This window comes from Sinohyriopsis cumingii, chromosome 18 (genome assembly GCF_028554795.1).
Source record: "Sinohyriopsis cumingii isolate HCF-2022 chromosome 18, ASM2855479v2, whole genome shotgun sequence".
Taxonomy (NCBI): Eukaryota; Metazoa; Mollusca; class Bivalvia; order Unionida; family Unionidae; genus Sinohyriopsis; species Sinohyriopsis cumingii.
The window spans coordinates 66,582,375-66,704,270 of record NC_142978.1 but is presented as its reverse complement, the minus strand read 5'-3'; the positions used below and the strand labels follow the sequence as shown (position 1 = coordinate 66,704,270).

General features: G+C 35.4%; 3 protein-coding genes and 1 long non-coding RNA gene across 5 annotated transcripts; 2 read left to right on the top strand and 2 right to left on the bottom strand.

The window, feature by feature from the left end:
- Positions 1 to 347: 347 nt before the first annotated feature.
- LOC149776837 (fructose-bisphosphate aldolase-like) lies at positions 348 to 28,308 on the bottom strand. The gene is made up of 8 exons (XM_089941566.1): positions 28,154 to 28,308; positions 15,357 to 15,475; positions 12,383 to 12,649; positions 11,874 to 12,034; positions 11,355 to 11,438; positions 10,499 to 10,673; positions 8,885 to 9,084; positions 348 to 1,011 (listed from the first exon to the last, which is right to left on the bottom strand). Exons 2-8 carry the CDS (start codon positions 15,466 to 15,468, stop codon positions 919 to 921), a joined length of 1,092 nt encoding a protein of 363 aa, XP_089797692.1. The 5' UTR covers positions 15,469 to 15,475; positions 28,154 to 28,308; the 3' UTR covers positions 348 to 918.
- Positions 28,309 to 40,055: 11,747 nt separating this feature from the next.
- On the top strand, positions 40,056 to 45,537 carry LOC149776836 (galactose-3-O-sulfotransferase 2-like). The gene is made up of 3 exons (XM_089942654.1): positions 40,056 to 40,137; positions 42,941 to 42,981; positions 43,293 to 45,537. Exons 1-3 carry the CDS (start codon positions 40,126 to 40,128, stop codon positions 44,416 to 44,418), a joined length of 1,179 nt encoding a protein of 392 aa, XP_089798780.1. The 5' UTR covers positions 40,056 to 40,125; the 3' UTR covers positions 44,419 to 45,537.
- A 3,255-nt stretch (positions 45,538 to 48,792) lies between these two features.
- LOC149776835 (SWI/SNF-related matrix-associated actin-dependent regulator of chromatin subfamily B member 1-like) lies at positions 48,793 to 83,311 on the top strand. 2 transcript variants are annotated; one of them, XM_089941562.1, is made up of 11 exons: positions 48,793 to 48,915; positions 52,270 to 52,375; positions 56,944 to 57,082; positions 58,091 to 58,225; positions 63,236 to 63,363; positions 67,349 to 67,515; positions 69,581 to 69,689; positions 74,792 to 74,873; positions 76,581 to 76,712; positions 77,329 to 77,364; positions 82,423 to 83,311. In XM_089941562.1, exons 1-11 carry the CDS (start codon positions 48,817 to 48,819, stop codon positions 82,430 to 82,432), a joined length of 1,143 nt encoding a protein of 380 aa, XP_089797688.1. In that variant the 5' UTR covers positions 48,793 to 48,816; the 3' UTR covers positions 82,433 to 83,311. The 2 variants fall into 2 exon arrangements, with proteins under 2 accessions (XP_089797688.1, XP_089797690.1); XM_089941564.1 differs by lacking the exon at positions 82,423 to 83,311 and having other exon boundaries at positions 77,329 to 80,801.
- Positions 83,312 to 83,553: 242 nt separating this feature from the next.
- On the bottom strand, positions 83,554 to 88,880 carry LOC149776834 (uncharacterized). The gene is made up of 2 exons (XR_016416129.1): positions 87,467 to 88,880; positions 83,554 to 85,568 (listed from the first exon to the last, which is right to left on the bottom strand). It is a non-coding gene; the product is annotated as an uncharacterized LOC149776834 (long non-coding RNA).
- Between the last annotated feature and the right edge of the window lie 33,016 nt (positions 88,881 to 121,896).

The window sequence follows — 121,896 nt, the reverse complement described above, 5'->3', positions numbered from 1 at the left end:
TTTGTTTGCATAAATTTCGTAATCAGTTATTCGGTCATATTAAATACTAAACACTTTATAAAAATGAAATTACATCTGTAAAAAGGCGTTTTTGAATTTTATTTCACCATGTCTGTGTGTGTGTGTCGGTTTGGTACTTTTCAGCACAGCAACACAAGTAGGCTATTCAATGAAGAAGCAAGTGAAGTAAAGAGCCTTGTCCGAGGACAGATTCGAGCTCTTTAATTTTTATTCCGGCTCACTAACCACTGTGCCACTGCCGCTCATCCACGCACTGGACAAAGTAGTGCAATTTTCCATGACGAGGGTTGTTTGTGTGTGTGCTCAACAACAAAAGTATAAGAAAATGAAGGAATGTAAATTTTATTCCAAAATCTAAAAAAACATTTCCTCTGCTTTAAGAAAATGCCAGAACACTGAATATATACCGATTAGCATATGAATCTTGTATAGAAGATATACATGTAAAAGACAGGATGTAATAAAGAAATAAACGGAAATCTACCTATACAGCTACAAATGTCATTAAATGAATGTGTGATGTAAATTTTCATCTAAGAATATGATTTAAATAGTATTAAAAATACTTTAAAAAGGATAAACGTTAAACCAGTAGATTTTTATCTACATTTCTTCAGACGAAAAGGCACATTATCGATTTTCAATAATTCTAATATGCACGTGCAAAGTGCGCAGAGAGGACATTATGTTTATCAGATTCAGTAATCAATATTGTCAGGTTCATTTAGTATAAAGAATAAAAAGCATACCTGGAGGGCTAATTTTAATTAGGTTGCCATATTTTGCCTGAACATATATCATTTTTGTAACAAATTATTTCATTACGATATTCAAATATAACACAATTTATTAATAGAAGCCTTCTAACCAGAGTTCACATAAATCGGGGAATTTCCTCTAGTATGTATGTTTCTCGACAAATAATGACTGGTCCCCAGCAGCCGAGTGTACGTTTCCCTTGTACTTTCCCATCGAGGCAAGTCCATTAGCCTGAAACAGAAGAAACAATGTCAAGTGATTGTTCACGATCGAAATATCACTCGGCCATTTCCGTCAATTCGTGAAAGAAACACTGGATTTAATTCGTCGACACTGAGATCTATATTTTGACCTACTTTTGGCGGTGGAAGGAAACAATGTCAAAATCGAAACAATCTTAGCCTTTGATGTTGTAACTTGCGGTGCGCTCCGCCAATCGCATTGCTCACAATGAGCTACCAAGCGGAATAGCATCCGTCGTTTCCGTCAAGTCGTTGAAAGAAACATGGAGTGTAATTCGTCGCCACTGAGAACTATATTCTAAACTACTTTTGTTCATATGGAACACCGTGGCGGTGGAAGGATATCAAGTCATAATCGAAAATTTTAGTCTTTGCTTTTGTAACCGATTCTGTGCATTCCGTTTTTGTATGTAAGGTCAAGGTTTCAGTAATTTGCCTCTACTACACAACGATTTTGACATTATTTAGAAATATTGTGTTCTTACTACATTTTAATTATATCTTGGCTATCCTTAGCTTGTTTTATATTAATTATTTACATCATAGATCAAATGACAGAACCTCTTGAACTGTTTGAAGTGGATAAGCAGAGTGGATTTTCGCGAATTGTTTCGTTTTGGACAAGTGCGTGCACATGTGAAAACCGCTACATGTACCATGTTTTCAACTCTATGGTACATTCCTTCTTGAATTGCAGAACAGTGGTAGATGCAAAAGTAAGTTTTAAATTACCATTAACTCGATTCAACTTTAGGAATCCTATTCCATGCAAGAATTAGACATTATCTTCTTCACTGCACATACATTGTATACATGCGACTCTATTTTCAAAACAGGTAAACTATGCGGCACACACGTCAACGCCGAAAAATGATTGGCTCAAAATGTTGTACTTATTATTACATGAGCTCGGACTTGTCTCAGAGCAAAACATCGCACTTTTCGGAGCCTGTAACTTCAGTTCGGTACATCGCAGAAAAGTAAATTATGGCTTGATGGATAGACAAATATCTCAGGAGTAAAACAAGCCATATACTATGGACGTGTGTCTTAACAAACGAAAAAAGCAGAAGGAACCCGAGGGTCATGGGTAGAATGAAGTATTTGGAAGTTCCGTACCTTCTCTCTTATATATTATGATAGAGAGGGTCCTATGTCAGAACGGGTTATGGGGGTAATCTATGGTATTTTTGTCACTCTGTATGATTTTTTTCCTTTAGATTATTGTTTTTTTTTTTAAATCAATATCAAGCTCGCGTTCCGTCAAGCACCTGTGGATAAGCATTAAATGAACGTAATAATTTTATGTGTAATTTTACATTTGGAGTGTATAACTTTACGTGTAGAAATTGGGCGCTCGTCCTTATGATAATTTTGAATTCTGGATAGAATATTTCAGAAAACTTTGTTTTTTGAAATTTGAATTACCCTAGTTTTTGAAATCTTAGTAAAATCGGCACGTTATTTCTAAAATGTCATCAAAAGTAGAAATCTTTCTTTCAAATCCTAGACAGGAACAATTAGATCTTTCAAAAAAGATGATTTTATTCAACTTGACAGAAAATACGATCTTTCTGAGGTAAAGGCTTCCCTAACAAAACAGGAAATAAGAAATATTTTGGTTCAGTATTTGGTAGAAAAGAATGTTTTGGATAAAAGTACTTTGGTTTCAGTCAGTAAGTCTGTCTCAGACTCTGACACAAAAATGATGGAATTAGAATTAAAATACAAGATGGAATTGGAGTGTTGAGGAAGCTAGCGCTTCAGAAAGATAAAGAAAAAAGCAAATGCAGTTACTGTTAGAAAAAGAAAAAGAACAAATGAAATAGGAAAAAGAGAAAGAACAAATGAAACTGGAGAAAGAGAAAGAACAAATGAAATTGGAGAATGAAACAGAACAAATACAATTACAAGAAAAACAAATGCAGTTAGATAAGGAAAAAAGAGAGAAAGAAAGACTAATGAAGTTGCAAAAAGAACAGAAGGAGCAAATACATTTACAGTTGGAGAAAGAGAAGCTTAGAGAGAGAATATCAATGTAGAATTAAATAAATGGAACTGGCAAGTGAGAAGCACATTCATACTTCAAATCCACGTATAAGATTTGATCTTGCAAAGAATATTACATTAGTGCCCCCTTTCAGAGAAAAAGAAGTACACAAATATTTTCCTTATTTTGAAAAATTTGATGAAAATTTGAAGTGGCCAAGGGAGCATTGAACTCAATTATTACAATGTGTACTCACTGGTAAAGCTAGTGATACTTACCTTTCACTGTCAGTTCAACAAAGTGGTGACTATGATACGGTCAACGAATGCATCTTAAGGGGCTATGAGTTAGTCCCTGAAGGTTATCGGCGAAAATTCAGAAACTAGAGAAGAGAAGCTGGACAAACTCATGTCAAATTTGCAAGAGAAAAAGAGCACTTATTTGACAGATAGTGCTTAGCCAAGAAAGTTGAGCGAGATTATCAAAGTCTTAAACCACTTATATTACTTGAAGAGTTCAAAAACTGTACATAGTGACATTATGATTTATCTTGATGAGCATCAGATTGAAACCTTGGAAAATACTGCTCATGCTGCTGATGAGTATTCTTTAACTCGTACAGTTCCTTTTGTATGTTTGTGTTTGTGCTCTGGATTTTTAACGTAGCTTTGACAATTTTTCAGTCATATCGTTACAATGTCTGCAATGTGGCAGTTTATAATGATGTCTAGCACTGGGGCATCATGCCGCAGACATGTAGCACGATGTCCCACCCAGTAACACTATCCTGACACCAGGCCGACCAGTCCTAACACTAACCTCGTAATGCTGAGCGCCAAGCGAGGTAGCTGTTAGTACCATTTGTTTAAGTCTTTGGTATGACTCGGTTGGGAATCGAACCCACGACCTCCCGCATCCGAGGCGGACGCTCTAACCACTAGGCCATTGGAGCGGTCGTTCCTTTTGTAAATAAGACTTCTACTCAACAGTCTTTTGGCAGAAAAGTATTTCAGCCTAATACAAGCCCTTCTAAAACTCAAACTGGCACAACTTCTAAAAATCAAACCTACGTGTACCTATTGTAAGAAAAAAGGACACATTATTTCTGATTGCTACAAACTGAAAAACAGGCATCACAATCAAGATAGACCTATTCCAGTTGCTCTTATTTCTAAGAGGTCAAGGTCACGGTCATGTATTGAAAGCAATACATTTGTTGGGTCTAACAAACTCCAGTCTGATTTGATTATGGAGAATTATGAACCATTCATATCGAAGAGTTCTATATCACTCTTGAGTGATTCAGCCATTTCTATTCCTATTAACTTTTAAGGGACACAGGAGCTTTTCATAGTCTTTTATTGTCGGGTAGTTTGTCTTTTTCTGAGAAGTGTTCTTCTAATGAGAGTGTTCTTATTCAGGGAGGAGAGTGTAGCTTTGTTAATGTTCCACTCCATTGTATAAATGTGTCTTCATACTTAGTCTCAGGACCCGTGACAGTCGGAACAGTCTGTTTTAACCATTGAGGTCATTACATTATTACTAGGCAACGACCCAGTTGGAGACAAGGTTGTGGTTAATCCACTTGTAACTGACAAGCCTTGCTTGAATCAGAAAGTCGATCCAATTGAAAAAGAATTCCCTGATGTATTATTTATAGCTTGTGCAGTTACCAGGGCTATAGCAAACAAAGCTCTTGAGAATGATGTTGATAAGGAAAGTATTATTTTAGCTGACACATATATTGGTCAGGCTTTTGATGAGGTTACTTTCACTCCTTGTTTGGATCAATCAGAAGGTATTCATCACAGTGATTCTCTTTTAACGACTCATTCTCTTTGTTCTAATTAGGGTGATAAACGACAATCACTTGTCGTGGAACGGGAAAAAGATCCTGAGATGTCCTGTTTGCTTCAGAAGGACATTAGTGAAACTGAAGCTTCCTAAGTTCCTGTCTGTTATTTCATTAAAAGTGGAATTCTTATGAGAAAATGGAGACTTCCCGAGGTGCCTGCTGATGATGAATGGTCAGCTAACTATCAAATTGTAGTTCCAAAACCTTAAAGACAGGAAATACTTAGTCTGGCCCATGCAATGCCACTGGCTGGTCATTTAGGGATCAATTAAAGTTATCACAAGATCTTAACTCACTTATATTGGCCAAAAATCAAAAGGGATGCTGGTAAATACTGTAGATCTTGTCATACCTGTCAAATGGTAGGAAAACCAAATCAGAAAATTCCCAAGGCTCATGTACAACCTATTCCTGCCTTTGACGAACCATTCAGTAGAATTATGGTACATTGTGTTGGTCCCTTACCTAAGACAAAGTCAGATAACCAATACCTGTTGAGCATTATGTGTGCGTCAACAAGGTTTCACTAGGCAATTCCCTTGAGGAATAGAAAATCTAAAATAATAGTAAACGTTTTTATAAAGTCTATTACTCAATTTGGCCTTGTTAACTCTATCCAATTGGGTCAAGGGTCAAATGTTAGGTCTGGAACTGTCCAGCCTATATTGCTTGAACTTGGCATTCAGCAATTCAAGTCAGAAGTAAAGTTATGGTTTGACAGAACTATAGTGGAGAGAACTTTTGAGTTTTGTAATAATGGAGTTCTGTCTCTCTTGCTCATTATTAAGATGTTTCTTCAGATTAGATGTTAAGGTTAAGAAGAAAATGAATGAGTTAAATTATAATATTAGTGCCCCTGGGATGTAAATAAATTATAGGAGTACCATTATATTAAAAGAGACAGCCAGGTTAAACGAAATTAATTTAGTTATACATGTCCAACTCAGTGAAGATTTATGTGAAGGAATATCATCGGATTCTATTGATATTGGAGTGACAAATCTTCGCAATTCAGAAATTATGAAAGATCTGGACCAGACACTTTCACATTTGCAAGAGCAAGAAAGAAATGAACTTAAACAGTTATTACTTTAATATGAGCACTTATTTCCATATGTTCCTACAAGGACAAACAACATTTTCCATGACGTTGAAATCGTAAATTCCAAACCTGTCAAACAACACCTGTACAGGATGAACCCTCTCAAACACGAATACTTGAAAAAAGAAATCCAGTATTTGCTGGAGAATGATTTTATACAGCCCAGTTAAAGTGATTCGAGTTCACTATGCATACTTGTTCCAAAACCAGACAAAACTTTCCGCATGTGTACTGATTACAGGAAGGTGAACAGTGTGACAAAAACAGATTCATTCCCATTACCAAGAATCGATGATTGTATTGATAAGATTGGGAATGACAAGTATGTCACCAAATTTGACCTTCTGAAAGGATTTTGACAGATTCCATTAACGGAAAGAGCAAAGAAACTTTCGGCATTCATGACTCTAGATGGACTTTACCAATATAAAGTAATGCCGTTTGGGATGAAAGGGTCGCCAAGTATATTTGAACGCGTAATGAATATGATTACCTCTAGTCTAGAAAACTGTGATGCTTACATCGATGATGTCATCATCTACAACGACACCTGGAAAGAACATTTAGCAACAATTCGGAAATCCTTTGACAGACTCACAGATGCATGTTTTACAATTAATTTATCTAAAAGTGAGTTCTGCCGTGCTAGTATAACTTTCCTAGGACACATTCTGGGACATGGACAAGTTAAACCTATAGATGCTAAGGTCAAGGCTATCTCTGAATGTCCCGTGCCTGTTAATAAAAAGCAACTGACGCGATTGTTAGGATGGCCGGATACTATCGTAAATTTTGTTCCAATTTTTCTATAATTGCTGAACCCCTGACAAATTTATTGAGTAAGAAAAACAAGTTCCTTTGGACTGAAAAATGTCAGGTGACTTTTGACAATCTGAAAGACATACTTAAAAGCGCGCCAGTTCTTACAGCTCCAAATTTCAGCCAATCTTTTAAAATGTGTGTTGATGCAAGTGATGGTGGGGTTGGAACAGTTTTGATTCAAGAAGATGAAAGTGGTATTGATCATCCAGTGTGCTATTTTTCTAAGAAATTAAATAAGCCACAAAGGAATTATTCAACAATCGAGAAGGAATGTTTGGCATTGATATTGGCCTTACAATATTTTGAAGTTTACCTAAGTTCAGCTCCTTCTTCGATTATTGTATTTAGTGACCACAACCCCCTTACTTTCATTGGCAAGATGAAAAATAAAAATCAAAGACTACTAAGGTCGAGTTTATTGTTACAGGAATATAATCTTGACATCAGGAACATCAAGGGAAAATATATTTTAACAGCAGACGCACTTTCCCGTGTATAACAATATATTATTTCATGTACACTGTGTAATTTATATGAGTTCTTTTAAACCTCATGTATAATTAGTCTGTAGTAAAAAGAAAGCTTTAAGTATAAATCTTTCTTTTTCTTTATGAGGGAAGTGTTATGTATATTTGATTTAATTATATACATGATATTGTAATGTAAATTTATTCACTAGAGATGATATTTATTTTGAAAATAGTTTGACCTTGACTGTTAGTTTATAAACAATAGGTGTTGATCTAAATCCTGAAATTGTTTCGGAATTTTTAGCAACCTTCTTAAACCACGTTCGATTTTATTTTAAAATGATTGGTTGTTTCCAAGGTCATGATGGGACCTTGTCTTTAAGATATAAACAATTTTTTTATATTTTTATTTCTAAGAGTACAAATTATTGGTTTTCTTCAGGGTCACACTAGGTAAACACGGTCACGTGGCAGTGTGTTTCGCAATTCCGGTTTGTCCATTACTGCACATTTGTTAGTTTTAATAGAGATTCGTAGAGAGAGATTTTTCAGTTTTGGGCTTTTTACACTGATGTCAAGTTAATTTGTAGTAGCCAGATTTTGAATTACAATTTTCTTCAGATGAGTTGGATTTCATGAGGATTAATTCTTTTTTTCTCTGGAAATATGAGGAGTGCTCACACAGAACTTTTGGAAAGACATTGTTTACAAATTTAATTTAGATTTCCAACACTGGAGTGTCATTATTTGTATTTCTACAAGGAACTGTAAAAAATAAAAAACAGTACAGATTACAACATACGTCATCGTTATCCAGCTTGGATTTTCCATCAGGATTAGAACTTGAAATTATTAGAACATTTATTACTAGGACGTTTGCAATTTAATTCGTGGATTATTTTTGGATTATGTTTGGATTTGATTCTTGAAACGTAAGTTCTTCTCCTTTTTTCATTTTTACAGAATTTTTCCAGTGAAATAATTTATTTGTTAACTTTTAAAAAGCTTGTTGTTTTCACTCCTTCTGTGTTGCTATTTATTAGAGCCTAAACACGTAACAGTGTCATTTGTATATAGAGTGTTGTTTGATATAATAAAAAGTCATCAAACCTGTGCATTTTAGATTTATGTCTTTCCTTACAGTTCGAACTTGGTATCCTCCCTCACTTCAGCGATGTAATCATCGTGCATAGCAAAGGAGTGACACCTCCGTAAGAGAGAAACTTTATTTGAATCAGAGAGTTTCCCTCGCTAATAAATTTGTATGGGAACCAGCGTATCCTTACATCATGCTGGCATATTTAGTTGCAGAAAACTAGTATAAATTGTCACAGAATCTGTACCATAATAATTGGTCTCAAAGATGAATTTATCATAATACTTCGACTACTATGTGCATTAGCTTAAAGCAAAGAGTTTTTGGTATGTACTATTCATAAACAAATAATGCATTTCAACCATAAGTATTTTGCTAACACGAATTCTCTAAAACATATGAGGAATTCTGACCAGGTTTTTAATATATGTTTAACATGGATATTTGACAATCTCCTAGTGTTAGTGTCCATTGTTATTTATTACAGCCAAGATTTAATAGCACGAAATGCAGGATTTTCTACTGACCTTTGCCCGCTTCATTAACTCTTCCTGAGCATCCTTCACTTTTTCGTCTTGCCCTTTCCAAGTCTTCAGCACGCTGTTCTGGAGGGCGCGCCCGAAGGAAAATGTCAATGCCCAGGGTTTCCGGCCAGCACAGGTATTTATGGCATTCAGATTTAGGGTGGCATCTTCCTCGGATTGCCCGCCAGACAGGAAGCAAATTCCTACGAAGATACGAAGTTTAGTTGAAACTGTGTAGTTCACATCTATATTTTGGTCACGAACGCTGTGGTAAATTCCATTACATCGAACTTAAACTATGGCTGTACGAAGGATTTTATCCAGAATCACCTAAACTGATAACTAAACTAGCTGTAAGAGAGCAGCACTAAGAGCCACAACTAACCTGACGTCCAAACTGTGGCTGTATGAGGGTTAGCACTCAAAGCCATCTAACCTGATGCCTGAACTGTGGCTGTAAGAAGGTTAGCACTCAAAGCCATCTAACATGATACCTAAACTGTGGATGTAAGAAGGTTAGCACTCAAAGCCATCTAACATGATACCTAAACTGTGGATGTAAGAAGGTTAGCACTCAAAGCCATCTAACCTGATGCCTGAACTGTGGCTGTAAGAAGGTTAGCACTCAAAGCCATCTAACATGATACCTAAACTGTGGATGTAAGAGTGTTAGCACTCAAAGCCATCTAACCGGATGCCTAAACTGTCGCTCTAAGAAGGTTAGCACTCAACGCCATCTAACCTGATGCCTAAACTGTTGCTGTAAGAGGGTTAGCACTTAACGCCATCTAACCCACTGCATAAACTGTGTCTGTAAGAGGGTTAGCACTAAAAGCCATCTAACCTTATGCATAAACTGTGGCTGTAAGAGTGTTAGCACTCAACGCCATCTAACCTGAGGCCTAAACTGTGGTTACAAGAGCAATATCTCTGAGAACCATCTAACCTTACACCTAAACCCTAGCTGCAAGATGGATAGTACCCAGAGACATCAAACATAAGACCCCAGAAACATCGAATCTAATACCTAATATGTGGTTACAAGAGGGATAGCACACAGAACCATCTAACCTGATGCCTACACTGTCGCTGCAAGAGTATCCCATTCTAAATTAATACCTAAAATGTGGCAACAAGACAAATAGCACCAAAAGCCATATAACCTGACGTCTAAAATGTGGCTGTAAAATGGATAACTCTCAGGTCCATCTAACCTGACGTCTAAACTGTGGCTGTAAGATGATAGCACTCAGGGTCATCTAATATGATCCATAAGAAGTGGCTCCAGAGGGGTAAAACTCTGTCAGATAATGTTAATTAATATTGGAGAAATAGACCTCAAGCATATCCTTCTCAAAACGTTGTCGCGGAGATGGATCTGATATAGACTAGCTGGAAGGTTTTTCAAGGGTTATATAGAATGGGGCGTGGGTTAACAACTCTGACAAACAGATTTTATCAAATGAAAAAAATAACTCCAAAACAATGGAGGTGGGTAAATTCTACAGGATTTTAGAATATTCTTTTTCGATTAGGGCCTCTTTATATTGGATAAGGTGTATCATATATCGTCAACAAAATGCTTTGAAATAAAAAGTAAATGAAAAGCAAATTCACCTGGAACTGCTGCAGGCACGCCTCTGCTCATAGCGAGCACGGTTGCCACCGCATTTTCTTCCGGGGTGTTCTTCTTCAGGCAAGATTGTCCCGCCGTCACCATGTTTGGTTTTAACAATGTTCCTTCAAGGAAAATATGGTGATCAGCAAGCGCCTTGTATGTGAATGCTAGCACCTGTTAAAAGTACAAAACCAAAGCTCATATATAAATGACTTGTCTAAACACAAAATATCAGTTTCATCTAAAATCACTTATCAGTCATAACCAAATATATAACTAGTTTTGCAGAGGAAGAAGTTTCATGAAATTGGTCTGGATACAATTTTAAAAATTAAAATATCGTCGAAGACCAGCAAGAAAAGCGAGCAACTGAAATGGCTTGCAACAGAACATCCAATTCAATTTTACTGCATATTCTAATTCCTCCACCCAACCTCAATCCCCAGACTGTGACCAGGGTTCAAATTACAAAACTTCCTGCTACCTGTATATGTAAAGTTTGGTCGGAAAAAATTTACGTTTTGTACATTTGACCTTTCACCCTACTTTCCTAGGGACTTCAGGAACGGGAGCCATTGATGACACCCCTCTCAAAGATTAATATAGGGTCTACATAACTTCAAACGTTCGTGAAATTCCACCCAGCGGTTTCCTAGAGATGTGACGACGGCCGGCCGGAGGGGTCGGCAGACGGAGTGAAAGACAACCACTTTCCCCAGAGCAAAATACACTCAAACAAGACAATCCGTCATGCCAAAGTGAAATCACAGATCTTGAAACTTGTCGAATCACATATTTATATGACATATGTGTTAGGCAAAAACTGAGAAATTAACTTCTATAAAAAGAACGAACCTGCTCGGTTACTTTTTGTGCTGTTTCAAGGTCATGATCACCATCTTGTAATACTTCCGGTTCTACGATTGGCACAAGTCCATTCTGTTAAGCGTGAAAATACAGATAATGAAAAAGTACGTGTGAAAAACCTATAGATAGAAACCAAGGAAAGACAAATGCTGAATGGTACGTTTCACGTTTAAATGATGAGGGACAATAATTTATAAACAATTGTTAAAAATAACTAGGTTAGGTAAAGCTTCCTGAAAATGTGCCGTTCTGGTAAAACACCGGAACATCTTTGATATTCGAAAAACCTGACGAAAGGTATATACGTTTACACTGAGAAGTCATTATATTAGCTCTATAATTCCACAAAATACGATTTAAAAATGTGCCATCTAAATTCAAGCTCAAACGTATAATATTTTCTTGTTGGTATACTACTTCAGGACGTAATACAATGTTTCAGACAAGCTTATAATTTCCCTGCATGTTCTTTTAAATGTAAGTCGTGAAAAACTATATCAAATTTACTTGCTGACAGATACTGGCATAGCGTGCCAGTACATTGCCATTTTCCAGCATGGCCTGGTAGGTTGGAGCGTTGGGGCTTATTTTTAGGACACATCGCCACTTGGCAAACTGAGCTCCATCTTTTTTGTACTGGGCACATCTCTCCGCCAAACCGTCCAAGCCTGGGAGCACAAACAAAAATGAAATAGTTATATACCGTCTCTTTGCTGATTAAAATTTCGCGAATACGAGTTACAGAGCTTCTGATGTTCAAGATGAAAATGTTGAATGGGGATAAAAATGCTTTCAATTCAGTAAATAATTAAATAAATTAATATTGTCTTAAATGGATCTGCAAGAATCTGACATTTTAATTTACTGCTACAAAAGCTCAACGAGGTCTCTTGTGTTGATTATTTTCTTATTTTCTTTTCCTACATACTATATTCCGAAGAGGTATATTTTAGAACATTATTTATCACTTCTCTGATATATACGTGTTTAGCTATTTTGTGTATTTTAGGATATACCTTGAGTAGTTGACTCTCCATCTGTTCCAGCGAGTGGAACCAAACCCTTGTCCACTTTAATTCCTGGAATGATTCCTTTGTCCTTGAGAACACGGACAAATGGAACTCCATCCTTTGTCTTCTGGTAAAATGTCTCATGATACATAATCACTCCGCTGATGTTATCAGAAATACTTGGATCGGAGGTGAAAAGAAGTTCCCTGTATTTTCTCCGGTTCTCCTCCGTGTTCTCTACACCAATAGACTCTAAACGCTTTCCCATGGTTCCTGGCGTAGGATTAAGATATTAAAATACATTCCATACATTTTCGAATCTAATTTACAAGATTTTGCATCATGCACACACACACGCACACACACACGCACAGAGAGAGAGACACACACACAACAACAACAACAACAACAACAAAACAACAATATTAGGACATTTTATATGAATTCAATATTAGACCATTTGTACATTTTAACTGCTGAGTGCTGAAAGAATCTCTGATATTTTTGAGCGACGAGATCTTCAAATTAGCCACTGTGGCAGTGTAGTGGTTGCTACTGGTGGCGGTGTTGTGAGGTTGTGCCTTCTTACAAGATGTCCGTTTTATTTGGCTATCGTTATCTAGAGGGTGATCACCCTCAGTGTTATTGTTGCCCAGATCGAGTGAATATTAAAATAAAGTGTGAAATTATAGATGGAATAAATAGAGGTCTGAGCAGATATATAGAGCTGAATGACACGAGTCCCCATACATGGAAAAACAAATATTTAATCAATTACATAAACAACTGTGATAATACATTACATTAGGAAGATACACTTCGTTTTGAAATAAATCTTTCACCGAATTTCAAACACAAATATATTTATATAAATAGCCAATCTGTTTTAAATGATAGAATTAGTTCATCATATAATCGAGTGAACGATCGAAGTCGTTGCCTTGTACAACTTCATAACCTGCTTATTCCGGTCCACTCCAACGTCACTATTGTGATTCCTCTAGGTCCTTTCGCTTTTTCGCTTTCCGACCTCCCTGTCTCGCCTCTTTTCGCCCTCAAACTTTGTGCGGGTAGGTGGATACGTAAGTATGTAGATACGTAGATACTTGGAGAAGTAGGTACGTGGATACGTCCGTGGGGCTATTTCCCTTTGTGCTTTCAAGCTTTGTTCGCGTCCACCGCCAAATTTGTGTCCGTTGAGTTTCCAGACATCCGGTCCCTTTGACAAATGTTTTACGAGAGAATTTCTTCCAAATTTACTCTCGGAGTCCCTTATATTTTCACTCTAGCAGGAAAAACGCAGACTAGCTAGATTTTTTTCGATGAGGGACATTTAACCCCAAGAATTTTCGCGTGGAAACCCTGCCCCCTTTTTTTAGCGTAACCAATCAGGATTAATATATTTACCGCCTTTTACAACTAGGCGCCAAAATTGCGATCAGTATGACTTATAGAATTCCAAACAACAGATCTGGAAAATTTCAAATATGACAATTCGGATATAAAATCGAAGGTAACAATCCCTTTTTTAGTCGTCTAACGGTTAAGGAAACGAAGGCTCAATTAAGAATCACTTCCTCTCCCGATACAGACATTATAAATCATTGCAGTATAACGATTTAACAAGCACCTGTCCCCATATATCTAAGTAATTGTTCTCTGGCCGAAATTAATGTGTCCTTCATAGATCGGCAGAAATTTACATCCTTACAGACAGCCAAAGTGGATAAAAGATCGGTATCACTTTCATTTAAGACAAAACAAACGCCATTAGAATACGTTTCTTAAAAGTGCAGTTTTCTTATGACCATCAAATCAGGAGAATTGGTGACAAGATTTTAATATGTTCATTCTAGTAGCTATTTTTTAGGTCCGATCGACACCATTTTCATTCAGGATCAAGCAGATTATCATAATGAGCGAACACTCATGTCAATGTGACTTTCCACGTAGGAGGAGCGCAACAAGAATATCAGGATGGGTACCATGTTGGCCATACTGGATTTCTGATCGTTTAGTGCAAATTAAACACCAAAAGAAATCTTCTCGTGAAAACCCAATGTTCATATGATTTTCCGTCAACGAGGATTAGCGACAAAATTTGAAAGATGGCTACTGAGACAGCCATATCGGATATCAAAGTCGACACAATTTACATTTAAGGCCAGGTAGTCATCATACGAATTCTCCATTTGAAAACTCCATGTCGAAATGACTTTCTGCCTAAGCGGAGTATCGATAACATGGTTTTCAAGAAGGATCCTGTGGCGGTCGAATTTGATGTGAGATTGACACCCATTCTGGTTTAGACAGATATCATAGGAATTGTCAGTGGAAATCTAATCATGATATGACCATCCATCCATCCATTCAGGAGGAGTAGCGAAAACAAGATTTTCAAGATGGTAGCCATACTGGATGTCCAAACAGTACTATTTTCAATTAGGACTAGCTCGATATTGTGATGAATGTGTGAATAAGTTTTCATGTCAATCCTCTAATTAGTTTCTTCGGAGTAGCGATAGCAAACATGCTCTAAAGACGGCCGGTCAGACGACTAATAACGGGACATGCCATAAGCACCTGTGATCTATGACCAATGGAACTAGGAAACTAAAATAATGAATTTGATGAAGTACTCAATTTAAAGCAAATATAATTCAAAACAATACAATACATGGTTTTCAATTTCAAATTCAAAAGTTTTCACCTTTTCCTGAGGAGAGTTCGCCTTGTGCCATTTATAAAAAGATAACAAATGTATATGGATTTCTGCAAGATAAAAGTATAAATTATGTACAGTTTGCCAACTCTTCTTGACAATTAGAACTTCTAATGAATTATTTTTCTAGGATTAACAGGTTTCATTACTGCAAATATCAGCATGGTACTAACTCAAGTAAAAAACATTAAAAATATTAACGATCGCCAAGACTAACTGCAGACGTGTGGAAATTGAATAAAAGAAGACGGAACAAACCTGTTGATTCGTCAGCTGCCAGGATGCCTTTGCCAGGAAGCACAATGGCGTTGGCGATCTGGCGGAGTTCATCCTCCTGTTCTTTAGTGAGATATTTTGGGAACACGGGCATCTTGAATCTGAAGCAAAAGTTTTAAAAAGTGTTCAGCAGAACCCTGTATTGTATCTGACCTGCAACAACGTCTAATATCGTTTTCGCCAGTGGAAAAGAGACGCCTATATCTCAACATGCTAACCCCTGTCAGACAACGATTAATGCAAAAAGCCATTCTAAATATACAAGCTGATCTTCTCATGGCAACTTAATGTGACTTTCATGGCACTAAGCGATTGACTTCATGATTCTCCTACTAAAAATGAGTATTTTATCTGGCACCATATAGCCGTTATTCTTATTTTGCGTCGTAAAACGCATACATTCATTCATACATGCATGCATCCATACACACACACACACACACATCCCGTTGGCAGATTCTTAAGTTTTTATACAGTTGTGTAGATGAAACACTCAAAATCGTATAAAACTCGAGATCTTGGACATAGTAATATGACGGACACCGATAATTGGTCATGTTCTGTTCACGCTTCTATTCACCAATTATATTACAGCTTTCTCGCTTATAAAAGTGAAAAACTTCATTCGAGACTTATCGTTTCTAACCATAACTTTCCCAAATACGAAACATCACGCTGACTCTAATAGGTTACTAAAACTAAGTGGATAGGGAATTCCACAGCGCGGCAGAATTTTAATCTGTATCGATGCCCTTCAGATTTTCTTCTCGTAAATAGCTCTTGAATTTAATCAAGATTTGGAACATTCTAGTCTTCATTTGTTTTTGTTTTTTTACGGTGCATCAACAAGTTACAGTTCATATCAGCCCGACGTAACTGAGGTAAGGCGTCTTGCTCAGAGATACACCAAAGCGTAATACACGGCATTGTCTGACTGGATATAAACCCATGTTGTTTAACTATTGGTCAGGCGCACCAATCACTCGACCACAAAGGTTCCTTACATTCGAAGTTTAGTTCTGAAATAAGCAATAGCTATTTAAAAAAAACTTTAAAGCTCCGCTATATTAAATTGGTGTGTGTGTGTGTGTGTGTGTTTATTTTTGGATTTTTAACGTAACTTTAACAGAGTCATATCGCTACCATGTCTGCTTGTGGCAGTTTAAAGTAATGTCTAGCACTGGGACACCATGCCGCAGACACGAGGTAAGTCCGACCCAGTCACTTTATCCTGATACCAGGCTGACAAGTCCTAACACGAAACGTTTAATGCTGAGCGACAATCGAGGCAATTGTTAGTACCATTTTTATAAGTCTTTGGTATGACTCGGCCGGGGTTCGAACCCACGACCTCCCTCATCCGAGAGGACTCTCTAACCACTTAGGCCACCGAAGCAGTCCATTTGGAAAGAAAAAACCTTTAAAAATAAAATAATGGCAGTCGGCAGGTAATCGATTTTAAGAGGGAATAAATAGGACAAGAAATACCTCTCTTGTGAAATATCAGTACACACATATGGGACTTTCAGCAAGGACGTGTAGCAATGTACGAGGAGCCTATATTTTGTCTTATACATGTGCATTTTGTGTGAAACAACTAGTGTAATGCTGTTCCCTGGTGTCGCTCAGAACATTGCAGTCTGAAAATAGTACCTACTTAATTTCTATTTTTCAAGCGTGTCACAATGCCCAGAAGAAGGATGCAAAGCATTTTAACATTTGTGTACACATTAGCAGATATTTATATTACTGTAATGTTGCACTAGTATCTGACAGTCTATAAAAATAATGCGTGCGGGTTTTTTAATGAGGTGCAAAATAAGCACATCTAGTACCATGTTTGCGGGTGTTACTGACAGTGAACCATTTCAACTGGTTACAACTTCATTAGACAATTCGATTAAACTCGAGATCTCTGACATATTAGAAGGGTTGCAGGCGCGAATAAAATTACATGTATTGCTGACCTTCGAAATATCTGGACCACTTATGTTTTCCAAGCGTTCCATTATCGTTATTTTTCAAATGCCGTTTTTCACTTAAAAAAATAAAAACACTGAATATGTTTGAATGGTGAATGTCAAAATCTTCTGAGACGTTCTTTAAAACACTGCATCTCACATGAGAAAAGAAAACCGATGCATGCAATGTGACTTTGCAGAAATGTCAACACCAAATGTTTGTTTTTAAGACAAACTTTTAACTTGAACACGGTTAACAGAGTTAATACATTTGCTATAAAAAGCAAGACAAAATTGGTCAAAAACTACTTTTTTCTTAGTCTAAATGGCGATATAATAGAATGCCCTAATTAAACATAAGCATTGTTACTTCAACATTAATATCTTCAAGATAACGTGGTGGCTTCGAAATCACAGACGCAATAAAAGTGAACGTTTTAGATTAACATTTCGCATTACAGAAGCCGAAGAAAAACAATTGGAATTAAATATGTTTCTTCAAAGACACTTACCCAATCATAATATATTGGGAGTAGGACCACTACATCGTATACAGGGGAGATTATATATATATATATATATATATATATATATATATATATATATATATATATATATATATACAAGCTACGCCTTGTTTGCCCACTAAGATAGATTAATTTCCCCTTTGCCTTCTGTGATTGGCGCCAAACTCTGTATACAGTTCAAATACAACTGGCATGCTCTGTCATTAGGATGTGATTCTAATTGCGTGAAGGCTGGGAGGGTGTATCCATACTATGGCTGAATAATTATTTTTAAACATATTTTACTTCAAAAAATTAAGTTGTTCAAATTTGAACACTGTTCCCATGTGATCGAGACAAGCGGAGCGCACAACTTGACTAGACTGATAAATATGGAATTTTCCATTGCCGGTCCAACTTACAAAATATCCTTTTTAGGTCAACTGCCACAACCGTACTCGGTTGATGTATAATGCACCATGCTACTGGTAGTTACATTACATACTAAAAGAGGCAACACAAGAAATCCAATAGATGTCGCTAGGACACAGCACCAATATAGCTGTTCGAGCTGCCAAGGTGTAGTCAGGGTTATCGGAACCTCGGCTAGCGAAGATGTTAGTAAAACATTCCAGCCCCACTCCGGCAAATCCAGCGGGAGTCTTAGTGCCGCGTCATTCAGTAGCTCCCGAACGACTTGAGAATGTATCCAGTTAAGCTGCTGCTACATATCTCACGAAGTCCAACTGAGCTTATTCGCATGAACGCTTTCGAGGTCAAAGCTAGATAACATATCGACTCTGACCTCCATCCCAAGTTTGTAATAATATCGGTTAGGGAACAACTGCGCTTGAATACTATGCTGAAGGCGGCTGCCCAATCCTCAGGTGGCGAAAAGCGTAATAACTTTGATATAATTCTCTGTGTGCCGAGCAAATAGCCCATCTTATCTCGGATGACAGATCGAGAGCTAAAATATCGACCTTTCTCCGTTTTAAAGTTAAAAATGATGAGATCTCACTTTTTGCACCGGCTAGGTTCGTTTTATTTATGACTTTAAAGACACTCCTACCCCACCTGCAGGTCCTGTAGACAGCCCTAAGGCGAAGGGTTCAACGAAGGATTACTGTATCTCGAGGATTCTGATGTGCAGTAGTCCATTCTGAGTGGGCTACAATCCACTGGACTCCTCTTAATACGATGGCAAGCAGTTGGCACCCAAGCTCGCCGTGCATACATCCGTACAAATCGTTTTTACCGGATGCTTGACCCGCAAGAGAGCAGTCGTCGCAAGCCAAGCGATCTTTTGCTGAAATGCGACTTCGTATAATTTGAAACTACGAAGGGTTATTCAAATGGGAAACACTTCAGCTACCGTTGGCACAACATAGCCGTTCGTAATGGTCACATGAACTGGAAATCTAGGGCGCTGAGATTCGCTGCCCCATTGATATGACGCAATTAGCCTTGAAGTTCTCCGTCGGAAGTGCAATTCTGTTCAAGAATTAAAGCCACCGTTGAAAAGATTTTCAAAGCACATTCCTAAGGAAGAAAAATTATACAACGATGCGCTTTGCTCTCAGTGCCCAAGTGGGTGAAATTCTGAGATAGGGCAATGCCGAGAATTCGTGTCTTGATACACACTGGATGTCACGGAATTTCTGGATAAATTATGGACTGGGACATAATCATTTTCTTGAGCTAAGATGATTGTGAAGTCTCTCTCCTGAACGGCCTTTAGAACAAGCTTTCGTGTCTCCGCTACAGAACGTCTGCTCTAAAAGGATCTTTAAGGACATTTGTAGTTGATTGGGGGGGGGGGAGAATGAATGTGATTCATAGGCCCTACATATGTCTTCGGCACTGAGTATGATCCTGAAAACCTCAAAAGCAGTTTTATAGAATCCAGGGATCGTCGAAGCAAATCCTTCCTATTCTATAGCAGAGTGGTTGAGTCTTTACCTTACACCACCATAATTCGAATACTTCTGAACGTTGGCGTGATGATGTTGTCCTTTCTTTCTAGAAGGATGTTGGCGTGAAAGAAACGGGACGAAAACGTTTCTCGTCTCTCTGTTTCTTGTCTACATTCGTTGTCGAGAACCGTGGTTTTCTACCTGTATTGCTCTGTGTGACTACCTCTCCATTTGGCATGCTCTAGTTTGGTCCTTTCTGATTCTCCGAAGCCTTTCTGAAGCGGTCTCTGGCGCTGTACCATAGGTACATTTGTTTCACCGGTAGCCTGCTTGGGTACGTACTACATATAATGAAGAATCAAAGCGTGACCTTGTGATGCTGAGAGAACAGCACATCTCAGATATGCATACATTGACCGCTGCTGTAATGGAATTGTGCTGCCGTGATCAACACACGTGCCACTCGTGAAACAGATAACCACACGTGTCCATCTAGCCAGCGCCGGAAGGGTTCGAGACTCCCGGGGCAGTGTTCTTTAAAGACGCAAATGCTTTGCTACAAAGGATTTAATGTCAGTTGCAAATCTATTTTCCCTCCACTCACATCCTCCTCCTAAATACAAGTTTTGTGAACAAATGTCCTCGTTACACTAAGGTGAAGGTGAGATATTGAAAGTTTCAGCTGCAGGACAGAGTTCCTGCCTGCACCCCGTTCGTCTGGCGCCCGGAGGCTACTGACCCCTCTCAATCTCTCCCAGGCAACATCACTGCAACATGCTTAATGGCGGGCGAGGATAAGCTGTGTTCCACATGCTTGAAAACTGCCATTGATGCCTGGCAAACTTGAAGAAACGGCTTTCAATGTGTTCACGTAAATATACCACCACCGCTTCCGCATTCACGCCTGAAACTTAGCCTACAGTACAAAAAGCGTACAGCTCCCTTAAAACAATACGAATGCAGTGAATAGTCATCATGCAACGAATAGTCATCATGCAATGAATAGTCATCATGCAATGCATAGTCATCATGCAATGCATAGTCATCATGCAATGAATAGTGATGCATATCTGTTGATAATGACCATAATCTGAACTATGTTTCAGAACAATGTAATGAAAACTGCAAGAGTAATTGCATTCACAAAATTTAATCTTTTTTTTTATTGGAAAAAATCTTCACAAGTTCTAATCCATTTAAAATTGTAAGACTAGTTGCGTTCATAGGATGTTATCATATATTGTATTCAGTTGTAAGTGAAATAAGAAACCAAATACATTTATAAGTCGGTTTTCAGTACGCGTATCCTCAAGAAATCAACATAATATTAACCGAGTTTCATAGCAATTCATTAAAAAAAACCGCGAGACTAGACGAACATACACGGTGATTGCTATACAAGAAAGTCTCTTTAGAGGCGGTGTGTATCAAAAAGGCAATTTTGATTCAGCAAATTTTTTTTATGACAAATTGGTATGCACGAACAAATGAAATACAAAATATAGGTCATTTTAATGCGACATTACAACGCTTCGGCCACGTGCTGAGATACATTTTGCTTGTGTGTGTGCGTGTGTGTGTGTGTGTGTGTGTGATTATATACAGTACTTTAACAAAAATTAGTATGTATCAGCTGACAGAAATAATTCACTGCTTCAGTTGGGTTTACCTCGACGTTAAAACCATTTTTGGTTAACACGTTCAATTTTAATATTAAATGTTATGCACGTATTTCTTTACAAAAGTGACCCAATATTTTCTCCTACCACACTCACGAATCACATTTCTCTTATTGGATCAATTCTATTTCATACATATAAGTAATAGTTATTTGTTAATTAATTTTAATATATTCCGCAAAATATATCGTGAGACTGCACTCATCATATAGCTGATAGTCGGACTTTGACCGTCCTTGATAACTACTCCTTTATGACTTTCTTGATAAGAGACTTGCTGTACAAGCAGTTCAAGTAAAAGACCCACATACACATATACGTGTACGGTGAACTAGGTCGATTGCTGTTATTCTATTTTTACTATATCAAATATCTATTTTATACTTTTTAATTCTGTAAAAACGTTGACATCATTTCTGATACTATCCGTACTATTTCGGATAGTGATATATTTCCGTTTATCTGCTATAGACTTTTTTGAAGGGAAAAACTATCAATGAACTTCAACCGCGCTGAAGAAGTGGTATACTTCGTTATCGTACTGCTACATATAAATTATAGCATGACCGAGATACAGATAGGTAGATAGGGTGGGGGCTTGCAGTTCCAGATTAAGATAGGTCGGGGCCTGCAGCATATGGTATAAAGGGGCTCTAAATTAATTGGAAAAAAACAAATATTAAAACAAATTTTTAAAATGCATAGTAAAGTAATTGTATTTTTTCATTTGCTATACAGCCAGATAATCCGAGAAATATGTCTGACATTACAGTAATATTATTATTTACATGTAGGTAACTGATAGCGTGAAAGCATTTAGCGCGGGGCCCTTAGCATATGCCACTTTTGCTACTAGGATAATCCGGCACTGGGAGTGAGTGGTCTAAAGCGATCGCCTTTCTTACATTCCCACGTCGACCGAACAGAATCTCGAATTCAGCCGTTTTTCTTCGAACGGTTTGATCTGAAAGAGGGAAAGTGGTAGCGTAAAGACGGCAATTCTGGACAACGGTTAAGAAGAACATAATTACGCATACAACTTGCTCCGAAACCAAGTTTTCCGATATTGAAGTATATATAAGGCTCACGCATTGCAACGATGCGAGCCAGTAGCTTCTCGTGGGTCGGTGGTTCTTTCCGGGGTTTTCCCGGGTTCTTCCTCCACCATTAATACTGGCCGCCATGTATAGCCTATCGTGTGCTGAAAAATGGCGTTAAACCCCACGACAACAACAACAGCAACGATGCGAAAGAGTGTACCTGAAGAGGCAGGCCCGAGACAAAAACTATACAGATCTCACTGGTGGTTTCGGAGATATACGATACTCAAGACGCACGTCTGGCCTTAGCATAAAACTCGACAGTAGTATTATATCATCACCTATTTTATTCCTAATTTTTATACTCCTGTTTGCATGTGCTGGTGTTTATTGCAAAAGGTACGTGGAACACCATGTCTAGATCATGAACAGATATACGAATTTCAAAAATGTTCACGCAAACTCTTTAAATAGTGCCCACCGCCATTGCCACCAAAAATGTATTTTGCTATCTGCTAACGCACATATTTGCGAGAAGGTAACTTGACCCTGTACCTAAAGTGACACATACATGGCTGGCCTTCAACTTGGCATTTGATAATAGGAGACCGTGATATTATGTCCTTGTTTTGCTGGGAACTGTCGTCAAGTTCTCTATGGTTTGGTATGTATTGCGGACAGAGGTCACGTTCTATTTTCAGTTCCGAGCGGCTCAGATGCATCAGTATATCATTTCACCAAATGAATATACGTTGCGAGTGTCTGTAAATCTGCACGTTGTCTTGGTTTTAAGTTATATTCAATCTTAGCTTGTTCTGTTGCTTATTGTTTATTTTAACACAATGTATTTCTATTTTTTATTGTATTCTTTTAATCATCTCTCTCTCACACACACACACACACACACACACACACACACAGAGATTCTTAACCACTTTTGCAACATAAGAGTTGTAAAAGAGAACCAGCGGAATCAATGCTGGTATATCAAATTATATTTCCGTTGATATAAAAAACTGGGTTAATTAGAAACAATGATATCGACATTCCTGAGAGAGAAAGAGAGAGAGAGAGGGGGTGGGGGTGGGGGGAGAGAGAGAGTAATTACTACAAATTATATCTGACTCCAGTGATCAGTTATTTTACTGTGATTGACACCTTAATAATCACTATACCCTCATTAACCACACGACAGAACATAACACAGCGATAAACTACATTACAGGTCAGTATACAGTTATTACATAAACACGGACTAGGTAGTTGACTAATCAGTAATAACAGAAAGAATGTGTGTGTGTGTGTGTGTGTGTGTGATATTTGGATTTTTAACGTAGCTTTAAAAAAAATTCACACAAGGCCGAACAGTCCTAACACTAACCTCTTAATGCTGAGCGCCTAGTGAGGCAGCTATTAGTACCATTTTTTTATGGGACCAAGTAATAAATGCATTTATCAAATTTTGATTGTAATGTGCAAACTCGACAAAACTTGTTTGCCATTATATATAATCACATGGTAAATTTAGAGATGATTAACGGGCTTCAAGAAACATGTTCAGAGCATCAGAGTTGCACAGTAGCAAGTTGCCGTTTTATTAACATCTGCTTCTTAAACCAACAAATAGCGTGATAGTCTACATCATGAAAAATGGGACAGCATTCTCCTATTTCTGTCACATAAAGGAGTAGCTGTCCTTGACCGACAAATAAACATTACTGCTGATAACGCAAGAAAAATGTACAAAACATATCCGTGAATATATGGTCTTGCCTATGACGCCGGTGCAGCTTCAAATCTTGTAACATACGAATAAACAACCAATGTCACCTTGACCGGTGCAATTGTAACCTGTTCCCCTGCTAATATGTGATAAGCATTGCATCATTGCTCACATTGTTTACCATCAGCAGTCCTTTGAAGAGACTGACGCTTTACTGTTCAAAAAGAATTTCCAGAATGCAAGACAAATCCGTTTCTTTATTTAAACTACCGAGTATTGAAACCATCTCGTATATTCTCGACAAACTCCAGCATATCAAATTTGGTAGAGAGACTTTTTTATGTTTCAGGTAGCCTGTCCACAAGATACCGGTAAGTGCAGAACATGATCGTTTATTGCGTCCTTTGCCGTCGAGACAGATATCAAGGATCAAAGACCAGTCAACTTGTCTAGGACAATGTCAAGATATAACCAATTGCAAAGTGTGGTTAAATCTATACATATTACGTTTGGAAACGATATTGAATTGATATTATTTAACGTATTCAGATATATCCACAAACTGGGTTAAATGATTAACGTTTGACCTTAACGTTAATTATATTGTTCATTTTAATGCAACTAAATACAACGTCTGGTCAAAATTCACTTGAACAAGTCGCCGCGCTCAGTAAAGAAAAGACAAACAAAAAAGCCAAGAAAGGACCTTTGACTTTACCCAAGGTCAGTTACGTCTCGTTTCTTCTAAGCTCCTTCCAGGAAGTGTAGATATGTTATCTGATAGCCATGTTGGAGAGTAGACTAGTGCCATTTTCATAAAAACTAGCTGCATATTGCATGGGACCAGCTAGATGTCATAAGAAGTCTTTTAGTGAAAATTCCATGTGTCAATACCACCATCAGTTTATGTGTAGTAGCAAAAACACGATGTTTAAGATGGCAGCAATTGTGGCTGTTGTATTGGTGCCATTTCCATTTAGAATCAACTAAACATCACAAGACGTGTTTAGTGGAAACCCATGTCGATACGACAATCTCTTCAGAAACAGTAATGAAAACATTTTAAAGAGAACAGTTATGGCAGCCATATTGGTTGTCCGATGACACGTTGAAAAGCACCACCTTCATTTAGGACTAACTAGATACCACAAAGAGTCATTTATTTAAAACTCCTTGTCGATATGACCATCCATTCTGGATGGGTAGCGGCAACAAGATTTTCAATATGATCGCAATGGCTATAAATACGGGACGTCCGAGTCGCACCATTTCTATTATGACCAACTATACGTCATAGTAAGTCTCTCAGTCTCTTGATATGACCATTTGTTCAGAAGTAGTAGCCGCATCAAGTTTTTCAAAATGGCTGCCGTGATGGTCATATTGGATATACTAAGTCAGTGTTTTCATTTATCACCAGCTACAGACTGGGATAAATTTGTGAAGTTTCATAGCAATCTTCTAAGTAATGCCACCAAACGGCAGACATCGGACACAGGGTGAAAGGCCATCGCATAAACGCTTCTGGTCGATGGTTTATAGAGCTAAAGGACTTACGGTACTAATGATATGGAAACATGGGAATTAGTCTTTAAATGGGTGAACATAAAACAGAGCATACATGGGTTTGACCACATGGGCTAGTATCGTTGCTTATAAATGACCTGTCATATATGCACTATATAATAACTACAAGGGAGGACACTTGTCTCCTTGCTTGTGCGACCTATTTAAGAATAAACGCTGATATTTCAAGCTGCGCTCTGCTTAGCTTAATACATTTGGTACCGATATTTAGCTCGGACATTCGACTGTGTATTCCTATCAAAATGAAAAATTTGACTTAATATCATACCTTTAAGGACTGCCAAATCATTTTCCCACTCTATTGCTCGACAAGGCCGTGATCGCGCCGCATAATATGCAAGTGAAATCCCGCTGAATGGAATACTATCCTCTCATTGGTTAAAAGAAAATAACGTCCTGTATTTATTTAGAACATTATTTTAAGTTGGCCAATCAGAAGGTGGTATTCAATTCAGCGCGTTGTTCGCCGGATTGGATTCATAAGATGGTCATCCGAGAGTTATGCGTTGGTACGTCACTGTCTTTTGAATGTATATATGTAGTTTTTCAGTCTTCTTGCGTTTTGATGCGATTTAAGACGCGTGAGAAAAGTCGAATCGAGCGGAGTGTCACGTGTTTAGGCTCGAATAAACAGTAGCACAAGAAACAGTGAAAACAACAACCTTTGAAAAATAAAGAATAATTTATTTCCCTGGAAAAAGTCTGTAAAATGAAGAAAAAAATATGAACTTATAGTTCTATAGACTCAAATCCAAAATAATTTAAGAATAACACTTTTAGAGTCCAAATAACAAACTGTTCTACTGATTTTAAGTTTGAATCCCGATGACGTATGGTGAAAGATGTAGTACTGAATTATACAGTTTCTTGTAGAGACAAGAATTATCACTCCGGTTTTTAATAATTGAATAAATTTTTATTTTAAAAACAACTGTCCTTGTTCATCAATTCCAGATGAACACACGAAATTTCCAGAAAAATAACAGAATTAATCATTTTGAATCCAAGTAATTTGAAATAACTCTAAACAGCACAATATACAACTTCTAGTGTTAAGAAAAAGCCCAGCTGCAACTGAAAATAATTCTCCAAAAACTGAGGTTATATCGTATTCTAAACGTAAACAAGGGTCACGTGATCATCTTCTCTAAACTTCTAGAAATTACGTACTTGTTAAAGGTCACGTACACCCAGTGTGACCCTGGCGAAAACCAATCATTTTACTCTAAGAAATAAAAAATACAAAAAAATTGTTTACACCTTAAGCACAAAGTCCCATCATGATCTCGACAACAACCAATCATTTTAAAATCAAAAAGAACTTGTTTACGATGGTTGCTACAAATTTTGAAACTAGGTCAGGATTTAGAACAACACTTGGTGTTTATAAAATAACAGTCTAGGTCAAATTATTTTCAGCAAAAAATATCTCTGTCCATATATTTACATTACAATATCATGTAATGAAAAATATTTTTTTAAAACTGACAAACAATTAAATTGAAATAAACATATATTAAATCAGATATAATTAAATCAAATATACATAACATGAAAATTGTGATCACCGTTGCACTCCTTGTGTTCATTTATATTACCGATAAGGTGATCTCATGTCAGAGATTTCGCCGTACTTTACTGATAAAACGTCAGACTCCTGTGATTAGTGTAGCCATGGCAATTTATTTTAAGGTGTAAGGGCTTCATAAATTTAAAATAAACCTGACTTCTTTCACAACATGGTTATACTTATGTAGTATATTTCTACACTATTTGTTTTTCAGACTTTAGTGAGGATTTTTTTGTTGCTCCATTACATCATATGGAATCAGTTCGTAGCCTCAACCACAACAAATCAAGTTGAGGCTACGACATCGTAGCTAACTTATACACAACTCTTTTCCGAATAGCAACAGCTGTGCTTAAATTTTCATCATATATCCATCTTAACTCTAGCATATTTATTTGCAATCATATGTGTGGCTGTACAAGCCGTCGTTTGTTTGATCTGATTAGAAATTGATATCGGGCAAAATGAAATGATGTTAATTGTTAACGTCCAAAACCTCAACCGGAGACCGTTTACAGTTCTCAAAATTTTTGCACGAGACACAATGCATACAAATCCATTCAGGACTAGATATATGTCCTAACATGACCCATTAGTGATGACACGTGATACAATCTGAACTTTCGGATCGTCGGCACACACACATCACCTGTTTCAACAATCTTTCATACATTTGCGTGTAAGTAATTACAAATTTAACTATATTTGTAAGGTGTACGGAAAGTTAATTAATGTATATAATGATCAAACTTTGTCCAAATAGTATAGAACCTGCTAAGGCAGTAATAATAACTTACCTGCTGTGTGAAAACAGTTCGACAACTCCAATAATGCGAGTCACTATTGTTCAGTACAGTGTAGTTATCTAAGTGCAGGTATGGAGGTGTGGCACAATCTGACGTTTTCATTGGTCAATACTTTTGCAGCCTTGAACTTGACCAGTTAACGCGTGGCGGAATAAGTGGAAATGCCAATTTTTATTGATTACATCACTCGGCCTCGAACTTGCCTGGGCTAAACAGTACCGGTCCTACTTTATTTTTCTCCCATGCCTAGTTATTGCACTGTAAACAGCTAGTACGGTAAAAATGCAAAAAAGTAAAGGGTCTTGAGTAAAATTAGCAGCAGGCCGTGGCTGCAAATAAAGCAGCAGTGACTTCGCGATGTTAGCTGCTGTTATTATGAGAAAAGGGCGTGTTTAATAGCCTAAAACACCGACTACCACGATACAGGTCAAAGAGGGGGCACGGTCGCAAATAGGAAAAGGGCGCGTTTTTTCTTTCTTTCTTTCTTTCTTTCTTTCTGGTTGTTGTTGTTGTTCTGGGGTTTAACGCCATTTTGCAGCACACGATAGGCTATACATGGCGGCCAATATTAATGGTGGAGGAAGAAGCCGGGAAATCCCCAGAAAGAACCACCGACCCTCGAGAAGCTACTGGCAAGCTTTCTCACATACCCACATTAGCCGAATCCGAGACTCGAACCCACGCAGACAGAGGTGAGATGGCAGTGATCCGTAAGAGCGCTTTAGACCACTCGGCCACTCGGGGCCCCCTTTCTTTCTGGAGAGAGCATACGAAACAGTGAATCATATGGTTTTCTCAACACGTAATCAGCATCAGATTTGTATGGTGGCTGATCTGGTTTCGTTTGTCGATAAACAAGCAAAATAAATAAATGTTGTCTATCTCAAGCGGGCACGCATAATTATTTTCGGAGATATTTTTTGGGGGGTGGGGGTGGGGGGTGGGGGGGCCAACATATAGTGGTCAGCTATTGAGTTTTACGCATATATGTCAAAAATATTTAGAGGTGAAATCGATGTGGAGGGCTTGCCACTAAGTAAGGGCGCCCACGGATATTAACAATAATTTCTGAAATAAGTGTTGTCAGGAAAGGGTGCGCGGGTTGGATTTAACAATGGTGGATGGATGTTTTCCACAATTGCTACTATCTATCTGTGTGTGTGTGTGTGTGTGTGTGTGTGTGTGTGTGTGCAACCAAATCTATTAATTTTAGTCAGTTTACTTTTTACAGAGTACTGTCTATACTCGCTTATATGCCGGGTCCAACTGAAACTGGCGAAAAAAAAAATATCACATGTAACATCGTTCTTTTCATTGTCCTTTTCTTTTCGACGATTTAGACTGCATTTTGGATTGAATTAAGTATGTGCAAGATCTTAATGACTCCTGATTCCGAAATGTGATTAGTGTGTCATATCCATGCTAGAATTCCCCTATACTTGTATTTATATTGGTGTGTGATATTCAATTGTTAAGAGTGCAGGTATTCACATGCAAGCCCAGGTCACACTGAAATTCTGTATACCGTTGTTAGAACAGTTATTTAACACGATGGCCACGCCCGGCTTTGGAAATATAAACATTTAGAAACCAAGGAGACCGACGACGGAAAAATAAAAAGCACATCTCGTTCTCATCCCAATCATACAAGGAGTCGTTCGTTTCCCGATGTCCCTCTTATGCAGTAAAGTTATAAAGAGTCAAATAACAATGCAAGAGCTTGTACTTTCTTGTGTAAACTCCTCGGCTTTTGTAGATGCCCTCAGAAGTAATCTCAAGTCTATCATTTATTCAAAAACTGGAGGCAAGGCAAACTTTTTGATCATTGAACGCCTGGGAGTGGCTGTAACGTCCACTCTAAAGTAATTAATAAAAAGTACTGTAGGATACAATCAAGCAGAAAATGCGGCAAATAAGCTGACTCGACTGAGTAGTGGAAATGTTATGGTCTTCTCACGAAAAGCTCGAAAGTCTGCTGTTTAAATGTGAGAGTCAGATAGATAAACTTTTGGACATTATCTGCTTTGTCACAGATTTATGATAATCACATAACAATATTCTAAGAGACACTGGCTTGCCTTCCATAATGCCCCAACACATTACCTCGACCCTCAGACTAATCATGTTGTGAATGACGGTAACGATGACGGGGGGGGGGGGGGGGGGAGGAGTGAAGTCAAAGTTGTAGGTACTGATGTACAACTCCTACCACTACGTGGGAAAAAAGTAATGGGAACCACAACGTTTACAAATCCGTCCGCCTCAGATGCGGTAGGTCGCGGATTTGAACCCCGGCCGAGTCATACTAAAGACATAATATTGATACTCGCAGCTGCCTCGATGGGCGCTCAGCGTTAAGAGGTTAGTGTTTGGAAAGGTCGGACTGGTGTCAGGATAATGTGACTGGGTGGGACATATGATACATGTCTGCGTCATGACGCCCCAGTGTTAGACATCACCATAAACTGCCATAATGCAGACATCGTAGCGATATGCCTGAAATTTTTTTAAAGCTTCGTTAAAAGTCTAAATAACACGCACACAAACACAAACAAACACATTTGCAAATCACTGAAATCCATCAACACTCATAAAATTATAGTTGCTATTTGTGGCAATAAAATTGGAATGCCTGTTACCAAGGCAAAAATTTCACCCTTCCAAATTCTTGGAATAGAGATCATTGCAAGTTTTCTGTCTCGTTGAAAAAAGGCTGAAGTTTGTTTTGCAAAATCAAGTCAGAAGAAGGATCCAAGTAAAATCTTTGTGTGCGAAAACTTAAAACTAAATTTTACTCTGGTTTTGTGCATCAGCTTGCTGTCCTACAGAACGAGATGGAGTTCCATTCTTATTTTACAAGTGATGATTGGGTATGTAAGCATACATAGAATGGCAAGAAAGAGAAAGTAAGATGAGAGAGAGAGAGAGAGAGAGAGAGAGAGAGAGAGAGAGAGAGAATATTCTAAGATCAAGAATTAGAAGAACTACGGACATGATCCAAGGGGCATAACCCATTTATTAAAATACCCGTGTCAATAATTAGTTCAATTCGAAATGGGTGTAAAACAAGACTTTACGTTTCTTTATTGTCACAGTTCTCAATCCGATAGTTCATTGGAGATGTGTTCGCAATTATAATTTGTGGGCCACTCCACAGGTGTAGTAATTTTGTACAGAGCACCAGCTTACTGGTCGGTGAATATAACGAACATCTGTCGCCTACTTCGAATTCAAGTTCTTTGGCGTTTTGGACTTTGAAAGTTTCTGTTTTTGTTGTGCTAATTCATTATTTTCTTTGACTGAACGAACGTTTCTTCGAATTTTATTAGGACATCTGTCTTGTAATCGTCTATCTCTGAATATGTTTGTGTCGGTTCCGACAATATCCTAACTATAGGCAGACGAGAGTCCCGACCATGCATTAGAAAGCTTTGTCTCGCGCTGACTCCTGAATTCTACATCTTTAGGCAAACTTGACATAAAGATTGAACTGGTCGCAGTCTCCATCTTTGCTAGCCATGCCTCCGATATATTAACCCTATCTACACCTTGGCGGATAGAACAGATATGTATGTGCTTCGGGTCTGCAAATTTCACTGGATTAATCAAAATTAAGTTTTTTTAAAAAATTTGAACACTGTTCCAACATTATCGTGACAAGGGGAGCACATAACTTGAATGGACACATAAATAAGCAATTACACCTGTAATGGCTTCTGTCTGGTACGTAGTCATATTTTCGATGTTAAATTTACAAAGTATCCTTTTGAAGTCAGTTGCAACCACACTTTTCGGCCGATATACAGTGCACAGCTGATAAACGCTATTGGTTCGTTGGCATTACATACTAAGGGTGGCAACTTATGAAATCCAATCGATATCTCAGGGACAAAGCACTAACATATTTGCTCGATCCGCCAAGGTTTAGATAGGGTTAACATTTCGGAACCTTGGCTAGCGAGGATGCGGTCTCTCTGGGGTCTAACACGAACATTGAGAGCATAATGTTTAGTGTGACATTAATCGCTCATGAGGCCATCCGTTTCATGGTGATAAGCTATGGTAAACACCATTTTTCGTATTTACTAATGCACATATGTCATTCAGTAGTCGACCAGTACATTTGTTTCCACCGTCTTGTAGAAGGCAGCGGCTGATCCCATCTCGACACACAGTCTGTGTTTGTATTTGTATCAGCATTCTTTATGGCAATGCTTCTATATACTTCACAGATAGTCTGTAAAAAGTAAAAACTACACATATCTATTGCCCTAACGCTCAGTATTAACGGGACTTAAACGTCTACGGAGACACGGTCGAAAGGTCCATCTGCGTGTATTGGGAGCAATGGTACTGGCTTCCTGTCCTGATGGGTTTACTTACTGGCACAATCTACACAGGATTTGACCCAAATGTCTATATCCTCGAACATACCAATCCTGTAGAACCTATTCTGCACCTTTTGGTGTATTTATCGAATCCAAATTGTCCAACATTTACGTCATCGTGACCCCACTTCATTACTTCGCAAAGTAATGAGCGCGGTATTACTAACCATTTTTAACCCTGGTGAACATATGTGAAATAACACACCATTTGTTAGTTCATAACCAGGAGCCATGACTGCATCTTTCGGGCATTTATTGTTTTCTCCGGTAAAGTGTCGTTACACAAGAAATTCAAAAGAAATTTCAACTTTGGGTCTTTCTCTTGTAATTCACGCACCCTTTCTAGATGTCAGCCTGGTTTATTGTCCTGTTGTTTGTTGTTGTTGTTGTAGGGTTTAACGACATTTTTCAGCACGCGATAGGCTATACATGGCGGCCAGTATTAATGTCCTGTTGTTTGTTAATTTGTACCTCGCATTTTTTGTTGTCTCCACACAAATCGACACCCTCGTCATGTTCTGCTAGACTTAGCCCATCTGCATTACCATGAGATTTTCCATTCCTTACATCAACTGCGATTGATATATTTCTGAAGGAACCGGGACCGCCTTGCTAGCTTACCGTCGATTTTCATTCCCGTAAGCCATTTTACTGCACGATGATTTGTGATTACCATAAATCTGTATCCAAACGGATAATGTCTAAATGTTTATAATGTTACGTATTTAGGCTAGAATAAACAGTAACACAGAAAGAGTGAAAACAACAAGCTTTTTAAGATTTAACAAATAATTTATTTTCCTGGAAAAATTCTGTAAAAATGAAAACATGAGAACTTACGGTTTCAAGAATCCAATCCAAAAGTAATCTAAGAATAATCCACGAATTATTTTGCAAAAGTCATAGTAACAAATGTTCTTATAATTTCAAGTTCGAATCCTGATGGAAAATCCAAGATGGATGACGATAACGTATGCTGTAGTCAGTACTGTTCTTATCTACAGTAACTTGTAGAAATACAAATAATGGCACTTTGGTGTTGGAAATCCAAATTAAACTTGTAAGCAATATCTTTCAAAAATTTCTGTGTGAGCACTCCTCAAAATATTTCCAGAGAAAAAATAATTAATCCTTTTGAAATCTAAATGATCTGAAGATAATTAACTCAAAATCTGGCAACAACAAAGAAAAAAAACCCTGAGAAATCTATCTATATACATCTCTGATAAAACTAACAAATGCAAAGTAATGGAAAAACCAGAATTGCGAAATCCAAGGGGGGTGTCACGTGCTCGTGTTAATGTCACGCACACCAAAAATGACCCTGACGAAAACCAATCATTTTCTCTAAGAAATAAAAAAATTAAAAAGGTTGTTTACATCTTAAAGCCAAAGCCCCGGCATGACCTTGACAACAACCAATCATTTTAAAACAAGGATAGAACTTTGTTTGCTAATTTTGAATCGAGGTCAGTATCCAGGACAATACCGGGTGTTTATGAAAAGAATGATTCAGGTCAACCAATTTTCTGGACAAATATCATCTCCAGTTCATAAAGTTACATAAACTTATAACTTCCAGCATGTAAGAAAAATACAATTAATTTTTTTTTAAACTGACAAACAAACAAATTAAATAAAAATAAATATATATTAAATCAGATCTACGTAACAATATCCTACACACACAAGGATTTCTTTTTCAATTACAAAGTATTTTTTCTTTAATTGTCTGCTAGCCTATAGTATTTTTATCCTTTTGGGCGAAAACAACTCCCACGGCAAATCCAGAACTTTCACAATGCAGGCTGAATGGTCTTGATAAGTCTACACAACCTAACACTTGAGCTGTGGTCAGTTTATTTTTTACAGTGTTAAAGGCAAGTTCACAATCATCATTCCACTCCCAGGTTACATCATTATTCACAAGCCGAGTCAGTGTTTATGCTTTATTTGCGACTAATTTACAAGTGAAGTTGTAAGGAAGTTTTTGGAAAGTTGGGGTAAACTTATGACTTCTAGCGAGAATCGCGCCAGGGTTTGACAACCGCTCGGTCAAGTAAGGACCCCTGGTTTGTAACAAGAAAAATGCGTAAGGTCGGTTGATTTACGGCATTTATAGTTTAAGCAAAAAGTTGAATCTCATAATTGATTACAACATGTCCGAGAAACTGGACTTATTAATTGACGAATGTTCATTTGTCCAGTTTTACTTTGAGATTTACTTTTCTTATGCTCTGAACATCTTCCTCTAAATGAAGTACAATGCCATCAGAGATGGAGGAAAAGATTATAATACCATCAAATTATCCAGGAATAAACTTCCATTAAATTCCTGCTAGCTGTAGATCCGTATGGTGTTGGACGGTCCCGCGAGCATTGCCTATCCTAATATCATCTTTCCTTATATGTGTTTCCTAAGATGATTTTTTGTCTTCATCAACGTCTTCAAAATAGTCTTCCGCCGACCCCCATTAGCTTTATACTATTCTTATGATACGTGTTTAGGCTCGAATAAACATCAGCACAAGAAAGAGTGAAAACAACAAGCTTCTGAAACTTCTGTAAAAATGAAAAAATATGAACTTACGGTTTTAGGAATCAAATCCCAAAAATATAATCCAAGATTAATCCACGAATACAATTTTAGAAGTCCTAATAATGAGATGTTCTAATGATTTAAAGTTCAAGTTCCGACGAAGAATCCAAGATGGAAGACGATAACGTGTGTGGTAATCTTTAGTGTGTTGAAGTCTACAGTTCCTTGTAGAAACAAGAAATACCACTCCGGTTTTGGAAATCCGAATACATTTTTATAAGAGCTTTCTTTATTCAAGAATTTCATATGAGCACACATATTTTCCGGAGGAAACAAAAAGAATCCTTTTGAATCCAAGTAATTTGAAATAAATCTAAACGCCAAAATACTTTCCAATGTAGAGACAAAAGCCCAACTGAGAATATTTCTCTAATTCTCAAGTTGCGAAATGGAAAAGGGGGCACACGTGATCTAGTTGATGTCACGTACGCCTAACATGACAGTGACGAAAATCAATCATTTTACTCTAGGAAATAAAATTAAAACAATTGTTTGCTTTTTAATCACGTAGTCCCATCATGACCTTGACAACAACCAATCATTTTAAGATAAAAATAGAACTTATTTACGTGGCTGCTACTAATTTTGAATCAAGGTCAGGATCTAGGTCAACATTTTGTGTTTACTAAAAAGAACATTCATGGTCAAACTATTTTCTGTAAAAAGTATCATCTCCAGTGAATAAATTTACATTACAAAACCATGTAATGAAAAATAAAAACTTTTTAAAACTGACAAACAAACAACTAAATTAAAATAAATATATATTAAATCAGATATAATTAAATCAAAAATATACATAACACTACTGAGAAAATGTGTATTGGATCATTCTACTGAGAAAGTGTGTATTGGATCATTCTACTGACAAATTGTGTATTGGGTCATCCTACTAAGTGTGTGTTTGACCATTGAGAAAGTGTGTAGTGATCACCTTATTGACAGAATGTGTATTGAATCATCCTACTACGAAAATGTGTATAGGTGTATGGGGCGTAACTTTGAGGGGATTTACTGACGTACGTACTATTCACCAATAAAGAACTCAGTTTTACATCGCAATACTATTCAGAACTTTTTCAATACCTCTCGCATGTTTACATGCCTATGTACAGTGTTTTTGGATTGTACACGTATATACATGTAGGTAAATTTGCATGATGTGTAAATCTGCCGTGGGTATGCAACAAAAATTATGCACATATGTAAATCGTATGCGAATTACAGTTGTGAATGCGTTAGAAAATATACACACGTATAGATTGTAAATAACGTCTTTAACATTTTAGCCAAAACATGTTTTAGTTATTATTTTACAAATTTAGGTTAGGATTGTTTGCACGACAAGTCTGTACATTCTTACCAGGTCCTGGTATCGTTTTTAAAACATAGTTTTAAAAAATTCCAGCTGCCTATTTGTCTGTCTCACGGAGTGCCTTTTGTACGGTATGAGATATTAGGATGTGGTGGATGGGTCGGTATCATGTCATTTGATTACCTGAAACGGAAATGGTAGAAAAGTACAATTTAAACCGAAATTTAGGTGATTTTGAGACAAACTGAATGGACGGACAGAGTGTGTATGGACTGACATCAAGTGTGTGAACGGACAATACGATTATCGACTGACAACAAGTAGATGGACTGACAATAAATGTAAGGACTAACACTAATGTGTATGGACTGAAATCGAGTGTATGAGCTGAAAACGTGTATGGACCGATAACCAGTGTACTGAAAACATTTGAATGGATTGACAACAAGTGTATGGACTGACATCATGAGTATGGACTGACAGCATATATAGGGACTGACAACATGAGTATGGACTGACAGTATGTGTATGGGCTGACATCATGAGTATGGACTGACAGCATGTGTATGGACTGACATCATGAGTATGGACTGACAGTATGTGTAGGGACTGACAACGAGTTATGATCTGAGTTCATGTGTAGAAACTGAGAACAAGTGTATGGACTGACAGCATCTGTATGGACTGACAGTATGTGTATGGACTGACAGTATGTGTATGGACTGACAACATGTGAATATACTGTCAACAAATGTATGACGGTTCCCAATTTTTTTAAAATTTGAAGTCCAGGAAAAGGATAAAATAAGTAGAAAATGAATTGTGATGACATCAAGAGTAAGTAAAAAAACAACTGAGTTTAGATGACATGAAATATAATGTAACAAGAGTTGAAGTTAAATGACATGAAGAGTAAAGTAAAGAACAATAGAGTTTGGATGACTTGAAGGATAAAGGAAACAAGAACTGAATTTAGATGAGACGAAGAATAAAGTAAACAAGATCTGAATTTAGACGTCGGATAAAGTACACAAGAATTGAATCTAGATGACATGAATGATTAAAGTGCCATTACAAAAATAGAAGAAGAAGAAGATGATGATGATGATGATGAAAAAATTATGCATTTGAACGAATTCTTCTAAAATAATTGCTCATCAGAATTAAAGAAAATGCTTTTCAGACCTGTGCAAATTATGTCGATTTTGTAATCAAATATGGCATCACAAAATATTGAGACAAAAGAACAATTAAACGTCTTCTTAAAAACTGCGCAACAAAATATATGCCAAAAAGGACAGAATGCATGAAGGTATTTCCCCCCCCCCCCAGGTTGTACAGATTATTCTGATCTGTCATCAAATATAACCGCAGTTATAAAATATTTCACATGACGTTTTAAATACCACTCAGCAGACGTAGAAAAGCAATTTTGCTTTAGGACTTTGTAAATTTATACCGATGATGAACACAGTGTGAAAATTTGTGCACTTGAATGACAGATCATGTTTCGTTTGGTTTGTAAAAATACTCGCAATGTGGAAACTTGTGCACGTGAATGACAGATCATGTTTCGTTTGGTTAGTAAATATGCTCGCAATGTGGAAACTTGTGCACGTGAATGACAAATCATGTTTCGTTTGGTTAGTAAATATGCTCGCAATGTGGAAACTTGTGCACTTGAATGACAGATCATGCTTCGTTTGGTTAGTAAATATGCTCGCAATGTGGAAACTTGTGCACGTGAATGACAGAGAGATTTAGCCTACGTCTGATTTGTCATCTTCGCTAGCCACGATTTCGATTACTCTATGTAGATAGGGTTATGGGAACCTTGGCTAGCCACGATTTCGATTACTCTATGTAGATAGGGTTATGGGAACCTTGGCTAGCCACGATTTCGATTACTCTGTGTAGATAGGGTTATGGGAACCTTGGCTAGCGAAGATGCTGATTTGTGCACATGAATAACTGGCAATATTTTACGGCCTCGTTTGACAAGAAACCGATATTTACAGTTTATTTATATTACTGTGTGTAATTCTATTTTCAGTTAGATATTTGACTGACGCGAAGAATTTGATTATCTGCATTAGTGAAAGACATTAACATTTCACACACATAATCGAAATAATTTTTAGGATATAGTTTTTTGATGAAGCATAACAAATTGAACAGCCCCTTATGGTATCACGGTACCAATTGTTTTTCCATATACCTCAATGCTAATGTTTTGTGAAATAAATATACTTTCTGTCCTACTTGGGCATGCATGTCACACGCTGTCATATAGAACAATGCTAGATTGTCAATTTGACAATGACATAACCAGGTACTCCATTGCATTTAAGAGAGATAACTCTACTGGAACTAGACAGGGGTAAGAGTTATCTAGTCACAACAAGCACATTTTCAGTCATGTGTACCATATTTTAAAAAAATCATAAAAAATACAAAATATGATCTAAATAGAAATTAACACAAACTCACATGTTGCCAAGAGGCTCAACTTTTTTTAAAGCCAAACAGAAAGTACAAGTCTTACATAATGCACCAATCACAGCTAGTTTTGTTCTTTAATTCTGAATACAATGTTCCATACACCTTAAGCTCCGCCCACCTGGACTTGCGCAATTGGTACCGTTATACCTATACACCAGAATCATACGCTGTTTCAAATTACCATCCACTTATTCACCATAATCATACACTGTTTCAATTTACCAGCCACTTAGACACCATAATCATATACTGTTTCAATTTACCAGCCACTTAGACACCATAATCATACACTGTTTCAATTTACCAGCCACTTAGACACCATAATCATACACTGTTTCAATTTACCAGCCACTTAGACACCATAATCATATACTGTTTCAATTTACCAGCCACTTAGACACCATGATCATACACTGTTTCAATTTACCAGCCGCTTATGCATCATAATCATACACTAATTCAGTCTAATGTCTTTAGGTTGGTTAGTTGCATTGTTGTTCGAGTTAAATCAAAACACGCATGGTAAAAAGTCTTTAAAACTGTTGTTGTCCTTTAGTCCCAGATGTAAACTAGTGGGGGAGACAAAATTTGTAAAGTTAAATTGGCACAGTTGATGCTGACAAAAACAATACTATTTTAACATTAATTTGAAAAGTCGAATAAAGTCCGGAAAATAAACATTGCCACAGTAAATAATACTCACCTCTTTGAAAAAGAAACATAATATATGATTCTTTCTTCCCATGAAAATATGTGTTGTCTTCAACAAAACTTTTGATAATCATTCTGTATAGTCTAGGGGGAAATAGCAAAAGGTTATCGCCTGAAAGAGCTCGGAAGTAGGACGAAAAAAAAGAAAATACGAAAGAGGAAACCCCATTTTTACAAGACATTCCAGCCTTTGAAGTCTTTCCTTTTCCTCAATTGTTCAATTTTCTACTATAATTATAACAAATCTTTGTTTCATATTTTTAAGAAGTAAAGACGGGAGCATAGAAATTTGTTCTATGGAACGATACCTCTCAATAGTTGCCGTCAGCCCGCACGCGGCCTATGCCAATAACTCGTAGTTGTGGTCCAATAAGCAATGTGGATTGCATGGGGATAACTAAAACAGCATAGTCTCATTTTGTTTTATTGCCGCATTTTAACGACAAAAATGCGAAAAGCAGTAAGTACAACTTATTTTTTTCTTCCTGGAGATGTTACCAATCCACAGTGTTTGTTTACAGTTGTACTGTACTTTGTCTGATACATTCAAATCACGTTTTAACATGCGTCAGCGTAGGTTTACTTGGTTATTCCCCTCCATATATTACTTGAACCATGTTGGTGTTAGTTCTCGTAACGGATTTTTAGTAATACTTTGATTTTTTAAAAAAAAAATGAAACTTTGCCTCCAACGATAGGTGGGTGGGCTTGAACTCAGGACTGCATGCTTCATAGCTAGATGTCTTAGGCCACGCTCCTGACCCCATGGACAACGATGGATTGCCTTTAGCAGCATGACGTATGCTTTATACTACGATCGTAGTCGCAGGTGCTGCTCAGACTGTATACGTTTCTAACTCCTATGGTATGTGCTTTACACGTTCTGAAAAATTCTCATAGACCAGTCATACTTCAGACAATTTGTGAACACGAATCAAGTAAAGATACTATTTACACATGAAGTTAGAAATTAAGGAAATCTATAATATTAAGGGCAGTCAACCTGTCGCCAAGCAGAATTTAGTCTAAAATAATAAAAACGTCTTAATGAAGGAGTTTAACTGGACAAACATATTCTTTGCAACATTGCTCGAATAATATTTTTAAAAAAAAACGTGTAATATCCAACCCCCCTCGAAATAAAGAAAGAACACTTTGTTCATATTTCATCATGCATATTCTGTATTTCAGGAAAAATAACTAATTTATCAACAACTAAAAAACTTTCCCATGTTAAATACAATGACTGGCCCCGATTAGAGAGAATAAATATTGCGGTTTCATGCAGATATTGTTCGGCTCTACCATCGTTTGTTTTATCAGTGTACGCGTCACATAAGAGAGAGAGAGAGAGAGAGAGAGAGAGAGAGAGAGAGAGAGAGAGAGAGAGAGATCAACGGTGAACATAGTTTGAAAAGAAAAGAAAAAATGCACACTGAATAATAATAATAATAATAATAATAATAATTTATTTATTTATTTATTCTATTTATTTATTCTGCCTTATTTTGTCAAGGACTATTATCCCTTAACAATCTGCATCCTACCGAAGATAATAATTACTTTTAAATTTAAAATGTCATTAGTACTACATATACTAAGTGCAATTATAATATATTTGTAATGTCTCCATGCTCGTGATATCTCTACTTAACTACTGTAATATTTTCTGCACTTTGTACATACAGAGGAAACCCTTTTCCACAGAACTATACCTGAGTATTAGAAGCTTTTATTAAGTTTTTATGTTCTTGGTTTTTGGTGGATGAAGATTTCCATTTGATGGTGATCTCAACTAGTAATATGTTGAATAAAGCCTGAATAAATCCAGATATGTATTTTGTTGTGATGTTACCAAACTAATTTTGTTCTTCTTTCATCAATAACCATCTGATTTTGTTGTGCCCAACATTGAACTCTAATAAAGTTTGAGTCTAATATTGTTTGGGTAACTTCAGTATCAGAACTAGATGTATACAAGTTTGCATCATCTGCAAATAAATATGTATTTGTGGATTCATTATTTAATGGGAGATCGTTTACATAAATAAGAAAGAGGAGAGGGCCTAAAACAGAGCCCTGAATGAAACCTTTAAAGAATAGTCAACTAATTTTACCAATGGTTACCTGTTGAGACCTTTGATTTAGGTATGATCCAAACCAGTTTAAAGAATAATTATTACACCTGTAACAGTTCATCGTTTGCATCAAAATTTCATGATTAAAGGATTTCTGGGGTTCAAGGCAAGCAATACCAGTCAAAGAACGAGTATCCATTTATTGTAGCCAAAGATCTGTTAATCTGGTGAGTTCTGTTTGGCATGAGTGATATTTTCTAAATCCTGATTGTGCATTATGAAATGGAAATTAAGTTTCAACAAATTCATAGACCGGTATAGCTACTTGTTTTTCAAACAATTTTGATAATATAGGTAGACTGGATATTGGTCTGTATTTCCCTGTAGTTCTTTTCTTAAAGATAATAGTAACATTTACATGTTTTAAGATATCTGGAAATTTATAACATGCGTCAATGGCTTCGTTATTACTGGTCCAGCAATTGTAAGAATTCGTGGCTAATGCCATCCAATACCAAAGATTTATTAATATTCGAATAAGTGGGCATATTAAAAATTAACAAAAAAAACAACAACATCAGCTTCATTGACCGCTCCGGTGGCCTAGAGGTTACAGCGTCCGCCTCGGATGCGGGAGGTCGTGGGTTTGAACCCTGACCAAGTCATACCAAAGACTTATAAATATGGTACATGCAGCTGCCTCGCTTGGCGCTCAGCATTAAGAGGTTAGTTTTAGGATTGGTCTGCCTGGTGTCAGGATAATATGACTGGGTGGGACATCATGCTACATGTCTGCGGCATGATGCCACAGTGCTAGACATCACTATAAACTGTCACAATGCAGACATCGTAGCGATATGACTGAAACATTGTTGAAGCTACGTTAAAAATCCAACACACACACACACACACACACACACACACACACACACACACACACACACACACACACACACACACACACACAGAGCTTCATTGACATCAGAGTTTGAAAAATATTTATCATCAAGACTTCTAGTGAAAATGAAAAAGGGCATCCATCAATGCAAGCCGTGCTGATGATTTGCATGTTTATTAAGTCAGGAAAGAGGGAAAGAAAATTCAACATTTTAATATAGTCAAATGTCCAGCAATGTTTGCATATTATGTTTATATCTAATATCTGATAAATTCAATCTTTTTCAGGCATTCAAGTGTTGTAAATTAACATTAAAGAAAATACTGAGGTAAGATGGCTTTATTTATCACGCACTGCGCATCTTTTGTTTATTAAATCTAACACATGCATACCATGCGTGTGGGTCCTTCTTTTTACAAAACAAGTGCTTAGTGTGAGTGGGTGTGGCATAATTAATAAACAGTGTACTTGCTTCATTGCATTAATTTTACTCCTGTTCTCTCCTCCATAATATTTATGATGCTTGTATTTATAAGTTTGGTTTCCTTCAAAAACAACATGCAGACTTAACGAATACATTTAGCCATTAACACTCTTGTTCGTATATCTGAATACTAATTACTTTTTCATATTTTACAGGGTGACGATATTCGTAGGGATTGTAATATTATTTATTTATTGGCCTCTTAAACCGAAACATGTTGGAAACAAGGATCACAGGAATTCGTCAGAGAAACGTTTTGCGAAAGGACCAGTGAGACATGTTGCCTTTGTGAAAACGCACAAAACAGGAAGCACTACCGCACAGAATATTTTCCTGCGATATGGTTGGACACGTGAACTGACGTTTGTGTTGCCGTTTTCCAATAATCCTTACGGTTTTCCCAATATTATAAGTCTTACCAGATCGCTATCTAAACAAGCCATAATTCCTCCCCCGTTCAATAAAACACATGACATTATGTGTGCTCACGTTGTATACAACAAAACCGCTTTCAGGGAAATTATGCCAAACGATACAGTCTACGTCGGAATAATCCGAGACCCACTTCATCAATTTATCTCGACTGTAAACTATCTCAAACCTAAATATTTCGAAGACATAAAAGGAGACGATAAACTGATGATATATTTAACCAATCCGAAGAAGTATGAACCAAGAAACCCCATACTTTCCTTTACCAACAATAGAATGGCTATAGAACTTGGATTCCCACCGGAAGTTGTTTACTCCAAGAATCCTGAAAAAATCAAGCAGTACTTAAAAGAATTAGAGGAGGAGTTTCCTGTAATGCTTATCCTAGAGAAATTTGACAAATCTCTATTAATGATGCAGAGACACTTCAAATGGCAAACGAAGGATATTCTTTATATTAAGAAAAACATTGGCGCGCTAACTAGAGCATACTCTGCTGACTCTGCAACGGAGGAACACTTGAATTTATTTAAACACTGGGCCTCTGTTGACTACCAGCTTTATAAACATTTTCAGGACCGTCTTGAACAACAAATCAAAGAAGTCGGGGACGATTTTGTGCGACAGCTGGACAACTTTGTTGATATATTGCGCAAAATGGAAGACTTTTGCATCCATAAAATACAGGAACCTCTGAAACCCGGAATTTCAAGGCATATAGATTTTCCAGCTAACAAGTGGGATGCAGCATTCAGTGTGACCAGGGACGATTGTCACCTGCTTCTATTGGATGAAATTCAGTTTATACAGATGATTAGAAAGAGACAGTACGGAACAGAAAGATTATAAAACACCCATTCAGACCTCCTCGGGTATTTCTGCGAGACAAAAATATTCCTCCGAGATATTTTCCATAGAATTTAGCTCGCAGTTGCGAATGCATAAGCAGCGTCATTCAAACTATAATTGTTTGGTGATTTGTCCCTGTTTCCTTGTGGTAGTAGTCAGTGGTCTGAGACTATTATGCATTACATAGGCACAAAATGATTTTCCCCCAATTTCATTTATCATTTGACGTCTGTACAATTTTTCGTTTACAACTTGGTGTAGAACTTGTTTTCAAGTCTTATGTATCATATTTTACACATGTTAACAACTTTCTGTAGAACTTGTTTCCCAATCTCATTATCATATTTTATCATTTGATGATTGTACATGTGTTTCATTCGTATATTCCTATACAATGGAAACCTAAAAGGCTTACAATGAACTAAAGGCATTAATTTCTTCCCCTTTCCAGGATTATCAAATCTAATTTTGATCATAATTTAAAACAAAAAATCATAATAAAATATTGGTTTAAAGTCGTGGAGATTCCTATACCATCAGAAATGAAACAAAATTGCTTTGATTTTAAATGAAATCTACAATCTCAATTTTCGCCATTTTTCGAAAATTCGAAGATAATAAATTTAAAATAAATAGTCTTTTCAATATCTCAGTTTCTAGTTCAATAACGTCTTTAATGGATAAAATGACCGCATTTTCCTTCCACGCATGTTTTTCGAAACATTGGAAGAAATTCTTGACAACCATGACCAATTTTGAACAAAAATAATGCTATATAACCGTATTAAATGTGTACAGATGTGATTGTGTGCACTATTATATCCAAAATCAGAATGACACCAGTAACAACACATAAGGGCACTTTAAAAAATGAGGGTAGAGGATACAGTTAGTATCAAAAGGAGAAGAAAATGAGAATATTGTGAGAACATCGTGTTGCAGAATAACGGGTGACGAAAAACAAAGGAGAAAATTTATCATCCTAAACTTAACATGAGTTGGATATGTATGTATGTATGTATGTATGTATGTATGTATGTATGTATGTATGTATGTATGTATGTATGTATGTATGTATGTATGTATGTATGTATGCATGTATGTATGTATGTATGCATGTATGTATGTATGTATGTATGTATGTATGTATGTATGTATGTATGTATGTATGTATGTATGTATGTATGTATATATGTATGCATGTATGTATGTATGTATGTATGTATGTATGTATGTATGTATGTATGTATGTATATATGTATGCATGTATGTATGTATGTATGTATGTATGTATGTATGTATGTATGTATGCATGCATGCATGTATGTATGTATGTATGTATGTATGTATGTATGTATGTATGTATGAATGTGTGTGTGTATGTATGTATGTATGTATGTATGTATGTATGTATGTATGTATGTATGTGTGTATGTATGTATGTATGTATGTATGAATGTGTGTGTGTATGTATGTATGTATGTATGTATGTATGTATGCATGTATGTATGTATGTATGTATGTATGTATGTATGCATGCATGTATGTATGTATGTATGTATGTATGTATGTATGTATGTATGTATGTATGTATGCATGCATGCATGCATGCATGCATGCATGTATGTATGTATGTATGTATGTATGTATGTATGTATGTATGTATGTATGTATGTTTTTAAAGCAAGTTTTAAAATAAATGTATTAAAGTAGATCACGGTCACGTTGTTTTGCTACTTGACACACATCCATCGTTAAATTCACCCTTTTTGTGTTTGCAATAGATGTAAAATTGTTGAAACTGAACCTGGAAAAGATTTGTAAAGATCTTGTGAATACTTTCTAAAAAGTGTGGCGCATCGAGCTTGTTTTGGTTCTTGACACACGTTCATGCCACTACGGGCCCACATTTTATTTTGATGCCAATGTGATAAGCAGCATTGGCGTAATAACCACGACAGAAGAACGGACGTACTTACGAAGAAAGTCACTCTTGTATACTGTCTGTTTCTGAAAATAGGATAAAATAAGTGTGCACTGTAGCTGGCATTAAAATTGTCACAAATCCGCTTCTTCGTCATCACAACTAGATGTTTTACAGTTATGGCGTCAAACTGTTATAGTCAATCCAAAATGCATTGATTAGAAAGCAGCAGCAGCAACAGCAGCAACAGCAGCAACAACAGCAATAATAATAATAATAATAATAATAATAATAATAATAATAATAATTATTATTATTATTATTATTGTTATTATTATTATTATTACTACTACTACTACTACTTCTATACATCAACTTCCATGCATATTCCGTCAAATAAATCTGTATTTCATCTTTTAATTATGAAAAAATCGATTAAAATACCGACATTTAGGAAACATTTCTAGATACAATGCATTTGTTAAAAAATGCAGACACTGTTAATTGCATTTGGGTTTAATAATAAATACATGTAGCCAGTGGTCAGTGTCGATTAAATCCAGTGGAAGATAAAATTACTGGTATTATGTCATCGTTTTTTCGCTGAAAATTGTTATATGGCTTTTTTGTTTCAATTACTTTTTGATTTTATAACTGATTTTAAATTTCTCACTTTGATGGAAACACGGATGATGCTTGATATTAAATTCGGCAATAAGCGACAGGTCATCCTAATAAAAACTCATCTACATATAACGTTTCTGAATACATAAAATTATACATTAAGATATTTTCATACTCTAGCATCATTTTTGTCATCGTCATTAGTTTAGTATGTACCACAGTTACGCATCAAAATGAGGGACATATTTCTTTGCCTGTTAAGATTTTATCCACCATCCTTATTTATCTTTCTTAAAGAGCATAATTTGTCAAGGTAAAGTTTCTAAAACCATCTTTAACACACCTAATTGAAGACCGTCAAACTTTTCCATTGCCATTACTGATAAAATACCCCACACTCCCATAACCTGATATTCCGTTGTGGTTCAGGAATTAAATTATTTCTAACAAAACAACAACAACAAACCCCGCCCTAATCTCTTATTTTTTATCGCAATAAATTTCTATTAACTTTTGCTTCGTTTTACAAACAGCATGTTGAATACTCTTCATAACAAGGTTTAACATAAGTGCGCTCTTGTTTCCTTATCAATTTGCCTATTGTATAATAATGAAATTATTGCGTATCAACTCACTCTCTCTTACACACACACACACACACACACACACACACACACATATATATATATATATATATATATATATATATATATATATATATATATATATATATATATATATATATATATATATATATATATAGAGAGAGAGAGAGAGAGAGAGAGAGAGAGAGAGAGAGAGAGAGAGAGAGAAATATACACTAGACAGAACGGAAAGTGCTATCCCTGGATTCATATAGAAGAATGCTTGATAATAGTAGGCAGAATTAATATTTTAATACTATCATACAGGTTAGAGCATCTTTAATTAGTACCCTACGGAGATTCGAACCCAGGTCCGTGGTAAACGGCACACATGGCTTTGCCTGCACACATGAGCCCATATTCCCTCACGACTAAGCACATATCACCAAAAATTGATGTACTCAATATATGCACTCGTGCGTAGCAGACACACTCGCATGACGACCTAGCAATTAATTCGCATGCATCTAATATTGTTCTGTTTCTTGGATTCTTTGTTGTTGTTGTTGACATTATATATGTCTCACGAGCAACATTGTTGTGTTAAATACTGTCCCTGATATTAATTAAGCTCTGATATTGTTAAAGGTTTGCCACTTGTCTAACGGACAAGAGTGTGTGATTTGGATTTTTAACGTAGCGTCTAACGGACAAGAAAAATATGTATATTGCCCGTTCTAGGATGGGAGTGATAGATGAAAAAATTTCAAGTTAAAATTATAAAGTCTACAAAAATTAAGAAATTGGGACGAGCGAGTTAAACAGTTGGAACATAAAAATACAAAAATGTATTTTTAAATAAATTGGGATGCGGCCCCAAGTTTCGAACCCGCGACCACTAGTTTGGCAGGAGTGACACACAGAAAGACAAATGTTGGTATTTATATATAAAGATGTTGTATACTTAGATTAAACAAAAAATATGTGGCATTATACAATCCTTTGATGAAAGGAAATGTGACTTCATACAGACATACTGACATAAACATTTCTTTCAATTCTTTTCCTGGAATAAGTTTACGAATTTATTTTACATGTCTAATAATATACATATAGGTAAGATTTTTAATTTCTTTAAGAAAAAAACAGTAGTTGATATTATTACACTGATCCGTATTGATGCGTCAACAACCGACCAACAGCTAGTCTTCCGCGTCTTGATGTTTAATGACAAATGCGAAGCGTAACATAGTGCTACCCGTGAAAATGGCGACCAACTCTCTGTTAAGGCTACAGACTTTTGGCGAAAAGCCGAAATGTTTTCAGTTGGAAGAAGGAGGAGAATACTATTATATGGGATCTGAAGTAATCATATCATTAGCTGTGTATCGACATTAACTTGGGCTTATTTTGTGACAGAAGTCAAAATAGTATATTGTATCGCATTATTATGGGTGGGTGGGTGGCTGTAACGATTGGTATCAAAGCAAAGAGCCTCGCATCATTGCTTATAATTGTCGTTTACATACATATGTATTATTGATAGTAATACGAGGGAGAAAACTTCCCCCATATCTCCTGCGATCTATTTAAGTGTCGACATAGGCCTATAAATAAGACCTCGACACTGATATTTATGTTTCGGGCGTCAGGGTCTTACCGCCTAACTAACGGCGCTGTGTAGCGTGTTTTGATGTCGAATAATATTGTAACGAAAGTCAAATTTTCAGGAATAGCTCACACAACTGGCAACTAAAATAATGACGCTTTTCTACAAAGCAAAGTCCTAATGTTTTAGTCGGACTTGACTCACTCTGATGTCTTTTCTCTAATAAATTCAAATTCTCACAAAAGAAATGGACATGTTTTCAAGTTTTGTTGGCCTGCATTTCAGTTTTCTGGAAAGTCATGAATGCCGAAATCGAGTTAAATTGAAATTTTCTTTAACAAAATGAATAAAAATATATTATGCCTATTGGAACTGTAAACATTGTTTCATTTCATTCAAGAAACATATCCCTCACATGAACATACCTCGACTACTGTCGCATTTAAAAAAATTAAATGGAAAGTGAAAATGTGTCCATATGCAAGTCTTAGATTTTGATTCCACCAAGATAAAGACAGCACAGTAAGTATATTAATTACATATCAGTTTGTGGAAGAGTCTTGATATGGGCTGCCAAGTGTGAGATATTCCTGAAACTTTGACTACTCGTTCCAGTGTCAACTGACATCAGAACACGCTATACAGGTCCATTATTTGGATAGTAAAACATTGCACATTAACAAAATTAACATGTGCTAGTCTTGCATTTTAGGACTAAGGGTTGACAACTGATATTTCAAGCTACAAAGCATAATAACTTTGCATAGTCCTACAGTTAAGACCTCAACGCTGATATTTATGTTTGGGCATCTGGGTCTTACTGCCTAAATAATGGCACTGTTTAGCATGTTTTGATGTCGACTATCATCATAAAGAAAGTAAAAAATTCAGGAATATCTCGCACAACTGGCAACTAAAAAATAACCATTTTCTACAAATTAAAGTCATAATGTTTTAGTCAGACTTTACTTACTCTGATGTCTTTTTGTCTGATTAATTGAAATTCTCCCAAAAGATATGGACCATTTTGCAAGTTTTGTTGGCCTACATTTCAGTTGGCTGGAATGTGATGGAAGCCGGTAATGTCAAAATCGGGTTTTGTTGAAGTATACTTCTTTAACGCAATGAATAAATATATATTAATAATGAAGAAAGTGTTTAGATAGCTTCGTTTCATTCAAGATTCTTATCATCCTTTTACCCAATTTCGGTATTCCAGGCTTCCATCACATTCCATCCAACTGAAATGTAGGCCAACAGAACTTGAAAACATATCCTTTTGATTGTGTGGGAATATGAAACCAGTAGGAAAAAGACATCAGAGTAAGTAAAGTCAAGTCTGACTAAAACATTCCAACTTTAATTGGTATAAAGCGCTGATATGGGCTACCAAGTGTGTGAGATATTCCAGAAAATTTTACATGTCTTTTTGATGTTCAACAGCACGGGAGCATGCTTCACTGAGCCATTATTTGGGTAGTAAGACCTAGACGCCCAAAATATAAATATCAGCCTCAAGGTCTTACAATGTAGGACTAAAATTTAGCATGTTTTCTAACGTTACCGCTAAACATGGCCATGGTCATGCCCACTCTGTATACAACATTGACATTAGGGATATCAATAGAAAAGATAGTAATATTGCAGATGTGCATAGAAGTACTATATTGATGTATATTTTGTGTCATTCATAAGATTAGTTTCTACATGTAATACGTCTCCCCAGGTATTCATTTTTAGGGTAACATGTAACAAAATAAATAACGGTGACATTAGGGATATCAATAGAAAAGATAGTAATATTGCAGATGCACTTTAGTGTGCATAGAAATATCTTATTCATGTATATTTTGTGTCATTCATAAGATTAGTCCTACATGTAATATGTCTCCCCAGGTATTCATTTTTAGGCTGACATGTAATAAAATAAATAATGGTGTTGTGTTGAGTGTACCCTGGTCAATTGACCTGAGAACAAGGGGCAGAATTTTCAGGAATTTCTTACAAACTTTCACACTGATATTGACTCATTTCCACAAATGAAAGTCATTGCTTTTGTCGTTCTTTACTTGCTCTGAACTCTTTTTGCTAATGGATTCTAATTCAGACGCTAGCAAATGGACATGTTTTCAGGTTCTGTTTGTTTCTTCATTGAAACAAAAAATAATTATACCAGTATTGAAAAAAGTGTTTAGATAGCTTTATTTCGTTGAAGATACTTATTATCCATTTTACTGATTTTGGCGGCCCTGGCTTCAACTGCATTTACTAAAAAGTGTCCGAGTCGTCTAAAGTGCTCACCATTATGGATCACTGTCATTTCACCTCTATCTGCATGGGTTTGAATCTTGGGCTCGGCCAGTGTGGGTATTTGAGAAAGCTTGCTAGTAGCTTCTCCTGGGTCGGTGGTTCTTTCTGGGGTTTTCCTGGTTTCTTCCTCCATCATTTATACTGGCTGCCATGTATAACCCATCTTGTGCTGAAAATGGCACTAAACCCTATAACAACATTTACTAAGAAGCCTGGACTACCAAATAATAATTTTGACAATGTGACTTAAAAAATAAATGTACCTTCTTTGTTCTTTGCACTACTTTTGAGGAATTCTGATTCAGACATTGACCTTTGTGATTATGACATAAAATAAGAAATCATTATATGGCATTTCATCATATTTTGGAATCTCTTCACATATTTGGCACTCAGTACTCCAACTGTACAAAAATAAACTGTGCTTCTTATGCCAGTAATGCCCATCTGCCTTTTTTAGTGCATCTCCCCAATTGTCCCAGTCACTAAACTATTCATTGTCAGAAACTGGAAGTAGGGAAATTTCCCTACTTTTGAGCTTTGTGGGACTGCCAGAAACTGGAAGTCCTGTTTGCAGGCGACTCCAGCTATGGAGAGCTCTGTATGTGGTGAAGAATACTGCTTACTAGTAATATCTGGACAAATTATTTTTGATGGGTCATAAATTATGACTGAGTATGATAGATATAAGTTAAGTAATTGATAATATCTTGCCTGTGTGTTAAAATGGAAATGGTAATACTGTACTAATTTACCTGCAATTGATTTCTATGTACAAAAGCTAATTTGCATGTTTTCAGGTTGGAAATTATATGCGCATGTTTCGGGGCTCTTTGTACAAACGTTATCCATCTATGTGGAGAAGACTAATCACAGTAGAGGAGAGAAAGAAATTAGCACAGATTGGTAAGTATATAGTTTATCTTGCATGCAAGGATGGCGTTTGGCTTCACCAATGTTGCAGATTGCAATTTGTTTTTACAAATTGTCAACAAAATATATTATCTGGCAATTTGTTTTGTGACATCACTTTTTTGCTGTTTAAACTTGTATATACAATCTAGGGTTCGGGGTGGAGAAATTTAAAGGCACCATGAAAGGAAGCCGCAAACTTGGATATAAAATGCACTGAAATTTTTCTGTTGTTACATAAATAAATCATTTGTTCATATTGACAACCACATCTTAACAGTGCATTTTAACATCATAATCCGATTATGCAGACACCTGGCCTGGATACTGTAAGCTCTGATACACTTAGTCTAGCTACGATGTCGTAGCCTCAACTTGATTTGTTGTGGTTGAGGCTACGAACTGATCCCATATCATGTAATGGAGCAAAAAAAATAGTTACTAAAGTCAGAAAAACAAACAGTGTAGAAATCAAATACATAAGTATAATCATATTGTGGAAGAAATTTGGCTTATTTTGAATTTATTAAGCCCTTACGCGATAAAATAAATTGGCATGGTTACTCTAACCTTATCCTGTCCGCCATGACAGATAACGCGAGACTCTCGCCGTGACCCTTTTTCTACGTAAGGCTTGCCAGACCGTATTTTGGATTTTCTACGCTATACAATTATCAATTAAGTGCTAATAATCGCTTCTTGGTGGAATTTCAAAGTTGCCGATAAACCGTATTTACTTTTAATGCGCAGGATTTCTGACCCAAACGGCGGCAAATTTTTACTACGATTTGTTTACATTTCCAAAAAAGGCGCCAATGTCCTTATATGGCACACAAACAAACGAGGCTGAGAACGGAAGTAATCATTATTTGAAATAATATGGTGGACGATCTAAACGAAAATATTGGCTAAAAAAGGTAAACGAGATTTTACAACTATTTCTACAATGATTTTCGATACTTCCGGTATTAAATAAGAGGACTACTCAATTTATTGGATTACATGCAAGGAATATGTTTAAAGTTTTATTATTAGGCTAAAGGAACGCCGGGTGTGAATCACACCAGGCTTGCTCCATTAACACGTATATGCTCATGTTAGTACCCAGTCCACGAGGTACGAGTAAGGGTACTAATATTAGTGGGGCCCCGAGTGGCCGAGTGGTCTAAAGCGCTCACCGTTACGGATCACTGCCATCTCACCTCTGTCTGCGTGGGTTCGAGTCTCAGATTCGGCCAATGTGGATATGTGAGAAAGCTTGCCAGTAGCTTCTGGAGGGTCGGTGGTTCTTTCCGGGGATTTCCCGGTTTCTTCCTCCACCATTAATACTGGCCACCATTTATAGCCTATTGTGTGCTGAAAAATGGCGTTAAACCCTACAACAACAACAACAACAACTAATATTAGTACTATTAGATAGTCATGCTACTGGATTAGCTACAATCAAATAACATCCAAAGACAGGAACAGGAAAAGCTGCAATCAATAAAGTAACTTTTTTTTTGTACCCAAAAAATAGTATTGCTGAAACTTCAAAGGAAACTTATTACCTTTGAAGCACTGTATGTTCTTTATAAATATTAAGTAGACAAAACAAAAACAAAAAATTGGTCTCGGTCAGTGCTTTGTTACAATTATTTGATGTTACCGCCACAATAACAAACCAGCATTTGTTGGACCTTGAAAGTTTGCATTTAGCGGTGACTTCAGTAACAAACTATGCTTCATCAAAGCAAGCTAGCTACAGTTTTCAATAAAAACAAAGCACCTTTCATCAAAAGAAGTCAGCACCAAACTTAAATAAAAGTAGTGGAAGCTGATCGATTGTTGCATTTTCCAAAGTGATTCAAACACTTTTATTGTGCAAAGAAAGTTTCTACTTGACTTCCTGTGCATAAACTCAACACAGTTATACTTCATAATGCAGATTGATATATGAATGTAAAATTAAATTCATGCATATATACGTAAATAAATTCAGCAAAGCATTATATATAGGCATTAACAAATTACATGGAATTGTCACAACTGCCTTTGCTTTCAACGTTCCTCGCTCTATCGCCAAATTTGTTCGTCGGTTTCCTTCGACAACAGTCCCCTTGGATAACAGTTTCATGAGAGAATTCTTCCAAATTTCTCCCAGCGTCCTACTTTTTTTCTCTTGCAGAAAAAACTTCGACTGATTAAAATTTTCGATGTGGCGATATTAAAACCTAGGAAATTAAGTGTGGGAAACATGCCCATTATTTAGCATAACCAATCAAAATCAAATATATCTCCCATCTATTCCAGAGATGCCAAAGTTGGGGTCAGCTTGACCTGGTAGTTTGAGTAACATAGTTTCTGCGATCTTTCAGTTGTGACAGTTTTACCATGAAAATAAACTTTACCGTGTCCCTAATAGTCTGTCTGGGTGCTGTCTGAACAAATGCTTAATTAAGAATTCAATTCTCCCCCTCGAAAAGACATTACTGATCACGGCAGTATGGCGATTTGATCCGTGTCTGTCCCCATAAACCTAATTAATTGTTCTCTGGTCTCAAACTAATGTGTTCTTAGATGGCCAGAAATTTGCCCCTTCACAGGACTTGTAATCAAAGAGTCATGGGTTAGATACCCACCTAGGCCAGCCTAGGTTGGCTTCCTCTGTGAGTCCTTAAGAAAATGACTTCAGTTTATTGGCATCATACAACAAATGAAGTGCTGAAAATGCTATTAAAGCCCAACCAACCAACTAGCCAGTTTGCATTGCTCCAGGAACATTTTTCTAATACTCCATCCAATTACAAAAGGCTTTTAAAAAAATCTCATTATTGTCTCTGAAAATCAACATGCCATTTGGTAAAAGGGATTCTAAGATTAGATGATATCAGATTTATGTTGGGTCTGCATCATTAATCCAGTAAATGTTACTAATAATGCATAAGACATGTACTTATCTTGAAGCATTCATGCAGAGAGTTAATGCGTCTATAGTAGCACCTGTCAGTCACTTTCTAGGAGTTGATAACTTCCCATGTTTATTATATCACTGTTCAGTAATTGTTTTCATTGTTGAAATGTCTTTTTATCGGCAGGCAGTGCTTGAAAGTTTACAGAGCGGTTTCATTGACTTAGGTGGTACTCTACAGTTTCATATTTTGCATAAGTTTTAATTTTAAAGAAAAAGAATTTCCCTGGGTTTCCTCACTGGTTACACTATTTAAAAAAGACCTTGGGTATTGTTCTAAGAACTTTTAATTTCCTTTATTTTGGTGTATGATTTGATGGGTGTAATTTTGGGTTCTAGAGCATACAGTTTGGCCTTATTTCAGATGTGCACCTTTCAAAAAACTGTTAGTTCCGCTTGATAATTTTCACTTCCAGGACTTCAGAGGTAAATTATATAAAAAAAATATGAGATGATAACTTTGTTTTACATTTTATATACTTGGTACTTCATTCATTGCACTTTTATAAGCTGGTATTGCCTAGTCTCGCAAGATTTGTTTTCCCTATTTTAATAACTACTAAAGATAGTGTACTTTAAACTAATTTAGGCTGACCGCTCCGGTGGCCTAGTGGTTATAGCATCCACCTCAGATGTGCGAGGTCATGGGTTAGATCCCTGGCCAAGTCATGCCAAAGACTTATAAATAAATGGTACTAACAGCTGCCTTGCTTGGCGCTCAGCATTAAGAGGTTAGTGTTAGGACTAGTCGGCCTGGTGTCAGGATAATGTGACTGGGTGGGAGACATTATGCTACATGTCTGTGGCATAGTGTCCCAGTGCTAGACATCACTATAAACTGCCACATTGCAGACATCATAGTGATATGACTGAAATTTTTTTAAAGCTACATTAAAAATCCAAGTCACATCACACATCACTAATTCAGGCTGATTTTTTTTTACGCAAGGGAGCAGTAATTTTGGTTAACTGTGTCCTTAGATCTTGTACAATTTCCACAAGCACAATATCCAAAGACATTTCAGCCACAGTTTATGAAAGTAATATAGAGGTGTACCAACATTCTCTCTATTGACTATATTGACACACCTAGTAAAGCAGCTTACCTTGAGTGGCATAGGTACTGTCAAACCCTTGGATTATGAGTCGCATATGCTACCAATGGAGCTATCGTGGCTACCCGGATGAATGGATGAAAGCAGAGATGCGAAATCCCAGTTGCAATATTGATATAGCATAGGGTTATCATTTCAAGTTATAAAGATATATGAAAAAAATGTACAGATATTTTTGTGTGGTCTCTTTCTAGTTGGAATGAGGAACAAAAGTTATAAAAACCTAATTTTTGATTTGTGTTGTGTAAGAGAGAATGTATTAACAGAACTCATGAACAGATTAGTTGACCTAAAATAATATGAATTTGGTATAGTTAATATTTTTGGTGTCTTTTTAAGGGTAGGGTAATAATGATTTGTGTAATTGAACAAGTGTAATATGTTGTCCAGCATTATTCCTAAATCATAGGAAAATTCAGATAATCGATAAACTTTTGAGTTTATACAACTACTTTTGTTACATTGCAGTTTTTATAAGTGACCTTTGTGTTTTGCAGCTGGATTTGGACAGCACTCTCTAGCAACCAACATAAGCCTCCTGCGGGCAAGTGAGGTGGATGAGATATTGGAAGGAAATGATGACAAGTACAAAGCTGTCTCTTTAGGAGGTGGAGGAGGAGAAACTGCTGCATCAAGGTGAGGGACCAAAGTGGTGGTTTGAAACACGATTCTGCTGTATTGATTCCTGTATAAAATTACCACTGCAAGCAGGGTAGACCCATTTCTGTCATTGTATGCGTATAACACAAATCTGTCTTATTCACTCCTGTATAACACACACACACACATGCATGTGCACATGCACACTGCATTCTCACACGTCTGCCATCATACATGTATAACACAAATCTACCATATTGATTCTTGTATAACACACCACTGCAAACAGGGTTGGCCCCTATCTGCCATTGTACAGGTATGACACGTCTGTTGTATTGAGTACTGTATAATACATACATGGTTGCAAATAGAGTAAACCTACATTTGCCATTGAACAGTATAATATAACTGCAGATCAGAGTCTATGCTATTCATTCAGCATGTGATTTCAAGCAAATTGACCCTGATTGGTCAGAGCATTATGTGATTTAAAGTAACAGATCCTGATTGGTTAGATCATTATATGAGTTAAAGCAAACAGGCCCTGATTGGCCAGAGCTTTCAGGCAGCATATCCTGATTGGTCAGAGCATTACATGAGTTCCAGCAAACAGGCCCTGATTGGCCAGAGCATTACATGACATTTGATCTGGACCTGCATTGTTTGTGGTTGGTTAAATACTGTTATAAGTGGCAAATTTGCATGACCTCCCTGACCTCTGTTGAACAGATTGTTCTAGTCGAGCTGCAAGTCATTATACGTCTCTGAAACTGCTGACAAGAAAGGCGAATATATGATAGAGAAATCTCCAAATTCTGTTATAGAATAAAGATTTTCATAACATTTATACGAATTGAATTTATTGTTCCATAATGAATTCTCAGCAGTACTACAGGCATTGACTTGCCTTGGACCATTTGGAATTTACTATATTAAGGTTGTTGATTAAATAATGTTTCCATATCTAGAACTCACATTGGACTACATAAAAATATTCATGCAAAGGATGACAAATTGACCTTAACAGTCCATTATCCTTTTCAGAGACTTGAAGGCTAAGCGGAGCACCTGGGTCCCCACAGTCCCCAGCAGTTCCCACCATTTGGATGCTGTCCCCTGCTCCACACCGATCAACAGAAACAGACTGGGCAAATCCAAAGTGAGGACATTCCCTCTTTGGTGAGTAGCTGCAGGAATTTAGAGGGAGGTCATTAGGTGAATGTAGGTTGTTGCAATTCCGAAATGAAATATTCTAAAACCATGCATGTTGCTCCTTGAAATATTCATTTAAAATTTTTTCCAAAATATTGTTCTAAATGTCGTTTACCAATCCACTCATAAAATTAAGTGGAAAAAAATTCTGTAACTTCCTAATAAAGGTAATTTAGCTAACAAAGGAATATATTCATGGGAAATAAAACTTGTATAGTGAAATAAATTGAAAAAGTAATGTTTTTTTCTGCATTTCTACAGATTTGCTGTTAGGACTGTTGTGTTTCAATGTGCATGGTCCTATGGGAAGGCACAATTTCTTCATATTTGCTGTTAGGACTGTTGCGTTTCAGTGCACATGGTCCTATGGGAAGGCACAATTTACAGACTTTATGCCTTTACTGATCACTGACATATCACCTCTGTCCGCATGAGTTCAAATCTTAGGTTCAGCCAACATGGTTATCTGACAAAGTTTGCCAGTAACTTTCTGTTGGTTGGTGTGTCTTCCCAGGGTTTTCCTGGTTTCTTCCTCCACTAAAGGTACTGACTACCATATGTAACCTGTGATGCTGGTAAATGGTGTTAAACCCATAACAACAAACCAACCATAATCTGATGATGGATTTGTCTCTGTGCCACAGTGGCTCAATGTTTAGTATGCCAGACTTTGATCAGAAGGGTGCAGGTTCATTTCCAGTCCAGACAAGGCATTGCTGGGCAAGACATTCTACTCCAATTGCCTCATCACGATATAACCTTGCATGTGTTGTTGTGCCTTTAAACAAATCAAGCACTCAATCAGTCCTTCTCTTTGCCATAACCTCAGGGTACCAATTACCAGATGGGATTATTTAGTTCACCCACTGACTTTAAAAACTAGATTTATTATAAATAAGAACGTGAAAAGTAGATTTATTATAAATAAGAATGTGCGTATGTATGATTTGGATTTTTAACATAGTTTTAACAAATTTGAGTCATATTGACATGATGTCTGCAGTGTGGTTGTTTATAGTGATGTCTAGCATAATGAATCATGCCTCAGATATGTGGCATCATGTCCCATCCAGTCACATTATCCTGACACCAGGCTAACCAGTCCTAACACTACCCTCTTAATACTGAGTGCCAAGTAAGGCAGCTGCTAGTGCCATTATTTTTAAAAAGTCTTTGGTATGATTTGGCCAGGATTAGAACCTGTAACCTCCTGCATCCAAAGTGTATGCTTTCACCACATATGAACAAGAATGTGAAAACTAGAGTTGTTATAAATAAGAACCTGAAAACTTGATTTATTTTAAATACGAATGTGAAAACTACAATTATTATGAATAAGAATATGAAAACTAAATTTATTTTGAATAAGAATGTGATTTAATGTCTTAACTATCATTGACTATAATTTAGGTTGATATAGAATTTCAGTTTTGTGGGGTGTATAGCAGTCTACATTAGAAAACCATAGCTGACTTCCTCAGTACCAGTTACCAAATGACACTTTAATAACATGTCCCCAGTTGTCATTATTGATCATTCTTAGTATATTGTTTAGGAAAGAACAAGACTGTGTCTGTTATCTGTATGGACGGATGATTATTTAGTTATTTCATTTTATTCATGGAGGGATGTATAAAATATAAGTGTGATACAAAGGGTAGTCTCTCACCTTCATTTATATTTGCAATTAAATAAATTGCTTATTCAGTTTTCACCATCTCTCATTTGGTTACAAGATGAAGATGATTCAGAAATAAACATACTTGGGGAAAGGATAAAGTTATGGAGGGATGTAATTTATATGTACACCATTATAAGGAAGTTATTGTTTGGTTTGTTAAGAAAAGTGTCATTACTGTGTAAACTAGTGTGTGAAAGCTGTATCTTTCTTGCAGCAGAATATTTCATAGCAGGAGTTAGTCTTATATATGTATATATTTTAGTAAGGAAGGAAATGCTGTTGGATAATGGCATTTTTTCATAGGAAATTTTCTGCCATCTAGAGTATGCTAATATCAGGATCTAAAAAGTTGGTTAGTTGCCCCAAAAACTTAAGTTATCTTTGATATCCTGTAAATATACATAAACTCATATGTGATTAGAAATAGGCACCATGAGGTAACTAAATTCAAAATGTTCAGTACAGTGGTTCACCTCATGAATGGCCCCCTTGACCAGCGGCCACCCACTCTTTATGGCCAGACTACCTTGGCACCGATGAGTTTGCGTTCAAAAGTACCCCTCAAGAAAGACCACCCCTCTAATGCGACAGTGGCCAACATATTAGTTCACAAATGTAAACTTTACCCCTCACAAGCGGTCACATTTTATTATTAATGTGTCCAGAACCAATATTTAATTACTGTAAGGTAAGTAATCCGATTATCTTTCCCAATCTCATTCCAGATGTCAGGTTTTAGTTACGGAAAGAAGCGTTGGCTGAAGTACATGTACCACTTAGGTTATTATTACATCATTAATGCCGTCATTTGCATTGTTTTGATAGAGCTTTGGGCTTCACGCAGCGGATGTTGTTTTTTAATGGATGATTATGACTGGACGTAATTGTCAATATCATAACATAGATAGAAATGGAATCAGCAATATTTTGATAGAGCTTTCGGCTTCACACAGCAGAATTTTTTTTTATTTTAAATTTACGATTACGACCGGCATAAATGTCAAGATCATAACATAGTCGGATAGGCTAAAAATAGAGAATAGATTTTGTGGATTAACACATACACATAAAAACAATCAACTTTGAACAAAACAGGGTACCAGAGAAAGACCAAAAATCATGTGACAGTACATGTATCACATCCTTTATAACAAGGTTTTACGTTTACAAATGTTTTGTCTGCAAAATTAAATTACATTACTGTACAATTAGCAACATAGGAATAAATTATTACAAAACTTTAACATGTCATCACGTAAAAGAAGAAATAATACTTAAGAAGAAATTGTAAGTTTTTTGACTTGATGACAATGGGAAAAGTTCACTTGCCGAAGATTTTTTATTGGGAAGACTCAGATAAACAAGATCGTAAAATATAAGGAGAATATTCTGTAGCAGTGAAAAATGGAGTAAATGGAAAGATAATTTTTTTAAATAAACAAAACAACGTATGTACTAGGATTTAAATAACATTTTTGAATGGTTATGTAATGCACATCCCAACAATATCCCACTCACATTTCTTGCCTAAGGATAAGAACTATTAATTTATGTTACCTTGAAATAACTCTGTTTTAAAGACAAGAAGAACCAGGGATGGTCCTGGCTTTTAAAAAGCTGTCGCCAAAAAAATCGCCAACTTCAATATTTTGTCGCCAGTTTTCATAAAGTGTCGCCAAAACAAGTAGTGTACATTTTTCCAAGTGTTAATTTAGTCTATTAATGTAACAGGTAATGAAAATTACAAAAGATGGGTTAGTTAATAATTTAATTAAAACAAGCATTAACAAAATGTTACAAAGTGTTACATGAAGGTCTGTCGCGATTTTAGGACTGCCCACTTGTTGAATGCAGTTTCAAAGTCTAATTTTTCACATCTGTACATGCTGATTCTTCATTAAATTCTCGAGAGATGAGATGCAGAGCTTATTTCTGATGTCAGTTTTTATGAGGTTCATCTTACTGAATCCATGTTCACAGTCTACAGTGCTGACAGGTGACACCAGTAGTCTCTCAGCAGCACACCCCACACCCCACCCCTTTAAGGCTAGCTTCACAAAGCTTGTAGTGAATTGCTTCCTAAATCCCAAGAATGATCACTGAATGCTGTATAAATTTTCTCGACAAGCAAAGTAGGATCTCCATTCCCACGAATGAAACTTACACGAGTCAACACCTGGCAATATTGGACCGTATATATAAGCATAAATTCACACCCAATTTAGGGATTCTTTCACTCCTGTATTTTGAGAAATAAATAATTATTAATTATGCAAAACTGTTTTTTTTTTGTGCTATTTCTTGTTGCGGAGTTTAAGTCTCTGCAGCCGTAACACGGAATTGATGGCAAAAGGAAAAGATCAATGAGTAAAATGCTGCACTGGCGACAGATATAATTGTGATTGAGATTTTTTCCATTTGTTTTGTATTTATACACAGTGGGTACTTCAAACGTTATCAGTTTTCTATAAAGGTTCAGTGAAACTATTGTATTGGTATATGTAAAAAAAAAAAAAAAAAAATAAAAAAAAAAACCACAGAAGGATTAGCCATACAATTAATTGTATCTGTTCTATTCGCATCTTCAGAAGTCGGTCAGTTGTAGGTATAGTGCGGTAGCATGATTGACTATCGCAGCATACAGTACTCAGCCCAGATGTCAGCATAAGCAGATTATGATGTAACAATGCACTGTAAAGATGGGGTCGTCAATACGAACAAAGGATCGTTTGTGTAACAGATTGATTCCAATGCATTGCTTAGTCAAGTTTGTGGCTTCCTTTCGTTCTCCCTTTTAATTTATCCAGTCCAAATCCATGATTGTATGTACAAATTAAATAACCAAAAAGTATGTCACCAAAAATATCGCCAGATGGGATATTTTTGTCGCCAATAAGGGAAAAAAATCGCAATTTGCGACTTTGGCGAAGCCCAGGATGATCCCTGAGAACATTTTAATAAGTAATGCTACTTTAAATGAAGATATTAGCTGCTTTAAGTTATATGTAGCTTTCCTACAATGTACACATATACATACACATCTCACAAATAGTTCCCCTCTGAAAAGCCACCTGTGTTAAATGTAACTTTCCTGGTGCAGAAGGGGTGGTCATATAAGAGGGGGACCACTGTATCTATTAATGTTCTTTATTTGATTCTTGGGTGTTAATGGAAAAAATCAGTGTCAGTAGTTTGCCAGTTTATAAAAGTCATGAAAAAAGTGTCACTGTAATGAAATTACACAATAATGACAATAGAATCCACATGTCTTGTAATTTTTGTCTCATTATTAACAGTTATGATGACACAGACCCTGCTGTGATCCATGATAATGCTGCACATTCTGAAGTCTTAGTTCCTATTCGACTGGACATGGAGTTTGAGGGACAGAAACTGCGAGACTGCTTCACATGGAATAAGAACGGTAGAGTCTTTGCTTGTTTGTGAAATATATCAGACTGCACAAAACTCAAATCTTCTGTCACATTATTCACCAGTTCATTGGAATTGACCCTACTTGCTTGATTGTTTGGTTGGTTGCTATGGGTTTAACACTATTTTTCAGTGCATGATAGGCTTTACATGGCAGCCAGTATATTTGGTGGAGGATGAACCAGGGAAGAACCACCAACTACATGCTTGAGGTAATAGGTAGAATAATTATCAGCGTTGTCCCTGATCTGTATGCACATTATGTAATGGCAGATTTGAGTCTATGTTGATCTTAGTATTACACATGAACAGTTATTGTGTATTACAGAAAATGGTCCCAGTCCAGTCTCACTATATAACTTTGGTTACCCAATCATTGCTATGTGTGATGTTAGAACTGGCCCTAGTCCATACTATGATCCTGAAATTCTAACGACTTTTGTCAGGCAATTTTTCCAGAAAATGAATGTGTCAGCCTTATAAATTTGAAACTTGATACAGAAACAGCCATAGAAGATATAACAAGTCGTGACAAATAAGAAAATATTGATATTCCTATTTTATTAAAATCATCTTTGTCTATATCACATAGACAGAGGGCAGTAACTCTTGCCCATTACCTCCCTTTACCACCACCTGGTGGTGCTAGTTTTTAAGCTTTACTGCTGTACTGATAACACACACAATAAACTTCAACAATTCAAGCCTCATATTCGACCATCCAACTTTAAGTTAGGACATTCTTTTTTCTACAGGTTGTATATATTATTTATTATTTTTTTCTCTCCAAATTCGAGGGACTTTGTCACCATTATGGACTTTGTCTAATGAAGACCACATTGCAACATTTTTTGAGTTAGTACAACACTGAATATTTTTGCTCTCTCTGTTAGTAACAGGGGTGTGTGCTTTGTTTTCTCTTCTTCTAAATATATGAAATGCAAAAAAGTTAAAAGCAAAGAAAACAACCACATATGTACTAAGTGTACATCTTCTATGCCATGCAGAGTAAGTAATACGTGATTAGAGAAAGTCTGGGCTATATTAGTTTAGATGGCATCAAAAGGGAAGGAAAGACTGAATAAGTCGAGGAAAGATAACATTGACCTCAGTGTTACATAGGAGTCGGGGAGTGGCTTCTCCACATCAGCCTTTTAGAAATTATGGCCGTCATGGACGCCTTTCACTTCTGGAAGGATTGACTCTCAGGTAAAATGGTTCTCATTATGTCCAACAACTCTGTGGTGGTTACCTACCTCCTCAAATGGGGCCACCAAATCACTTGACTTTACCTGGATAGTGTCTGCCAAGACAATGAGTCTGTCAGGAATGTGACTGATCTGGAGATTGTCACACCAATGTTGAAACTGCCAAATTGGTGTGACAATCTCCAGATCAGTCACATTCCTGACAAACTCATTGTCTTGGCAGACACTATCCAGGTAAAGTCAACTCGTTCACATGGAATGGTCTCTCCATCATTTGTCTTTATTTAGATCTGTTCACTTCTGGGGACTTCCCATGATCTCTTTTGAATAAGGTGGAATCACAAGTTGGCCACCTTTATCTCCCAGTTTCAGACCCAGAGTCTTGGGCCATGGACACTCTGTCAGTCAGTTGGGAGGGGTTGTGGGCATTTGCCTACCCTCTCATGGTTCTGGTACCAAATATAATCCAGAAACTACAGGGTCAGAGATGCAAGATGGTTCTGTTAGCCCCACTTAGATGGGACAAGACCTGGTTACTGATCTACTTATCTAGTGATAGATCTGCCTAGGAAGATTCTGGCTTACCTGAATCTTCTCTAGCAACCACAGTTACACACTGCCCTGACCATATTCTTTACGCTTGTCTCTAGTCTGGACTGTCTTGCGAGACAAACAATTTAAACCTTCGATTGTGGAGAGAATCTCAAGAACAAGAAGGCCTTCCACTCTGAAGGATTACAAGGGAAAGTGGCATTTTTTCAGGGACTGGTGCCATATCAATAACATAGCCTAGTTATAATATTTCTAAGGCAAATTGAACCAATAAATAGGAGGCACTTTTGTATAAATGTGTTCAAAGATATGTAACTCCAAAATTTATGAAATTATTGAGATTATCAAAGATGGGGATCTACATCACATCTCTTCCTTGAAAGCATAGACTGGCCCATGCAAATTTGGTGACCATGTTGCTAAAGGAACTCCTGTTTGATTTGGAATGCCAACATGTTGACAGTGTTCAGACCCCCTGGCAACAATCGGGTTAGAATTTATAAATCAATGAATGAAACATTTGTTGCATTATTTTAAATATACTTTATGCTTTCTCTTTTTCGTTTTGTAATTGGTGTAGGGGATGGTCAGTAAATACTATGACAGATACACTTGTGGGATGGTCAGTAAATACTATGACAGATGAAACTTGTGGGATGGTCAGTAAATACTATGACAGATGAAACTTGTGGGATGGTCAGTAAATACTATGACAGATGAAACTTGTGGGATGGTCAGTAAATGCTATGACAGATGAAACTTGTGGGATGGTCAGTAAATACTATGACAGATGCACTTGTAGGATGGTCAGTAAATACTATGACAGATGAAACTTGTGGGATGGTCAGTAAATACTATGACAGATGCACTTGTGGGATGGTCAGTAAATACTATGACAGATGAAACTTGTAGGATGGTCAGTAAATGCTATGACAGATGCACTTGTAGGATGGTCAGTAAATACTATGACAGATGAAACTTGTAGGATGGTCAGTAAATACTATGACAGATGCACTTGTAGGATGGTCAGTAAATACTATGACAGATGCACTTGTAGGATGGTCAGTAAATACTATGACATGAAACTTGTAGGATGGTCAGTAAATACTATGACAGATGCACTTGTAGGATGGTCAGTAAATATTATGACAGATGAAACTTGTGGGATGGTCAGTAAATACTATGACAGATGAAACTTGTAGGATGGTCAGTAAATACTATGACAGATGAAACTTGTAGGATGGTCAGTAAATACTATGACAGATGAAACTTGTGGGATGGTCAGTAAATACTACGACAGATGCAGCTTGTGGGATACATCGTTTGCTGATATTCCAACGGAAAACATCTTGGACTTCATTAACAGAGTGCATTTTATATGGAAAAATCTTTAATGGTTGATACACTTTTTCTCTTAATCTCTTTTCCTGCCTTTATATTTCTGCAGTGTAGCTTTTAATTGGCACTGTATAGCATAACCCATTTATCATGCATGTATTATATCAGCCTTGTTTATTATTGCATATGAACCATTATCTTAAGACTTGCATGTTCAGAAACAGTATTTTGATGAAGTTGTGCTGTCTTTAAACTTGAACTCGTATGAGACAGCACTTATCATAATAGAACAGTTGCTTAAAAACCACTGAACTTGTACAAGTGAAATTTTGTAGGTTTTTCTATCATTGAAACATTGATGATCTAATCTTTCCTTAAGCAAAACATTGAGGATTGGATCAAATCATACAGGTCTTTGTGTTAATAAAACATTGAGGATTGGATCAGATCTTGCAGATCTTTCTATTAATAAAACATTGAGGATTAGATCAAATCATAAAAGTCTTTGCGTTAATAAAACATTAGGATTGGATCAGATTTTGTTGGTCTTTTCATCAATAAAATGCTGACAATTGGATCTAATTTTGTAGGTTTTTCTGTTAAGAAAGCATTGATGATTGAATCAGATTTCGTGTTTTTTCATCAGTCAAACATTGATGCTCTAATCTTTCCCATTAAAAAAACATTGATGATTGTTTCAAGTTTTGTTGGTCTTTCAATCAATAAAACATGGATAATTTGTTCAGTTTTTTTTCTCATCTATATAGCGTAGTGTAATGTGATTGCTTTTCTATGTTTTTTTACTTAAGATTTATTTTAGCAGTGAAAATGGCACTGCAGTGGGTATTGAAAATTCAACAGAATTATTTGAAATTTCAGAAACACTCACTACACCAGAACAGTTTGCAGAGATTCTTTGTGATGACCTTGACTTAAACCCAGTTAATTTTGTTGCTCCGATAGCTCAGTCTATAAGGTCACAGTTGGATGCCTTTCCTACAGACAACATTCTCAATGAACAGATGGATCAGCGTGTAATACTGAAGGTAAATGTTTATTTTCTTTACAAGCATTCTTGAACCCTTCAGACTGGTCAGTTTTTGCTCCTTTCCTCAATTAATTAGACTGATAAATAAAGTTGATGAATAATTAAAAAATTTATGGAAAAAAATTTTTAGAAATGAAAAAGAAAATATGAAATGTTTAAAGAACTATTTTACCATGGGTAACACTGTTTTATGAACAATTTGATTTGCAGGTATAGGGTTTAAAATAGAGGGGCCCTTGTATATCTCATATAATATATACTTGCACAGAGCCAGGTCTGCCATCACATAATGCACAGGCTAATCTGGGTCTATGTAGTTATATTAGGAGTATTCAGTAATAGTAATTGAGGTAATGAGGACTTATGTTACACACTGACAGTACTGCTATGATAGCACTTGAGGTAATGGGGACTTCAGTTACACACTGACTGCTGATTATAGAATTACTGCTATGATAGCACTTGAGGCAATGGGGACTTCAGTTACACACTGACAGCACTGATTATAGAATCACTGCTGTGATAGCACTTGAGGTAATGACTTATGTTACACACTGACAGGACTCGATATAGAACCACTTCCACAAAAGTATTTGGGGTTATGCAGACTTCTGCTACATCTTCCAAGAATGATACTTACTTGGTTTATTGGGTTAATGTTGCTGCAGGTTTGCATGTTTTCATGATTTTAAGTTTATCATCTGTAATTAAAATAAATTTGTATGCCATGCTGTCGTAAATAAAATTTGTCTCTCATGCTGTCATAAATGAAATCAATTTATATATCATGCTGTAATAAATATAATAAATTTGCTTATCATGCTGTAATAAATATATTTGTATATCATGCTGTCATAAATATAATAAATTTGTATATCATGCTGTCATAAATATAATACATTTGTATATCATGCTGTAATAAATATGGGGCCCCGAGTGGCTGAGTGGTCTAACGCGCTCTCCGTTACGGATCACTGCCATCTCACCTCTGTCTGCGTGGGTTCGAGTCTCGGATTCAGCCAATGTGGATATGTGAGAAAGCTTGCCAGTAGCTTCTCGTGGGTCGGTGGTTCTTTCTGGGTTTTCTCGGGTTCTTCCTCCACCATTAATACTGGCCGCCATGTATAGCCTATCGTGTGCTGAAAAATGGCGTTAAACCCAACAACAACTACAACTACAACTGTAATAAATATAATACATTTGTATATCATGCTGTCATAAATATAATAAATTTGTATATCATGCTGCAATAAATATAATAAATTTGGATATCATGCTGTCATAAATAAAATAAATTTGTATTTCATGATGTCTTATACTGCCAATGTAATTGTCAATCTCCCATTTGTTAAAAATGTTTTCAGTATTATGATAAATTAAAGCTTGTAGATGCATTTCAATAAAATCATGAAGAGCTACTTGTGCTTTCACTTAAAACCCTCTTTTTAAAAAAACATATTTCCTGTACAATGTTTTCTAAGTTTATTACTTTCTCCACTTTGTATTGGCACTTGACTAGTGTAGTCTTTTGAATTCTGAAAAAAAACAGTCTAGTTTATCATTGCAACAAAATATAGGACATCTAGGTTTAACTTGTAGACCAGATCCAATTGTACCATGTCCAAAATTGTTGGATTGTTTTATGTTTGTTTTATTTTCTTCTTTAATTTCTTGTTATTTAATAGGTTTTAAGTTTCTGTGGTGACAAATCCAGTTTATAACTAATATTCCTAGAGCGACCACCTCAGATGCAGGAGGTCATGGGTTCAAACTCTGGCAGAGTTATACCAAAGTCTTATAAAAATTGTATCAACAGTTGCCTCACTTGGTGCTCAGCATTAAGAGGTTAGTATCAGGACTTGTCTGCCTGGTGTCAGGATAATGTGACTGGGTGGGACATTATGTTGTATGTCTTTTGGCATGATGCCCCATTGCTTGACATCACTGTAAACTGTCACAGTTCAGACGTCATAGCGAAATCCAAATCACACACACACACACACACACACATACACAGCTAGTATTCCTGCACTTTTCAAGACTGATAAAATTTCTCATTGCAGCTCAATATTCATGTTGGGAACATTTCTCTTGTGGATCAGTTCGAGTGGGACATGTCAGAGCTGGAGAACAGTCCTGAGGAGTTTGCTGTACGATTGTGCGGAGAACTAGGTAGTTATTCTCTTGTTTCTTTTGAAGTAAATATGGTAGAAGATCATTATTGCAGACTCTGAATACATTAACCACTCTCTGATCTGAACTTTGGGTCCTGAGTGGCCGAGTGGTCTAAAGCACCGACCATTGTGGGTCAGTGTCATCTCACATCTGTCTGCATGGGTTCAAGTCTCTAATATGGCCAATGCAGGTATGTGAGAAAGCTTGCCAGTAGCTTCACATGGGTCAGTGGTTCATTCCAGAGTTTCCCAGGTTCTTCGTCTATTAGTTATACTGGCTGACATGTATAGCCTATCTTGTGCTGAAAAATGGTGTTAAACCCTACAACAACAACAATAACAACAACAACAACAACAACTGATCTGAACTTACTAATTGACTGATTATTTGATTGGTGACACATTAGCACATTAAAGACTATTTAGTGCTGAGGCATAAGGAGTAAAGTGTAATGCCTGCCATGACAGTCACTTAGAGTTGGTCTGGACAGGATTTGACTCCATAACCTCCTGAATTTTGTGTGGCACACTGAACACATGTCTGCTAACATTTTGACACTAAAGTTAATGGCATCTCCATATGGTAATGCCTGCACGTTCAAACTAAATCGGGCAAAGCACTTTACTCGGCACTAAATAACCTATGCTTGTATTGCTGTGGTGTAAAACATTAAAACAGCATCAAATCAGATCAAACTAAATGAGTGTTCCCTAATAGATTGAATAAGCAGACATCTGCTGTACTGAAATATTCACATTATACATTGAGTAATCAGATCATCTGCGGGTAAATATTTTTTCATAAGTTCTCAAATTAGGTTTATTTCTGTATCTTCATATTCAAGCAGAATTTAACTGAAGGACATGGGAAATAGAAGATCTCACATCAATGCTCATTTCAGATGAAATTTATGAAAGAAGCCGAACAGTTTCTGTTCTTTTTCAAAGCCAAGGCTGTGTTTGGTGTGCCAAACTTACGATCATTATGTTGTGGGCTTGAATCCTGTCCAGACCAATCAGGATTTGCTGCTGTTGTGTGTTTCAGAGCATGGTAGTTTACTGCTGTTGTCTCAGCAGAAAATGTCCCCAGTCAGTGCTCACTAAAACTATTTGAATCATATCATAAATTTAATTTGAAATGAGTACCAATGTTTGGATTCTATTTATAGCCTGACAAAAAGTATGAATTTTTGTGTGGACCAAACCACATAATTTTGTAGTGAAATGACTTTGAAATACATTTGGGATGCTTGTTTGTTATGCCTTTCCTTTGCATTACATTGTAACATCTTTTGCTTTACATTATAATATCATTTCTGATATCATGAGGTATGGTCACATTTGTTTCATATAAAAAAAATTATGACCTGAGATACATTAACATAATTAACAGTAGTATGATAAAATCTTTATTACATGAATCTGAACAAGACAAGAAAATATACAGGTTGTAGTAAACTTCAGTTGAATTTATTTGTTTGAAAAATGTGTATTTAGTTTTTAACAAAATATTAGATATTGAGTTGTGCTTTGTTGTTAAAATTTTGCATCTATTGATCTGAGTTGTGTTTGTGAGAATTTGATACCATTGCAAGTAGACACTGTATTCCTTCTTCACATTTATATTCCTATATCACTGTTACATATTTCATAGGAAGTAGACAGAAAGTTATTACACTCCTATATTACAGATTACATATTTCACAGCAGGTAGACATATTTTATATTCCTATGTCACTGTTACATGTGTTATAATTCTAGATCTTTATGTAACAGAAAGAAGCAAAACTAACAAGTTCAGGAAAATCAACCAATAATTTATTTCACTAAGTTACAAAATGTTAATTTAAGAGACACTTCAGTATTGTGAAATAAATTCCAGATCATCTTATCTGTCTGATCACAAGTCCAAAAGTGTAAAATGTTCCTAATGAATTCCAGTAGTCTTGAATGTCCTGCTGTACCACAGTGATACAATCTAGGATGTCTTTGAACGAGTTCTCAATAGTCTCAAAGTAGTGTTTTAGTCCAAAAAGTCAATGAGCACTTTGTAATACAAATGAACAATTGAAATAAATAATTCATCTTAAATTCTATCTTCAGAACACAACTGCAAACTCTGATCATAGATTCCCAAAGACTGATATGAACTATGATTGAATATCAATGAGCACTTTGTAATACCAATGAAGAAATGAAATAAATCATTCATCTTAAATTCTATCTTCAGAACACAACTGCAAGCTCTGATCATAGATTCTGAAAGACTAATATGAACTAGGAATGAATAATTGTGATATATATATATATATATATATATATATATATATATATATATATATATATATATATATATATATATATATATATAGTGTGTGGCCCCACTATAACATGCTCCAGTATAACACACATTTGAATATAACATGGTCATGGCATGGCTCCCAAAATTTTATATACCTATATTTTGCTTGTACAGAAAAAAAAATATTTTCTCAAGAGTATGAAACAAACATAAAATGTTTATCATTTTGGGGAAAAAATTGTGCATGAATAATAATAATATGTATTTTTCTTGTACACGAAAAAAAATATATTTAAAAGTATGAAAAATAACGTAAAAAGTTTATTCTGTGATCACATAGGGTTTTGCCATTATTGCAAGCTGAGATGTTTTTCCTTATTGGCGGCAAAATATAGCATCTAGCAATTTTTATTATTATTGGCGACATTGTTGGCTGTTTAAGCTTGTATATACAACCTTTGGAGTTGAGAAATTCAGAGGCCCCACAAAAGGGAGCCACAAACTTGATATAAAATGCACTGAAATTTTTCTATTATTACATAAACAATTTCTTTGTCCGTATTGACAAACCATCTTAACGGTGCATTGTTATATCATAATCTGCTCATGTTGACATTGAGCATGAGTATTGTATATTGTAAGATATCCGCTTTTTTGTTGTTGACATTTCTGGTAGAGGAGATCAAACGGATGAGGCATTATCTCGTAGTCTATCTTTTGTCGGATTTTTGGTCCCTCAGTAGTAATTAATATATTTACATAGACAGACATTTGTATGTGGATGGTAAGTAAAATTCCTCTTCTTTTCACTCAGAATTAAATCCTTTAGAACACTCACATTTTCTGTAGTAATCCTTGTCATCAGACCAGAACACTTGTGTCTCTATTGTCTGTTGACCCTTCGTTAAATTTCTGATGCATGCGTGGAAGGCAGCATCACTCCACTACCACAAATGTAACAAGAAAGACCAAGAAAAAACCCACATCTTACTTGTTGGTCTATTCAGTAGGCAAGGAGGAACAATATCTTCAATTGACCAAACGACAGCTAATTCTTTTTTTAAAAATGTACCCAGAAAAAATAGTTTGCTGAAATTTCAATGAAAACAGATTACCCTTGAAGCACCAATTGTTATGAAAATGTGCTAAGCAAATGGTAAAAAAATCAATCTTAATCATGCAGGACAATTATTTGATTTTGCCACCACAATAAGAAATGGGCATTTGCTTGGTTCTCCAAAGCTGTCCTTCATCTGTGACTTTAATAATGCATGCACCCTTCATCGAAGAAAGCCGACTACATCCTTCAATAAAAACAAAGAACTTTTCTTCAGAGGATGTCACTACCAAACTTTAAAAAAAGTTTATGCTCATGAACACTGCCAGTGGTGGCTTATAATGCAAACTAACCTTACCAACTTGGGATGTACTGAAAAGTAAATGTGCTTCATCATTCATTACATGATTGTGCTATGTTTTTCCAATGAGTTCAGACCCATATGACAAATTATTTAATATTTTAAATGTGTGTGTGTGCATATTTTCGATGGAATTACTTGTATTGTGGATTCAATGTATGTGATGAGATTTGTGGGTGAGTACATGGCGTTGATATTCTATTCATGCTATACAGTAGACATGTATATAAACAGAATACTCGTATATGTACCAATACGTGGTTCTCAAAATAAAATAAAATGTTATATATGCCTTATTTATCTTTGTGTATTTCCCATTTAATATGCATCGATTTAAGGTGGTAACTGTGCCATTGAAGCAGATATTTTACTGCCCACGTTTAAACCCCCTCCCCCCAATTTGTTTGGGTACATGCATCATTTTCATCAACTAACTAACCTGGTTGCTTATAAAACGTTTCAGTCTGTAACACAGTCTGGTTATATATATATATATATATATATATATATATATATATATATATATATATATATATATATATATATATGCAAGCACTTGACCTACTGTACAATATATTTCCAATAGAACAACCCACTAACTCATAAACAAGGCCAGGCCTTGAACTCAAATTCAGGTAAAACATCTTATTTACTTCTTTCAATTATGAGGTACCCTAGGTTGCCGAGTGGTCCTAAGTGCTCGCCTTTACCAATCACTGCCATCTCACCTCTGTCCACTTGGGTTCTAGTCTCAGGCTTGGTCAGTCTCGGTATGTGAGAAAGCTTGTTATTAGCTTCCTATTTGTCTGTGTTTCTTACTGGGATTTTCCTTTCTCTTCCTCAACCAGTTATACTGGTCACCATGTATAGCCCATCATGCACTGAGAAATGGTATTAAACCCCAAAACAACAACAAGCTCATAATTATGACAAAAGTCAGGCAGGCAAAAACTCCAACCCTCAGCTATGGAAAACAATTAAGCACACAATATAGATAAGACATGTTTCATGGCATGGAGGCACACATTTATTATATTCCAGTTACTTGTTCAATGGCAAGTTGGCAGATGGTTATTACACCTCTGTATCACAGTTACATATTCCATAGCAAGTGGATAGTTTTTATATTTCCATATAACAGTTATGTTTCCCAGCAAGTAGTCACATTTATTACATTCATATATCGCAGTTACATGTTTCATAGTATGTAGACACAATTATAACACTCCTGTGTGACTGTTGTATGTTTTATAGTAAGTAAACACATTTTTTACATTTCTATATCACATTTAATTATTTCATTGCAAGTAGACATTAATGGAGTACGCATTTATCTTTTAATGATAGAAAGATGATTAAAAAATTACTTTTGGTTTTCAGGACTTGGGGGAGAATTTGTCACAGCCATTGCCTACAGTATACGTGGACAGCTTAGTTGGCACCAGAAAACGTATGCTTTTAGGTACATGTTATACACAGCTATCATTAGACCATGCTAACATTGGGATACATTTCATTTTAGCTTAAAGTTTTAACGATGATTGCTTGCAAACTGTTAGCAAAGTAAATTTTGGAAACAGTTATATTTTTGTGAGGCTAAATGCTGAACAATTTAAAATCGTGTAAACATGTATAGGTTGATGTGCCAATCTGAAGCCACTCTTTTTTCAATATTTGTCCCATGTAAGGGTCAGTACATAAAATACATTATGAGAAAATATACCTGTCATTAATTCTTTGTAAAATAATATTAAGTAATGAAAAATTCATTAGATGTTTTTACAAGATGAGGATCATAGACTTGTTATCAGATACACATCGAAAGTGGTACACTGCTGAGCAGAAAGTTATATTAATGATTGTTATTGAGATTAATAAAATTCTTGAAGTTTTTTTCTTTTCATTTTTAAGATAATTTTTACATCCAGTTTCTTCCAGATTTCATAGTGCTATGATATTCTTAGGTAACCAGATGTTTCACATCAGTGACAACTTAATGCAATGTCATTTTGATCAGTGAGAAAAGCATTCATTTTACAAAAACATGTTCTTTAAATTATTCTTATTTTGTCACCTTGATTAATAAAATGAGGCATGGGTAATAGTATTTTTCCACAGTACAGTCTTGTTGCTTCTAAAACTAAGATTTTAAATGAAGATTTTCAGCTAAAGTTTTCAAAATTTATATGGAGAGAGACTTTTGCATAGTAGATGAACTTTTTCCAGAGTTGCTGTAAGAAGTTAAATTTACACAGCAGCAGTTGTGTTTGGGTGTATGCCATGCTTTCAAATATGACTTGAACTTTATTGTTCTTGGTAATAATTGTGATTGAAAAATATCTTATACATAGGGTATCATACAAGAGAGCTCATTTAAAATGAAATTTAAAAAATGTCAGATAATTTCCGTCAAGGCTAACAAAATGTAGAAATTATTTGACTTGTTACATAAATTTAATTTGAAATGAGCACAGATATAAGATTGTGTTTATTGAATAGCTAAAAATACTGCTTTTTGTTTTTCCAAGCTGCAGATTAGTGAAATTGCTTTGAAATACATTTGGATGCCTTGGATTCCTTCCCTTTGCATGATGTTGATATTTTTGTTGTTGTCAGATGTTATTGCACATGTTACTTATATGACAAGTATGATACAGGTTTATTAAATGGCACAGTAGCCATTTGATAAAAAGCCCTCCTTTATACAGTTGAATAATTTAGCCAGAATTGTGATCTAAAACTTTTGAATAAATTACTGTATATACTTGGTTATAAGTGGAGTCCATCTGCAAACTGCACAGACACAAATCTGTATTCTCAGAGAATTTGTTGGTAGATCTTGCTCTAAGCAGTTTGTTAGGAGTAATCAGTAGATCAAGCAACATAAACCTTGATCAGCTGGCACATTATGTGATGCAGATCGGGGCCTTTTTAGTTTGCAGTCCGACACATGGTATATACAGTAAGTCTGCACTGGGTTACTTTCTGTTGCATCACTTATTTTAAATTAGTCAGTTTAAGCAAGCTATGTGGTAGTTCAGTGCAGTCTTTTCTCATTTTCTATGAAGTATTCAGAACTTGTTTGAATTCACATTTTTCTCAGCTGTTTTCTTTTGCAGTCCTTTAGAAGTTTATTCAGTTCAATAAATTTGAGAAAATATGTTTTCAGTGAGGCTCCATTGCCAACCGTAGAAGTTGCTATCAGAAATCAAAATGAAGCAGACCAGTGGTGTCCATTTTTGGAGACACTGACTGATGCTGAAATGGAGAAGAAGATACGAGATCAGGACAGAAATACAAGGTAAGGGAGACAACTCTGATATAGAGACCTCCCATTTTTAGTAATCCGAACATCTGGCAATAATGCTCATACTCTAAAAGACATAAATTTATATTAGTACTTTTTGTAGTGAAAAAGCTATTACATAAAGAAAAAGGACTTTTTATTTATCTTTCCCATAATAATTCATTTTATATAAACGTATTGGTGGATGTAAACCTATAATCACAATGAACAGTACTCTTTGATTGTGTGTGTCTGATGAAAAAGACAATTTTAAGGAAAGTGTAACATTGATGGTGATAATGATGAGCAGAGGAAGAAAATTGTAATAGAAGATGCAATAACAATAATGACTGTTAAAAGCATGAGTTACAACAACACCAGCAATAGCAGCAACAACTACAACAACAGTGATGATTAGTATGTAGCATCATCTTGCAAGCAGAATTATTTGTTAGTGTGGAACTTTTAAAGTGGCACAGTTGTAAATTTTGTTGAATTACACACTTGTAAATTTAGTTAAATTACAATCAGATTGCAACCTATTACAGTTTTATTGATGGAGATACATGGTAATTCTAAGATGTGTAATAAGTCAGAGAACTATACTTGTTGCCTTTATTTGTTTTTTTAGGCGCATGAGAAGATTGGCCAATACTGCCCCAACATGGTAACTACCAGCACCATCCTTTTAGTCATGTGTGATTGTGTGAAGATATTCCATGGACTGTGAAAAATTACATTGTCACATCAGCTATGAGAGGGAGAGAGTTGGTAACTTCACTGTCAAGAAAGTATTTTGCATGCAAAAGAATAATCATATACTAAGTAAATGTAGTTGGTAAGAAGTAGTGTTGTAGGTGTACTTTGTGTGTTCATAAGGAATTATTTCTCTTTTTGAAATGGTAGAATTCCCAATGATTGTATAAACTCAGAACAAATTAATATGATAAACAAAGCATTTATTTGTTTGTATCATATTTGAATTTCAAGAAGAACTGTACAAGAGTTTTGTTTGATCTGCAGCAATTATGAAAATCCTGTTGGCGGCCATTCCTTTCCTATTTTCGAGGTAAAGTTTCTAAACTAGTTGATTGGGCTAAGTTACACGTTCTACACACAAATTGGTCTATCTGTGTCAAACAAGGTGTGAATAACATACAATCGGTTGCTTGATCTTGTGGGACCCCCCCCCCCCCAAAGTTATCAGTTATGTAGCCTGCCTCTGGAGCCTTTTGACTCTGAAAGCATTAAACTGCAGCTGTAGGGTAGTTTCCAGGTCCAGCTACCAGCTAATCAGATTCTGATAAGTGCAGATTTCATCAGATTGAGCTCTTGAGAAACAGCCAGTGGGGCCCCAAGTGGCTGAGTGGTCTAAAGCGCTCACCGTTACAGCATTAAACCCTACAACAACAACAACAGAACAGCCTGCACTCTAAATCATGTATGATCATTTTATATGCTTAAAAACAGTCAGATTGTAAACTTACTGAGTGGCAGTGGTCTACTCATTTTAATTTTCTTTGTGAAAAAAGCATTGCAGGTATATTTCTTCACAGTGTGTTGGTGGCCAGGACTGGTTCTCACCACAGTTTATGTCATGTTAAGATTACACAGTAACCATGTCACTCATATGCATGGCAGCCTGTAAAGAAATCTATAGCTATTACAATCGTTTTCATCATTTTGAGTGAAAAGTAATTTTTTGTATTTGAATTATGTCAAGATTTTTGGGGGTGTGTGTAAACCTTTAGAGAATCACAGCCCTAATAGTCAAGTCTCATTTTGCTCAGCTGGTCATAGACCAGAACAGCTTATGGGATGGCCTGTTTTCCATCGTTCTTCTGTCACCTGTTGTCCATCGTCCATCTATTCACTAGCAACATTTTTGCAGCTCCTCCTAAACTATTTGGAGGATTACAGTAAAACTTTACACACACATTCAGGTTTGAGTTATCCTAAATGAAAATGGTGTAGCTTACTATTCATTGTAGCCACCACAGCAACGATCTTGATAATTTTGTCACTACTCTTACTGAATGGACAGTTGTAGCATCATGGGGTTTTCACTAAAAAGACTTCTTATGTTATCTAGTTGGTACTAAAGGAAAATAGTGCTGATCTGACAACCATTGTGGCTGCCATGGCAGCCATCTTTAAAATCTTATCGCTGCTTGTCATGGTCAAATTTTTACAAATTATGCATTCCAAACACAAGATGCAAAGGAGAAATCATTTTCCAAACACAAGATGCAAGGGAGAAATCATTTTCTTGAGTAGGTAAAGACCATTATTATTGGTCACCATTAAGACTTTGCAAAATTAAAACTGGTACATTGAAAATGTGTAGAAACACATCAGTGATTATTGAAAGGAAGATAAATTGATGATAGTGATGAGGAGCCTTCAGGTTTAGAACTAGTACCTGCTGCTAAATATTGGTGTAATTGACAGGATGATGTTGATAATATGAAAATGTTTTGTTTTCTTCTGGAAAAGAGTTTTATTCTCATTTCTTTTTACAATGACTCCTGTAGTGAAAACAATACGACTTTTACATAGATATATTGGTAAAATGTTGTTATCATAACAATCATAAAACAGATACAGACTTCTGTATTTTAATAGGAATATAAGTGGAATTTAATTTAATTAAATCAGTGGCATTATTTATTTATTTTTATATCAGGGCACCACATGGAAATGTGGTAGCGCTGTAGTAATCACCATTTCCGTCACGTATGTCAGTTCATCAATTCACACTTCTTGTAAACAGCATCATTCTGCAGCTTTTCACATAATTGGATGTGATTTGGTAGGTAAATTGCCTGTTACTTGTAGATGTTCCTATTTGACGTTTCATATTTCCATCTCCAATTTTGACAGAATTATTGCCCCTTATCATCGATATTAAATCTCCATTACAGCAAATCCTTGCAACCAACATAACTCAGGAACTATTATATATATAGTTTTGTCTGCACAGTTTATGAATTTTGTATCAGCACCATTTTGGATAGAGTTATATCCCTTAACAAATAACTTTATATATATTCACATGTGAAGTTACTATAACTGACTGGATATGTGGGAAAGCTTGCCGGTAGCTTCTTGTTGTGGGTCAGTGGTTCTTTCCGGGTTTTCCCGGGTTCTTCGTCCATCATTAATACTGGCCGCCATGTATAGCCTATCTTGTGCTGAAAAATGGCGTTAAACCCTATAACAACAACAACAACTATAACTGGCAAAGCTCAAAAACCATTCAGCATTTTCTTATACATCTGGTATGAACCTTGTCTCATAGACTAAGATTTGCTTTTTATGCATTTGGTCTTGTTTAGAATAGCTATGGCCTCCTGATTGCTTTTTCTATTGACTTTGGTTTCTGCAGGACAACTTAAAAATATGTTGGATTTTAACCTCGTTTGGCTTGTGGTTTCAGACTAACGAGAACTTGGGGGAGTTTTATTTTTAGCTTGGACATCATCATTTGCAGGAGTTATGGCCCCTGATTATTTTCCTTCTGTCTTTGGATTCAGCAGCATAACATTACTGAGTTTTGATGCATTTCAGCAATATTTTTCCTGTAGTTTTTTATCATTGACATCTTGAGTTTTGTTAAATCTCAGTTGCTCCATCTTATCATTTAATCAATTGAATGGATCTGGATGGAAGACTACCTTTCCCACAGTCAGTTCTGGCAAAGTTTGGCTTTGTGAGGATTTTCTCTACATAGAAACTCAAAATCTTTCTGTCACAATTTTTTTCTGTGCATCTGACACAAAAGAATATAAGAGCCATAGGGTTGATTACTGTTTGATATGTATCATTATAACATTGTGAATTTTTCTTACGGAAAAATGCATTACTGCATTAACATATTGAAAGATTTGAACTAATCTAAATCACTTTAATGCTTTCATAATATATTGTACATTTTTTACTTTGTACTTATGTTTGTGTTTGCATTGTGAGAGAGTATTTTCCTGCCATATTTTGTCCAGCATAATCTTCATTTTGTGTTTAAATTTAAACTTTTATCATGTCACCTTGCCGTTGTTCTAAACGGTTGTCAGAGTGAGAAAAATAAATAAATTCTAGGTGATACTTTAGTCTTTTTTTATTTTATTTTATTTCATCATCTTAAGAAGACAAATTTGAATAAACTCAATATCTTCGACATAATGGTGATCTGAAGTACACTGATATGAGGTCATGTTCTTTTGACCTTTCAGTAATACAGTAAAGTTGTTATTTGAAAATCATTTATTTGAAAGTGAAAAACTTTATTCTGAACATTTTATTTTTTTATGACAACTGCTACCAACATAAAGTGCAACAGTTATTCTGATAGGTTACTAAAAGTAAGTGGAACAGGAATTCTAAAAGACAGCAGACCATGAACCAGTGATGTTTTTATCAGATAAAATTTCCTACCTTGGATAGAAAGTTGATAGCTGAAACAACAAAAACCAATCATTAGTCTTCCATAAGTATTTCATGTTATCCATATCCAATAACGTGGAATGTGCAGATTGCGGATTGCTCCCTGACAAGCCCTTGACCTGGTTTGAGAGGTCAAGGATATTAGTTGAAGCAACACAACAACAATAAAGTGAAGTAAAAATGTTTCAAATGGCAATGAGATTGATTTCATCCATTCAGATTTTAGATTGATTTCATTCATTCAGATTTTAGACTGATTTCATTCATTCAGATTTTAGATTTATTTCATCCATTTAGATTTTAGGTTGATTTCATTCAGATTTTAGATTGATTTCATCCATTCAGATTTTAGATTGATTTCATCCATTCAGATTTTCTTTTCTTTTTAATATTTCCTGATCATAGGTAGCCATTGGTCAGGGAGGCATCACACAGACTAACTTATAATTTCTTTTTTCACATCTTTTTGTTATCTATATAAAGGTTGTAAGCAGCTGAAATTTGGATTATAAAAAGGGTAACAAATTATGTTAAAAGGAGGAAAGTAATAATGGATAGCATGAAGAAAGAAGCAATATATATGGAGAATATGTAACTATATATTGTTCTATTGCTGTGTATATAACTGAGTAAATACCTTATTTTTGGAGCAATTATATATATATATATATATATATATATATATATATATATATATATATATATATATATATATACACACACACATACATACATACAAACACATATATACACATGGACACTAACATATGCTTGTAATTATTACACGTATATACACGTATGTATGTATACAAATTCCTAAGATGTGAAAGAGGGAAAAGACCAGTTCTGTATGAAAGGGTTAAAGAAACAGAAGTATTGCAAATAAGAACATGCCCGTATAATAGATATACAAGTAAATCTTATTAAACTACTTTTAGGTCATATGTACAAAGTGTGAAATTTATTTTAAGTGGTAATTTGAGATGCTTTATGCATCAGTTTATTTTCATATGTATCTAAGCTATTTCAACCAAAAGACAGAACTAGAACTGCTAAATATATATGTGCCATTCAGTTTCAAAACATTCCAGTTTATTGTGTCTTTTGGCTCATTCCCTCTCACATAGTATTTGCTGATAAGTTTAATGAAATTGATGTTTGAAATATATCAGGTTATTTATTATACATAAGCACTTTGACAAATTAAAGCTCAAATGGTTATATTGAAAATTCTTTAAGGTTTTTCTTAATGACACAATAGTTTGCTTTTGGACTTTTTCAGTAAGCAATGACAGGGATCTATGACACAGAGCAGTACAAATACCTTAAATATGTGACAGGGACCTATGGCAAAGAGCGGTACAAATACCTTAAAAGTATGTGACAGGAACCTATGGCAAAGAGCAGTACACATACTTTAAATATGTGACAGGAACCTATGGCAAAGAGCAGTACACATACTTTAAATATGTGACAGGAACCTATGGCAAAGAGCAGTACAAATACCTTAAGTATGTGATGTGTACCTATGGCAAAGAGCAGTACAAATACCTTAAAAAGATGACGGGGACCCAAGGAAAGCAACGTCTAATTGAGAATAAGCCAACCTTTCATATAAGCCTATAGAAAATGATCAGAAATTCAAATCTGAATAAAAGACAATAACTTGTCTGTCATGTTCAAAACATTTAATACAATTAAAAAAATAAATTCAGTAGTATTGTCAAATATCATCGCCATACACATATGTGCAAACACTCGTATAATCGCAACCAGATTAATATTTAATAAAAACATACATTCTTTAAAATCCATTGGATGGAAAAATATAGAGTTAATTAGTGTTTTTTAATCTAAATAGTTCAATAGAGGGTTAGAAGGTAATGCAAGTGTCATTACTTTTCATCGCTACACTCACTTGAGACTGGATGGCACTGGTGTTCAAACTTCAGCTGGTTTCAATGCGTGAATCCTGGTCAGAAGCGAGTTATTCTGGATGACCATAATTTTAGCATTGTCAAAACTGTCTGATGGAGTCTAATGATGAGATATGCATGTCTTCATAGAAAATGAATGTTAATCACATTTAGGACTTACCGCTTCATCAGCATGAACAATGCTTGTATGTCCTCCTAATTCTCTTTTTCTGATAAGTAAACAATCTACAATCAGTTCCTTTTCTTGTCATAGTTTTTCTAAGTCATTTTTCTCTTTTTGAATATGATTCATTACCTAGTTACTAAGCATCAAAGCTTAGTTATATTACTGTGAAATGACACTTAGAGAAATAAATGTTTCAAGATACCATTGATAACAGGGATGGTAAATTATACATTTCATTACATAAAATTGATATGTAGCTGGTACTTACAATATTTACAATATTTCAAATATTCAAAGAAAACAACAAAACAACACCAACAAAAATCTTTTACTATACAGCTGATAAGAATGTAACCAATTATCATATCAATAATGATGGTTTCATTAATCATGTAATGGTCAGAAAAAAATATAATGAAAAAGAATGGCTCCTAATGACAGTATAGATATTGATTGTAAGAAACATACCATATAATTCTAATAACTCTGAGGAATAATAATGCACTGTATATAACAAGTTACAGTTGTAAATCATTAGGATTTAACAGTGCACTATCTGTATATATGTCTACCAAATAAAATTGTTTGTGGACTTTTTGAAGTCTAAAACTTATATATTTTCCTTTATCAGCTAAATAATGCAAGTAACTTTTATAATTGCTCCTACTCTACTCTGTAAGAGTGCCTGAAATTTATTTCACAGTGATTTCATTTCATATAAGGTTCATAGCTCATATAAGCAACTACACAGTGATTTCATTTTATATGAGGTTGATAGCCCATATAAGCAACTACAAAGAGACTACAAACTGTTTTAATCTTAAGATTAAAGATGAAGAATGAAAAGTAAAAGATTTTAATTGTCTGCCAGCTACACATATCTTTAAAGTATCACAAGAAATATAATTTGTCAAATAAAGTCAGCAACATCTTTAAGAGGCACTGCTGATTTTAATTTTAAATTTATACAAAAAGATGAAGTGCTAAATCAGTTACTAGACCATGACTTACATGAACAACAATCATATTTCAAATTTAGATGTGATAGAAAGTAGTAGATCTGATAGAAATACCTGATACGACTAATAAAGATTTTGTGCAGAATAATAATTTAAAATTGTGAAAACAAGTTAATAATGAATTAGCTGTGGATCAGAGTATCAGAGAAAATTCATCTATCTCTCAGAACTGCAAAGAATAATAATAATAATAATAATAATAATGAGGACTTTGTATTGCACCTAATCTTTAGAAGCTCTAAGCGCTTTACAACATTAGACAAAACCTATAACATAAAAAAACACAGAAAACAAAACACCATGGAATTAGAAAACATAAAAACTTGCTGTAAATATTTAAGGTAGGGAACATTATTAGGACTTTAAGTTTGTTCTTGCAGTCAAAATAAATGAGTTTTAAGAACACTCTTGAATGGGATCACTGTGTCTTTGTGTCTAAGTTCAGTGGACAATTCATTCGACGTTGCTGGGCCCTAGTATGCAAAAGAATGTTGTCCATATGACTTCATTTTTGTAGTGGGAATAATGAGTGTACGATTGTCAGAAGAGGAGCGTATGTATCTTGCTGGTGTGTACACATGGGTGAGGTCGGATAGGTATGTTGGACTGGAGTCCATCAGTGAAATGTAGCACAGAGAGCAAATTTTGTGTTTGATTCTGGATCGAATGGATAGCCAGTATAGGGTACAGAGCAGCGGGGAGGTGTGCTCTGATTATGGTACTCTAAGTATGATCCGAGCAGCTGTGTTTTGAAGTTTCTGAAGTAGATATTGAGATGAACCAGACAGAATTGAGTTACATTAGTCCAGTCTTGAAAGTACTAATGAACACACAAGTGTTTTAGTGGCATCAACTGAAAGATATTTGCGAATGGAGCTGATGCGTCTCAGCTCAAGATATACAGCCTTGCCTATGTTCATGACATGCTGGTGCAATGTGAGAGTACTGTCCAGAGTGACACCTAGGTTTCGTACTGACTGTGTGAATTTAATGTTGGCGTTACTGATATTTATTGTTTGAGGTAAAGGATGTGACTGAGAAAGTCTTTGTGTTGTGATCAGAATGGCCTCAGTTTTATCATCATTCATCTGTAGCTTGTTACATGTCATCCATGATTTCACATCAGAAATGCACCTCTCTACACCTTGGATGGTAGCATGAACTTCAGTTAGGTGGCTAGATTTGTATATTTGGGTGTCATCAGTGTACAGTTGGTGAGACACTGGATGATGATCTATGACACTTGAGAGTGGCTGAGTGTATAGAATGAAAAGAACAGACCCCTGTGGAACACCACAACATAGAACTGCAAATATAAATGATAAGAATAAAAAAAATAGTCCGATGCTCCAGATGTTTTACATTATGAACTATTTTACAAGCTTTGAAAACTGTTAATAATAAAACCTGTACAATGCATGGAGAAATCTTTAGAGCCAATTAAGGGATAAATGCTGAAATATTAGCATTATATAGTGTCATGGAGAAAAGAAGAAGCCTTAAAGAAATTATAATATGTCAGACTCGCAACTTCAACAGTTGCAGAAAGAATTCAGTAATATGAAGAAACATCTAATACGGTTTTTGAAAAGTTAGATGGTGACTATAAAGCTAGTGTGAAAGAGTTTGAAGATAGAATGTCAGCTATTACGAATAGTCTTTCATAATTACAATGGAGGAATGATTTTGAAGAAGTCAAAAGAAAGGAGACTAAATGAATAATGTTAATATGAGTGAAAGTACCCTGAGATCAACGAGAACAACCTATGAGTTATCTATTTCAGATTTTAGCAATGAATTAATTTTTGAAAAGAACCTGACCTATGGACTTGAAAGAAATAAACTAATAGAAAACATTTTAACAGATAACAAAATATTATATCCAGGTAAAGAACTCTTTAATAATATTGGTGTGGTACAAGGAAGTGTTTATGAATTAGCTGAAGAGGTGAAATGATTAAGAAGAAATTTTAATGATAAAGAAAAAAGATAACAAACAGATGAAAAAAGAAAGAAAATAATGATAATAAGTTAGAGAATTAATAAGTTTAATAGAGACAGATAATAAACATTATTAGGATGCTGATTTAGAAAAAAATCGAATTGTTATGGCTTCAAAGTTTTATGAATTATCCAGAAAGTAAATTTAACCAGATACAATTATATGGTAGTCCATGATGTAAAAGAGTGCTGATGTAGATAAAATGATAACAAAATGCAGGAGAAATTCAAAATGCAATTTAATGATAAGGTGGACAAGTCTTGAACATTTAGTAAAAGAATTGATACAACTAAATAATTAATATTTAACATAGATAAGGGATTGAAGACTTTCAGTTAAAGATATTAATAACACAGTGACTGATTGGATACATAAATTAGATAAAGATCAGTTTACTTTTCATTTTGATAAAGAAACTTACTTATGTTTAAACAATTTCAGACCCATATGATTATTTATTAGATAAAGAAGCCATAGAATATAAAGTAAATGGAGTTCTCAGCATCTTTAATACCAGATGATACTATGGTCGACTTACTTTTCAATGAATTTTCTACAGACCAGCATGTTTTGCTGAATACATTACAGTTTCAAAAACTATTCTACAATTAAAATAAATCGAGTTTAGATACTAGTTAAATAATCTTGGACATTGAGAATATCAAGATCTTTTAAAAGAAAATGAACGATGAAAACAACCCTGTTTGTATGATAAGAGAATGAAAACATATTATTTAGAAGGAAACAATAACACATTTTCTTTGGTTGGATCTCTTTCAGAAGAACGGAGAAGTTTTCTAAATATCAGTTTTGAGCTTATGGACATTATAAAAATGTACTGTCATTAAACATGATTATGGAAGATATTAATTAATTTGCCCTGTTATGTATGGTGTTCCCGAATAACTTAAAGCAGTTAATATCTTCATTAAAAAGTAGCATTAATTATTAAAATGTTCATGTATTACAAACAGCTATTTTAAGGTAACATAAATTAATAGTTCTTATTCTTGGGCGTTTAATGTGAGTTGGATATTGTTGGTACGCGCATTACAAAACCATTCAAAACGTTATTTAAATCTTGGTATATACGTTGTTTCGTATTTAAAATAATTTTCTTTCCATTTACTCCATTCTCCCACTGTTACAAAATATTCTCCTTATCTTTTACGATCTTGTTTGTTTGAATCTTGCCAACATACATCTTTCGGCAAGTGAACTCTCCCCATTCAATTGTCGTCAAGTCGAATAACTTTTACTTTTCTTTCCAAAGTAATATTTCTTGTCTACGTGGTGCCATGTTAACGAAAAACCTTGTTATAAAGGAAGTGATATATGTACTGTCACGTGATTTTTCGGTCTTTGTCTGGTACACTGTTTTGTTTAAGGTTAATTGTTTATGTGTGTGTGTGTATTAATTCACAAAATCTTTTTTTAGCCTATATGACCATGTTATGATCTTCACAATTACGTCGGTCATAATCGTCATTTTAAAAAAAATCCGCTGTGTGAAGCCCAAAGCTCTATCAAGGCAATGCTGACCACATTTCTATCTGACCAGGTTGATCTTGACATTTACGTCCGTTCGTAATTGTCAATTACAAGAAACAAAGAGAAAAAAAACACTGTGTGAAGGCCAAATCTCGATTAAAACATTGCTGACCCCATTTCTATTTTTCTATCTGATCATGTCATGATCATGATAATTACGTCCGGTCGTAATCTGCAATCAAAAAATAAACACCCCAACCCAAAACCCGCCGTGTGAAGGCCAAAGCTCGATCAAACATTGCTGACCCCATTTCCTGCAAACGTCGGCGTTAATGATATAATAATAATCTTAGTAGTACATGTACTTTAGCCAACTCTTCTCTCAGTAACGAAACCTGACATTCTAAATCAGACATCGGGAAAGATAATCGATTACTTTACCTTACTGTATTTAAATATTGGCTCTGGACACATTAATTATAAAACGTGGCCTCTTGTGAGGGGTAAATTTTACATTTGTACACTAATATGTTGGCCGCTGGTCGCGTTAGAGGAGTGGCCTTTCTTGAGGGGTACTTTTGAACACAAACTCGTCGGTGCCAAGAGATTCTGGCCGCAAAGAGTGGGTGACCGCTGGTCAGAGGGTCCGTTCATGAGGGATACCACTGTAAATCTAATTTGTATTTTGTGCTGGTCCTTTATCTGTAGTTGATGGTAGACGATTGGCCTACCTGACTATTCTCATGTAATTGTCATGTTTGTAAGTTATAAATACGTTTACTGATATTTGAACGTACGGACGGCTGGAAGAGAAATTGTGACTCAGATCCTGTCATTTTCTTGTGTCTCAGGTTTTTATATAAAGTTGTGGTAAACAAAATTATTCATTCATTAAGACCTGTCTGTGGAATCATGTACAGCTGTGTTAAGATATAATTTGATTGGAATTACAAAGTGCTCATTGACGTTTTTGACTACAACGGTATTTTGATATTATTGTGAGTTCATTCAAAGACATTCTGGATTATATCATAGTGATGTAAGAATTGGCACATCGACCCAGTCAAGACTACATGTATTTGAACACGTTTAAGATTATTGGAATTCATTGGGAATATTCTATGATTTTGGACTTAAAAGATAGAATATTTAGAATTATTTGGGATTTAATTCACAATACCTTGTCTATTAATTTTTATTTTGCAATTTAGAGAAATAAATTATTTGCTAATTTTAATAAACTTGTTTCCCTTCTTTTTTGTTATATAGGTTAAGAGCACAGAGTCATCTCATCCCTCTTCTTGTTTTTTACTTTTTAAAATCAATAATGGCTAAAATATCAGCAATTCATAGATTAATATCTATAATAAGACCTTTTAATTTAACTTTAAATTTCCCAGAGAAAGGTGATGACGTATAGAAACTTCAAGAGAAAACAGACAAAATTTAAATAAAGAACTTAAAAGTCAAGCACTTAAAACACTAGGATTGAAATATTTTTTTTTTCAGAATCGTTTTAGAAGAAGACAGAGAAATTTCAAAGTCAAATTAAGCGCAGAAATGGGATTAAAGAACAGTGTTATACTATTAAAGGTGATGGGATTAAAGACAGATTGAGAGAATAAAGCGATTACATTCTTGGTCATATTCAAAGGTTAGATCAATTTGATGATGAACTACCTGGAAGTATATTACCATTTGATTTTGCTTCTATATCAGGTTCTACTTTGGTTGATATAGGTAGAGAACCACATCTCTCTCTCTCTCTCTCATATATTAAAAAAGAATTTTCAAAAAAATATTTGGAAGAAACATAGTTTTAGTTTCTTCAATTAAAATAGTTGCATTTGAACATGCTGAAATATCTTTTTTTATATTAAATTTTAATTACATACACAGTACAAAATTTATTAACATTAAAGGACAGGAGCATCTGTGATGACTAGGAGGAGCGATTGCTAATGCTTCTGTATTTACAGGAAGTAATTTTCTATTTAAAGTAATGAATTCTGATGAATCTAAAGCTGAAAGAGAAAGACAAGAGGAATTATAAAAGACAACAAGAAAAATGAGTTCAGTAAACTCAGAATTACGGCACTTGATTACACGAATGAAAAATTAAGGAAGCAAAGTTTGGTTAGATTTTAAATAATTCGGAGAAAGCTTTGATATTTACCTTTCCATTAATCCAGACGATACTTTAGAAAGCCTTGCGGATCGGAACTAAGTGATTTAAATAAACCATCTGATTAATATCTAGATTATGTATGTTTCTATTTCCAGATGTATCCCTATGGTATTGGCTGCGATCTGAGATATATGATTACGTTTTATAAAAGTATCAGAAGAGAAAGAAGGTGTAAATTACTGTAAATGAACATTTTTATTGGAGAATAGTGTCTTCAGCACGACATGGCTTCTTCTGAGCTATTGCCTAAGAATGTATTGCATAGTTAGTTTTGGTACTACATTCTTTATATGGTTATATCATATGAGTGAGAATTATTGATATACCTGCTAATACAAGATTAATAAGTGTAATGCTTGAGTAACCATGAAAGAGTTGAAAACTAGTATTGATTGCAAAAAGGATCGATAAACTGATAATGAAAATTATTTCAATTGAGGAATAAAAAACCCAGTGATTATTGTGGAAGGATTATTCACAGATATATGTGTCAGATAAGAAATTTACAGGATCACGTAAATAATTCCACAGCGAACAACAAAAATACATTAATACTAGCAATATAAGTGTAAAGAATTTTTTAAAATAGTGATTACCTTTGTTATTGACTGGACGTGAAAAGCACATATGATAAAGCATTGTACGGGACATGACATTGCAAATGTTATAAAAGGAACATATATATATATATATATATATATATATATATATATATATATATATATATATATATATATATATATATATATATATATATATATATATATAAGAGGAAAGGTAGATGCACATAACATGTGTAATTATTTGTTTTTGATGCACATGTAATTGTTCATACCAACCATTTAGAATCATGCGAAGGAGTCCTGACTTTAAAAGCCTTTTATTCCTTGAAATGCGTAGTTCTAACGCCCGTACTAACTACTAAATACGCTTTAACGACTAATGCGGTGTTGTACATTTTGGAAGTACAAAGTATACACTCGGAATGATTGAAAAAGAATATACCAACCTTTTAAAACTTTTATTGTTGTTATCTGCGAAAACATTCTGTACAATAAGAATTAAACAAAAAGTGACTTATAATTCTTGTGAAAAAATCAGATGATGAGCATAGTTGTCGGAGTATACCGGGAAACTAACACTTTGTTTCTTATAGACGACTGTGTGAATTTAGATGATTAGAAATGAAAACAACCATCCTAACAAAGCAAGCATTCAGTGGCGTGAATTATAGAATATGTCTATGAGCGTTAAATCGTCCCTACACCTGAGATCCAATTGAAGGTCTATTGGCAGTGAGTGATACATGGAGAGAGAAATCGTCCCTACACCTGAGATCCAATTAAAGGTCTATTGGAAGTGAGTGATACATGGAGCGAGAAATCATCCCTACACCTGAGATCCAATTAAAGGTCTATTGGAAGTGAGTGATACATGGAGCGAGAAATCGTCCCTACACCTGAGATCCAATTGAAGGTCTATTGGAAGTGAGTGATACATGGAGCGAGAAATCGTCCCTACACCTGAGATCCAATTAAAGGTCTATTGGAAGTGAGTGATACATGGAGCGAGAAATCGTCCCTACACCTGAGATCCAATTAAAGGTCTATTGGAAGTGAGTGATACATGGAGAGAGAAATCGTCCCTACACCTGAGATCCAATTAAAGGTCTATTGGAAGTGAGTGATACATGGAGAGAGAAATCGTCCCTACACCTGAGATCCAATTAAAGGTCTATTGGAAGTGAGTGATACATGGAGCGAGAAATCATCCCTACACCTGAGATCCAATTAAAGGTCTATTGGAAGTGAGTGATACATGGAGCGAGAAATCGTCCCTACACCTGAGATCCAATTGAAGGTCTATTGGAAGTGAGTGATACATGGAGCGAGAAATCGTCCCTACACCTGAGATCCAATTAAAGGTCTATTGGAAGTGAGTGATACATGGAGCGAGAAATCGTCCCTACACCTGAGATCCAATTAAAGGTCTATTGGAAGTGAGTGATACATGGAGCGAGAAATCGTCCCTACACCTGAGATCCAATTAAAGGTCTATTGGAAGTGAGTGATACATGGAGCGAGAAATCGTCCCTACACCTGAAATTTCAATTGAAGGTCTATTGGAAGTGAATGATACATGGAGCGAGAAATCGTCCCTACACCTGAGATCCAATTAAAGGTCTATTGGAAGTGAGTGATACATGGAGCGAGAAATCGTCCCTACACCTGAGATCCAATTAAAGGTCTATTGGAAGTGAGTGATACATGGAGCGAGAAATCGTCCCTACACCTGAGATCCAATTGAAGGTCTATTGGCAGTGAGTGATACATGGAGCGAGAAATCGTCCCTACACCTGAGATCCAATTAAAGGTCTATTGGCAGTGAGTGATACATGGAGAGTAACTAGGATTGTGACTATTCACCCCTGCAAGCTTCTCGCTGGCTTGCTTCGAATTGTTGAGAGTGTAGCGTATCATGGACACTTGTTTCTGGCTTTTGTATTTTTGCGAGAGGTCCTAGGGGCAGATGGAAGCTCACAGTCTCATTTTCGCAAAGGTAATATATTTTTATTTAAATAAATATGTTTAATTGATTATCATGAATATCATGCTTGAAGAGTATGTTCAGGCATGATTATTTCAGGGTAAAAACAAATGCGCTCGGCTCTAAATAGGGAATAAGAAGCATGTGTGGAAAAATGAGTATTGTGGTGTTCATGTGGCACAGCCCAGAAGCAAATGCAGTGTCTACCTATGCTCGAATTGTGGTACTCGGGCATTGCAAGATTTCAGGATTTGTTCGCGTCTTGGTGGTTACAACGTAACAATAAGCATAAAAAGTGCAGAAACTAGGACAATAAGGCATTGAGATACAGTTGTATGTGAACTGCAATCAAGACAGAACCTATTTAGAATAAGTTTCTATCTTATTTAAAGATAGAAGGACATCATCCATTTACAGAAAGTGACTACCTATTATAACATTTAAGATGAGCACATTATTATGCTAACTTTATACATTTAAACGATTTGTCTCGCAGAAAGCAAATAAAACAAAGTGAATATGATCACGTGCTGGACGCAGTACTCATGAATTGTGCTCATCAGTAGCTTGCAGCACACCGGCAGTTGGTCTGGCGGGCTAAACAGACACTGCTTTGTTTCAAAACGTAACAATCTCATGAATAAACGAACATATATATTCCATAGAGATTGAGGCTATGCTACGAAAAGATAAAAATCAAAGGGATACCTTGGGTCCAGTCTCTTTGAAAATGGAGCATTTGCTTACTAAATAAGAAGTAAAGTACTTTAACAGGTACAATCGTAAGCCAGTTTCAGTCGAATCAGAGGTTGATACTAAGCTATTTACAAAGATACACGAGAAATCAGTGTCTGAAATTCGTATTGTCTTTATGTGTGAAGAAAACCACGAGCTGGCTCTTAATTGGTCAAATAAGAAGCTATGCGAAGGTAGCATATATGTCTCCTGTTTTGTTCCTGTAGATAGACAGCTTACAATCGCTTTGGAATAGCCAGTACTTTGAATCAAATCGCTCTTTGATTAGTGTGTTTCTTGGCCGCTCAATGTTCAGTGATCTTTCCGATTAAGTGATCCCCTGGACTGTACTCACATACTATAGAAAAGACACGCTTACCCTTTGTCTATTACCGTTGGTGTTCATGCCGTGGACTGCTTATTGCCATTGGTGTATGGCCAAACTGCCGTCTTTGCTCTGCTCTCCAAGTTTGAATGCTTGCAAAAGCCCTGTAATGATCAAACCTGGTAGAAGTTGCAAACACCGATACCACACTTTTTACATCGAGGCATGATTTTATCACATGTAGGGTTCTCTCAGCACTGAATCGGTTTTACAATCATCGCAGTACTTATCCCTCGTAAGACCGTACCTCACAGCGTCATTAGGACAATATCTCAGGTGTACGGAAGTGAGGTTAGTGTTAGCAACAAAAAATATGTATCTAACATTGGATTTTCGAGTAGCTCTTATAACAAGGCAGTCTGAAGGTAGCTTTAGGAAGACAAAAATGGAGGCAAAGACGGCAATTTGGCCTTACGCCTACAGCAAATACCGTCTGCATGCAAAGATTGGCCGAGACCGCTTACTGTTTATTGACTATGAATTGCGAAAGCCGCAGAACTCTACCAAATGGTCTCTCACTTCATTTCATTCTCATCGGTATGAGCATCCTGCTTCACAAGCTTGTCAGCACGCTGGATGACACGACGTTTGCGGTGCGCACTGACTGCGTCTCCACAGCCCAGTCGGTCCAGGAAGTCCATTGGCGATTGAAAGAGGACAGGTCATCGTTGAAAAATTTACCCAGGAGCGAGTAGATGTATTTGGTAAGATGTGGCACACTTCCGTATTGACGTAAAGCACATCATCCATTACCGTGCGATCATCTTTTGAAGAAATCTTCTTCTGCGCATTGTCACAGCTAGAGTGGGTTGTTGATTTTTTTTATTCAAGGGCACAACGGCATGCATGTTATCTTCGATGTTGGAGATCATGCCCAAAATATAAATCTCTTGCAGACCCTTGATGTCGGCTTCATTAAGTACTATGACGATTTCCTCGCAAAGTCTGGATGTAAAGCAAATGATGGTACGCCACATAAACCAACCACATTCACACATTCACAACTCCACACCAAACTCGCGCCATCGAACTATACATGCGTAATCGGTAAGCGTGACGAAGAAACAAGAATAAAGCTTGTGTTAAATTGAACGATAAATGGCCTGGGAAGATTTGAAACTTAGTGAACACTCTCCGTGACGTTGACGCAGCACAGACAGACATAAAGTCCAAACCACTTGCGTGCGTCAGATAAACGAAAGACAGCAGCACAACAAATATATGTCGCTCATTCTTATTCCAAAATATAACGCTACATTGTTTTAGAATTATTTTTAGGCTATGTGGGTGGCGATACTCTCCGTTCCTGCCCCTGTTGACAAACTTTATTTCTGACTTCATGGGAGAGGGCATGGTGAAGCCAGAAGGCTTGGGCTCATTGCCAACGTCTTGATCGTCAACTGCTTTTTTCCCCGCCAATTGTCAGGTTTCTACGACATTACCATATCTCTCAGTGGTTCAGCGCTACAGTGTCTATCTCAGTGATGCCACCAAGCACAACTTCATGGTAAACGAGGTGTCTGAGGTCATGGCGTACGGGCTGCAGCCCATGTTCCTGTGTTGCACGACTTACAAGCTTATATTGTTTTGTTTCTTGCGACAAGCGCAACATACACTATTATGAAACAGGTCAATCATATTTCTAGTGCCGTTCGTTTTAGGACTGCTCTTGCAACAGCGTTCCGCGAACTGATGTACGCGGGATGAGTTGTATAAAAAGATCAGCTATCAAAGCAAGAACGTCCCAGAGAACGTAAGATGATCGCCTCCAGCTGTTTCTTTTAAGCCGTCGTTTTGACTGTAGCTTTTGTGGTAGCTTTCTCCTCTTTTTCCTTAGCACTCTTTCATCACCTTTGAAAGTCTTTTAAAAGCAGCATCTCTGCTTGGGTGTTTAAACTTGATGACCTGTGTCAGTTCCTGAATTCATCGTTTAAATGGTGCAGTCGGTTGTGCTGGTGCGTCAGTCGTCAGTTGCGCTGGTGTATCAGGATGAGTGTACATGATGCAAGATGGACGCATACCAAATTACATACTTTACAGCGAGGTTTGCATGGTTTAAGTGACTTTTTTCATGACGAACAGTGGCTGCATCAATGTCAAAGCAAGCGCCAACCAGGGTCTATTTTCTAAAAACAAATCCCAGTTATATTTCGTCTTATTTCTTCATAGGCAGCTATTGTAACTGGTCATAATTTATCGACAAATTTGCATCTACAGTATTCTAATCTGTAAACAATGGGCTTATTATCCTTATGTGAAGATTTAAGAGTAAGGCGAAGTCTTTCTGGTAAGTTTATTATTGTTGCTGTTGGTCTCAGCATATTTGTGTTAGACTGATTTTATTTGCATAATCTGTTGCGATTGACTAATTTTGACTTAAAGCTTATTTTAAAAAATCCAAGCATTTCTTACAAAAGGGTATTTCATTTGTATGTTTCTTAACTTGAGATAAAATCAGTCTTGATCAATCATTTATTCCACAAAAGAGATTTTCTCGTTTATCAAACATTTACATAACTGCATCTCGCTTCTTCCATTGTCCCAGTTGTTTTTTTGCGTTTTTATATTGGTTCACAGACATTGTTTCTGCACATACTAAACCTAATTGCCTAATTTCTAGCTATTATTATCAATACACATAGTTCAGCTTCTCTGCATTGTTAATATTTTTATGAAATCCTTTTAGTTTATTTTCCAGCTTATTATCTGCATTAATTTAATCGTTTTGGGGTTTAATTTAAAGGAGTCTTGATGCTCTTTTGCGACAATCTTTTAAAGTTTTGTCCACAATTGAAGAAGAAAATTCTTCTGGGTGTAAGATGAAGTAGAGGTGGCTGTAATTTTCTTCTCTCAGACATTTTATGTAATTTCACAGTATTATTTTGATTCAACTAAACGTTCAATGACAAAGTTTCGCAGTATTTTAAGGTTTTTGAATAATATAATTAGCGTAAAATATAATTTTTTTTTATGATTGAACAATGGGAATCCTTTTTATATAGTTTTTCCGCATTCACGGGTAATTGTTTTGCTTGTATTTTCTGATTCTATTATCGTATAATAAGACTACGTTATATTTGCATAATCTTTATAAATTTTTAGTGAGCATTTCAACTTTCCATATCATCAATGACTTCATTTGTTTTGGACGGGATGTCAGGATTGACCTTCAATAGCACTGAGTTACTAGTTAGAAAACATTTTCTTTCGGCTTCATGACATTAAAAGATTTATCATAACCTTTCAATTTTGCCATCACATATTGTGGACACTCATATTTGTCTTTTGAAAAAGAATTTTCTCAACCTTAAAGAACTTTTTTTTTGACGTATAGAGAGAATTCATATCATTAAAATATTTTTCTCCATTAGATATGAATCAAATATCTCTGGTAATAACAATGTCTTCCATGAAATTATGAAGATAGTCTTTTGCGAGTTTGGACTTATTCCGACATTCTGACTTCCTCACTTATTTTATATTTTAGGCATACCATAGGCATCTGACGTAAGACTGCCGATTAAATTAATTTAATGGAAAATTATTCAATATTTCTTTCTCCAATAATTAATTTTTTAAAATATATTTTATAAACTTTCTTTCCATCATCGAATTGAGCTTTATTTCTGGTTTCAATATGTATATCAAAGCATCATGTATGTTGTATGTCGTCTCCCTTGTTTGATTTTACTTTCTGATGACATATATACATTCGGAATGCATCTATCACTGTCAAAATATCTCTATAACCAATAAAACAATTTTTGGATGCAGGTATATCATTGAGGTCCATCTGATACTGGTCAGCTGCATGATGCTGCTGCTCTAAATGCTTATGGGAATCATCAACATCTCGAAAGAATACTGTCTTCTACTTTGGCACCAGTTCCAATTTTATGCTAGTAGCCAGTCTGTATTGGCGCAAATTTTTAAAACGATGACCATTAATTTTAAAGAAAAATAACATAATAAAATGGTTTATGAACCTTGTCTAAACTGAAATCCAAATAAAGTGTCCATTATTAGGGAATCGGGAAAGGAATATTCCAATTATAGTTTTATGCGTTTACTAATTATATCAATTAATTTCCAATACCGGTGGCGAAATTTTTGCCGGCAGTTTCGTTCGTTTGAATGTTTTTGGAATATAATAAAAACTTCATATACATCAAGCCCAACCATCGTTCAATATAATTATATTTGAAATATGGTACAAAATTACACAGTAGAAAAATGGCGTTAAACCCTAGATCAACAACAACAACAACACAATTACACAGTCATGTTTCGAAAAAGCTTGGATACGAAGCCATCAGTATAGAACTAGAAAGGTCATAATCTGATCTTCAGATTTACTGTGAACGGCAATTTAGTGAGAACAAGCGTTGTATTATGGACCTAAGTCTGGCTGCTAACTGAGAGAGATATTTTGTGGTAGGTGAGATACAGTTCTTTAAAAACAATAAATATAACTGTTTATCAGCTTTTTCAAAAAGGATATGTTTAAGAAGAATATACTTTTTCTCATAATCACCTTGCTAAATCTAAACCTGTAGGAACGAAACTTATAAATGTCATTAATATTATCAGAAGTCAGTTATCGGTACCTTTCCAAATGAAAAACAGCGCTTGAAAGCTGGTGGAATTACTTTCAGTTGCCTGTCAGTGTTTAGACAATTGCCTCGGTATTGCTTATTGGCAGTAAACTATAGTTCGCTGTTGAACAATCATTACGATATGGTTGTCATGGAAATTAGTTACATAAAGAATGCAATCTCGTTGAACGGTTCAGAAATATTAAAGAGATGGAATGAGAATTCTTGCGCTACTTGAAGGAGTAATAGAAAACAAGCATATACAGTTACCTTTTAGAGTTCTAGAACTGGTGTGTCATACTAGGTAAGAGCTTTGATTGGTACAATATTAGTTTACATGAATTTACAAATGAACTAATTCTTAAATGTTTTGGATTCTTTTTTCTAAAAAGGAAAATTAGATATATTTCGACAAATCAAATTAATATATAATCTTACGATATTGAATTTAATGCTTATTTAAATACAAAAGAAGCAATCCTGCAGAAATGCATATCAGAAGCGAATCTATGAATTTATCCTTTCCAGGTTCGATTTTGGTCAGAATTAGCTCTTTTATTTTAGAATGGTCAGTTACACATTTATTTACTGAATAGTTTATTATTTCAAATAAAAATAAGGATGAACTCCTCGAACCCTCTGGATCCGCCGATACATGTAATTAATGTATTTACAGAGACTTTAAGAATTAGCAACATTATTACGGATCAAAAGGAAATTATGTATACTGTTTATTTATATGGTTCTAGAAAATTGCTCAGCGGATCAAGAAACTAAAGCTTTTGCAAGAATGCTTGTTGTATATAATTTGTGAGATAGTGTCGAAATATCTTTTTATTTTTTATTTACCAGATAGTTCTGTTTCTAGTCCTTTCATAACAATGTCTTTCACACTTGAAGGATCTCCCTCTGCTGATTCTAGTTCTTTCAATTCTTAGTAATAATGTCTTTCACACTTGAACACCCTCACTCTGCTGATTCTAGTTCTTTCAATCCTTAATAACAATGTCTTTCACACTTGAATGCCCTCATTCTGATGATTCTAGTTCTTTCAATACTTAATAACAATGTCTTTCACACTTGAATGCCCTCACTCTGCTGATTCTAGTTTTTTCAATCCTTAATAACAATGTCTTTCACACTTGAATGCCCTCACTCTGCTGATTCTCGTTCTTTCATAGCAAAGTCTTTCAAACTTGCAGACCTTTTGTTACGAGTCTATGCTCTTAAAAAAGTAACAGAAAAGAGTGAAAAGCAACAAGCTTTGTGAAATTCAACAAGTACCTTATTCCTTAAAATATAAAGTGAAAACGAAAAAACCTTACAGTATTGTGAATTAAATCCCAAAAATAATCATAGAATTACAGACACAAGTTCTAATAGTTTAGTGCAAATCCAAATTAAATCCAACGCTGAAAGATTTGATGTGCCTTGATGGCTCGTAAAGTGCTTATTTGCCAACAGTCTCTTGTTGGATGATAATAATACAATCCAAGAATTAAATCCTTATTTGAAATTTCACTGTAAATTCATGTCTTTATTACCATGAATATTATCAGAGCACTTTTGTATTTCCATTAAAGAAATAATTTGAATAACTCCAAAATAAATACTGCATACAACAATGATAACATGATTCTGCTCAGATGTTTAAACACGAATAACATACTTTCAGAAAAGCATCAGTTATATAACAAACTAAGATGCAAAATAAAACCCCGGATGAGGATCAAAAGTATATTTATCTAGAAAATGTTAGTTATAATTAGAAAGTCCTTCACCAAAATCACAATAAAACATATGACAATCATCATGTAGTCTAGCTATAAAAATAAAATGTCCTTGACTCAGCTTAAGATAATGATCCTCATTCTGAGAAAAATTATTTACCAAAACTATCACCAATTTTGGAGGAGGTCACCTACTAGATACAATGTTTCATTACTGTAGCATATAATGAAAACTTGAAAAAAAAAATAAAATAAAAAATGCAAACTAAATATACATAACACTTTATGATACTGATTCTAGTCCTTTCATAAGAACGTCTTTCACGCTTGAATGCCTTCATGCTATTGATTCCATTTCTTTCATAAGAATATCTTTCACACTTGAATGCCTTCATGATATTGACTGTAGTCCTTTCATAACAATCTCTTTCACACATGAATACACTTACGCTTCTGATCCTAGTCCTTTCATAAGAATGTCTTTCACACTTCAATGTCATTATGCTTCTGATTGTAATCATTTCATAAGAATGTTTTTCACACTTGAATACCTTCATGTTATTGACTGTAGTCATTTCATAACAATGTCTTTCACGCTTGAATGCCTTCATGTTATTGACTGTAGTCCTTTCATAACAATGTCTTTCACACTTGAATGCCTTCATGTTATTGACTGTAGTCCTTTCATAACAACGTCTTTCACACTTCAATATCTTTATGCTTCTGATTGTAATCATTTCATAAGAATGTTTTTCACACTTGAATACCTTCATGTTATTGACTGTAGTCATTTCATAACAATGTCTTTAACACTTGAATGCTTTCATGTTATTGACTGTAGTCATTTCATAAAAATGTCTTTCACACTTGAATGCCTTCATGTTATTGACTGTAGTCATTTCATAAAAATGTCTTTCACACTTGAATGCCTTCATGTTATTGACTGTAGTCCTTTCATAACAATGTCTTTCACACTCGAATGCCTTCATGTTATTGACTGTAGTCCTTTCATAACAATGTCTTTCACACTTAAATGCCTTCATCCTATTGACTGTAGTCCTATCATTAGAATGTATTTCACCCTTGAATGCCTTCATGCTACTGATTGTAGTCCTTTCATAATAATGTCTTCCACACTTGAAAGCTTTTATGCTTCTGACTAGTCCTTTCATAATAATGTCTTTCACACTTGAATGCTTTTATGCTTCTGACTGTAGTCCTTTCATAACAATGTCTTTCACACTTGAATACCTTCATGTTACTGACCGTAGTCCTTTCATAACAATGACTTTCACACTTGAATGCCTTCGTGCTGTTGACTGTAGTCGTTTCATAACAACGTCTTTCATACTTGAATGCCTTTATGCTTCTGATCATAGTCCTTTCAAATGAAAATCTTTCACACTTGAATGCTTACATTCTATTGATTGTCGTCTTTCCAGAACAACGTCTTTCACGCTTGAATGCATTCATGCTACTGACTCGAGTTATTATCAAATTTGTCCTGTTTGTTTGTTTAAATTATTTTAATACGTATATATCCCAAACTTGATATTAATCCAAGCGATTCATTGGAGGGGCTTTTATAGAACAATACACATGTTAAATAATTTTAATAGGTTGTGCTCTACAGATATTATGAATGTCTGAGAGAGGGACATGTGTAAGGTGAAGTTGTTTGCGTTTGCAACATGCACAGTGTAAACAAAATGTCATACCTCTATATTATTTTCATATACTGTGGCTGCAATTTCGGTATTTGTGGAAACTGTAACTGATATAAGCACACAACTAACCAAACTGACTTCTCCCAGGTGTTCGAAAAATCAGCCTGAATAAGTCAAAGGATACTAACTTCAGCATTTAATAAAATGGGGAGAATTAATTTTGCCAGACAATGCTATAAAAACTTCTGAAAGTGCTATTAATGAATTACTACCAGATACATAAAATATAGAAAAGTTGTCGGCTTCACAATTTACATCTGGAGTCCATGAAGTGAAAATGACCAAGCAGAGTTATCAAAATAACGGGAATAAAAGTTCTTTTAAGGACACATAATATATACAACAAGGTCTTTCTTAAATAGTCAGTATAACCAGAGGACAATCGAGGAAATTCAATATCATTAAAATCTAACCCTATACGTAAATACGAAACTGTAGATGCCACTATAATAATTAAAGCTCAGGGTCAGATGGGTACACAGTTAAATGTTTTAAGTTCTTTTTGAGAGAGATTGGTCAGTTTTTGTGAGAGCAATACATTATCTTCTATTTCCAAAAGAAGAATTATTGTAATAACATGCATTCAAAGACGACAAAACGGAATCATAAGTGTTATTTAGACATGATAGGGAAATTATGTCCCTTTTAAACGTTTCTTATAAAATAGTTTCAGCTTGCTTTGCTAGAAGACTTGAAAGAATGTTCTAAATGTTAGAAGTATTGATGAAACTGGATTTATTACAGTAAGGTATACAAATCACATATTGGATGAACAAACGTGAATGGCAGAATAATAATACAGTATGCGTGAAACTTGAGTCTATTAACCTTGTTAAAATTATGTTAGCACGAGAGCGGAGCGCAAACTGAAGGTTTAACCCGTATGTCTGCAGAAATCTGCTGGGGAAGCTGAGATAAAGGGAAATATGGATACAAACTCACTGTGAGTTAGAAACATGTCCAAAAGCTGAAATGGATGCGTACGCTGATCAAATATAGTCAACTTTGTTTACTTGACCTTTGACTCACTCTTAACTATCCTTTTATGGAAAAGACCGAAAGACTGATGGACGGAGAAACATATATACTTACCTAACTACCTACATGTACATACATATATAGATACATAGATACATACATACATACATACATACATACATACATAAGCTTGCCAGTAGCTTCTCGAGGGTCGGTGGTTCTTTCCGTGGTTTTCCCGGGTTCTTCCTCCACCATTAATACTGGCCGCCATGTATAGCCTATCGTGTGCTGAAAAATGGCGTTAAACCCTACAACAACAACAACACATACATACATACATACATACATACATACATACATACATACATACATACATATCACAACATTCTTTTTAAAAGCTTGGGTCTGGTTTAGTGTGCACATATTAGACTTTATTACAAGAATTAGGTGTGGCGATATGTAATAAATTGCCATTACAGACATAAGGTATTCAAAGGGTTCTCTAATCTAGAAATTTCTAAGCTTCTTCACATATATAGTTTAAGGAATATAAAACCAGTCATTGCTATAGTAAGCCTCCTATCAGAACCTTGGAACTGAACAAGTCGAATGGTGTTGATTAGCTGACTCAATGGATTTCATTAGATACTAGGTTTGAGTAATCCAATATTAATATTGCCGACATTCTTGGCTCCGGAATTCCCGGCTACCCACATCTCTTTAATATTTCTATGGCTTTGCAAGAGCGTGTTGTGAGAATCTAGGGAAGGGCATGGTCTAGTTGTTTAAGGCTGTTGCTGTCAGATGCGTTTGCGTACTAATTTTTACATGCCTTATGTATATTACGACCAGTGTACAATAGATAATCATTCTACGATTGTTGTATTTGCAATATTTTTTAAAGCATATAAGGAGTTCCTAAAAGCCTAACTAACCAGACGGTATTCGGTTATAGCACGAAAGGAAAAAGCATGAGTGAAATATAATAAAATGGCATCGATTATATCCAAACGATTGTTTCATTAGTACGTAGATACTTTTGACATTGACGCTAATTAGCACAATTATTTTTTGACGATAAACCATTTTCTCTTTCAAAACACGGACAATGACGATCAACAGATAACTTTTAATTACATGATGAAAATGTAACAATAACTTCTGTATATGTCGATAATAATGAAGTTCAGTTTCATAAAATATGTACGCATAAAAATATATATTTTTTAAAATCAATATGAATTACCTATATGCGTTGCTTAGGAACTCTCCGCTATCCCTATATCTTTAATCATTTTATATAACCGCTCCGGTAGCCTAAGTGGTTAGAGCGTCTGTCTCGGATGCGGGTTCGAACTCTGGCCTGGACATACCAAAGACATAACAATTATACTAGCAGCTGCCTCGCTAGGCGCTCAGCATTAAGAAGTTAGTGTTAGGACTGGTCGGTTTCGTATCAGGATAATGTGACTCGGTGGAACATGATGCCATATGACTGCGGCATGATACCTCAGTGCTATAGTCACTATAAACTACCAAATCGCAGACATCGTAGCAGTTTTACTCAAATTGTTAAAGCTACATTAAAAATCCCCAAACACTCAACACATTTAATCATTCTGTGATTTTTTTTAGCAATCTGTGGAATGACATTGTCTAACTGCGAAGACCAATGATGTGGAATGGGTTAATTTTTAATTCCTAATACAAGTTACGAGCTGTGTACAATATACAGCCATTGAATATATATCAATTTGTATTTGAGTCCCCTTTGTGATTAATGCTAATGCAACTTGAACGCCGTTATAACCTTTTGTGTGAATATATTATTCATGTTAAAAGCCGTTATAATCATATTTGAGAGAGAAACTGTACTTCAATTAACTTTTATTTTGCGTTCGATTTGCAATCGCATTGATCAGCAAGGCGGTTCAAATACAAATGGGAATTTTTTTTGGATTTGTTTGAAAAAATAAGCAGCATTTTATCCAAATCCAATCAGACGATAAGTGATTTTCGAACATGCCCATATAATTTAATGCTTTTCTTTGATTCGTGAAATTAAATTGCCGCAAATGTTATTTTCAGTAACAGCCTTTCTGGCACAAATCGTTAGCTGTTGCTTTATGAAGTCTCTCTGCAGACTGAAACCTATTATCTCAGTTCTATAAAACTTGAAAATTATTCAATAATGGAAAATACTACCTATGTATAAAAGCAGATGCTTTTAATGAGAAGTAATTCTATGAAGCCCGATCACGAATTACATAGTATTTTCAGAACACCCATTACAGCAAGGGTACATTTATTTCTTGATGAGGTTGAGAACAATTGAGTCGTGACCATTGCATATTCTGTTACAATAATCTTTCTCCACAAACTGTTTTGTATGCAAATAAAGACCAAATGGTGACGAATGCTTACACACCCAAGTCGTGAGACAACCTGTAATAATGTGCACAACAAAAACTCGTTGGATTAGTTAGGTATTCGTTGCATCATCTAGCTACTCCTTTCAACTTCAAGCTGTGCATCATCAAACACCTGGGCGGCTTTCACTTTAGATGCTAAAATATTCAAATGGTCATCATCTTACCATCTTCTAATTATTTTGTGTAAAGAGTTGACGACTTCGTATGGACGTAACTGAAGGACAAACTAACTTTTTATATCACGTGTTTGGCTAATAGAGAGGCGGAGCTATCTCTGACAGTGTGAGAGGTCAATTACCTTTGTATCATCTACAGTGTCCAGTAAATATTCAAAGGTATTTCTATAGTAATTATGTTTTAGTCAAACTGTCATCGTGTTATAAAGTACAGAATATCCAAATAGCCAGTAGTTTATGGAAGTAAGTGTGATATAATGTGCCACGCTAATTGAAAGATGGAGCTCTTTTGAATGAGGTGACAAGTCAATAATCTTTGTGACAACAGATACCCTGCAGCGAATAGGTATTATTTTTCCCATTATAGTTGATAATTTATTCATTTATAATTCTTATAGTTATTTCATGGTATTTATTAGATAAGTTATATATATATATATATATATATATATATATATATATATATATATATATATATATATATATATATATATATATATATATATATATATCCCAACCATGCATGCACGCACGCACATACGCACACACACACATACATACATACATACTAAATTTTAAATCACAAACGACATTCTCAGGATTTCTGTCCCGATTTATTTTTAGTTCTCTGTATAAGCTAAAAATGAACGGGCAGACCATGGAGGGAACCAAATATTATTTGGTTTCAAACGGATACACCATATAAACTTGGGTTCTATAAAATACAAACTATTTATACAAACCAATAAAACATATACAGTTTCATTCCATTATAGGAGTATACATATTGAAACGTATGGAGCAGTGATTCGCACTAACACAATGGTATGGAATACGACAGCAGTAATAACATATCTAGCACAGTTTAATTTTTCACACTAACACACTCATACGGGATGCTACAGTATAATAAATTTATCAAAACATTCTAGCGTGCTAGCGCAGTATAATGTTTTTTTACACTGACACACTCCCATAGGATATTACAGTAAAACAAAACATCCAGAATTTCTAGCGTGCTATCGCAGTAAATATTTTTTTTTACACTAACATACTTCAATGGGCTACTACAGTAAAATAAAATATAAGTAGTAAACTTTACTAGCGTAGTAAGACGAAGGATATATATAACACTAATTCAATGCGAATACCAGTGCAGCAAGACATGCGATTTGATTATTTTGTCATTTTAAGAGCATGATTTGTACAATTTGGTTGCCTTTGAATGAACTTACTGGAGAAGTAGCACACAACAATTTGCATCATTCCCTCCAGTTTGGACAAAAGTTCAATCATTTTTGTAGGCATCATAGCAAAAAATAAGTAGTCAACTCTGTAAAAGACTGAAAGTCTTATACCAATAGAATGCAAAAACAAATTAAACCAACTGTATTTGAATTTATTATGAAAAGATAGTAATTAAGGATAATAACAGCCGTGGAATGTATACAACGAGGATGGTCTTGTGTGAAAACGAAATATCTAGCTGCCAACTGTTTTCGTCGCTTATTATAATTGTTATTATTATTATTATTGTTGCTGTTGTTATTATTATTATTTTTATTATTATTATTATTATTATTATTATTATTAATTGATTTGATACAGATCTTGAGAAGCATCTGCTTCAAATGGGTTAATATGATATTAGAGTCTTTCTTCCTTTCTTCACTACCTGAATACGATGACTCGGGTATAATTTGATACGTATATTATCATTCTTGGTTAGAAGTGTCACGGCCGAACCACAACCCAGGGTATCAAGGATGAGTTAGATTTGCTAAATCCAAGGAAAGTATTTAATCCAGACGCTATATTTTTTTCCATGACGACAGCCCAGTCAGATAAAAGAAACAAAATAAATTATTTCCTGATTTCTGAAGCTATGTTTTTATATTTCACACGAAAATCTATTGTCTGTAGGCACAAAACAGACCATTCTGTTATAACGTGAAACTAACTATGCTAACCAGAGCCCTAGTCTATTGAAAATTCATTGTAAAACTGTTAAGTCAAAAGGAATACACTAATACAGTTAAAGATTGAACTGTAAGTACAGTTCAAAAGTATCATACTGAAGAAGATTAAAATGATTCACTACCAATAAAGCTTGTATGTAATGATCTGCGCCTTTTATGAAATTCTGAAATTGAAAGTGAGAACCGACACAATTGAATATTCAAAAGCAAAGGCAAAATACGAAAATAAGCGCTCCAAAAAACTGAAGCTGACATATATTAACTTGAAACAAATCACTTAATCAAGAAAATGATACAGAGATTACATCACACATCAATAATAAGCAAATTGAATTAGAAGAAATAAGGAAAAGACACGTACAAGGTGTAAAGCCTATATCATGGCAATATGAAGTGACTTTGGTCAATATACTACAATACATTCTTAACCAGGATAAGAACATATCAAAACGAAATACTCAGTCAAATTAAAGAAAGCAAAACTAATGTTAATCTACAAACAAACACTTCTTCATACACAATTAGAAAACACAAAACTTGCAATTAATGAAACAAAACTTGCGTGAGGGTAAGCTGATATTTTTGCTTGTGGTTTAGCATTAAACAACATGAAAAATCAAATCAGCCGTGATTCTCCTAGATTCGCTGTTGAATTTTATAAGTCTTTTAGGAAGATTTGGTTGAATGTTATATAGATATATGCATTTTGGATACTAAAAGACAACTCTGTCAGAATTTTAGTCACATGGAATTGTTACATTTATTCCAAAAGAAGAAAAAGATTGAAGATTAAAAAAAACCTAAAACACTATTTGAGATTAATTTTAGTCCTCAAAGTGGACTCGAAAATAAGATAAATTTCAATAACAAATAGGCTTAAGAAGGTATTTTATTTTATAATAAGTGATAATCAGACAGGTTTCATGAAAGGGAGACTTTTTGATGGAATCAATAGACTTTAATATGCATTTGAAGAACTACTTCGATGACGTACTTTGGCGTTATTTTGCTTAGTTGAAGTTTTCTCTGAAAGCATTTGTTTTGAAAAATACCCTGAAAGCATTTGATATAGTCATTCTATTTGTCACTGGTTCTAACAAGTCGAAAATCAGAGACATTGATAATAGTTACTTGTCTCAGATCTTTCACTGAGAGAGGATGTCGTCAGGGAGACCCATGAATCCCATACTTATGTATTTGAGAAATAGAACTTCCCGCCAGTAACCTCAAGAAGAACATAGCTATTACCCATATTTTATAGGATAGAGACGTTATTCCAGGTCAGTACATCCATGTTGCATACATACATACATACATACATACATACATACATACATACATACATACGGAAGCGGGAGGTCGTGGGTTCGAACCCCGGCCGAGTCATACCAAAGACTTACACAAATGGTACTAACAGTTGCCTCGCTATGCGCTCAGCATTAAGACGTTAGTGTTAGGACTGGACTGCCTGGTGTCAGGATCATGTGACTGGGTGGGACATATGCTACATGTCTGCGGCATGATGCCCCAGTGCTAGACATCACTATAAACTGTCACGCAGCAGACATCGTAGCGATATGACTGACAAATTGTTAAAGCTACGTTACAATTCCTACACACACACACACACACACACACACACACACACACACACACAAACACACACACATACACACACACACACATACAGAGTTGTGTAAATCCAGACTTTGATACCCATGGTGGCAGATGCAAAGCTATTTTTATGGTAATATATAATCATTGATCATCCTTAGTTATAGATCCAGAAGTCAATCATATTTGTTTATAATTTCCAACCATTAATTTTTGTTGATTACTCATTGCAGTTGCATCATATGATTCGTTAGGAACGATATCATTTTTCCTTAGATGAGTTCTTTAACTTGGTGATCATCATTTTGTTCAATCCATAGTCAGATTGTATGCGAAACGAGTTTGATGTTAGATTGAATCATTTTTCAATCACTCTGTAAATAAATATCTCATTCACGAAATTGCTATAGTGTTTTCGCTACAACATATTCTCAATACAGATCATCCTGTTACAACGAGATATTTTCTGTTTCTATGTCTGTACTGAGGCAAATTCATAAAGTTCAAATTTCGATGTTTTGTAATATAATTTGTAAATATTATTGGAATTTGTTGGGTAGAAGATGGTTTAATGCGGACAAAATCCATCACTGTCTACGTAACTGGTAATGAAAAGTCGTACAAAATAGGGCCATGGACGCTTTAGGAAGTGATGTGACGTCATCGCGTGACATTTTGGTATCCCAAAAGAGGTAAAAGTCAACAATCAATATAGCTTAGAGGAAACATGTCAACGACCCTAAGAAAGTATTAAGGGAGAGTCGACAGAATAATCAGCACAACACAATTACAATCTGATTTTTCTATCATTGTCAATGCTGTCATAATCATAACCACCATCATTATAATGATGTTGCTGAAGCAAAACATCAGTAATGTCAGGGACCGACTAATTTAATTTTCAAAGGGCTTCATGTTTTGGGGGGTAAAATGTGACCTTCAAATAGCTTGAGAAAAAGTAATTTTGCTCTGGTATCTAAAAGTATAAATCTGTCATACTATGTTGGAATTTTATTTTGTTTAACTTACGAGAAAGGAAAAAGTATGTTCGTCTGTTCCTTAATTCTCGGTACTTTGTCAAAATTGACTGTATGCTTATTGTTTAGTAGAGGTTAATATTATATGTGAATTAAATAGAAACATTATAAATATAATGTCATTCTTTTTAGCTCATTCGTTTTGCTGGTTGTTAAGAAAGGGCTGCATTATGATTTGTCAGTTTCGTTTTGTAAACTATCGGACGATTTGAAATCTGTTGGCGGCTTCACTGGTTGAGTTAGGACTATATTCATTTCCATTCCTAAAATCAAGCTGCATGGGACAATAAACCTCCGAGTTGAACTGGCGTTGACTATATGATTTCATTGCCAATGTCCGAATAACGTTTGGCACGTTTATTTAATCCCTATTTTCTATTATTATTGGTCAAATTATATTGTCGTAATGATGATTATACCTACTTTCATAAGAATCGAAAACAAGGGAATGTTAGCTTTGATATTTCATCATGTTTGTGGTGACTAGAAAGTTGACCAGGAATTTTAAGCATATTTATATTTTCATTCTTGATTAGAAATGTCACGACCAGAATCGCAACTCAGGGTATCAAGGTTGGGTTAGATTTACTAGATTTAAGGAAAGTAGTTAATCCAGATGCTATATTCTGATGTCCTTTTTCATAATTCACACAAACATCTATTAATGCACGGTACAAAACAGACCATTCTGTTATAACATGAAACGTCATCATTATCTATACTAACCGGAGCCCAACGTTGGACATTCAATGCAAAACTGTTAGGACAAAAGGAATACTCTAATACAATTAAAGATTGGACTGTAAATACAGTTCAAAAGCACATAGATGAATAAAATTGATTCACTACAAATAACGCTAGTATGTAATGATTCGCTCTTTTAACGAAATTCTGAAAATGAAAACGAAAACCGACACAATTGAATATTCGCAAGCAAAGGCAAACGACGAAGAATATCGCTCCGAATGAATTGAAGCTGACATATTTTAGCTTGAAACAAATCAGTTAATCAAGGAAATGATGCAGAAAAAAGCTACGTCACACATTAATATTAAGGAAACCGAGTTAGAAGAAATAAGGAAAAGACACGTAGAAGGTATAATAACTATCCTTATTTTATCATAATAAATAGAGAATTTGTACCTTGTCAGAAGAGTCATGTTGCCTTTTTATTACTCAATGGTTCCCCACTGTCGAAATCGTACGGATTATGTACGAGGCTCTGGTTTACATTGTAATGTATTTAAAACTATAAATCAAGCAGAAATATTAGGATATAAATTAACAAATTTTCAGAAGAAACAGTATGCTTAAACATTGAAATTAGTTCATCTATTCCATCCTGTCGACTTTGAGGAATAAGGTATTCCTTGAACTTAGAAGATATATTAGAAGTAAATTATACGAGCAGGTTAAACCAAGTTTTTAAAAAATACAAAATACTGTTGGGTTGTTGAAAGAAACACGTTTTGAAGAAAAATAATTGATGATGATTGAAGATATTGGCACTTATTTCATGATTGTCAAATTATTGAAGACTTCTTGAAATTTTGTACTTTACCAATTAGGAATTAGACATCAATTTTTATGATTCAAAACGTGGCGTTTTTTTTTGAGGTTGTGTTATGTATATTTGATTTACTTGTATCTGATTTAATATATATTTATTTCAATTTAATTGTTTGTCAGCTTTATGTTTTTAAATTTTTCATTACATGATATTGTAATTTAAATTTATTCACTAGAGATGATACTTTTTTCAGAAAATTGACTTTGTTAGTTTATAAATGCCAGGTGTTGATCTAAATCTTGACCTTGTTTCAAAAGTTGTAGCAACCATCATAAACAAGTTCTATTTTATTTTAAAATGATTGGTTGTTTTCGAGGTCTTGATGGGACTTTATCTTTAAGATGTAAATAATTTATTTTATTTTTTTATTTCTTAGGTAAAATGATTGGTCTTCGTCAGGGTCACACTGGGTAAACGTGATCTGTAACAAGTACTTGATTCTATAACATTCCTTAAGATGATCATGTGACCCCTTGTTTACGTTTTAGAAAGCCGCTATGACCCATGTTTTGGAGAATTAATCTCAGTAGAAGCTGGGCTGTTAAACTGTTAGTCGTATGTTGTGCTTGTTTGGAGTTATTCAAATTACTTGGTTTGGAGTTCTTTCAAATTACTTGGATTCAAAAGGATTAATTATGTCATTTTTCTGGAAAATCGTGTGCTTATGCAATATTGTGGAACAAGAACAGTTTTGTTTTAATAAAATTAATGCAACTATCAGAAACTGGAGTTATAATTATTGTTTTTACAAGGAAATGTAGACTTCAACACTACAGATTGCAACATACGTCATCGTCTTCGATCTTGGATTCTTCGTCGGTGATTCGAACTTGAAATCAGTAGAACATTTTGTTATTAGGACTTCAATTTTTTTTCTCCATATATTGTTCTTGGATTATTTTCGGATTTGATTCTATAAAACAGTATCTTCATAATTCTTCATTTTTACAGAATTTTTCCAAGGAAATGAATTATTGTATTTTTTTTAAAGCTTGTTGTTTTCACTCTTTCATGTGTTACTATTTTTTCGAGCCTAAACACGTGACAGTTGAAAATGACAATTTTAGTAATCTAATGAATGTTTTTTCATCTTGACTGCAAATATGTCAAATTTATAAGTGACGCAGTGCTTAAAAGAACTGAATTTTACAAGCTTCAAGAAATGTTTTTTTTAATACTATCCAATAAACGGGACAAATATTTAGCGAAGCTGTATGATAAAACAGTTTTGAGAAACATCAAACCTATTTTGAACGTCAATAGCTTGTAGAATGCTTGAGGTAAACATGAGTCAAATAAATCAGTTTTGTATTTTTATGAAACATTTCGAAAACCGAGTAACGGTTAATTTTTCTTCACGTGTACTAGGACACATGCATATTCTTCTTCATGACTGTCAGTATGTATGTATGTATGCATGCATGTATGTATGTATATGTGTGTGTGTGTGTGTGTGTGTGTGTGTGTGTGTGTGAGAGAGAGAGAGAGAGAGCGTTTGCATGTTATAACAGAGATATTGAATGTACATTTCGGAAGCAAAATTCCATAACTGTATCGAATAAATGACAAAAGCATAGCTTTCTTGAAATCAGAATATTTCAAGCAATTATATTTTTGAAAGAAAATAATTTTGGCTGTTCTTAGACTGTGTTAATTATACTTCCTTGTCTCTGAATGTAGTGGAAAATCCATAACAAACAAAAAAAAAATGAGTTTTTTTTTTGTTGTGAATGTCGGCGCGTTGGAAAGGACAATGGAATCAGATATGTATGGTTTTATTCAGAGCAGGTAGCTAATAGGATTATATTCCCCTCCATTATAACAACATTTCTGTTTCGTCCAGATAAACCATATAATTACAACTTTGCAATTTCACAGGTAACCTCATTACGGTTTATAGAATTTCATGATGTTAACTATGGTAATACGAATTTAGAAGTTTGGATTGCTGGTGACGTTGATTGGTCGCTTGCTACCTTTCTAAGTAAATACACTGCAGTTAAAGCATCTTACTTGTAAATATGAGATAAATGGTATCGCTCATAGATGTCTCTGACATTTTCTGATTTCATCGATGTAAATTTTAAATTTTGATTTTAGAAATAAGCCATTCGATTTCTTATTTATAAATTAGATGTTACGTTAATTTTATCCAATTAGGCTCGGATTTTTAACAGCAGAACTAAGTCCGGGCCTACACTGAATTCTAGAATTTATTGATCTGATTGGCTGAAATTTCTTCTGACTTAAAACTGGCATATCAAGTGTCTGATGACTGGACCTAATTTGAAGTCCTTGAGACTTAATTTTAGATCCAGCATAACGGTTTGTTGATATAATCCAGATATGGAGTAGACGCCAGTGAGCTTAAACCAGCGTCGCAGAATTGTGTATACTTAACGTTTATGCATCAACCTGAACTAAAATATGCTTGGGTTTCGTTCATTAACGACTTAAATTATTTAAACATACTGAGTTTTGTTCACCCCATGATGCACGAGCAAAAACTCGCAGTGAGAAAACCAATAACTTAAGTTCTATGGCCGTGTAATGCATAGTCACGGTACTTAAAGACTCGAGTTATACATTACCTTTATAACACAAGTTTTGTCAAGAAGCTGTCCACTTTAAGAGAACAATCTTCAGCTGTAGAGCTGCATGATTTCGGACGTCTAAATTTGGATATCTGGATCTGAATTTTGGAGGTGTGAATCGAGAGGTGTGACCTTGGCTGTATGACTGATATCTAGGGTGGAGGTTGTAGGACGTGGGATGTTGGTTGTATGACCAGTGTGCAGCCGTTAATGGCGTGGCTGGCTCGGGCGAAGAAAGTGGTTTTCTCGTGGTGACGGACTAGAGCTTTGGGACCAACGGGTCTTAAGCGAACAAGGTAGCTCTTGAGGGATCCTAAAGCATGCTGGGGGTGGGGGTAGGAGGCCATGCGTAGTGGACAGACGGGGGACGAATTGACTCTGTTGTCGTCAACTGGACGCCGCGAGTAATATGTTCCGTTTAGAATTTATCAGTATCACTATTTGTTTGAAAAAACATCACACATACATGCATATATAGTTGTGTAAATCCATACTTTGATACCCATGGTGGTAGATACAAAGCTATTTTTATGGTAATTTATGAACATTGATCATCCTTAGTTATAGATCCAGAAGTCAGTCATATTTGTTTATAATTTCCAGCCATTAGTTTTTGTTGATTACTCATTGAAGTTGCATCATATAATTCGTTAGGAACGATATCATTTTTTCTTAGATGAGTGGTTTAACTTGGTGCTCATCATTTTGTTAAATCAATCGTCAGATTGTATGCGAAACGAGTTTGGTGTTAGATTAAATCATTTTTCAATCACTCTGTAAATAAACATTTCATTCATGAAATTACTTTAGCGTTTTCTCGACAACCTAGTCTCAATACAGATCATCCAGTTACATCAATAGTGTGTTTCGCTATAACCTAATCTCAACCCAGAACATCCAGTTACATCAATATTGTGTTTTTGTTACAATCTAATCTCAACACAGAACATCCAGTTACATCAATATTGTGTTTTCGTTATAATCTAATCTCAACCCAGACCATTCAGTTACATCAATATTGTGTTTTCACTACAATCTAATCTCAACCCGGAACATCCAGTTACATCAATATTGTGTTTTCGCTACAATCTAATATCAATACAGAACATCCAGTTACATCAATATTGTGTTTTCGTTACAATCTAATCTCAACCCAGAACATTCAGTTACATCAATATTGTGTTTTCGTTATAATCTAATCTCAACCCAGAACATTCAGTTACATCAATATTGTGTTTTCACTACAATCTAATCTCAACCCGGAACATGCAGTTACATCAATATTGTGTTTTCGCTACAATCTAATATCAATACAGATCATCCAGTTACATCAATATTGTGTTTTCGCTACAATCTAATCTCAACCCAGAACATTCAGTTACATCAATACTGTGTTTTCTCTACAATCTAATCTCAACCCAGAACATCCAGTTACGTCAATATTGCGTTTTCGCTACAATCTAATCTCAACCCAGAAATCCAGTTACATCAATATTGTGTTTTCGCTATAATCTAATCTCAACCCAGAACATCCTGTTACAACGAGATATTTTCTATTTATGTCAGTACTGAGGCAAATTCATCAAGTTCAAATTTCGATATTTTGTAATGTAATTTGTAAATGTTTTTGAAATTTGTTGAGTAGGTGATGATTTAATGGGACAAAATCCATCACTGACTACGTAATAGTTAATGAAAAGTCGTACAAAACAGCGCTATGGATGCTTTAGGACAAGATGAAACGTTATCGCGTGACATCTTGGTATCCCCCAGAGGTAAAAGTCAACAATCAATACAGCTTAGAGGAAATATGACAACGACCCTGAGAAAGTATTAAGGGAGAGTCGACAGAATAATCAGCACAACACAATTACAATCTGATTTTGTTATAATTATCAACGCTGTCATCATCACAACCATCATCATTATAACAATGTTGCTGAAGCAAAATAACAGTAATGTCAGGGACCGACCAATTCATTCTTCCAAAGGCTTTGTTTTTGGAGTAATATGTGACATATTATGTTGGGATTTTTGTTTTTGTTTTAACTCAACATAAAGTAAAACAGCATGTTCATCTCTTCATTAAATAGTCGGTCCCTAACTCTCGGTACTTTGTTAAAACTAACTGTTCACGTATTCCTTAGTATAAGTTAATGATACCTGGGAATTAAATAGAAACATTATACAAATATAATGTCATTCTTTTCAACTCACCAGTTTGGTTGGTGGTTAAGAAAGGTTTGTATTATGATTTGTCAGTTGTGTTTGTAAGCTAACTGGTGATTTGAAATCTGTTGGCTGTTTTCACGGGTTGAGTTAGGACGATATTCATTTTCATTCCAAAAATCAAGCTGGCATGGGAAAAATAACTTTCCGATTTGAACTGATAATTATTTGACCATGCGATTTCTTTGCCAATTTCTGAATAATCGTTGGCAAATTTGTTTACTCCCCATTTTCATAATGTCTGCTGCAGATCACAACATAATGCAAAACGTCAATCAGAGCTGAAGATAAGATCTTCCTTTTCCACGCAAGTTTCGAATCTTCCTCAGAGAGATACTGAATATTAAAAACTGAACACACTCCGATCGTCTGTTTTGTAATTATAGACATGTTCATATCGCACAGAATTGATGCACCTTTGTGTACATTGTAATGAATAGGTGCATCTCCTCTAGCGAGACTGGCTAGATAGTCCCTCTGGTGGAGACCCAGATGTAAATTATTTTGACGTCATAACCATCTGTTTTTTCTAAAGCGTTCATTAACCCTTTATTAATTCCGGCAAAGAAAACAGAAAACAAAATATAAAGAAATATGATTAACCGTAGACTCTCTGCAAGTTTGGAACCTTGGATAAATTTATGCATTGATATTAAAATTAACATAATAGTAGCAACAACAACAAACATTTTAGACGTAATTAAATGCAGATGAAACGCTTCAAGTTGTCGATCTTACAATAACACACACACACACACACACACACACACATATATATATATATATATATATATATATATATATATATATATATATATATATATATATATATATATATATATATATATATATATAATGTGTGTGTATGTGTGTTATGTTGAGATTCGGTTTGCTATGTTTGATACTGTGTTATGGTTTTAGTTTCTCTGCGAGTACGCTGGTTCCCTTTTTCATTGTCATTTATTGATGGGCACTCACAGGTTGAAAGAGAGGTATGAAAGATATAAAATATGTCATTCTGGACTTAGTTTAATTCATACATATTTCGAACATTTCAAAGTACACAACGCGCAAAGCAAACACAGTGGATTTTGGTGGTATTTGCGCACACTTACACATGTGTACATCAACAGCGCTTACAAAATGTTTTGTCATCATGGTACAAATTGGCATGGGAAGAGGTTTTAATTCATTATGATTAATAAAGCCATGTGAGATGATTTGACTCAGTAGATTAGGGTTATTAACTTGAAGAACTTAACTTTGCATATAAAGAGAGACATCATTGGTGTAAATATGAGGCAAGTAACATTAGAAACAATCGTATAAAGGCCGACAACCCCCGAAAATATTAATTCGATCCATTATAATTATCCGGGATGTAATGATTATAGGAGCACTGCTCAGGGCACGTTCCTTATTGGCTTGAATTTAAGACGTGAACTGGTATCGATTCCGTTTAATGAATCGTGGAAAAAAAGACAATAAACAAATGAAGGTAAACACATTTTCAAAAGAGGCATAACAAAGTTATATGCCAAAGCTAATATTTTTATTATGACAAATCCAAGTCCACCACTAATTTGAATGGAGAGAACGAATGTGTCTAACGAGAGCATGTTAACAAAATGGACCGACGTATGCACTACTTTCTTGTAACTATGACATGATGAAAACACGATTGACGGATCTGTAAGAATGTGTCAACATTGAAAACAATTTTCGCCAAAGAAATTTTTTGCTTATTGGATTCGAAAATATGTGGCAGTTTCTAATATCACAACAAATTTTTTAAAGAATGTGAAGAAACATCTGTGTTATAGAATAAAATTTTCATACATGCATATAAATAATGAGTTACAGAGAGGTATAGTGTGAACATCTATTTTCTTTACACAAAAATGTCGAATTTATATTTTAGTTGTACCTGAATATAATGGTGACATTCTACAACAATTATATTTATATTATACCCTTTCCTCCCGGGAAAAAGCATGTAAGTATCTATCTATATATCTAGCATTCTGGCCACCTACGTCTCACACGTCTTTTTAATGTCACTTCGGTTTTTCTTCTTCTACCTCCTGATAACTCAGCCTCGAGCTTTCTGTTTATCACGAGACAATAGAGAAGTAACTGTACTTATATGGCTTAATTTCAATCCGATCTCTAATTTATTTTTAGAAAGAAACAAGACAAAAATTGCCTTAATCTGGGAACACTAGCATTATTCGCGGACACTGATTGTGCTTCTGATGTCAGAATGTCGCACGAAAATGATTAAAGATTGGAATAATACGATTATAACTCCTCGATAAACATATCCAGGTAGTCCAAATGATATTTAAGCCACTGATGAAAATGCTGGACTATCTCATTTGTATATTATTGCTTCAAAGGGTGTTGCTAATTAAAATTCAATTCAGCAATTGTGCTGGCGCAGATGAACATCTTTTTCTAATAGAAAATAATCTGTTATGATATATATTAACATTGAATGTGTGGAAAAGCAAAAGGTCTTAAATATGAATTATTCAATATAGAAGCCCTTTTAACGTGGTTTTTTTTGTGTACCGGTTCACAGAAAGACTGTTGAATGAAGCACATTCGACTTCTCTCGCGTTGAAATATCTTTATTACACTCTTAATATCTATTAATGCTTCAAAGGGTCATAATAATAATAAAAAAAAAAAAAAAACATTGAAGAGATATATGTAGTCTTACGCACCTACGCGCAGTTAATCAGTAAAGGGTATTGCTCCTTCAAGTAATGTTCAATGTCGTTGTATTTATTAAACTCTGGTATGCATTGTTTTACGTCAATGTGTGCGGGGTCACTCCACTGAAAGAATAACAACTGCCATTCGTTTTATCATCGCCTATTATACAAGTTATTTGCGTAAAGATACATGGTGTAACCGGGGTACCGAGTGGCCGAGTGGTCCAAAGCGTTCACCGTTATGGATCACTGCTATCTTTCCTCTTTCTGCGTGGGTTCGATTCTCGGTTTCGGACAATATGGGTATGTGAGAAAGCATGCCATTGGCTTCTCGTGGGTCGGTGGTTCCTTCAGGGGTTTTTCCGGGTTCTTCCTCCACCATTAATACTGGCCGCCATGTATAGCCGATCATGTGCTGAAAAATGGCGTTAAACTCTAAAACAACAATATGACGCAACTGTTTGGGAAAGTAGGGTCGTATCCGTCCTCAAGAGGATCGTTGGCTTGTAGCGTAACGATGACTTTCTGTGGACATTCTGCCACGGATACCACCTTCCACAGATGCGGATCAATTTCAATGAGCGGTTTAAACTCAACGTTTATATAACAATGCGTCCCAAGCCAATTCCAATGACGAAATGTTGTGCGCAATTGTGATAGTCGCCAAGAGTTTGAAACTATACTCGGACTATCCATTGTTTGCACCCGAGTATCGTTGGTGAAAATACCTTCGCGAGACTGACAAAGCGTTTATAGGCAGCAACTGTTTCTCATCAAACTTTTAACATCCACTCCTATTATAGTTATCAACTTCAACTGTCTTTGTTAGCGGAAAGATATCGACTAGTTATTGTGAATTGATAGTTTGATCCCGACGAAAAGTTGTCGACATGCATGTCAATATTGGAATTTAAAAACTGCAGTAAGTCAATGAACTGTAGCTTACCAAACACCTTATCGTCATGTATTGTGCCATGTTTTTGGCGTCCTCGATGCTGCTTCGATTTCTTTTGTTATTAAGTGGCCATTGTTCCCACGCAGGTTGTGAGAGGCAATAGGGATTTTATTTTATTTGGGTAAATTCTAAACAGTAGATTGCACGCAATATGTGCGGTTCGTCTATACGTGACAGTATGTGACAGTGATCTCGTTCATTTTTCCATCAGTGGCGTAAAATCTCAGTCATATATCCAGCTATGCTTGGCCGTGGAAAACGTGCGTGTGTCATAAGTTCTAATTACGTCCGTTGGCGAGAAAAGATGTCTGACGCATTTCGCTGTAACCTCTAACGATTTTAAGAACACCACTATATTTTCCTTGCCGCGGTACAAAACCGGCGGATCAGTTTGCCCGTCGCATCTAAAAGCAATGTAATAAAACACTCATGAAATTTATTCCGCACCTTGGACTGTGTCTGTTAGAACCTCAGGACCGTCAACCGGAATGTTAAGACATTAAATGTCCATGCAAATTACATACGGTACTTACATTTTTTGCTGTAGCTCAGTAAACGTATGAATGATTTTTCCAGGCCTGACATAATAGGGCGCTATGATTTTTCACTGATTCCACGGAAATAAAAATGAAAGTTCGCGAGCACCTGTTGGGTACTTCAAAAATGCATGAAACGTCTGCGTTTAAATTTCTTACTCTCTTTTTTCTGTGTCGGTATACCATTCGTGGAAGATCTTTTCTCTATACATAAGTATATCACTATTCTGGATCGTGCGGCAATAACAAATCAATATTATTCCACACACTTCTTACCATGGATGGTCGAATCAGCCTAAGGCATGTTTGTTTAGAAACAAACACATTAGCAGTGATGTCAGCGTTGATTTCGCTCAAATCTACTAATGTCGAAAACTTGTACAGGAGATTCAATATTACCATATTGTAGTTCCCCCAGGTATTGTCTGTATTTTCTAGGTTGATCTTTAATATAGCTCACATGATTCAGCGCGGACAATAGTGCCCACTCAAAAATCATTTGCCAATTTGATTCATGCTCGTCGCGGAATACACGCTGCCGTTTTATTACAAATTCGACTCTCTGAAAATCAGTAATTATGAAATATGCTGTTTAACTTCCATGCATTTGTCTACAGTCATTCAGGACTTTGCGTTGGTGAATTTTTCAAACGACTCGTGAATCCCTTTAGAAGTCTCATCAATTTTATTATTGACGGTCTCAGCGTCTTTGCGATTTATGACCGCAGGAGCGCCACGGACTTGTGATTTTAAAAAGAACATCGTTGTCACGGGTAAGCGAAATAATCAAGTAGAAAACAATCTCATTTTTCATCTCGGAAGAAGTTTCACTGTGTCTTGAACTGTTTCTTATTCGATCGGATAATTGCCTGATATTCTTGTAAATCATCGCAACATTACCTAACTCAAACGTAGAGACTTGCAATTGTCGTGCTTTTGCGGCATCCTCAGTGGCTATAACAGCTGCGATATTGTGGCAACCACATGTGCAGTACAGCTTGCTTGGCAGGTGTTTGAATCTTGATAAACTACTGCGCCGTTATTTCGCGACGTTGCCTCACGGTCAAACTGTGGAGACTCAGGAAAAAGACTTAACATTACACGTATGTGGTTTCTATCAGTCTTATCCCAAGCTCTTCTACGAGTTGCGTGATATGGTTCACAATCGGCATGCTTCTATCGAACATAAATTATTGTTTAATTGATAAATTGTTGTAGCATTGTTTTTACTTTACCACGATTCGAAACTGCAGTGAATTCAATCCTAGCTATTATTTCATTAACTTCGATATCTTTTACAACGTCGTCGGGTGTTTCTACAACCATAGTTCGGTGAGTATATGCGAAACGTTTATCTAATTGGGAAATAATACAGCTCTTCTTTTATGGTAATCTGAAATACTGTTTGAGGGTC

What these genes read in the sequence shown, in the direction of transcription:
- LOC149776835 (XM_089941562.1), top strand. Translation starts at nt 48,817, where the DNA reads ATGGCGACCAACTCTCTGTTAAGGCTACAGACTTTTGGCGAAAAGCCG. An exon ending in AAAGAAATTAGCACAGATTG is followed by an intron (nt 52,376 to 56,943) that starts GTAAGTATATAG and finishes TGTGTTTTGCAG; the next exon opens with CTGGATTTGGACAGCACTCT. An exon ending in ACGATTGTGCGGAGAACTAG is followed by an intron (nt 69,690 to 74,791) that starts GTAGTTATTCTC and finishes TTTGGTTTTCAG; the next exon opens with GACTTGGGGGAGAATTTGTC.
- LOC149776836 (XM_089942654.1), top strand. An exon ending in ACATTAAAGAAAATACTGAG is followed by an intron (nt 42,982 to 43,292) that starts GTAAGATGGCTT and finishes CATATTTTACAG; the next exon opens with GGTGACGATATTCGTAGGGA.
- LOC149776837 (XM_089941566.1), bottom strand. Translation starts at nt 15,468, where the DNA reads ATGCCCGTGTTCCCAAAATATCTCACTAAAGAACAGGAGGATGAACTC. An exon ending in CACAAAAAGTAACCGAGCAG is followed by an intron (nt 10,674 to 11,354) that starts GTTCGTTCTTTT and finishes TACTTTTAACAG; the next exon opens with GTGCTAGCATTCACATACAA. An exon ending in CGTGCCTGCAGCAGTTCCAG is followed by an intron (nt 9,085 to 10,498) that starts GTGAATTTGCTT and finishes GTATCTTCGTAG; the next exon opens with GAATTTGCTTCCTGTCTGGC.